General features: G+C 32.9%; 4 protein-coding genes across 5 annotated transcripts; 2 read left to right on the top strand and 2 right to left on the bottom strand.

Moving 5' to 3' along the window:
* The first annotated feature begins 50,747 nt into the window (after positions 1–50,747).
* Positions 50,748–62,420, top strand: LOC109790430 (uncharacterized). The gene is made up of 24 exons (XM_083075270.1): positions 50,748–51,028; positions 53,104–53,237; positions 53,509–53,593; positions 53,726–53,779; positions 53,969–54,060; positions 54,130–54,236; positions 54,835–54,904; positions 55,014–55,404; positions 55,823–56,146; positions 56,261–56,464; positions 56,965–57,060; positions 57,192–57,252; positions 57,359–57,486; positions 57,926–58,172; positions 58,310–58,485; positions 58,569–58,693; positions 59,198–59,321; positions 59,399–59,457; positions 59,639–59,735; positions 59,823–60,012; positions 60,282–60,383; positions 61,288–61,409; positions 61,908–61,967; positions 62,084–62,420. The coding sequence occupies exons 1-24, from the start codon at positions 50,987–50,989 to the stop codon at positions 62,186–62,188; spliced, it is 3,195 nt and encodes a 1,064-aa protein (XP_082931396.1). The 5' UTR covers positions 50,748–50,986; the 3' UTR covers positions 62,189–62,420.
* A 586-nt stretch (positions 62,421–63,006) lies between these two features.
* On the bottom strand, positions 63,007–64,528 carry LOC109790428 (HMG1/2-like protein). The gene is made up of 7 exons (XM_020349573.3): positions 64,344–64,528; positions 64,047–64,148; positions 63,903–63,960; positions 63,733–63,777; positions 63,539–63,619; positions 63,379–63,450; positions 63,007–63,289 (listed from the first exon to the last, which is right to left on the bottom strand). The coding sequence occupies exons 1-7, from the start codon at positions 64,382–64,384 to the stop codon at positions 63,266–63,268; spliced, it is 423 nt and encodes a 140-aa protein (XP_020205162.1). The 5' UTR covers positions 64,385–64,528; the 3' UTR covers positions 63,007–63,265.
* A 16,655-nt stretch (positions 64,529–81,183) lies between these two features.
* On the bottom strand, positions 81,184–83,180 carry LOC109814420 (uncharacterized). Its single transcript, XM_083074478.1, has 3 exons — positions 81,716–83,180; positions 81,268–81,549; positions 81,184–81,203 (listed from the first exon to the last, which is right to left on the bottom strand). The coding sequence occupies exons 1-3, from the start codon at positions 83,178–83,180 to the stop codon at positions 81,184–81,186; spliced, it is 1,767 nt and encodes a 588-aa protein (XP_082930604.1).
* A 7,269-nt stretch (positions 83,181–90,449) lies between these two features.
* LOC109791245 (RNA-binding (RRM/RBD/RNP motifs) family protein) lies at positions 90,450–92,854 on the top strand. 2 transcript variants are annotated; one of them, XM_020350513.3, is made up of 2 exons: positions 90,450–90,716; positions 91,900–92,854. In XM_020350513.3, exons 1-2 carry the CDS (start codon positions 90,700–90,702, stop codon positions 92,675–92,677), a joined length of 795 nt encoding a protein of 264 aa, XP_020206102.1. In that variant the 5' UTR covers positions 90,450–90,699; the 3' UTR covers positions 92,678–92,854. The 2 variants fall into 2 exon arrangements, with proteins under 2 accessions (XP_020206102.1, XP_020206103.1); XM_020350514.3 differs by having other exon boundaries at positions 90,451–90,716; positions 91,989–92,854.
* Positions 92,855–106,584: the final 13,730 nt, after the last annotated feature.

Consider the following 106,584-nt stretch of genomic DNA (forward strand, 5'->3'; position numbering starts at 1 on the left):
TTAAAGTTCAGATCCACTATAAATATATTTTTCAAATAATTTCATACCGAAATATATTTTATATTTACTAATATATAAACAAGATTGTGACTGAGACAAGTCAATAAGTAATGTATTTAAAATTGGATTGATCATTGAATTAGTTTTAATATTAGTTCAAGATTAACTATTCAACCGTGATTGAATCGTGATGAAACTAATATTAATAAAATACTAATAATTATTATTATTATATAACATTAGTATTAAATAAATATAATATTACAGTTTTATAATACAAAAAATTAAAATAAAATATTATTTATAAATTTTTAATATTTAATATATACGTGAAATTTTAAAGTATATATAATATAATATAATATTTAAGCTTAAGTTTTAATAAAATATAATGTTTATTAATAATAATAAATTACATCTAGAATAAAAAGTATCGAATTAATATAATATAAACCATAAAAAATAATGATATTAAAAATTATAAATTAACATAAATGATTAAATTATATTTATGAAATAAGTACTAAAATTAAGTTATTATAATTTATATTTTTCTTAAAAATATTTTAAATTAAATTTTGAAATTTAAAAAATAAATTTTTTAATTGATCAAGTTCAAACTAATTTGACCAATTTTTATTTATTGATTCTACTAGTTTTTCACTGGTTCAATACAGAGTGGTTCTCCAAACTTATCGAACTAATTTAAGATTGGTTCCCGATCAAATCAATTCGACAAGCCAATTCGATTCAATTTTCAAAACTGTTAATAAGACATTGTCTTAGCCCCACACCAAGTTCTTAATTTATACTCGTGTGTTAAAATAATTAATTTAACTTAAAAAAATTAAGTAATATATTTTATTATATGATTTATAATTAATTACTTAGTGTGTAAGATTATATAATTATTTAAAAAAATATATTATCTACATAGATTTTATTATAAGATAGTTAGTTTAAAAATTTTATTATAGTTTAAAAATATATATAATATTTGCTTTTGAATTTCAATAACAACTTCTTTTTAAATGAATACAAAGATTAAACTTCATAAAAATAGTAGATGTATATAAAAAAAATATTAACAAAAATGATATGATAATTAAGATCATAAGAATATCTGGTTAAAGATTAATTCTTTTAGTTCTTGAAAAAATATATTTTTCTAATTTTTATTTTGTATAAATATCAAATCAATTTATTAATTTATTCACAATATATATATATAAAATAAAATATGAAATTACTTTGAAAATTTTTATTTGAATTTCAATAAATAAAATTTTGAAAGAAATATTTTATTAATTTTATATTAATGATCGTAACTTTTTTTCTCTAACTTGAAATTACTAAAAAAAACATTAACAAAACAAATTAGTGTTCCATTAGAAATCTTAAACTATATTAAAAAAATAATTATTATACTCAATTAATATTTTTATTGTTTAAATATTAAAGAATAAAAAATTATTAATTATGTGATATCATTCTACCTCAAAATATTTTAATAAAGTATATATTAATAAAATAACACAGAATAAAAACTCTCATTCATTGGTAAAAGGATTCAAATCCCTTATTATAAAACTCAAATATTATTCCATAAACAAAATTAAGCTCTCAATAATAGATACAAATCATTTTTGCAAGTTCTCAAAACGAAATTTAATAAATAAAAAAAAGTAAATATAATAAAAAAAAAAGTTCTAAAGTACAAAACATTGTTCCCATAATCAAATGTGAACAATAGGAAAACATAAACTAGTCTTCGAGCCTGTCTCACACTAATCAATTTAGAACCGAAGCCTATTCTTCATCTCAATACGCTCAAATTCATCTACTTGGTTTGCACTTGAAAATGATATTCAACCTAACTAAGAAAAATAGCATAATAAAAAAATAGGGCGAATGCATCTCATGTATGTATAGGCATGTACATATAAGATATATAGGTAGTATCTAAACAACTCCACACTCATAGCATATTAACAAAAGTCAATCACACCTCAACCTCAAGTTCTCACACATTTCAAAAGAAACATGACTTGTGAGGTATTATGCTCTTAATTTTATGACTATGTGGTATCATTCTTAATTTGCACTAGGCACTCATGTATGAAGCAGCCTATGAGCACATGGACAAAAACAAAGGTCACCACACAATGAGTACCAAACATATGATTCACTCTAACTAGAACAAATTCATAATATGAGGTATCACAGTTGTGCATGGTCGCCTCCCATTTAACATTAGAGGTTTTCCACCATAATACATACAGGGTCAAGGTAGAAGACCATAGAGATTCTCTCACATATATTTGTAACCTGCCTCTAAACAAACTATGAATGAAAGCATGACTCTAAACACAACACATAACACACAAATGTACATTGCACCACCTCTTTGTCATGCAGCTAAATAAGCTAGACTTTCCCCCTACTAAACATCTATGTCTAAACTATCTCAAATAACGAAGCTCTTCTTAGATTTCTCGCTTCCAATTCACTTCTTGAACTTATTCATATTGTGTATCAACATTTCATATCATGTCACACATAATCATCTCATATTGCATCATGCATAATCATATTGCTTCACGCATAAACATCTCATATCACATACAGTTTTCATGTCATGCATAAACATCTCATATCGTGCACATCATGCAGAAGCATCTCATATCTCATAAAGGCACAAAGTCTCGAGCACAAGGTCTCACAAACATTTCACATATTCATTGTAACATATACATAAATTATTCCCAAATGTTCCCTGTCACACTTTCTCTTTCTTAACTACTATTATAAGTATCTCAAATCATTCACGAGATTAAGCACTTAAAGGATAAAATAACTTATCAATATAACTTAGAAATTGTCTCTTCTTATATTAAGCTTCTACAACCTTATATGGTATAAACACAATATCTATAATTATACTTATGTTATCAAGTTGCTCTCAATTTTATTGAAAAACTAAAACAATTATTTACAACTTCTATGTTGATCTTAAGGGTTGGTTTTACCATCTATTATACTTAAAAATTACAAAACTATAGCATTTTAGCTTAAATCTAATATATTGACCTTTACTCACTAATATAATCATATATTGAGTTCTAAACTTCTTTTTTGGGTGATTCCAACACCATTGGAAACATAACACCCTAGGCAATAATGAATAACACAAATCCTAATTAATGAAATCATGTCCAAGGTTCAAGTACAAAAAGAATCAAGAGGAGTTGGTTGGGTATAAAAGAGGAAGGTCCAAGCTTATGTTGAGCTTTGGGTTATTTAATAGTAGTCCATATCTTCTTTATTGTAAATATTTGTTTTATTTTGACTTTTATTATTGGTCAAATTGAATAAAAGTTTATTTATCTATATTTTTCTCTTAAAGATGTACCTAGTACTTTTAGAGGTGCAACTAATAATTGCAAAATGTATTAAGTCAGCATGTTTGGGCCAAGGGAAGGGGTTGCACCTACTCCACAGAGTAGGACATCCTGTGACACCCTTACTACTCCAACACATATACTGTAACTTTACAAATAAATGTTTAAATTTCGGTAAAAAGGGTTCACATGAGAAACTTCAAAAATCGTTCTTCAATAACCACAATATTAAAGATTTAGAAAATGAAACACAAAAATTTAAATTATTTTCAAAATGATATTTACAATTCCAAATCCATATAAAAATTTTGTCCTAAAAGTCCTTTGCTCCGATGTCACAATATCAGAGCATACCCTCAATTTAACTGTTGGCATTCTAGATACCACTCGCAGCCAGATCTTCCTCACCTAAAACATCCACAAAATTGTACGGTGAGAAAAGAAAACATCTATATGTAAAGTACATACAAACACACAACATATCATCTCATTATAACTCGATACTTAACAAAATATTCATAAACATTTCAATGTATCATAACTTTATCAATCGCGCATCATCATCACGTCACAATTCGCAATCACAACAATCATCACAAATCTTGCAATCAACCCTATACCAAGGTCACGCCTATAGCATCTCTTGCCCAAGGTCGTGCCACCCCCGACATAAGTATTAATTGTCTCACACATCCCACCCTATGCCAAGGGTACACTCGTTTCAGAAATATCACCTACCCAGGGTTCGTATCATCCCTAATCATCCAGGGGTACGCTCGTCCCTGAAGCATCACCTACCCAGGGTTCGTATCATCCCTAATCATCCAAGAGTACGCTCGTCCCTGAAGCATCACCTACCCAGGGTTCTTATCATCCCTGATCATCTAGGAGTACACGCTCGTCCCTGAAGCATCACCTACCCAGGGTTCGTATCATCCCTGATCATCCAGGAGTACGCTCATCCCTGAAGCATCACTTACCCAGGGTTCGTATCATCCCTGATCATTCGTGTGAGGGACCACAAACACATCGTAATCACATTCATACAACATCTCATCTCATATCACAATTACATATCACATATACAATTCCATATCACATACTCAACAGATAAGTCCAACAAAATAAGGGTTTACACACCCCTTAAGCAAATTCACATCTAGATCATCACTTCTTATCAAGTAATATAACATTCATAAATTAATGTAATAATTAATGGAATTACACATTTAACATAATCTTAACATAAATAGTAAAATCCCCAATTGTTCCAAAACCTAACTCACAGGCACTTTTCTACAATTTCGTTCTCTCTCCCAGATCATCATTCTTACCAATTAAATATATATTTCTAATCCTCAATACATACAGAATCTAATGGAATCATTAATTCCTCAAACAGAAATAATCCAATTTTTCCAAAACCTAACTTACATTTTTCTATAATTTCGTTCTCTCTTCCAGAGCATCATTTTTATAAATTAATCATATATTCGTGATCCTAAATATATATAGAATAACATAAGACCAATAATTCTCCAAATAGAAATAATTATAAAATTACTCATAATCCTACGAGCTTCCTCTTCTACCCAATTCCCTCATGTAACTTTGCATACAAATAATCCCCTTTTCCCCCGTACCTGGATAAACAACAGTTGAACTAAAACAGGAATCTCTTAGTCTCCTCCTCTAAATGCCCCTTGGTCTTCAGAGAGAAGAAGAGGAAAAGAAGAGAGAACAGAAGAGAATAAGAAGAGAGAATGAGAGATGTGTGAAAATGAGAGGTGAGGGGCGCTATTTATAGGATTTCAGGCTCACCTACCGGAATGGCCCGTTCCAAAAGTGGAACGGCCGTTCTAGACCCTTCGAAACTACGCAAAATTCTCAACTGGAACGGCCCGTTCCAAAACCAGAATGGCCCGTTCTCAATCCCAACAGAACGACCCGTTCTCCCACCAGAACGACCCGTTCTCCAAACCAGAACGGGTCGTTCTGCTTCTCCAATTTTGGGCATTTTTCTTATTCCGGAACGGCCCGTTTCACTTTTGAAATGGCCCGTTCCAGGCAACGAATTGGGCCTACGGCCCAGTGAAAATTGGGTTGTTACACATCCCTTTTGAGCTTCCCACACCTCCCTATTTTCTTCATACAACCCAACCTAGTCACATGTTCCATGCCTAATCACACTTTCTACTTGTTCGCTACCACACCCCATTTCTTATTTACACAACCCCTATCACCCACATCACACCTTCAATGCCATGCAAAATTTTTGTTTCTCGCTGGTTGGTGTAGATCTAATGATTAGGTTCATAATTGAATTTCAAATTCCAACCTTGTTAGTTAGCTTATCTTACAAGCCAACCAAACCATGGTCAACTTGACCATGGTTAAGCTACCTTGAACCATAAGTTAACCAACTTTATAAATAGGTATTTCACTTTGTATTTTCGTCACTTTTGGTGATTGAATAAGAAATTTAATTTTTCTTCTCTCAAAGGCCCTAGAAGTCTCTCTTAAGAGTGTGACTTCTTAAGCTCTTTTATCGAGGAACTTCTCCTTGTGGTAAAAGCATCTTTTCTTGGATTATCATGACATTTATGAGTGGCACCATGATAGTGCATAATTGATACATCTTTTAGTATGGTACATTGGACTTATTTGAAATTTGTAAGTGTCTTAAATTGATGAATTGGTTGAGATTTTATTTAGTGAATTATATTAATTTTACCTCCTAAATTATAGTTAATTTTCATAATTTTTATTCACTTTGGCATACTATCTTTATTAGGCCTTATCTTGAGCTCCCAAACTTGGAATCAGATGTTCTTGGTGTTCTTCGAAAGCTAGGACAAAACTCTACAACTTCTTCATTGGGAGTTTCAACTAGTTTAAATGTATTAAGGTCCACAAATATGCCACAAGTTTCTACCTCTACACTTTATATTGAGTTTTCTTTTAGAAATTATTTTAGAAGTAGCTTAGTCTTGTTATTATGTGATTAATGGGTTAGGCTTGTAATTATTTAGATTTGGCCCACTAATTTAGTGTATTAATAGGCGTTAAGAGACTTTCTTTGTACACCTTTGCTCATTTTCAGATTTAGAGTTTTTTCATTTGCAATTTTTTCTAAATTCTCGCTCCCCCTCTCTCTCACGGATTTCTCTCTCTCTACATTCACAAATTAACTACATCATCTTGATTGAGATGTGTGGCTAATCTACTCCATTAATTCAAGATTCCATAAAATTATAGTAAAATTTGAGTTCCAATTTAATTTTACCATATGAATGCTTCACCTTGTATTGTTTTCTTTTCTAGATATAATTTTTGTTTTTCATGATTATGAAGTATATTTTGATTAGATTCAGATCAAATTTGAAGTGCATTTTGGATCAAGATCTAGATCTAAAATTATTTAAATCAACCATTCTCGTTCTTGAATTTTACAAAAATCGTAAGATCGTGATTACGTCTTGTGTTTTTAAGAAATTTTATAGATCTAAATCTATATCTAAATTCTAATTACAATTTGTAGGTTTAAGGATGATTGAATTCAAATCACATTTTGAACTCTGAAATTTTCACCAGAAGGATTGAAATCTTTAATTGATGCATTTTATGATTGGAATTCATTTGATTTTCTGTTAATTTTGTTTGCATTTTTAATATTGCAATTACTTTGATTTTGTTCATAAATCCCTTGTCTAAAAAATTGTGTGATAAATTCATATCATATTTATTGGTGTCTTCAAGAAAAATGACTTAGGTTGTTCCCTATATTACAAATATATCTAATATTTTTTTTATAATGATTCAAAAACACTAAAAGTGTAATAACTCAATAGGCCTCTACACTTTACAGCTCAATAACTAAAGTAGCAGAAACATAACTCTAAATAAACTAGGATTACCATGCAAACATTTCCTAGATATACATGCAACAATATATATTTGTGTGTGTGTGTAGGCAACATTGATGGAGGACCATCCTTGAAGCCACATGTGGGGCCCATCACTAGGTCCATGGCTAGGCGAGTAAAAGAATAGGAGGGAGCTCACACACCTAGAGATATTGTTCTCATGGTCATAGAGTATTGATTGCTCTCCTAAGCCTCATTAGTATAGGATTTTATTTTATTCCTATTTTTCCCTTATCTTTTATTTCATAATTTTACCCTTGCATTTTAGGGTACCTTAGAACCTAGGATTTATTCTTGTATTTCTTTTTTTTTCCTTGTATTATGGGATGCTTAGTGTTTAGGTCGTGGGCTACTAAGAGGATTATAAGTGGTGTGGTGCATAGAAGGATCGTTTGGGCTAAGTGAAGCATTGGTCCAAGTAGGAGGGCACCTAGGTTGCATGTTTTTACCATGCACCTAGTTTTAGCTAAGCTTGACCCAAAAAGATGCTCCTTTTGGATGAACAATGTACGACACATGTGGTGCTCATTAGGTTTCATTTCCTTCACATTTTTGGATGGAAATGATTGCCCAATGATGACCTAGCCATCACCTCTTCCTAGGGATACATCATCCATCACTTATAAATACCCTAGGCCTTACTACTTGTAGACACTTTGGAATTTATGATATTGATGAAGTTAGATGAAAATACATAGAAGGGGGGTTAAATATTATGTAAGTTACTGTGAATGAAATATATCATAGAGTATTAATTCTCTCCTAAGCTTCATTAGTATAGGGTTTATTTTATTTGCCAATTTTACCCTTGTATTTTGGGGTGTTTAGGACTTAGAATCTATTTTCTTTTGTATTTCTCATTTTACCCTTGTATTATGGGATGCTTTAGATCATAGGGTTTAATTTTGGGCTAGGGTATTTTATTAGGAGAGCTAGACGTAATTTTGTGGCTATTGGACCTATTTTTGGTGTTAGAAAGGCTTAGGCCTGTAGACCCCTAAAATTGTCCGGGTCGGAAATAAAGCTTGAAGACTCTCGAAGACTGAAGGAAGATCAGCTAGAAGGACTCCTGGAAGGCCCTAGGAGGGTTCTCTGTAGGTCTAGAGGTCTTAGAATAGCTTAAAATAAGGAAGTGGAGGGAATGAAGCCCAATACGGCCGTACTGAACTTAATACGGCCGTATTGAAGCTTCAATACGGCCGCAATGAACTCAATACGGCCGTATTGAAGTTTCTGAAACTTCAATACAGCCGTACTGAAATCAATACGGCCGTATTGAAGCTTCAATACAGCCGCAGTGAACTCAATACGGCCGTATTGAAATTTCTGAATTTCAATACGGCCGTATTGAACTCAATACGGCCGTATTGAAGTTCAAAAATTTCAATACGGCCGTATTGATTCCATAGCCCGTATTGCGCCTGTTCCCTATAAATATGACGTCAATTGGACGTCATAGGGCACTTTTTCAGATAGTTTCAACCCTCTCCTTGAGTATTCTGGGGTTTTTGAGTAGTGTTCTGCCCTAGAAATCACTCGGAGAGTTGATCCGACAAAGTTCTTGAGCCCCGAGCCATTTTGCTTGAGGATCGAACCTAGTCGAAGGGAAATCCTCCGGATTTCCATAGTTAAAAGTTTTTAGGAAGGAGCGAGCGAGCTTGTAGAGCGAGGGAACGCCAAAAAGCTTCCCAGTTTTACTCAATATATAAAAGCACGCTTCAAGAGGTTTCTTCTTAAATCCTTCCTTTTACTGCTTTCTGTGTGCATATTTAAACTGTCATCATGTAGATAGTTAATTCATAATTGCTTAGAATAAATAGGGGTAATTTAGTAATTTTACGCTGTTATTTTAGAAAATAATCTGTCATAGGGAACCCGAAAGGGGCGCTGTGGGGTGCTAACACCTTCCCCACGCGTAACCGACTCCCTTACCCAACTCTGGTTGTAATGGCCAAAGTTGATTTATAAAATCAATTGCCTTATCCCTTTTTCCAATGTTTTGAGTAAAACATTGGTGGCAACTCCACGAACCCTCCTTTTGCGAAAACCACTAATCCATGGAGGGTCCCGCTTGGGATTAATATGGATTGGTGAGATATTTAATAAATAAATTGGATAAGATCGACAAGGTCTCAGTTTGAGAACAAGTCGTTCTAATAATCCAATACATTTTCAAAAACTAAAATAAAAGCGAGCTCGACCGTCTTCGCGACCGCCGAGGCCCGTTTGGGCCGGTGGCGACAGATGGCGACTCCACTGGGGAAGCTTCGAGAGTCAGTCCCATTGAGTGACAGATTATTTTTAACAAATAATAGTTAAAATTACTTTATTACCCTTTGCTTGTATGATAACATGCTTTATTTATTTGGCTTAAATAACTGTTGTTTGTTTAATTTTCCGCAATTGTTTGAAATAAAAACTGCACACAAACCTTTGCACACAACAGTTCCCTCTATACCCGGGGGCATGAGTGATTAACCATAGGGAGTGGATGTTAGTACGGCCGGTTGTCGAATGGGTCTATAGGTGCCCGTAGACCGTTGTCGGAAAACATCACTCAAGGTGATAACCATGAACTTGAGTCCGACGGTGCGTTGGAGCTTTCCATCGACCTACGATGAGAGGAATTGGGTCCCTATAATGGGGGCACCTTGGGGGCCTTGGACTGGTGAGAACAGTTAGAACCACCTTGAATATGCACCATTTCTGCAGGATACCCCTACCTCGTGATTCGCTCGTGACTGTTCGTGGATGAGTGAATTGTTTGTGTAAATGCTTATGTGCAATTGTTTGTGCATTAATAATAAACCTCGTGATAAGGTCTAAAGAATAATCCCCATGCATGAAAATACCATGACATGAGAGGAAAGACCATGTGTGGAAATATAATAAAAGTGAGGAGCATGTACATCATTACCAATAAGACATCATGCATCCTCATAGACCATGCATTTTAGGTTCACCAATACCTCTTGACATGAGTAAAAGAGACCCATAATTATCGAGATTCTCCGTTGAGGAGAGATCATAAGTCAAGGAGGGTGGTAACACTCTGTTTTAAAAAGGCAGCGCCTTAAAAATGGAGGGTTATCAAGCTCACATCAAGAGTGTATTCATATCATAAATAAGCTAATTAGAATAAACATTCATTTTAGAAAGTGGCTGGTCATCTCTCTGTCCTCACGCGCGCGCAGAAAATCAAGAAAATGGAAGCGCTGGGGGAGCAAAATAAGAAGCTCACAACCGAGCTCTCTCAGCTCAACAAGAAAATGGACGCGTTGGAGGAACGAAATAAGGAGCTTACAGCCGAGCTCTCACAGCTCAAAGAGCAAATGGCGCAAATGATGGAACTCATGCGTCACCACAACATACAAGGGGCTGAGCACAGTGACCATGAGTCCCATCATGTTGGAGGAAGAGTGGAACAAGAGCTGAAAAGCGGGAAGCTAGCTAAACCTTCCCAATCATTTAAAGCTAAGAAGACCTTTGGGAAGAAAAAGGAGAGAGAAGTCAGTGCCATAACCATCTCTTCGTCTTCTTCCACTTCGAAGTCAGGAAGATCGCAATTCAAACCTGTGAAGAAGTTTGATAAACTTCCGACCACATATAGCGACATCCTGCCGAAGCTAGTGGAAGCACGTCTTCTAGCTTACGTTCCACTAAAGAAGATTGATCCACCTCATCCCAGTTGGTACAAACCACAAGACAAATGTTTATACCATTCGGGGGCATCGGGGCATTCAACGGAGAACTGCAGAGCTCTCAAATATAAGGTCCAAGACCTTATTGATGCCGGGTGGATCACTTTTGATTCGATAGCGCCCGACGTGAGCAAGAATCCTCGGCCAAAGCAGGATTAGAGAGAATAACAAGCCATGATAGGGCCCCTCCACTTTTTTCTTTTAGGGACTCATGATCAGTACCCGAGATCATGAGGACCTTTCCATGTAAATAAGGGTTTTGTACAGTTTTACATACATATATCAATAAAGAGGCATTTTTCATACATTACTCTCTCTTTTGTTCTTTTCTCTCTTTCCTCATTAACATTAATAATTCTAAACCTAAACAGAACCAATAAAATAATTATGTCTGTAATTGTTCGCTCTGACCGGGATCCGAAGGTGAAAGGTTTGAGTTGGACAGTGATGAGGAAACCATTTCTCCGGATCTGCAAAGATTGCTAGATCAAGAAGCTCGTCAAGAGAAATTGGAGACTATAAATTTGGGGCATGGCCGAAAGATAAAAGAGGTCAACATTAGGACCCATACCAGTGATGAAATAAGGACACATGTTTCCGCTATGATTATAATAAAATCATTCTTCATTGCTTCTTTTCTTGCTTATAATAAAATTCTAAACCACATTATCTTTAACCCTGTTTGAATAAACATGAATGAGGTTAAAATCATCTTAATAATAATAAACCCACATCATTTTTATGTGGAGGTGTGTGTGACAACTTGGAGCACCTTCCATTGGCCTCGACAAGTGCCATCATGGGTAAAAAGAAATCTTTCAAAATAAAAGAAGCTCGGCAGGAAACCCAAAAAGGGGACTGCGCAAAAATAAGAGCAAAAGACCCGCTAGGAATCCCACGAAAGGGTGACCTAGGCAAAAGTTAGGGTTGCAAAAATGAACAAAAACAAAAGTCCGCTAAAACGCCACAAAAGGGTGTTTTAGGCAAAAATAAGGACAATAAAAAAAAAAAAAAAAAAAACAAAAGAAATCCATGATGGTACCACGAACCGAATTCAAAAAGAAAGGTTCAAGGGAAGCTATCCAAGTTGTCAAATCACAACGTCAATAAACAAAGATTTTCTTAACTTCATAAGTGTTTAATCAAACAAGCCTAAACACATAAGCCTACCTCGGCTAACCATTCTTACAAAAACCATTTTTGAAAAATAAATCCCCTCTAAAACACAAACTTTTGAAAAATATACCCTTTCCTTCTTTTCTCTCTTGTCCCAACGATTTTAGAATAATCTAGTGGAAGCATGGAGAAATAAATCATCACTGATAATGGATCTAATCTGAACAACAAAATGGTGGAAGAACTGTGCCAAGAATTCAAGATCCAACACCACAACTCTTCCCCATATCGGCCAAAGATGAATGGGGCAGTCGAGGCAACCAATAAGAACATCAAAAAATAGTGCAAAAGATGGTTGTCTCATTTAAAGACTGACACGAGATGTTACCCTTCGCTCCTCATGGCTATAGGACTTCAGTACGTCCATTTACAGGAGCTACTCCATTCTCACTCGTTTATGGGGTGGAGGCAGTTCTACCCATCGAAGTCGAGATACTCTATCTAAGGGTAATCATGGAAACAAAACTTTCCGAGGCAGAATGGGTTCAAAGCCAATATGACCAATTGAACCCTATCAAAAAGAAACGGCTGAACGCCATATGCCATGGTCAAGCCTATCAGAGGAAGATCAAAAAGGCTTTTGACAAGAAAGTCCACCCTCGAGTCTACCATGAGGGAGAGTTGGTAATGAAGAAATTACTACCAACTCAAAAAGGGCAAAATCGGAAAGTGTGCCCCAAATCACGGAGGACCATACGTGGTAAAACGAGCCTTCTCAGGAGAAGCATTGATTCTCACAAACATGGACGGAGAAGAACTTCGATACCCAGTCAACATTGACGTGGTAAAGAAGTACTATGCTTGAAGACGTTGCTTGCATAGGCCTGCTAGGATGAAAACCCAAAAAAGGCGTCCTAGGCAAAAGTTAGGGCAAAATAAAAAGCCCGCCAGTACAAGGGTACTAGGCAAAACAACGGCAAAATTATCCCCGCTAGGATACGTCCTAGGCAAAAGTTAGGGGCAAAAGAATAAGATGTAAAAGCAAAGCAAGCAACGATCGCTTGAATCGAAAACCGAAAGGCGGTTCAAGTGATTATCTTCTAGAAGCAAGCGTCTTGCAGCATCTACACTCCTGGCTCAGGCCGAAGCAATTAGGGGAACGTAAAGAGCAACAATTACAGATATAATTGTTAAGCCCAATGTATATAGCCTACCCTGGCCAGCCATTCTTCAGAAATTTCCTTCTGTATATCTTTCTGTAAAAAAAAAAAAAACACTTGTGAATATCAAATAAAATATCCATTTGTTTCTTTTCTCTCTTGACCATGTGATTATGCCTCTAAATTGATGTTTCAAAAATTGTACGAAACTCTTTTAATAATCGGTCAAATAAAGAAAATTGGAGGGGTTCCTATAAAATCCATAATCTCCTGCATAAAGGCTCACAAAAATACTCCCTCACGTCAATGACAGAAAGTCCTCCAAGAAGAAGAGGATAGGGAGAGCCACTCACTTTTCTAAATAAATGAACAAAAATAAAAAAATTGTATTGCATTTGTGCATCACACACACATTAGTTGCACATTCAAAGACCTTATCATGAGGCAACCGCATAAAATAGAAAAATAGAAAATTGCTTGTGTATGACAGCAGCAAGCAAAATACAAAGATTCAGAAAATCAACAGCATCATACAGAATAACTGAGCCTGGAGAGGCTTGCCGAAAGAATACTCTCAAAATAACTGAGCCTGGAGAGGCTCGCCGAAATAATACTCTCTCAGAATAATTGAGCCTGGAGAGGCTTGCCGAAATAATACTCGTACAGAATAATTGAGCCTGGAGAGGCTTGCCGAAACAATACTCCCACAGAATAATTGAGCCTGGAGAGGCTTGCCGAAACAATACTCCCACAGAATAATTGAGCCTGGAGAGGCTTGTCGAAATAATACTCCTTCAGAATAATTGAGCCTGGAGAGGCTTGCCGAAATAATACTCCTACAAAATAACTGAGCCTGGAGAGGCTTGCCGAAATAATACTCTCTCATAATAACTGAATTTAATTTCTTTAGCACTTTTAATTTCTGTACAGCAAAAGCCAAAAACATAAAAAAGGCAAAATACAGAAAAAGCCAAATCAGAAGAAAAGGAAAAATACAGAAAAAGCCGAAAATAAAAAAGGCAAGGATATAGAAAATCCAACAAACAATTTGTACCGAATAACTAAGCCTGGAGAGGCTTACCAAAATAATACTCCACATCCTCCACAGTATGCAGAATAACTGAGCCTGGAGAGGCTCGCAGAAATAATACTCCCAGAGAAACCTCAGCTCGCGCTCAGAACAAATCCCCAGCGAGAGCTATCAAAGCAAGATCGACAAAATTCCCAATGGAAGTACGATCTCCCAAGCAGAATATCCAAGTCAAAGGACTTAAACTTCCTCAGTGAAGATAGCTCTCCAACTCAAGTGTTGAGTGAGGCTAAGCCTGCAGAGGCTTCCTAAATAATACTCTGGGATACATAAGATCCCTCATTCCCCAATCGCCTACTCAGAGGCATCCCTGCAAAAGGAGAAAAATCAAAAAAAATATATCAATAAATATTCCCCAAGCGGAATGCGGCATCCAGCCAAGCACCAAACATCAAGGTTATTTGCCTAACAGAAGAGGCCAGTCAAGAAATGAATGACAAAATCCCCAGTGGATAACAGCCTACACAGAGGCAGCAAAAATCAGAAAACCCAAAAGAGATACCCGAATAAAGATAACCGGGATACTCCACCAACGTCAAAGGACGTCAGCCAAACATAAGGCATCGCTCAATTCAAAGAAGAGCATCTGTGTCTACACCCCAAGGAAACAGAAATTCCTCAATGGGTACCAACAATGCAACGCAAGTTGGGGCACAGGAACCTATGAATGACTGCACATCCCCTAGACGGATCCCTGCGTTATCCAGCCCTCAGCGGCACAAAATCAGAAAAACAAACCGTCGAAGCAGCATTGTGGACTGTGGAGACAAACTATACTCAACTGCCTCATGTTGAGAGGCAGGGCCTGGAGAGGCGATACTCAACTACCTCATGTTGAGAGGCAGGGCCTGGAGAGGCAATACTCAACTGCTGAATGTTAAGAGGCAGGGCCTGGAGAGGCGATACTCAACTACCTCATGTTGAGAGGCAGGGCCTGGAGAGGCGATACTCAAACTACCTCATGTTGAGAGGCAGGGCCTGGAGAGGCGATACTCAACTGCCGAATGTTAAGAGGCAGGAACTGCTGAATGTTAAGAGGCAAGGCCTGGAGAGGCAATACTCAACTGCTGAATGTTAAGAGGCAGGGCCTGGAGAGGCAATACTCAACTGCTGAATGTTAAGAGGCAGGGCCTGGAGAGGCAATACTCAACTGCTGAATGTTAAGAGGCAGGGCCTGGAGAGGCAATACTCAACTGCTGAATGTTAAGAGGCAGGGCCTGGAGAGGCAATACTCAACTGCTGAATGTTAAGAGGCAGGAGAGGCAATACTCAACTGCTGAATGTTAAGAGGCAGGGCCTGGAGAGGCAATACTCAACTGCCGAATGTTAAGAGGCAGGGCCTGGAGAGGCGGTACTCAACTACCAAGGTTGTCAGAAACGCCGAGGTATGCATCAACCTGGAGAGGCTACTCAACAATTTTCCACCAGAAGACATTACAAGTCAGAAGGTTGGCACATTACCCGGACAATTGGGTCAACTCCTTTACTTGTCAATCGGTACACCAAAAGGCCGTTTGACTAAGTAAAGGGGGGGCAGCTGTAGACCCCTAAAATTGTCCGGGTCGGAAATAAAGCTTGAAGACTCTCGAAGACTGAAGGAAGATCAGCCAGAAGGACTCCTGGAAGGCCCTAGGAGGGTTCTCTGTAGGTCTAGAGGTCTTAGAATAGCTTAAAATAAGGAAGTGGAGGGAATGAAGCCCAATACGGCCGTACTGAACTTAATACGGCCGTATTGAAGCTTCAATACGGTCGCAATGAACTCAATACGGCCGTATTGAAGTTTCTGAAACTTCAATACGGCCGTACTGAAATCAATACGGCCGTATTGAAGCTTCAATACAGCCGCAGTGAACTCAATACGGCCGTATTGAAATTTCTGAATTTCAATACGGCCGTATTGAACTCAATACGGCCGTATTGAAGTTCAAAAATTTCAATACGGCCGTATTGATTCCATAGCCCGTATTGCGCCTGTTCCCTATAAATATGACGTCAATTGGACGTCATAGGGCACTTTTTCAGATAGTTTCAACCCTCTCCTTGAGTATTCTGGGGTTTTTGAGCAGTGTTCTGCCCTAGAAATCACTCGGAGAGTTGATCCGACAAAGTTCTTGAGCCCCGAGCCATTTTGCTTGAGGATCGAACCTAGTCGAAGGGAAATCCTCCGGATTTCCATAGTTAAAAGTTTTTAGGAAGGAGCGAGCGAGCTTGTAGAGCGAGGGAACGCCAAAAAGCTTCCCAGTTTTACTCAATATATAAAAGCACGCTTCAAGAGGTTTCTTCTTAAATCCTTCCTTTTACTGCTTTCTGTGTGCATATTTAAACTGTCATCATGTAGATAGTTAATTTATAATTGCTTAGAATAAATAGGGGTAATTTAGTAATTTTACGCTGTTATTTTAGAAAATAATCTGTCATAGGGAACCCGAAAGGGGCGCTGTGGGGTGCTAACACCTTCCCCACGCGTAACCGACTCCCTTACCCAACTCTGGTTGTAATGGCCAAAGTTGATTTATAAAATCAATTGCCTTATCCCTTTTTCCAATGTTTTGAGTAAAACATTGGTGGCGACTCCACGAACCCTCCTTTTGCGAAAACCACTAATCCATGGAGGGTCCCGCTTGGGATTAATATGGATTGGTGAGATATTTAATAAATAAATTGGATAAGATCGACAAGGTCTCAGTTTGAGAACAAGTCGTTCTAATAATCCAATACATTTTCAAAAACTAAAATAAAAGCGAGCTCGACCGTCTTCGCGACCGCCGAGGCCCGTTTGGGCCGGTGGCGACAAGGCCCAAGTGGAGGGCAAAGGTTGCATGGTCTTATCATGCACCTAAATATAGCCTACCTAATCCCAAAGATTCCATCCTTGGCCACCAAGTTGCATCTAGGGTTAATTTGCATTTCATTTGGTGTGCATTTGGCTTGTGAATTTCAGCCATGCACTCTCCAAATGCAACCCTAGATGCCTCACACTCCTATAAATACCCAATGCACCACACCTTGTAAATACTTTGGATTATATGATATTGAGTGAGCATTTTATGCCTCAAAATCCCATCCTTAGTCACTAGGTTAATTCGGCTAGCCTACTTCATTCTCCACCCTTGGAGAGTGAAACCCTAGAGTGGCCTCCATCTTCATTTTGGAGTGAGCCAACCCACCTTGAGCAACCATACACTTTCCCTCACCTTCACCTGTTCACGCCTAAATTCCCCTTCACTCTAAACGTCTCATATCTCTTTTTCCCTTTGGTGATCCTAGATCATGGGCAAGATGACCCTCTTCAACACACCATTATCAACCATGGACGGGAGGTCTCCATCAAGTGGTATCTAGAGCCAAGGTTCATCAAGGGTAACATCTTGTCATTTTCTTTCCATTCGGTCATTGTCTTCTTTATTGTCTTTCTTTGTATGGCCGAATGCTTTGAGGTTCATATTTTGTTCCTTGTGAACCTTCCTCGAACATTTTAGGTTTCCATTGCTAGGTGATATCCATGATTTTCTATTTTTAGGTTGAGTCTCATATGAACATGAAGAACATGCTATGAACATGATTTTGATTTTTGAATCCACCTAAGTTATGTCAAATTTTGTGTTTCCTATAATTTGTCTACAAAAATTCCATGTATGTATGCCAAACACCTTGCATGAATACATGAACAAAAATACCATGATGCATCATTCTAAGTGGGCGTGACATATAGATACCATCTAGGAGTCATTCTTGCATGCTAATTAGTCCTTGCATGTTCTATGTGATTTTTGATATCCATGTGTAAAAATTTCCTTGCACATGCATGACCGCCCACTTTCCTTGCATTCTCACTTGATTTGGTCAACATTTGATGCTTAAGAAAACCCTAAAAGAATCTAAGAGGTGTGCTGAAAAATTGTGCAAAACAACTTGTACTAGATAGTACAAATCCATTTCCACTCAAAAGATACCCTAAATAACTCTAAGAAACCGCCACTTGTCCTCCTCTCCTTCTCCTAAATTTTGACCTAAATTTTCTCAACCCACAAGTGCAAAACCTAAGCAACAAAATGGGCTTAACCTTAAAAAAAATTAATTTGGACCCAAAAGGAAAAACAAAGTGACGTGAAAATAGAAACAAAAAAAAAGGATCAAAAAAATTTTGGACCAAAAAGGACTTGTTGCTAGACTTGTGGACTTGGACCATTACCTTTGCTTTTGGAGTTGGACTTGTGACACTTTGAACCTATTTTGAGACCTTAAAAGTGGCTGGACCAAATTCACAAAGGACTTAAATCAAGGGGCTAAAACACTAATCCATTCTAGTGTCATTCTAAGACTACTCTTTTGTGTGCTTCCTTTTTAATTGTCTTAATTTTAGTTTGTCTTTTCTTTGGCCTCTTTTTTTTTGTCTCAATCAATTCTCTCTGAGTTTAGCCTTTCCTAATTGTGCATTTTCAGTTTTTATTTTATTGGACTCTTGCTCTTGGGTTGGTTTCATTTTGAATGTAGGTGAAGAACCTATCTAGCCAACTAGCAAACCTTTGGTGGATTTGAGTGGAGGAGTGAACCGAATCCAAACCTAGTCTTTGGAGGGATTTCCACTACACAAAAGGAGTGTCTAAACACTTGGAGAGGACTACCAAAGTTTGCTCATTGTGAACGAACCCAATTGGAGGAGTTGAAGACCTAAATTTTTCTTTTCAATTTTTGCTTGATTTCTTTTGGGCCTCTTGTATTTGGGCCTTATTTCTTTATCTTGGTTTGTAATTGGCCATTTTTAAAACTCTTCATTTTGGTTTTAGTTCGTGTAGTTGAAGGTGATTTGAAAACCTTCACCTAGGACTTCGACTAGCATATGCTTTAAGTGCTTTCATTTTGCATGTTTTAAAGCTTTTGGTAGTATAATTGCTTAGGATTTTATATTTTGTCTCAAATTCCGTTTAGAAGGATTACTTTTGCCTACTAGGGGGAACGTTCACACACACACTTTATCCTTGTGCCAAATTGTTTTGTGAGAAAAGTTTGAAAGGCTTAGTGATTTTTACTTGATAAGGCTTGGTTATTAAGTGATTCCTAGTAGTCCACCTCCCTTTGATAGTTCACTTTGTACACTTAGGCCTTTTCATACCAATCTTGCACCTTGAAAACCCTTTTGTGAAAACCTTTTTATCACTCACTCTTTGTGAAAACCTTTTTCAAACCTTTTTGAAAACAACTTTGTGAAAACCTTTTTGATCAAAGATGAGTGATCATTCTAGTGTACGTGGTCATAACTCATGTAGTTCTAGGTATAGTGTTAGGGATGAACTTAGGCAATTAAAAGATTACCTAAGAAAAAAAAAAAAGAGGAAAATATAAAAAGAGAAGAAGAATTAAAACAAAGAGAAAAAGAATTTGAGAAAAATAATGAAGAAATAAAAAGGTTGCTTACTAGGCTAGTCTTGGGAGGAGAGGCTAGTGGTTCAAGACCAAGAGTCACTTCTCCTAAATCCTCAAAAGGAAAAGGGCATATGGTACCCTCAATTGTTCATGAGGAGGAAAGGCATCATACCCAACCTCCAAGTGATATCTTCTATAGTAGTCATCACAATGATTATTACTATCAAAGACCCCCAAGGCAACATAGACATAGGGAGTCTTCCAATAAGGAACCCAACATCACTCTTCCCCCATTCCATGGCAAAGACAATGTTGAAACTTATTTGGATTGGGAAATGAAAGTAGAACAATTATTTTCTTGCCATGGAGTGAGTGAAGAGAGAAAGGTTTCTTTGGCAACCCTTAGCTTCCAAGGGCATGCCATGTATTGGTGGACCTCCTTAGAAAAAGAAAGAAGAATAAACCATGAGCCTCCAATTCAATATTGGAATGAACTCCGTAGTGCCTTGAGAAGGAGGCATATTCCTCCATACTATGACCGTGAGATTATGGACAAGCTACAAAGATTGAAACAAGGGTCATCTAGTGTGGAAAAATATAGGCAATCTATGGAGTTACTCATGATGAGGGCCGGGATAAGGGAAGAAGAGAGGACCACCATCTCAAGATTCCAAAGTGGTCTTAACCTTGAAATAAGAGACAAAGTTGAACTCTTACTATATAGAGATTTGAATGAACTTGTTCAACTTTGTTCTAGAGTGGAGCACCAACTCAAAAGGAAAACTTTTAGAAAAGACTCCACTCCATTTTATTCTAAGAGTTTCAAGAAGGAGGGCCCCTCTTCCAAACCTTTTCCTAATGAAAAAGAAAAAGAAACCTCTCAAAGGACATCTTCCAAAGAAACTAAGACAAGTGACATCAAGTGCTTTAAGTATCTTGGTCGAGGGCACATTGCCTCTCAATGCCCAACAAAGAAAACCATGATTTTAAAGGGACAAGACCACTACAGTAGCCTTGATGAAGCTACTTCTTCTTCTTCAAGTGATGAAGAAGAAATATTAGAATCCGAGGAAGAAACCTACCCTTGTGAAGGAGACTTGTTAATGGTTAGAAGGCTTCTTGGAAACCAATCTAGTGATCTAGATCAATCCCAAAGAGAGAACTTGTTTCATACAAGGTTCAAGGTTTTAGAAAACACTTGTTCTCTCATTGTGGATAGTGGATCTAGTTACAATTGTTGTAGCACTAGATTAGTGGATAAGCTAGCCTTAACTACTATACCTCATCCAAAACCTTACAAATTACAATGGATCAATGAGGAGGGAGGTATTGTAGTTAATCAACAAGTAAATATACCTATCTCCATTGGCAAATACCAAGATGAAGTTTTATGTGATATAGTGCCATTGGATGCTAGTCATATTCTACTTGGAAGGCCTTGGCAATTTGACAAAAAAACTATTCATGATGGCCTAACCAACAAAATAAGTTTCCATCACTTAGGCAAGAAGATTGTGTTGTGTCCTCTATCACCTTCTCAAGTGTGTGAGGACCAACTCAAAATGAAAGTCAAAAGAGAGAGAGAAAAAAAAAAAAAACAAAGGAAAGAAAAAAAAGACCTTCCCTTAAAGAATAAAGAAGGGGAAGAGAAGGTGCCACGTTTAGAGGCAAGTGTCCCCTCTAAAGAAGTTGTTCACAAAAGTCATCTATCCCTTAAAAATGACATTAAACAAACACTTTTGATTGAACAACCTTTGTACCTTCTCTATTTCAAAGAGACACTTGCTGCCACTAGTCACGAGCTTGAATCTCTACCTCATGAGGTTCAAAAACTTTTAAGGGAGTTTGATGACCTATTTCCTCAAGAAGTCCCAAGTGGACTTCCACCCTTAAGAGGAATAGAACATCAAATAGACCTCATACCGGGTTCTAGTCTTCCTAATAGGCCCTCCTATAGGACTAACCCTCAAGAAACCAAAGAGATAGAAGCTCAAGTTGATGAGTTGTTGAAAAAGGGTTGGGTTCAAAAGAGCCTTAGCCCTTGTGTCGTCCCCGTTCTCTTGGTGCCTAAGAAAGATGGCAAATGGAGGATGTGCACTGATTGTAGAGCCATCAATAACATAACAATAAAATATAGCCACTCAATCCCTAGGTTAGATGATATGTTAGATAAATTGCATGGGGCCATCATATTTTCCAAGATTGACCTTAAAAGTGGTTATCACCAAATTCGAATCAAAGAGGGTGATGAGTGGAAAACCGCTTTTAAGACCAATTTTGGTTTGTATGAGTGGTTAGTGATGCCTTTTGGCCTCACTAATGCTCCTAGTACTTTCATGCGCCTAATGAATCATATTCTTAGGGATTGCATAGGAAAATTTGTGGTTGTTTACTTTGATGACATCCTTGTATATAGCAAGACCTTAGATGAACATCTTGGACATGTAAGGCAAGTCCTAATAATTCTTAGAGTCAACCATCTCTATGCCAACCTTGAAAAATGCACTTTTTGTCAAGAACAAGTAAATTTTTTGGACTTCATAGTTGGCAAAGAGGGAGTACAAGTTGACTCCGAGAAAATAAAGGCTATCCAAGAATGGCCCACCCCAAAGAGTGTTGGAGAAGTTAGAAGTTTTCATGGCTTAGCTAGCTTCTATAAAAGGTTTGTAAAAGACTTCTCCACACTTGCATCCCCTCTTAATGAGCTTGTTAAGAAGGATGTACCATTCCTTTGGGGTGAAGCCCAAGAAAAAGCTTTCAAAACCGTAAAAGAGAAACTCACCAATTCACCCATTCTAGCTCTACCAAATTTTGACCAATCCTTTGAGCTAGAATATGATGCATTCGGTCTAGGCATATGTGTTGTGTTACTTCAAGGAGGTCACCCCATTGCTTACTTTAGTGAAAAACTCCTTGAGGCCATCTTGAATTACCCCACCTATGACAAGGAAATCTATGCCCTCATAAGAGTTCTACAAGTTTGGGAGCACTACTTAGTGACTAAAGAATTTGTTATACACACCGACCATGAGTCACTCAAGTATCTTAGAAGGCAAGGGAAGTTAAATAAAAGGCATGCAAAGTGGGTGGAATATCTTGAACAATTTCCCTACATCATCAAATATAAGAAGGGAAAGAGCAATGTGGTAGTCGACGCTCTTTCAAGGTGGCATACCTTGCTCTCCACCTTAGGAACACAAATACTTGGCTTTGATGATGTAAAGGAATTGAATGAGCTTGATTTAGACTTCCAAGCCACTTATGCCAAATGTATCCAAAAGCCTTTTGATGGATTATATCTTCTTGAGGGGTATCTTTTTAGAATTGGCAAACTTTGCACACCCCAAGGATCCATTAGAAAGCTTTTGGTCAAGGAAATTCATGAAGGAAGTCTCATGGGCCATTTTGGGGTTGACAAAACCCTAAGTTTCTTAAAGACTAAATTTTATCGGCCACACATGAGAATAGATGTCCAAAGGCATTGCTCCAAGTGCATTACTTGTTTAAAAGCTAAATCAAGAGTAATGCCTCATGGACTCTATACCCCCCTTCCTATAGCTAGCTCCCCTTGGGTAGATATTAGTATGGACTTTGTGCTTGGACTTCCAAGGACTCAAAGGGGATTTGACTCCATCTTTGTGGTACTGGATCATTTTAGCAAAATGGATCATTTAATACCATGCCACAAAGTGGATGATGCTAGCTATATAGCTAAACTTTTCTTTAGGGAAGTGGTTCGCTTGCATGGTCTACCCAAAACAATTGTGTCCGATAGGGATGCTAAGTTCCTTAGTCACTTTTGGAAGGTACTATGGGAAAAACTAGGAACAAAGCTTCTCTATTCTACTACTTGTCATCCTCAAACCGATGGCCAAACCGAAGTAGTAAATAGATCCCTATCCACTTTGTTAAGGGTACTCCTCAAAGGGAATAAGAAAACTTGGGATGATTGTCTCCCCCACCTAGAATTTGCATACAATAGAGTAGTCCATAAGACTACTAATCTTTCACCCTTTGAAGTTGTCTATGGCTTTAACCCAATAACTCCTCTTGATCTATTACCCCTTCCTAATACCCCTTCCTTGTTTCACAAAGAAGGAGTATCTAGGGCAGATTTTATTAAGAAATATCATGAGAAGATCAAGAGCCAAATTGAAAAGCAAACACAAAAATATGCCAAATACAACAACAAAGGAAGAAAGAAAATCACTTTTGATGTTGGGGATTGGGTTTGGCTTCATTTGAGGAAGGATAGGTTTCCCACTCAAAGGATGTCAAAACTAAACCTTAGGGGAGATGGACCATTCTAAGTCCTTCATAAAATAAATGACAATGCATATAAATTAGACCTTCCTTCTGAGTATGGCATTAGCTTATCTTTTAATGTATGTGATCTCACACCATTTTTAGGAGATGAGGATATGGATGAAGATTCTAATCTGAGAAGAGATGCTTCTCAAGAAGGAGGGGATGATGGAGGACCATCCTTGAGGACACATGTGGGCCCCATCACTAGGTCCATGGTTAGGAGAGTTGAAGAGGAGGAGGGAGCTCACACACCAAGGGACACTCTCTGTAACATCCTAAATTTTGTAACTATTTATCTATAAGTTTCTGCAAATTATTATATATATTAAATATTATGTAAGTTATTGTGAATGAAATTTATGTAGCATTATTTAACCAGATTTTCTAAATTCAATAACATGTATTTTATTATCTAATTTGACTGTTTCTCGGACAACGTTGAGAGCACGCTGTAAAATATGAGATAATCAATTTAAGAAAATTTAAGTAATCTATAATTTAAATAATAATTTATTGAGTGTAGATTAAGAATAAACACAGTTAAGAGAGAAAATCTCTAAATTAAAATTTATAGAAATTCTCTAAGGATTTAACTAAAAAAAATTATTATGCTAAAACCTTAAGCTAGAAAATTATGGAAGAATGTTCAAAAGGATATAACAATTTTATCATTGATATAATATGCTTAGAATTATTAATAAAAATGTATAGTTAGGTAAAATTAAAATACAAGTCTCAACCAATTGAATTATGACACATAAGCAAATTCGAATTTATTTAATATTAATTAACATAATTAAGAGATGATCAAGAGACAAAAGTTTGTATTTTTTAATGGTCAAGATTCTAATGATGATATTAGTATCTCAAAATTATAATTAATTTGTAAGATATTTTAATAATTCTACAATGTTCTAGAAAGTTCTATAGAACTCTCCAAAGTAGATATCTAATTACCAAATGATTAAATGGGTTGGAAGCTTAACTAATAAGATATTCAAATAACTCAAGAAAGTTCTATAAAATTCTACATAATAGAAATCTAGAATGGATTAGATGCTTAACCATTAAGATATTTAAATAATTCTACCAAATTCTAGGATGTTCTATAAATTTTCTACAAAAAAAGAGGGACACATAATCACCATGTGATTAAAATGAGTTGAAAACTTAATCATCAAGATAACTAAATAACTCTACAAAATTCTAGAAAGTGAACATCTCATCACCAAATTATTAAATAAATTAGAAACTTAATCATTAAGATACTTAAATAGTTCAAGAAAATTCTAGAAAGTCCTATAAGTATCTACAAAATGGACACCTAATCACTGTTATTAAAATATCTTAGGAAATATCAAGAAATATCTACAAATCTAGAAGATTTGAGAATGGAGGTGGAGACTAGTATAAATAGGAGAAACCACACACCAAAAAGCTCACCAACAACCCTTAACAACTAGACATAAACTAATGCCAAAGAAACACCCAAAAATACTCTATCTTTTCCACAACCAAGGAGTAAAACATGGAGTAAACAACTAAAATTTCAAGAAAAGGGGAAGAAAGGAAGAAGATAAAAGGAAGAAAAAGAAGTAGGAGAAGAAGAAATCAAGGAAATTAGGAAAAAACTAGCAAGCTTGGAGAAATAGGTATGGGTTAGATGTTTAATTTTATTCATGTCCATATAGTTGTAGAATAAATATTGATCTTTACTTATAAGTTTTGATGCATGGAACCTTAGGTTAGTTGATACGGTTTTTGATTGTACTTTTTGACAAATTTGATATTTTAAAGTTGAATCTTGAAGTGGTTGATTGTTTATGATTAAATGTTTCTATTGATAGATTAATAGTGATGCATATTGCATATTGCATAATGTCATTTTTGAGTCAAAAGATTTTTGGGGGGAAAAGAAAATAATTTTAAAAAATAAATATTTGAGAAATGAATTTTGTACCAAGGATATTTGATAGAAAAAGAACAAGTTTTGTAATTTTGAAATGATACTTTTTACGTGAATTCTTTTCTTTATGTTTACTATCTGAGACATTGGTGGCAAGAGATTGATTGTGATAGTGGGTACTGTCAAGGACAGTTGGCAGTACGAGATGTATAATAAAGAAAAGGATAAAGTTAGAGAGAGCTTGATATAGTTGTGAAAGTCTGACTAAGGTATTTATTTTATGCTACCAATGTCAGAAGATAGTAAATGGGATTTGAGTAGAATGGGTAAGACGGGACCTCTATTCTAGGGGATAAACCTTTGGTCTAGGGAGTGTTTGGGCATGGGCAATCCCATAGATGGCCAGTCTTTATTGATTCTGTGTCGTGGTAGCCTGTCGGGTGCACTGACACTCTGACTACTGTCTACTTGTTCGCGTTTAGTGGGGCATTGCCGAATCACTAGACAGAGTGATGTTAAGCTCTAGCTTCACTAAACACTCAAAAGGGAAAATCTCCATGGAGTATTGAGTCAAACTGATTTTTAAAAGTATATTTTCAGTCAAAAACTGTATCTCATTCTCATAAGCATATTGCATTATTTGGGCTATTATTAATGAAAAATATTATCAAATTGTTGTGTGCGTTGATAATTGTATGAATTTATTATGCACTTGTTTGATTTGTTTGTGTGAGATATGAATGAAATCAAATGTCTAACCCTATAAATATATTTAAACCCAGATATTGGAGATCTCATAATGCAAAAAAATTGGATGTGCAGTTAGAAGGTCAGATGCAAAAAAAATCCAGAGCATAGGATTGGAGGTTTTATTTTACTAAGTTGTTATAAATTGGTTTTTAATATCTAGTGACTTTTATTGAATAAAACTTTAATTAGATAAATTTAATTCATTTGTTTAAGTATCTTTTCTACACATTATAATAATATAAATATTATTAAACATAAATAATTAGTTATAATTAGCATATGTAATCTGGAGAAGGGGTTACACTCTCCTCATGATCATAGAGTATTAATTCTCTCCTAAGCTTCATTAGTATAGGATTTATTTTATTTGCCAATTTTACCCTTGTATTTTGGGGTGTTTAGGACTTAGAATTTATTTTTTTTTTGTATTTCTCATTTTACCTTTGTATTATGGAGTGCTTTAGATCATAGGGTTTAATTTTGGGCTAGGGTATTTTATTAGGAGAGCTAGATGTATTTTTGTGGCTATTGGACCTATTTTTGGTGTTAGAAAGGCTTAGGCCCAAGTAGAGGGCAAAGGTTGCATGGTCTTATCATGCACCTAGATATAGCCTACCTAATCCTAAAGATTCCATCCTTGGCCACCAAGTTGCATCTAGGATTAATTTGCATTTCATTTGGTGTGCATTTGGCTTGTGAATTTCGGCCACGCACTCTCCAAATGCAACCCTAGATGCCTCCCACTCCTATAAATGCCCAATGCACCACACCTTGTAAATACTTTGGATTATATGATATTGAGTGAGCATTTTATGCCTCAAAATCCCATCCTTAGTCACTAGGTTTATTCAGCTAGCCTACTTCATTCTCTACCCTTGGAGAGTGAAATCCTAGAGTGGCCTCCATCTTCATTTTGGAGTGAGTCAACCCACCTTGAGCAACCATACACTTTCCCCCACCTTCACCTCTTCACGCCTAAATTCCCCTTCACTCTAAACGTCTCATATCTCTTTTTCCCTTTGGTGAGCCTAGATCATGGGCAAGGTGACCCTCTTCAACACACCATTATCAACCATGGAAGGGAGGTCTCCATCACTAACTTCACTCATTAGCTCTAGTATTCTTTGTTCAGCCTCTTCAGGCTCTTAGTGAGGATTATCGACCACTTTTAGCCCGCTAACTTCACTCATTAGTACTATTATTCTTTGTTCAGCCTCTTCAGGCTCGCAGTGAGTATTCTGTGACAAGCCTCTCCAAGCTTATATAAGTATTCTTTCCCTAGCCTCTTCAAGCTTTACAAATGATAGATAGTTTGGTTTGAGTGTGTGGTTTACTCTCACAGAAAGGATACAAAAGTTTGCTACACTCACTAAGGTGCATGTTCCTAAGTTACACTTAGAACTTCTTAGTCTACAGAGATAGATACTATGTTTACATTTGACTATATAAGCTTTGTCTCTGGTTCCATTACTTCATGGGCTTAATATCACTCTTTGCCAACCTTTCTAGGTTTGAAGTCATGACATATATATAGTCTTGTAAAATTTTCCCGTTGCATGTGTCCGTTGAAGCAGGATGTAGTCGTTCATAACTAGTTTGATCTTTCATTTAATGCACAAGATCTTGCATTAAAAGTTGCTTCTTATTTATAGACATTACGTGAAGTCTTCTTCATTTTGTTAGCAGCAGTGTCTAACTTTAGCTGAGACCTAGGAACTTTTTGTCATTTTCCGGTCGCGTAGTTGTAGAGGCATTGTCTTTATTTGAAAAAGCAATGTACTTTTTCTGACACATGCATGCTTTTACTTTTGGCTTGCTTTTCTTCTTCTTCTTCTCTTCCTTTAATCATGGGATCATGTTGAGAGCTTTTGTATGATCGTAGATGATGCCTGAGTTGTACCTTGAAACTTGATTATTCAAATACTTGTATGGAAGTCTTTGTCTGCGTTTGTTAGTCTATGTGCATATCAAGTCTTGATCTTCGTCTGAGCATTTGTCATTAATGCTTTGACTTTCTTTGGTCTGGTCAACATTATAGATGGACAGATTTTGTTTTCGTCTGGAATACTTGTCAGTTTGTGTTGTCCTTCGTCTGATATTTAGTTGACTTTCTTCTGATCTTTGACCAACCTTCGTCTGAGTTCTTGTGTTGCACTTCTAGGTTGTGCTTGGCACAGCTTCGTCTGATATTTGATTTATCATCATTTGAAATTCATGTCTTACTCTATCTATCATTTGACTTGCTTTGTCTGATCCTCGTGATATGCTTTGCTTTGACTAATCTTTGTCTTGTACTTGAAGAAGTTTCTTCTATGGTCTATATCGTCTAAAGCTTGATCATTTTCCTTCTTGTGCTAGGCTTGGCTTCATTTGACCTTTCCATCTAATGCTTGAAGCTTTGACCCTTTATCTTGGCTCTGGTGTAGGAAGTGGCACATGCTCTATTCTTCATTTTTCCTGTACTTATGTTTTTCTGAAACACTAACATACTTGTTAGAAATAACAACATGTATTATATTTGTCTCATTCAAAAACTTGTTGGGAATTGCTTCATCTGACTTAATAATTGAGAGAGCCTTTGAATCTTGATATCTTTTCCTTAGTCACCTTGGTCTATTCGGCGACCTTTCCTTCTCATCTTCACTGTGAGTGTTTCTCACCTTAGGAGTGGCTTTCATCCATCAATGAAGTGAGCCAAAACACTAGGGTACCTTCCCCTCATTTCATCAAACACCTTACCTCCATTTCCATAGTTCGGTCATCACCATCATCAAGGCTAGAAAGCTTGAAGTTCTATGATCCAAGGAGTCTGATTCTCTCCTTTGATATTCCTTCTCCCATCAATGCAAGGAGGAAACTCGTAAAACATAATCAACTAAAAATAAGAAATGGTCCTCAATGGAACTACAATGTGAGTCATATACATATATACATATATCTACAAACAAATTCAAACTGAAGACATAATTCTAGTTATCGGTCAAGCAACAATTAAAGAACAACTACACCAAGGTAGCCCTAAACAATCCTACCATCCTCCAACATGGCTCACAAAATGAACTTCTCCTCTGGCTTATTCCTCTCTTGCTCCCATAACAAGTATGATCATCGTAGTCCAACCACATGGAAACATGCAAGGGTAAGCTTACAAAAACAACCCTGTATTAAATTAACTATTCAATAATTTTGATAACTCAATATTCAACAACCATTAAGGTAACGACTCATCAACAATGATCAAGACATCAACATAACCTTGCACTTAACAATGTGACAATATTTTCCACTTACAACACAACTATGCAACTTATCAACCTCTTTATATAGCATATGAACAACACATTATATGCACAACACACCAACTATATGTATCATCACACATTCAACTAAGAGATATTTTATAACACAGGTGAGTAATCCAAGTAGCTTAACCCTATCTAACCAACTTAACAACATGATCTTTTTAGGCTTGCTAGATTAATAACAAATTTGGATAAAAATCCACAATACAACACGGTTTCTTAAATTTCACCACTTAAACTAGAAAAGTACAATATTCCTGTCAAGGTAGGACAACTTGGATATGAGTCTATCATGACTTTAGCATGTATAACTAACCATAATATAAGATTAGCTCACTAACTATCCTCCAAATATTGCACCATTTTTAGTACTTAGTTAAGGGTTTTGGCCCTCAACCATGTACCCTACTCATTTTGGTCACTTTGTACATGTATAACTCGACCTTGCCTCTATACGGATCTACATTGGTTGCTTTATAATTAGTATAATCTAACTTGACCACTATATTGCTTTATATTGGTCATTTTATACATGTATGCCTCGACCTAACCCCATATGACGTCAACTAAGATCTTAAAAGAGACTCAATATTTCATTTCAAGAGTCAACTTCTCAAGAAGGTTTTTTAATAACCAGGCGTGTAAAGCACCATAACACCATATCCTCAAAATAGGATATTCAACTTTTAAAACAACTCTCTCCTCTAGTCCTAAGTCAATCAACACAGCTCAACCCCACACATTTAGCTTTATCAACCTTCATTTAACTTATAACTTTAAACAACTTAAATATCCACATACATCATCCTATATCAATGTATAAGGAATTAAAGTCATACAATAACATAAAACATGTGAGCATTTTCGCATATATATACAATATTCAACACTTAGCCAAATAAACAACACATTTTTGTTTACCACTTCACACCTAGCCCCATTCTTCCTACGCCCAATATCATTAAGGAAAAAAGCCTATACCTCACCCATTCCTGATGTCGAACTATCTACACTCGATGTGAATGAGCTAGAGAGTCCATGTGTCAATTACGCCTAACATGGCTCAACCCACACCCATCATTATTTAGGCACAAAACTTTTGTCTTGATCACACCTAATGTCACTCAACTGAGGTCCACCATCACCAAGTCAAAGAGATCCAAGAGCTTATACATCTAGCATGATAGCAAATTTTTCACATGGCAGATTCACAAATATGGCTTCTTTCAATTGAAAACCAAAAACTTTCAACATGCAAAGCCAAATATCATAACCATACATCATAAGTAGTTCATTCCCGACCAAAATAACCACATGCAACCACAACTTGAATCTAAGATCATCATCTTGTATTCAACATTTTTAAGTTGTATGCAATTCAAAAATTCATCAAGAACCAAGTATAGCTTCCTCATAGCTTTGTTGAGACATTATCAAAAGTAATCTAGATTCCCCCTAAAAAATTGCAATATAAAGAACAACCTAGGTCATTCTTTACAAAGACACAAGCACATTTAATTCATATTTTATGACACAAAATTAGCAAGGGAATTTTTAATATCTCAAAACAATATTCAATCAACAAATCAAAGAATTAAGAATCAAAAATTCAATCGGAGAAGTATCGATTTAAGGTTTCAATCCGTACGGTAAAATTTTCGTATAGCCTTTCCAAAGACAATGGGTTGCAGTCTCTTGTCTCATCCCATTGCCAAGATCCTCTACTTCTCGCCTTCTTCAAGAGAGAAGAGAATGTGATAGACATTGTGATCCCAGAGAATTTTGTTGAGAAGCATGGTATGAACCACAAAGTCCTTGCAGTCTTTCAAGCACCCTCTCCAATGCTGATAAAGAATTTTTGGTAGGTTGAAGGCTGCTCCAATCATCATCTGAAACAAGCAAAATTTATGCATGTCTAAGATGCTATCCTTGGTGCCTACCTTATGAAGGATTGACTTGTTTAGAATCTGCTAAAAGATTTTGGCTTTGTCGTCGAGTTTCTTGTAGACGATGGGTCCCTCTTCTCCCTCCTTGTGAATGGTCTTGGTGATGTTAGTTAATCCACCAGCATTAGACATCCACTCCTTGTGATAGAGAAGACTTGTTCTTTCACACCAAATGGCTTGTGCGATAGAGGCAAGGTAAACTCTGGCCTTTAATCCGAGCATGGTTCCTTCAAAGAACCCTGGAGAGACCCTCATGGATTTGTAGAATATTGTTATTAGGCCAGGGTATAGGACTTCTTTGATGTTGAAGTAGCCGAGAATCCCACAATCAACAAGGTTTTCATAAATGAGTATTCCTCATTCATTCATCTATTGGATGTTGAAGTGGTGCTCCAGGTATATGATTAGTTTTTCTCCGTAAAAAAGGTATGGGTGCTAGTAGTGGCTTTGTACATTTCATCAGGAATGCTGGCAAGTGCAACTTCTTCAGCTTGTGCGGCCCTTGTAGTGAGTAAGAAGGATTTGTGAGAGGAGAGTTAGGGTTTGAGAAAGAGAGAGCTTGAGAGTTCAGGATTTCAAACTTTTGAGGCATGAATGATAAGTTAGTGAGCGCGAGAAATATGTAAAACTTTGATAATGTTTTACGTCTTAATTTTCTATCATTGTTTGTATGACATGGCACCCTTTTTGTCCTCCTTGTGCAGAGCGATGTGCAGTAGCATTAAATTTAGGGTAAAGGATATGTCCTTTCAATATAAAAACCCAAACGACGGTTTTGTCTTTTATTAATTTAAACTTTGAATGCAGAGAATGTTTGTCTCTAACTGCACTGCGTTTAATGATGAAGATCATTTAATACGAGTGTGCTAGACTAATTTTTCAGACATAGAATCGAGAAGTTTACACTTCTTCATTGGTTGAAGATTTTAGACACTGTAATTTCTTACAGCATTCTGAGAGATATTCAGACGCAATGGTTTACTGCATTTGCTTTCCTACTGTGGTTCTAATTCTACAGAGTGGTACATGTATGAGCATTCTGGTGCATCAGATGTGATCTACTTTTATATAGAACATGCTTTGTTTGAGTAGACAAGATGATACCTGTTTTACCTATGTCAGTCGTTCATCTTCCTTGCTTTTCAGCTTCCCTTTGTCCTTGTTCTTCCATGGATCGTTGTGTTCCCCTGCATGGTTAGATGCTCAACCCAAGGGGTCAAACTCTGATACCAACTGAAGTTAGATGATAAAGACTCCTGGTTGCCTGAGTATTCTTAACCACTCCTGGTTCGTCAACTTCACTTGTTGACGTTAGTATTCTTTGCTCAGCCACTTCTGGCTCTCAGTGAATATTGTCGACCACCTCCTGGCCCGTTGACTTCACTCATCAACGCTAGTATTCTTTACTCAGCCACTTCTGGCTCTTAGTGAGTATTGTCGACCAACTCCTAACCTGCCAGCTTCACTCACTAGCGCTAGTATTCTTTCATCAGTCACTTCTGGCTCGTAGTGAGTATTCTCGACCAACTCCTGGCCCGTTGACTTCACTCATTAACGCTAGTATTCTTTCCTTAGCCTCTTCAGGCTTTACAAGTATCAGCTAGTCAGATTTGGTTTGAGTGTGTGAGTTACTCTTATAGAGAGGATACATAGGTTTCTACACTCACTAAGGTATTCAACCTTAGTCTTTGCAACTACTGAGTGTTTGGTTTACTCTCATAGATAGGGTGTAGATGTTGGTACACTCACTAAGGTTCTGTTCCTAAGATACACGTGTTTGGAACTCCTTAGTTTATAGAGATGAATGCGTTATAATACATTTGACTCTACACGCTCTATCTCTGGTTTCGTTGCCTCATGGGCTGGATATCACTTTTCTTCTCACTTGAACCATTTCGAGCCAAATAGCCAGCCTTTTCAAGTTTGACATTGTGAATTATATACAGTCTTGTGAAATTTTCCCGTTGCAAGTGTCCGTTGAAGCGGATATAGTTGTTCATGACTAGTTTAATCTTTCATTTAATGCTTAGAATCGTGCATTAAATGTTGCTTCCTGTTCATAGACCTTGCGTGAATTCTTCTTGCCTTGTTAGCAGTTATGTCTGAATTTAGCAAAGACCTAGGAACCTTTTTGTCCTTTTCTGGTCACGTAGCTATGGAGTGTTGTCCTTATCTAAAAAAGTAATGTATTTTTTTTAACATATGCATGCTTTTACTTCTGCGCTTGATTTTCTCCTTTCTTCTTTTCTTCTCACAATTTCAATGACTTCTTGTGTTCTCCTGTGAGTGTGGATGATGTTCAAATTGTCCTTTGAAGCTTGATTCCTTAGGTGGTTGCATGACAACTTTCATCTGCGTCTGGTAGTCTATATTTAGCTCAAGACTTGACCTTTGTCTGAGCATTTTTCATTAATGCATTGACTTTTCCTTTCATCTGGTCAACTTGTATATGATTAGACTTTCAAATGATCTTTCACCAACCTTTGTCTAAGTCTTTATGTTTCGCTTTAGGTTGTGCTTGACACGTTGTTCTTGATTTGGCTTATTGGATGCTTGTGTTGGCCTTTCGTCTGTTGTCTTGTATCATTTGATGCATATGCTTTTTCTTCATTTTACCTGTACTTATGTTTGTCTGAAACACTAACACATTTATTAGAAATAACAACATGTATTATATTTGTCTCATTCAAAACCTTGTTGGGAGTGCTTCGTTCTTCGTTTGACTTAACAAGTGGCAGGGCTGATGTTGATCCAATTTGGCTGTCAATTCATAATTTGGATACTGATGTTCAAGATGGTGAGCAACATGAATATGTTGGTGAGCAATATCTGGAGATGAGGTAGATATTCCTATTGATGATATTCATCAAGAGGAACATGAGTTGTCATAGGATGAAAGTCATGGTGATTCACCTGAGCCACCACCAACCCAACATAGGAGGTCTACTAGGCAAAGACAACCATCTATGAGGTACTCTTTTGATGAGTAATTGATCTTAACAGATGGGGAGAACCTAAATGGTTTGGAGAGGCTATGGAGAATGAAGACAAGAAAAGTGGTTGGATATTATGAAGGATGAGATGAAATCCTTGTATGATAATCACACTTTTGATTTGGTGAAGTTACCTAAGGGTAAAGGGGCCTTGGATAACAGATGGATCTATAGAGTGAAACATGAAACTAACTCTATGTCTCTATGATATAAAGTCATATTAGTGGTGAAAGGCTTTATTCAAAGAAAAGGTGTTGATTTTAATGAGATTTTTCTCTCTTGTGGTGAAAATGGCATCAATTAGAACTATATTGAGTTTGGCTGCTACTCTTGATTTGGAGGTAGAGTAAATAGATGTGAAGACTGCTTTCCTTCATGGTGATTTGGAGGAAAATATCTACATGAAGCAATCCGATGATTTTCTTGTTAAATGCAAGGAAGACTATGTGTGTAGACTGAGAAAAAGCCTATATGATTTGAAGCAAGCTCTGAGGCAGTGGTATAAGAAGTTTGAGCCTATTATGTCTGAGAAAGGCTATAAGAAGACTACTTTTGACCATTGTATTTTTGTTAGAAAATTTTCTAATGATGACTTCATTGTCATGTTATTGTATGTTAATGACATGCTTATTATTGGTAAAGATGTTTCCAAAATTGATAGGTTAAAGAAGCAATTGGCGAGTCATTTTCCATGAAGGGCATGGAAGCTGCTAAACAGATTCTCGGTAAAAGAATCATGCGTAACAGAAAGGAGAAGAAGCTTTGGTTATCATAAGAACACTATATTAAAATAGTGTTACAGTGATTCTAGATGGAAAAGGCTAAGGTAGTGAGCACTTTTGTTGCTAGTCATTTTAAGTTGAGTTATAAATAGAATATATCAAATGAAGATGAGAAATTATATATGAAATGGATTCCTTATGCATCTATAGTGGGTAGTTTGATGAATGCAACACTGTGCACAAGACCAGATATAGTAGATGTTGTTGGTATAGTTACCAAATTTCTATCAAACCCAAGTAAAGAGCATTAGAATGTTTTGAAATGGATTTTGAGGTATCTTCATGGTACAACAAATATGAGGCTTTGTTTTGGTGGTGATAAGCCTACTTTGGTGAGGTACTCAAACTCTGATATCGCTAGAGACATTGATTCCAGAAAGTCCATTTCAAGCTATTTGATTAAATTTATAGAGGGAGCTATGACTTGGTAGTCGAGACTACAAAGATGTGTGTAGCTTTGTCTACTATAGAGGCATAATTCAATGTCATTATTGAAGCATGAAAGGAGTTTCTATGGGTGAAGAAATTCTTGTAGGAGCTTGGTTTTATTCAGGATAAATCTCTATTATTTATGGATAGTCATAAAGTTATTCATCTTGGTAAGAATCCAACTTTTCATTCAAGGTCTAAGCATATTGATGTGAGGTATCATTGGATACGTGATGCTTTGGAAGATAAGTTGTTGGAACTAGCCAAAACTCACTAATGATAATGGTGTAGATATGATGACTAAGGCATTACTAAGAGAGAAGTTTGAAGCTTGTTGTGAGATTGTTGGTTTGGCGACTATCTCCACATAATTGTGAGGGGGAGATTTGTCAAGTTTTGGGCTCCCTACCTATGTGGAGAATAGGCCCAAATTGTATAAGTTCATTATGTCTCACTTAACAAGGTGGAGAGGGGTTAGATTAGGTTAAAGTGAGAGTCACTCAATTTGAGAAAACAACAGGAAAATATATAAAGAAGAGAAGAGAGAAAGTTACAGGTCACATATCCACCGGGCAAAATTTGTTGAATTACAACTGGAGATTCGTTTATCGTTAGATCAAACTGAGTTTTGGACAATAGGTTTATAAGACACGGCATTTCATATTCAACGATTGGATCATCAAAAAGAAGTTTAGAGTGGGAGAAAAGCATCTTGTAGTAACAACTCTATTTTGGGGTTTTCTCATTTTCTTGTTTCTCAACTGTAAGCAATTGTGCTCGACTTTGTTTTGGCTGATTGTAAGCACTATTTGGTGTCTTATTTGGAGACTCTCTTGTACCCTTTGCTGATCATAGTAGAGTTTTTCTTTGGTCTGAACGACTGATGATTTTTACCCTTATATTGAGGGGTTTTCCACGTTAAAAATACCTATGAATTTTGTGTCTTTGGATTATCTTTTTTTTGCTCTATTTTGTTGGTGCTCCTCACAGATTCTTCCAAGTAGGGGGCTTTAATTTCCACTACATTATTACTCTTTCTCAGAGTTTTTTTTTATTGTATTGGGTTTTCCTCCTTCATCATTAGGAGTTATCTTAACTTAAAATGAATTTCAAACTAAGTATCATTGATTACATCATATTAGATATGTTTCCTCTTATAAGATTCATTTGTCACGCATCATCTTAAGCTGACATCTACATACATCATTTGTCATTTCATCAATATATCATGCACATTATATTATTATATTCACACTAACGTATCATCTTCCATCTAAACAGGTATCTCTTGCATTTAATGTTTTTTAATGATTACAAAAATGGGTTCTTGATAAAGTATGTGTGGAACAATGAGATAGTTAGAGACATTATCTAATTAGAATTTAATGACCTATCATTTCTTTCCTGACATCCTTTCACCTTACCAACCAAGTATACAAAACAATTTTCCATCCTTCATTCAAAACCCTCAACCATTTTCATATCACCTTTCTAAAACCTATTTTCTCAAAACCCTAACTCTTCCTCTTAGAAACCTCTATTTTACATTCTTTAAAATGACACCCAAACAAGCTCTCCAAAGAAGTAAGGTCCCAATGGAGGAGTTTCCAAAATCACATTTCTTCCTTGGAAAGTTCATCAACCTCAGCAACCTCTTTAATGATGGCTTTCTAGTTAAGAATTGCCTAAACAAGGTAGGATGGTCCAACTATGCTGAGATGAGGTGCAATTGGTTTCATGCACCATATGCCTATTTTTGGCAACTACAATGATGGATGGCAACACAATTGTAGGCACTATAGATGGCCAAAAGATCAAGATTACTCTAGCCCTAATAGGGACTCTCTTTAGTTATAAAGCACTACAAGAAAATTCGCTATTAAAGACGGCCAGAATCCGTGGGAAATGCCAAAAATCCGTGGGTAATAGTGCATTTCTGACGGATTACCGACGGACACTAATCCGTCGGTAAATTGCTCGTCTGAAATATTTACCGACGGATTTTTATCCGTGGGTAACTTTTCGATGGATTTTCCCATGGATTTATCCGTGGGTAATTACCCATGGATTTACCCACGGATATATCCGTGGGAAATTACCCTGAAGGAATTTTTCATGAAAATTAGAATTTTTTTTAATTTTAATAAATTTATTAATGTAACAACCCTCATATTTGGCCACTCAAGGATTTTATTTCACGATATTTTATTGTTTAGCGTGTTTTATCCTTATTTGTGTAATTTCTGGGAAACTTCCCAAAAGGTCACCCATCTCTGTACTACTTCAGGTCAAGCACGCTTAACTGTGAAGTTTTGATGAGTAGGCTACCGAAATGTATACGTATCTTGTCAGTATAACTTGTACAAATTAATTCATTTAAGTCATCCTCAAATATATAATCTCATATTTATACTGTAATAATAATATATAATAATTTTATATTACAAATAATAATAATTAATAATAATAATAATATATTTAATTATTATTTATTTATATATACTTACTTTTATAATTAACATCTACTTATTTTTATTTAAAATTATAATTTAAATTATTTAATTTTATAATTTATAATGATAATATAATTTATAAAATTATAAATATTTATTTATTACATAATTATAAATTAAATTTTAATATTTTAAATAAATTATTAATTAATTTAATATATTTATTTACCTTAAATCAAACATATAAAATTCAAAAAATGTATTTATCCTTGTTTATTTTTTCTAATTATCAACTATTAATAAAATACTAACTTAAAATTTTATCTAATTATATATAATATTCTCATATCAAATTTAAAACCAGATATTAGTTATACAAAAATATTAAGATCATATAGTAAATTGTCAATAAGATTTTAGTTAAATAATTTAAAATAATTAATGTTTCAATTATATTGTTAATTAGCAAATAGTTTATTCAAAAACTAATTAATTTTTTATATTAATTATTAGTAAAATTTAATAACTTTTAATTTAACAATTAATTGGACCGATAAAATTCAACACACGCCATGAGTTATTGAGCGGAATAACTTTACCAAGAGTTATTTTGTAAGTTATCTTTAATCAAACATATAAAATTCAAAAAATGTATTTATCCTTGTTTTATTTTTTAATTATCAACCATTAATAAAATACTAACTTAAAATCTTATCTAATAATATCATAATATTTTCATATCAAATTTAAAACTAGTTCTTACATTTTCGACAAATATAAATTTGTCTGAAATATTTCACCAATAATATAGTTTTTCCTATAAAAAAAAATTTCATTGAAAATATAAATTTTTCGACAGATTTAATTTTTTTTTTATAAGAAATCATCTTCGATTAATATAACATTTTGTATATATGATTTAAGAGTAAAAGATTTTTAATTTAACGGTTGAATTTACAAAATTCACATTTAATATAAAGTTATACGTAATCTTGTAATTGATTTTGTCTAAAAAGTAATAGATAATCATACTCTTAACTAATTTTTATTTTATATATTCTAATTTTATTTGTAATAATAATTTTTTAAAAATAACATATAGTACGATCAGTAGAATTAAAGATTGAGGGGTTTCAATACATTCTTAGAATGTAAACTCATAAAAAATTTTAAAAAATTAATTTAATTATAAAATGAATAATCCAAATTATATTTATAAAATAAAAAGTAAGATAAAATTATAGAGATTAAAATTATAAAATTTTAATAATGTTATAAAACATTAAAAAAGAAAAGAATTAATAAATAATAGAAATAAAAAATTATTAAAATTAAAATATAGAAATTCAAAAATTTAAGACAAAAAGACAAAAATATACTTAAAAAATAATTCAAATTCAAATATAGAAATTCAAATATTTTAAGTGAAAAGACAAAAATATACTTAAAAAATTACTAAAATTAAACTATTTAAATATATAATCATATTATTACAAATAAAATTAGAATATATAAAATAAAAATTAGTTAAGGGTATGATTATCTATTATTTTTTAGACAAAATCAGTTACAAAATGACGTATGTTTCCCTTTATCTATTACTATAGATAATCAAACAACTATATATTTAACTATTTTTCTTCCATTCATTTTCTCTGTCTTTATCTCTACTTTCTATATATAGATTCATTGAAGTTTTAAATACTCATATTTATACTCATTACTTTGTATTTTACTGATTTACTTAAATATAAAATTCAGAAATCAATAAAATGTAAATTTAAGAAATTACTACAACTTAAAGATATATTTTTAAATCAACCAGTTATTAGGAAAAAAATAATTATTTAGTGTAATTATTTTAACTTTAATGTTTTAAGTTTTAAATAAAGAAGATTTAATCTAGAAAAAATTTCATTAACCCCTACTTGAAGTTTTTCTCAATAACGTCATACGTATATCTTTTCTCAAATTTTTAAGTGAGTATTAATTTTCTTATTTATTTATTTAAATGGCACATAAAACTACTTATATAAGATAATACTATTTATATACTAATAAGAGAAAATAATTTATTAATAGAAATATCAATAATTAAATGAGATTTAATCTCTTATTTCATTATTTCAACTTTTTTGAAATTTATTTTAAATATCATGCACACTGTGATTTAAAAAATATATTAAATTTAAGTAATAATTTTAAAAATGAATTGAAAAAAATCTTATTTTCAAAATTGAAGATCAATGAAAGTTTTCATGAAAATAACATAGTATTGGATGTAATTTAGAAATAAATGATAGATACATATATATGATTTGCAGAACATAATTTAACTTTTTCCCCCCTTATTTAATTAATAACGTTATTTTCAAAGAGATGAATGATTTTTAAAATTAAAGAAAAGATATGTTATTCTTAAATTTGGACGTCATGCGTTGGTATTTTTCAAGATAAGTAAAAAAAACACATTTACGCTAATTAGTTTATAATTTATAATAACCTAATTAAACATATAATTATATATAGGTAAGTCATACGTCACTCACTCTGATTTATATTTATCTTATTCATTACAATATATTTATATTTTGAAAACATCCATATAATAATGAAAATATTATATAGTGCATTGTTGTGTGTAGCGATGGGATCAGGATTGCTTGCATTTGAAAAATAATTGGCTTATATTTTATTTAATAATTTCATACGGATTTAGATCTGTGGGAAATTCCGTCGAAAATTTCAGACGGATTTAAATCCGTCAAAAATTCCGTCAGAAATTCCATCAGTTAAAATTTCGTCGGAAATTCCGTCGAAAATTTCCGACGGATCTAAATCCGTGGGAAATTTCCGACGGATTTTTGTCCGTGGGAAATTATTCGTCGGAAATTTAACTTTTTCTTGTAGTGAAGGGGTCAATTTGACCTACTTAGAAAGGTGGGAGAAAGTGGTCTCTAACGAGAGCATGGCCGCCATGTTTTACTCATCTACCAAGCGTCTAGAGAAGACAAAGTAGAAGAAGTTCCTCCATGTTGCCAACATGAAGTCGTTGTGTAAATGATACACAACCTACTTTTCAACATGTTTATTCCTAGGTCTTGTTTTAAGGATAATGTCTCAAATGTTGATAGATTATGCAACTATCAAATTTTCTTGGGGGTTACATTCAACTTACCAAGTTTAGTGTTTAAACACTAGAAGTCATGTCTCAACTAGATAGAACATTATAGAAGCAAGGAAATACTCATTCCTTATGGGATGTTCTTCACTAAAGTCATCGAGGTCGCCAACATCAACAATACCAGCTACAAAAAGCGAAAAGGGGCAAATGAGATCAACCTCACCACTAGGGGTGGGTAGATAGCTTCAGGTCCGCAGACCGATCCGTAAGCTCGCAGACTTCGCGAATAATGGACCCATTTTTTTAAAGTCCGTATGATTATGTTTAATTTTGAGCCCGACTCGTAAAGTCCACGGACTTGGAAAATTTCATCCGCGAGCTCACGGGCTAGTCTAGTGACTTGACTAATAATATTTTTAAATATTAAGACTTTAATATTAAGTTGTATATTTAATCTTTTAAATTATTATGACATTAAAACTACGTTTAGTGTATATGTATTTGTCATTTAGATTATTTTTATGACATTTTGATACTTTTATTATTGAAAGTTTGATACTATTATATAAGTATTTGTAATTATTTTTATTTTAACATTTTAATATTTAATATTTTAAATCATTTTAATTGTTGATATACTTTAGTGTGATAAAATTTAGCTTATAAATAAAAAATATTTTTTCTTCTAATTTATGCATTTTTATTTTTTAAAAGTACATTTTTTTTAATCATTATTTAGACCCATAGACCGGTCCGTTTGTCCGCGAATTTTGGCAGGCCGGATACAAGCTTGAAAATAAGTCCATTTATTTTACGAGCTGGACTTATCCAGTTCGTATAAAACGTGGATTTTACTGGTCGGGCCTTAAACGAGCTGGACCAATCCGTATACCCACCCCTACTCACCACCCTACAACAAATGAGGATCATTCAACTTCTTCCTAGAATGAAGAGGAAGATTGATAAAGTGAAGCATTCAAAAGGTCTTGAGCCTTAGCATAAAAGACCCACTACAAGCCAACGTTTTTTCACGTGACATTTCTTTAACCCAAGATATCCAAACACCACTATTGTCAAGCCAAAAACCTACCTTTCCACCACCTCAGAAACCAAAAGCCTTTCTCTCTCAACAAACACCAATACTCTAATGATAAACCCATCTCCTTCCATCTCTCTCGCCCTCAATCTATTTCATCACAACCATCAAAAACCACAATAGAATCTCCCTAAACACCAAAGTCCAAAAGATGACATCTTATGCATGGGCTACGTGGGCCCAAGACAAAACTTCATGAGAAGCAAGGTCTGAAGCATGCCAAGTGTCTTTCTTTATAAGAAAAGAAGAAATAGAAGTAGAAAGAGGTCGAACTAGCCATTGAGGAAGAAAGAATATTGCAAGAAGCACTTCAAGAATCCTTTATTAAAGCTATAGAAAGTAACATGAGTTAAAGCCTAAGTTGAGGCTAAGAAACTTACCAGTAGAAGGATATAGATCTGCATCTATATCAAAGGCATTCCCTATGGTGATGTATGACATGCAACACCCTAGAACAGTGAGGGAAACTCAACATCTTCTCACCAAGAAGGCTTATACAACTATGTATACAAACCCTTTTTTTCCTACTCTATGATCAACAAGCATCTATTTTTGCAAAAGAAGTTATTAAAGAGCCTCCAGCACTCGTTTAAGTCCAAATTGTTCTACCAACACCCTCTACAGCATCTATTGAACCTATTTTTCTGTCTAAGGAACCATTTATTGCATGTGCAGGTACTAAAGAAGTCTCACCACCATTGGAAGAGACTATTAGCACATCTGCTAATATAGCTAATGACATTGCACAACCTTCTATTGACTCTAGTGCAATTGAGATTGAACTATTGAACGTGGCTACATCACTGGTGGAGCTAGACTTGAGACATCAAGATAACTATGCCTAGATCGACCAAAGCCATTAAAGCAACAAGTTTTGCTTTTAAGAATCTAGAGTAGTTGATAGAATAGCTCATAGATTGTGAGGATACCCCTAACTTTATCCTTGTAAGCGATACTCTAAGGAGATTATCTTACTTCGACATGGAGGAGTTCTTGCATTTCTGTCCGAAAAAAAGGTGTAAGATTAAATTTTTTCCTCTAACTAAAGAAGTGCTTGAGGTGAAGTCCCTTGATTTGTATGGTCAACATTGTCTGGATGATCAAACCATGGAGTTCATCAAGCAACTTAGGTTTGAGCAAGAAGATGGTTGTTGCACACAGGTTGCCATTGAGCTTAGCTGCGAAGGTACCTCACAAAACCTTCCTAATATGATTGGTGCACCCAGATGACCTTGTCAGATTCATCCCTATACTCAATTCTTTCAGGTTGAGTCAAGACTAAAGGTTATGCAACGATCCATCTTCAATGGGAAAGAATTTCCCGACAAATATGACAAGGACAAAAGGCATCTATATTACACCAAATCACATTAGTTTAAAGCCTCTAGAGTTAACAAAGATTATCTTATAATCACTATGGGTCATGGTGTTCTACAATCTCATATCCCTCCAAAGACCAAGCCCTTTGCTTGCAACACTCTCTACCAACCACGCTGCCATTATGTCTATCCATCCCCCTTTTGTTTTCATTTTATTGTTAAGTTACATATAAATGTTTGTTTTATGTACACATATAATTCCCTTACCCTTACTTTTGTTACCCCCCCCCCCCCATTTGATTGACTAGAAAGCACCCAATGTTGCCATCTTCATCTGAAGCAATCCCTAAGGTTTCAAAGAGAATCTTAAAGTTGAAGACTATGGTCAACACACTAGTCTTTACACTTCAATAATCAATTCGTTAGCAATGTCACTCTGACTACAAATACATGAAGTTGCTCAACAAACTTTGTGCGAAAGTTAGCTCTGATGATGAATATTCATTTGACTAGTGTTGTTCTACTTAGAGTTTTGCTTTGGTTCTAGCTTTTGCTAGTGCTAAAAGGGAGAGTAATATTTGCTTTAGTTTTTGAAAACTTCTTTTAGACTTTGAAACCTTTCTCACTTTATTTTATGGGGTTATAAAAATTCAAATTTCTACTATAAAAGTCTTAATATATGCTCTAATATTTATACTATGACTAATTTACTACGCATATTGTAACGACCCGCCGTGGTCTCTACACTTAGTGGAATCGCACTACAACTAGTTAACTAAGAGAATATTATACTGGATAACACATACATACAAGCATAGATATAAGGATCAAAATAACTAAGTTTCTGTATACAAAATAAAACATCATATATGTACAGTCATCCCAAAATATTCCCTAATGTCGGTCAAGCACAGACAAAACTGTTACCCAAAAATGGTAACTCTAACACGAGGCTCAAACTCCCCGTCTCGTAGCGATCACCTCTACTCCAAGTTATCCCTGACCTGCTCCCATACCAAGTATGATCATCGTAGTCCCACCACATGGAAACAGAAGGGTAAGCTAGAGTTCAAAAACAATCATACAAGTACAGAATAAAATCTATACTATACATGCATCCCAATTAAGTCCCAAAGGAACCTTCCATCTCAATCAATCATCCATTCATCAAACATGAATTCAAACACCATACACTTCATCATCATGAAAATCATGCAATACATGCAACTCATGACAGATATCAATGCATATCAATCATCTAATGCATCGTCACGCATACACCTAGGAGATCTCCCTAACAATAGAGTTGTATAAGTGACATCCCACCCCCTAAGGTCACTATCTTGGCCTTGGCAAGGAGCTCCTCTTCACCATTGACGTTTGTTCATCCCCTTGGTGGAAGGAGTCCATCTATGGATTCTCAACATTCATGCATCAATTGAGTTTTTAAACTCACATGCAACCTAAACAACAAATATTCTAGCTTCCCTCACCTGAAGATTGACTCAAAATAGCCAACAACTAAGAAGAAATAGAATTCCCTTCCAAAGCTCAACCCGAAACTTCAATCCTCCCAAAGCAAGCTTTCTAATATGAATTTCAAGAAAAGACAGAAGGCATTAGTGATCTAGAGGAGAAAAGGAATCATACAAAGAAATTTGGGAGAGAAAGGAGCTCACAGACCCAGAGTCCTTCTCTCTAAAACTTCTCTCTAAAAACTTCACTTTCTCCTCAACCACCAACCCCTATTTATAGAAGTTCCGGAGTGGCCAGAACGGCCTGTTCCAAATCCGGGCACCCTCTCATCACGTACAAAAATCACATGCAAAACGGTCCGTTCTGGGACTCATCCAAAACGACCCGTTCTCCATCCAGATCGGCCCGTACTCCCTCCGGAACGACCCGTTTTGGGGTTTGGAATGGCCCATTCTCCCTCTAGAATGGCCCGTTCTCAACTACGTTTTTCAGGTCAATTTAGTAGTTTGGAACGGCGCGTTCCAGTTTGGGAACGGCCCGTTCTGGGCTACTAAATCAGCCATATTGGGTTTTTGGGCTTTTTGAAAACTTACTACGTTACACATATGCTTTGATAGTCTTTCAATTCATTAAAGAAACATTCATGTTTTGATAGATACCTGCTCTGATATACATATATGTTATGATAAACTAATTTGCTCTAACATGTATTTTTTTTTTTTTTTTTGCTTTGGATAACTCTACTAAAATGATATATAGTTTGTCTAAATATGTCATAAATAATTGCTTTGAATGCTTATGAAGATAGAAATATCTTGAATGATTGATTATTCTTCTAGCAATTAAAATCAACTAGATTTGATACGCTTAAAAACTTTTTTCTTTTCAAAAACATGTTTGTCACCATCAAAAAGGGGGAGATTGTTATATCAAAAGAAAATATTGGAACTCTCAAGGTATTATTTTTAATGCTGAGAAAATTTATACATTTTCATTGGAGAAAATTTTTTTAAATCATACTATAATACGAATTAAAATAGACAATGGGTTATTATGTTATTATGACGCGTAGTTTTTCAAACAAACCACTTCGTCTGTGTAAAATGAATGTATTTAATATATATAATTTATGACTTCTGTTAAACTTATTTATTTATGATATTCTTTAACAAGTGAAAAAGAATACAAACTTCTTTGGTACTGACATTTTAGAAAGGAACGAAGATATTTTTTTGCTAGAAAAAGGACAAGCAAATTCCTTGAAGTATGCAAAGTCTAAAAAAAGTCATTTCTAATTGACACATGTGACAGTTCCGTCTGTTTAGTACCTTAAAGATGATAAGTAGCCTCTTTGATCAGATAGGAATCACAATTTGGTGAAACATATTTAATGTTCATATTTAATACACCAAAGAATACTTGTCTCTACGAGGAAGGAAGACGAAGATAGAAGAAGCAACCGTGTGAAAGATGCTCGAGGATTTGCAATGGTCATCTTCATGAAGCACCTATTTAAATAAGCTTGAAGAAATAGAAGGAAGAAGAAAAAGAATAAGAAGAAGAATTAAAAAAAAGGAGAAGAAGAATAAGAAAAAAATAAGAGAATAACTTGTAAAAACTTCATTCATTCTTTATGTAAAATCTCTTTACTTAATTTGTTTGTATCACATCTTAAAAGTAAGACAAAATAACAAGTGATTTTTCAGCTTTATAACTTTGTGATATTGCTTGAAACTTGAAGAGGATTTGTTTTAAAGAATACTTGGTTATTGAAGCCTAAAGAGGCTTCATTTTTCAAAGAATACTTGGGTAGTTGCTTGAAGACAAAAGTCAAAGAAATACTTAGGTTGTGCCAGAAGTGGCTTGTGAAATAATATTTGTATCTTTATAAAAGATAATAGAACTTGATCAAGTTGATCAAGAACTGTGTGGTAAAGAGAAACACTAGAAGAGTGGGTTGAATAGTATTAGTCAAAAATTCCTACTTTTTTGTAGAGCAATGAAGTTGAAACATAACAAATATAAGAGAGAAGACAAAGTAAAGAATGAACATAGAGATTTATACTAATTCATCTCAACTACCGAGACTACGTCCAATTCTTGATCCAACCAAATCAAGTTCCACTATCTTTTCAAAGATACAAGTATTCTTTACCAAGCCAATTTTGTCTCAAACCTAAGTATTTTTTTAATGGTCTCTTCAAGTAATCTACCTAAGTATTCTTTTTACACAAAATCTTTTCAGGCTTCAACACTGTGTATTCTTTTATAGACAAGTCTCTTTAGGCTCAAACAAAAAGTAACTTAAAGTTACAAAAGTTTACAAGGTTGCTTTGTCTTCTTGTCAAGACATGATACAATAAATTACATACAAAGACTTTTTACAAAAAGAAAGAATGTAGTTTTACAATGATCATCAACCTCTCTTCTTTCTAAACTTCAAACTTCTTTTTATATGGCTTCAGTGAAAATGATCGTTACAAATCCTTGAGTTTCTTTCTCATAGCTAACTTTGTTTGTCTTCACAATTTGTTTCTTGAGGAGAGAATTGTCCATTAGTGTAATAAATGCTTGCATTAAGTGTTTTCACCAAATTGTCACTTTTTATTTGATTAGAGAAGCTCCTTATTACCTTTTTGGCACCGAGTAGGTGGAATCATGCGTGTGTCAGGATGTTTCAATGATGAAATAGCTTTTGACTGTAGCTTTTCGTGTTTGCAAAGATTTGCTTGTCCTTTTCCAAATCAAAGCATGTCTTTCTTTCCTTTAAGTAGAACGTTGATACCAAGGAAGTATTTTTAAATTTGATCTGTTAAGAAAACATTCAGACACAATCAATTTCTTGTTTAAAGATCATAAATGATAAAGATTTAATGTATATCTCTTTTTATGACTAAAAGTTCATCTTATTAATAGTTAGGATCATCTTAATGAAACTATTGTCTTATATTAGGATTCATCTTACTAACAAATTGCTCCTTAAAGAAGATTTGTCTTAATTAACTTTTGAAAGCTTTATTCTATTGATCAAAAATCTCTATGTTTGTTAACAACAAACTTAAGACTAGAGGAATCTAAGATTATCTTTTTACTTAATAAATTGAATGTAGTCTCAGTAATTATGACAAACTAATATAAAATTATTTTGTATTCTTTGCTCTTAACTCTTCGTTTGTACTCTTAAGGTCTTGATACTACTTTACTCGTTGAGTTTTTGGTTAATAGGTTTAGAATTTTAGAGTTATGTAATTTTATATATAAAGTTATTTAAAAAATCTCACTAAATGGATATCCGTAAATATAATACTATCAAACCCGTCTCACTCTCTTAATAAATAGATTAAAAAAATATTTGTATTTTCTGTCCATAAATACCTATTTAGAATAACCATTTATTATTTACGATGAATTTCATCTAGTGTAATTTTCCAGTACAAATATTTGCAATTACGAATATTTTTGTCATAGTATTTAAGAACATTTAATGATTAGCATATTATATATAGCAAACCTGAGTACGTAAAAAGTGGAAAGGTATAATAAATCCATAATATTTATTTACTTTTTTGACTTTCTACCGTGTTAGAACAAAAGTAACAGAAAACATTACCTGCCTGTGAAGTGTGAACCCTTTTAATACTCAATGTTATGCAATCAAAATTTGATACGTTCAGTTAAGGGCCATTACCTTTTCTGATGAAAAACATAATCAAAATATTATCTTCGTAACTTTTTTTTTTTTACATTACCCACCTTTTATGGTAAAAAGAATTACGAATAAGTTCAATTTTTCATCATAAAAAAGAGTAAAAATAATATCAAAAATAAAGAGTGAAAACGTCATTACTCAAGACATGTGAAGTTGCATACTGAAAAGCATGCACTAATGTAGACAATTGGAATGCTTTTTGGGTCACGATATGTTTTCTTTTTTTTTTTTTGTTAATTGTTGCATGGAGTTTAATTTTCCTTAATTTTTTCTAATATTGATATCAATAAAGTGATTTTGTTTTCCTTTTTTTTTAGGCAAGATCAACGAAGTGATTGATATGTCATATAAAATGAAAAAGTAATTTAAAGAAAACAATTAAATAAAGTTCCTAAAAATTAAAGTGGGGAGGTGAGAAAATTCAAGCCCATGAAGCAAACTCTTTTTTGTGGTGCCACGTGTCCTTCAATAATACCCGGGCCCATGAGTCGGGCCCTACACTGCAATTCACTCTTGACACGTGTTACAAGGTAACGTCATAACGTTCAATAATATAATAATAATCTAATAACATAATGATTTTTGGTTATTAAGATAATTTATGTTGTCTGTCTTTTGTTGATCGCAAAAAGCAAGACAAATTGAGATTATGTGGTCAAACATTTGTCTTTTAGACAAATCTTATCGAGTATCAGCTACAATTTTTTTTAATGACTAGTTGAAATATGTAATAAATATTTTTCAAAAAAAAAATTATCTTCCAATATGTTTTAATCTTTTAAATTTGATTAAATTTATTTTTAGTCTCTTAAATTTAAAATTAATTTATTCAGTCTTTATAATAAAAAATAAAAATAAAAAATAAAAACTTATTCAATTTTCCTATTAAAATGTGATTAATAAATTTATAAAAAAAATATTCAATTATTATTTGGTCTAGCACACAAAACTGACAACTCTAATATCTTTAATTCTTTATTAGTAAAATCATTGTATAAATATAGTTAGCAAACAAATGACTTAATTTGTCTTTATTAATGATGTTTTTCCTGCAAATAATATCAATAGAGTAAAACAAGATTTGATCAAATTACATAAAATAAAATAAAAATCAATTTTGAATGATTAAAAATAAAGTTAAGTCAGTTTTCATAAATTAATAATATATTTAAGCTACATATTTATTATTTTCTATTATATTTATATCTGACAAGTACTTAAAAAAAATAAGATGCTTGAACAACTCATAGTTATTCCCATTTTTTAATAGAAAAATAAAAATTAAAAAAAAAACAGTTACAAAAGAAATATACGACTTATTTCATCAAAAAAAAAAATCCTTTTAAACAAGTGAACATAAATTAAAAAGATTGAGGCAAATCTATCCATCAAAACCCTTTGATATTTTTTTCCCCTTATAAAACTCACTAACTTCCTTGTCTCTTCTCAGTTCTCATCACTACCGAACCATCAGACACAGAAGAAAGTAAGAAACTGCAATCAACTGCTCCTTACTAAAGTAATTGACAACTCTCTCTCAGATATCACAAACAAAACCACATTCCCCACTTTTCTCTCACCAATTCACTTCTGATTCTCAGTCACACTCACAGTCACAGATCCTCCAAAACAAAAATGTTTGTCAAGAAACTAGTTGAGAAAGCTTCCATAAAGAAGGTAACCTTCTCTTTCTTTGCTTTCATATTCTTCTTTTCTGTTACACCATTGCATTTGCTACTATGCCATCATCATTCTTCAGTTATCATAGTTAATTGCTCAAACTGAAACACCCATCAGTTTTTTCTGCCAATTTAAACTATGTGTTCACTCAAACTAGCATTCATCATCGATTTTCTTTTGAATCTAGATTTCCTTTTCTTTCTTGTGATTCTGAATTTTTTTAAATAAAAAAAAAAAAAAAAAGACTTTGATCCTTGCAATACTGTTTAAAAATTAAAACACATGTTCATGTATGTCATAAGTAATATTTTATACAGCCTGGAAATGGCTGCTAAAATAATTTTTTTTATCCATAGTCTAATGTATATTTTACTTCTCATTAAAATTATATAGCAAGGATTAAGAATGATACAATGGATATGAGGAAATGAACATATCCTATACTAAAACTGGGTTTCTCACATATTCATATCATTTCTTCTTATTTCTTCTTTTTTATTATGTGTTCATTTCTCTTTTTTTTCTAATTAAACGATATTCATTTCTGGTTTGCAAAGAATCCGAATATACTTTGACATCACAGAATCTGAAGAAGAAGAAAAAACAACGCGTTCAAACGTTTTTTGGTCGTTTAGTGGTTTATTTCGAAACTTTTTCGTACTTATACATTGATTTAATATAAGAGTTTAATTTTTATACTTTGGTAGACTAAATTTACACCGTTAATAAAAATCATTAATTATAGTAAAAATTAACAAACATAATTTATGAAAGCTTGTGATTAAATGATATTATAAAGATTATTTACATGTGCGAACACTTGTACCATATTTAAATTTTGGCAACAGAGAACAGCGTTAATTAGCGTATAAATATTTTTTTGTGCAGCATTTTTAAGATAATTAGTTCATCTAAAATTCAATAATTTATTTTTAGGACCTACGTTTTAATTATTATATGATGATGACAATGAAATATGATAACTTAACTTCCAAATTAAGTTTCAATCGGGAAGTAACTATGATCCTCCAAAGTAATTTAGAGATACAGCAGCGCTTTTAGTATCTCATTTAACGATAATGAAGAGGGATGTGCCTGATTTAAGAAATAAGAATTAGAGCATTTTTAGTTGAGGCTATTTTTGAAAAATAGTTATTATTTAAAGGGAAAAAAAAACTCCTTCATATTATAAAAATATTTTAAAATAAAGTATTTAAACATTTATTTTACTTGCTAATTTCGCAAGAAGTGAAATGGGGACTGTAGCTACTTTATGAAATTCATTTTGATTTTGATTATAAAAAAAAAAAAAAAAAAAAAAAAAAAAGATACGTTATCTAATTTTAAAGTAATGGGTGTTTATGGTCGGTGGTACACCCATGTTTGAATGCCTTAATGTTGGTCAAAATCAGTTAACCCACTGCCACTAGAATCCAAGGTGTAGGGTACACGTGTCCCAATTTGGAAAATCACTCTAATGTGAATAGTCCTTTGAATTTTGGTAAGTTAACATTTACATACTTTTTAAATTAAATTAAGCTGTTCATTCTAAAGACATGATGCTGATTTTGGATGAACCATGTAAGTTGTATGGTTGTTATGTGAAAGTTTTGAGTTTAATTTAGCGATTGATTAGAGATTTACGTATTAATGAGATTTGTATTAAATGTAAGTATATATTATCGAAATAAATCTTTAACTTTAATAGAAAAATAATACTAATCACACTGTACTTTAAGTTTTGTCTTTTAATTTAATGAGTGTTTCATTAAATAAACGAGTGTTTTATGCAACCTACAGTAGCTAAATAGGATATCAGAGTTGAAACATTGAGAAGTATAACAAGTTTTGTAAGGTGTTATTGCTTACACGCGTCTAAATGAAGAAATGGGTGTTGTTTCTACTTAGTTTTGAGTCTGGATTTCAAAGATATAGAAAGTGAATAAATTTGCATGGTATTTTCACGAAGATGACACGAGCAAATGAGATACTTCAAGTTATTATCTGCTTTTATTATCATAATAAAATAATATGCAAAGAAAAACATTGAATTTTGTGAATTTCCCATGCAGACTGGTGGAAATTCATCAGAAGGGTTAAAAGCTAGTGATGTAGATCCGCGGTTGGTATTTCATCATGGGGTGCCATCTGGTGGTGCCAAGTTCGCCTATGACTCCATTCAGAGGATACTGGCTCTTTCTACAAAGTATGTTTCCCTTGCCATTTCTTGACTCTTTGATTAACTACACTCTGTCAAAATAATGTGTCATTATAGACTTATAGTACATATTATGAAGGAATATATGACTCAATAGTTCTTAGTTTCTAATCAATTTTGTATTCCACATCTAAGTGGCAGAGAAATGACTAAAAGTGTATAAATCATGGGAAGGGAACATATATGAACATTTTAAGGTTGTTGAATTGGATGAGTTTTCATATGCTTGAAACTGATTTTGTTGAGTTTTTTAAAAAAGGGATGGCCAGATTAAACTCTATGGGAAAGATAATGCTCAAGCCCTGCTTGAATCTAGTGAGGCCTTGCCTAGCAAGTTTCTGCAGGTTATGTGCCTTATCCATGCAAATGGGGCAATTTCCCTGTTTGCTGTTGAGAAAAATGTTCCTTTGTTTAGAAATATCAATGATGAGTGATGACTCTGCACTAACAATACTATTGGTATTGAATGAATGCAGTTCATCCAGAACCAAGGGGTCCTTATAAATGTCACATCCAATAACCATATTGAGGCAAGTATACTTATGGAGTTGTTCACATTTATTGTATTTTTTCGTGTTGCCTCTGAATTCAAGTTTGTTCCCTACTAAGATTCACCATGTTATTATGTTCTTTTTTTCAGTGTAATGTGTCTATGTTTTTATCATGTTTGAGATCAGTTTATTTGGTTATTGATTGTCCTAAAGAAGTTTCACATTTAGGTTTGGGACATAGACAAGAAACAGTTGTCTGATGTGTACATTGCTAAAGAAGAGATCACTAGCTTTGCGGTCATTCAACATAGCCACTATACGTAAGTGTAATTTGGAACAAGCTACGAAGTAAAGATCCTTAAGTTATGAGCATGTATCTGTGTTGGCAGGTACATTGGACATTACAATGGTAATATTTCAGTTTTGAAGCTTGATCAAGAACCATCATGGCATTTGGTTCAAATGAAATACACCATACCTCTCTCGGCTTCCTATGGTGAGATACATACTGTAGCCTTATTTCTTTTTCCCTCACATGTTACATGTAAATATTTAAACCCACATTAGGATTTGAAAAATAGAGTACACAATGGTGGTTATATTTTACGTTACTACTTAATATCGTCATTGATCAGTAGTACTTAGGTAGCAAAAGTAAAACATGTCGGCACTGTTTAGGATGAACAATGTCCTATTTTCATGTATTTGGTTCTTCTTTAAGGTAGATTTCATAGTTAAGGAATGCTTGTGACATTAATTCTTGGCATGATCTTTAGAGAATTTTAAACAGTTTCATAGAGTCAGTTCTGTTTGGTGTGTGAAGATTCAACAAGAGGAACAATTACATCACTCAAAATGCTAACATACAAATATATCTTTTTATACACATTTTTGTAACATGTGATGGATATTTTGAATATGTATCTCATTACTCAAAATAGAAACTGTCCAAAGTGCAAGTTATCATTTGTTTATCAATTGCATTATATGTAAGCAAGCTTAAAGTTGTGCTTGTCCTTAACATTACCCAGTCCGTAATTTCACTCTTGAAGTACCTGGTTGTCCTATTAAGTTCCTTAATTATCTATGTTTAGGAAACTCTGAAGTGTCTGATGACACTGTTGTGACGCATATACTGCCTCAACCAGCAGCTGAAAGCAAGAGGTGATCTTCATGAACACAACCATCCTTAGGATCTTTTTATGTAAATATTTTGGTTCCTGTTTTTACTTTGTCATTTATTTGTTAACTCAAAATATGTGTTCCATTGCAGGGTTCTCATAATCTTTCGAAATGGCCAAATGATATTATGGGATATTTGGGAAAGTAGATCTATTTTCAGAACTGGTGGAAATATGTTGCAGCCACTGCATAATGAAACAAAAAAAGTGACTTCTGCATGTTGGGTGTGTCCTGTTGGAAGTAAAGTGGTTGTAGGGTACAACAATGGAGAGCTCTTCATTTGGAGCATTCCTTCTCTAAATATGGGAAATGCTTCAGCATCTGAATCTAGTAATCAAAACACTCCTTCGCTCAAACTTAACTTGGGATACAAGTCAGAAAAAATTTCCATAGAATCAATAAAATGGGTTTATGCTGGAGGAAAGGCTAGTCGACTATATGTTATGGGAGCTTCTGATTATGCAAATTCAAACTTGTCACAGGTATTTGAATGCTTTGCTGAGTTTGCTCAAATCATTAAACGAAATATCTTGTTCTAGGACAAAATTATTTGAACATTTCTGTATCTATATCTTCCTTTATAATGAGATCTTGCTAAGTGATAGTCCTTTTCTATAAGAAAGAAAGCCAGAATTCAAGCTCACAATTACAGTATTACCATCTACATAAACTTGTGGTTTTCAGAAGTCATACTGTGTCCGTTGTTCAAAGATTTTGAGCTAGGTTCTAGGTATATAATGTGCTAGTTTTAACACGAACTATTTTCAATTTTCACTAGTTTTATCATTTAGCAAAATGAGATGTAAAAGCAAATTGCCTCATCCTTTCACTTCCTCTGGGTTATACTTTAGATCTTGAATGCAGTTAGATCATTCTAACTTATGTCATTATATGAGGCAGGTAGTTTTGCTGAATGAGCATGCTGAATCTCGAACAATTAAGCTTGGACTTCATTTATCTGAATGCTGCATTGACATGGAGATCATATCGAGTTCAACTGAGCAAAGCAAGCATAAACAAGATTCTTTCATTTTGCTTGGGAAATCAGGCCATCTATATCTGTATGACGATAGTTTGATTGAAAGGTATCTGCTAAAGTGCCAGTCTAAGTCCTCACCTTCACTACCAAAGGAAGTTATTGTAAAGATACCACTGGAAGGTTCAAGGATCACAACAGCAAAATTTATCTCCAACAATTCCAATGTGTTAACTTTTGAAGATGAGGTAATAGGGTCAGGAAACTATAATTTTACTTGCTCTATCATATTCATTCTGTTTGCAATCCGCCTCTTCTTTATTAGTGTATTAATTTGGCACTTGTAATTCTTTGTCACATAGTATTACAGACAGCTGGTCAAAAACTATCCACTTTTTGTTCCTGTTGAAACAAATCAAAAAGATGGGATTAGCCTGAGTTCTGCCAAATTTGCTGGATTTTCAAAAGTTCAAAATTTGTACATAACTGGACACAGCAATGGAGCCATAACCTTCTGGGATGCTTCATGCCCCATTTTCACTCCAATATTGCAATTGAAGCAACAGGTAATATTTTTATCACGCAGGTCTTGTGCTCTCAAGTTCTCTACATTGAGTGGAAAGGTTAAAGAAACAATTAGTTTGTACAACAAACTACTTCGAACTAAAATGTTAGCTTTACTAACCTCCAGTGTTTATACACAAATTGCCTGCATAATGCGCAAAGGGTTTTTTTTTATCTTCTTTAGGAATATATTTTACAATTTCCAAAAGGAAACTTATTTGTCTAGGTAATTAAAGTTCTTGATTGTATTGGCTACTCATGCCAATGTTTTGTGTTGAGTTCCACTCAAGGAAGTATTTTTCTAAATATATTTAGGAGTCCCTGTAACCAAATAGATGTAGATTATTCAGGTATGTTATACATCGAGACATTATTAACTTTAAGCTCAAGCAAGCTCTAGGTGAACTAAAGGCATTTTTTTTTCATGTATGTAAAAATTTTACTTAGAAATTATTTTCTCTTCGTGTATTTTTTATTATTTGTTTCCTCCATCTCAATGCAGAGTGAAAATGACTGTTCATTAAGTGGTATACCCTTGACAGCATTATACTTCGATAGCAACTCTCCACTTCTTATTTCAGGTGACCAGAGTGGAATGGTGAGGTTCCTCAATTTCAAAATGTTATTATTTCCTCTTCTCTCTCTCTCTCTCTCTCTCTCTCTCTCTCTCATGTCATTCTCACCCTCCTTTAATATTTATGGTATGTCTGACATAAACATGATTTACAGGTTTGCATCTTTAGATTCAAACCTGAACCATATGCCAATAACAGCTTCATGTCTCTTACTGGTATGTGGTATCACATAGCATATAACTGTTGCCTGGTTATCAAAAGGCAAGTATGATTCATATTTTAATCAACACTGATTTCCCTTTTCCCTTCCTTCTTATACAGGAGGTACAAAGAAAGGGACTGATCATGTAATCCAAAGTGTGAAACATGTAAAGAGTAATGGTGCCATTGTTGCAATAAACATAGATCCCATCTCATTGCATCTTGCAGTTGGTTCTGATCAAGGACATGTGAGATAATTTTCAAGCTTGTTTGAAAAGATTTGGAAATGTGCTTTTATATTGCTATTCAAGTATTCAAAGAAATGAATTAACCTACAAATTAAAAAAGCATAGTTTTAAAGAAAATGTCAGTTTTGAACTACAAAACTTCCATTAAACACATTTACAAATAACAACGGTCATTTCATTAAGAATATAATAAAAAAGAGCTTATTGTGTCTCTCTACTCTGAGCAACTTTCTTGTATATTTCTGTAAGCCTGAGATTTACATTCTATCCCTGATCATTTGGTGGTAATTTCAAAATGTGTTCTAACTTCAGCTTTTTGACAGATGATTATCAGATATTGCTAGCTATTTTATGTTCCATGTGCTTTGAGGTTGTAGTTGATTATTGTCTTTTCTAAATAACTTTATGCAGTAGCTTATATTAATCCAATTTGTTGCAGGTCTCGGTTTTTAACATAGATGGCCCAACTTTGTTATACCAGAAACATTTTGCAAATGAAATTTCTGCTGGTATCATCTCTCTGCGGTTCCTAACCTGCACTTTACATGGTTTTGAAAAAAACATTTTAGTGGTTGGAGCAAAAGATTCATCTGTTCTGGCACTGGATAAGGAAACTGGAAACACACTGGGCACGGGATCTATTCATCCTAAGAAGCCCTCTAAAGCTCTATTTATGCAGGTTTTGGGTAAGAGTTTGCATGATTAGTACTATAACAGTCAAAAACTCATTGATATAAGTAATCCAAATGCTCATTCTGTTAAGGATAAAAATTTTCATACTGTTGTTGATTGATGTGAAGGAAATGATTTAAAATGGTAACAGCAATTTTCATGTGGTACACAGATGGACAAGGTGAACCGATCACTGGATCTATTACAAAAGATGGATTAGACTTGAGCGGAAGGAATCATATTGAGGATGCAACAACAAAGCAACAGTACATTCTGCTTTGTTCTGAGAAAGCTTTATATGTCTATTCATTAGTGCATGCGACTCAGGTGATGTGTGATTTCCTTACAGCCATAATCAGGAATCATGAATAACAAAAACCTCAGCTGATGCTTGCAATGATTTATTACAGGGGGTTAAAAAGGTTCTTTTCAAGAAAAAGTTTCATTCCTCTTCGTGTTGCTGGGCATCCACATTTTATAGCCCTTCTGATATTGGCCTTATACTCATTTTCACCGGTGGAAAACTAGAATTAAGGTTGTGCTTTTATCTCGGTCTGCATTTTATATGAGAACATATTATGATTGGTATAGAATAAATGAAAAGACTTGTCAACATTTGGCAAAAAAAAAATATATATATCATTGTTTCTAATGTAATGTTAATCTCCGACCCCCACCATTTGCTGGCATAGTGCCAATGTGCTTTTCAAATCAAACAAGCAAAATGAATAAATTTTGTTGGAAGTTTTTTTATTACTTCCACTTGTCTTAGACAATAAGGAAAACAGAAATTGGTTGATTGGTTGTCCAACAAATAACTTGAGAGCCAGAGGTCAATTGTCTCAAGGGTTTTATATTGTATTAGCTGGTATTTATCATTTATCCAAAAAAAAAAAAAAGCAAGAAATGTGTTTTGCCGGGTGATCGATGTCAGAACTTTAATTATTTCTAGTTTATTAATTGCATTTCATGTACTCTTGTTTTTTTTTTCTCTTTTGCTATATCAATTTAAATACATAGGCATATATTTAAATGATAGGTCTTTGCCAAAGTTATCTCTGATTATGGAGAGTTCAATTAGAGGTTTCAGTTTTTCTCCTCCAACATCGAAGTCATTTTCTGACAACCAGATATGCTGTTCATCCAAAGGAGATCTTGTTTTGGTATAAGCATATTTTTTTACTTGTACAAATTTCTTTAGGTGTTTTTGATTTTGAACTAGCTCAACTTCCATTTTCAGGTGAATGGTGACCAAGAAATTTTTGCTGTCTCACTGTTGGCCCAAAGGAATATTTTTAGGTATATTAACTATATATAACATATGGCTAGAGATTGTCATTGTAAATCTTGTTATCTATCCTTTGCTTCTCTTCGGAGAACTACTTGTCTATTGGAAATAATATTCCTGACAGCAGAAATGAGAAGTGGTAGTAATATTCCAGATTAGTAGCCTCATTTTTACATTTTGCTTGGCTTATAGGCTTTTGGACTCTATCAGCTGCATCTACAGTAAAGAAATGATGCTGTCACAAGAAGAGCTTGTCCCTGGCCCAGTCATTCATAGGGAAAAGAAAAAGGTAAGTAGTAGTAGTTTTTAATAGCTTTAAGTAAATAGCCATGATCTTTGTAAAAAATGTGTTTGGTCTTGTTTTTTGGCTTCCCAGGGTATATTCAGCTCTGTTATTAAAGATTTTACTGGCAGTAAAGAAAAGCATGCTCCCATCATGGAAACAGAAGATTCTAAAGAAAGTATCCAGGAACTCTCAGCTATCTTTTCAAATGAAAATTTTCCATGTAATGCTGACAATAATGATAATCTGACTGTTGATGAAGATGGGCCTGAATTAAACATAGGTAAGAAAGTGACTTAGATATGTGCTACGGAGTATACATGGAGTTCAAGTAAGAAACTGAAAATTTGTGTATTTGTATTAATGAATATATGGTCTTTTTATTGGTGGCCTGATCCTGCTAGTCAGAAAACACAAATGCTATATAACATTGACTACTTACTTAAGGCAGTTCTGTTTTTGATATCTTATGTGAGCATATATTACATTTTCTATCATATGGATAATTAAGTTTGAGAATCAATTTGTGGTGTCTCCTCTCCTCCTGTACAGATGACATTGACCTAGACGATCATGATGAAAAACGCAAAGATCAAAGTATATTGGGGGCTCTTAATAAGAAGAAATTGACTGGAAAGTTTCAGGCTCTAAAGGGTTAGTTACTTTACTTCTGTAAGATAATATTTATTCATGGTCATGAGTTTAGTTAAAAGATATTAGATATGAACCCGAACTACAGGGATTGGGATGAAATAAGGGAATGATTGCTTTTATCACTCATTTTTATTATCGTTTGATTTATGACAAAATGAAAATATCATGCAAAAATAGTTTCTGTTCAGCATAAACAACAGAGATAATGCTTAATGTACTTGCCAGTAATGAGATTCTCTTACTTAAACTACTATATTCGTACGAAAAGTGAAAAATGCAATACCTCACGTGCTGTCACCCATTAAGAGACCAGTTAAAGCTTGGATCAGTTGGCCGTGTGCAGTTTTGCCAAAAGAAGAAAAACTAAACGGAAAACAAATACAAAACATCATTTCAAGGAAACACCAACCACCAATTAGTGTCCAAGACTTCTCAGAGTTAGACTTTTAGGCTACTTTCTTTTTCTGAATATGGACATTGCATTCTCCCTGCATAAAGGAATAATTTTTTTTATTTGGTACAAATTATCCAAACCCCTTACCCCTAGACCACAACTTTTATTGCCTTGTTTTTAACATAATGGTGGCTGGATTTCAAATGGAAGTATGAGGTGCCTAAAATCATGATGGGGAAAATATCATAAAAATTCTTCCATGTTGCTTTAGTTTTAGATTTCTCTTTTTCTAAACATTACCTTCCTATAAACAACCAAGCAACTCCGGCAAACAAAACTGCATTCGTAAGTGAACTACAGCTATGAGAAAATAGGAGCATGAAACTCTGTTTTTAAATTTCAACTTTCAATAACCTCTGATCTCCTACATGCCACCTGAATATGTTGAAAATGATCAAAGTTCTTACCCTAAATTCTGCTACCTAAATTAGTTGAGTATCCAATATGCAGGAAGATTAGAAGAGATGAAGGGCAATATCCACAAAACATCAAGTAAGGAAGAGCAACAAGATGAGCAAGCTGGTGCAGTCGATCAAATTAAGAAGAAATATGGGTTTTCTTCTTCTTCCAATGTAATTATATAACAAATTATTCATTCAGTATCATGCTTAACTTGCATTCCATTATATTAAATTTCACTAGTAGCATGGATTGATGATCCTTGTTGCTTTACAGGTGAAAAATGTTACATAGGACCAAATCTGGCTTCTCTTATCTGGATTATATGCCAAAATAATCAGTTTTAAGATTGATTATCTAGGATATGAAATCTAATACTCATTATCTTCTGATTTGAGTTTTCCAATTAGCATACTATCTACTTAATGTTAAGAATTTTCAGGGCAGTTGCAGCACCTTAATGATCTTAAAAAATAAAACGTAGATGATATTCTAAAACCCACTCATCCTTTATGGAGAACATTATTAGTACAAACATCAATTTAATTTACATAATAACAACGATACCACATGATTGTAGTAATGTAGACTAGATATATTTTTTGCAATAGTTTAAAATTTCAAACATATAATTTGTTCTTCAATGTGATGCAACCATGCTTGTACCGCAGGAAACAAGTGTAGCTAAATTGGCAGTAAGCAAGCTGCAGGAGAACGTAAAAAAATTGCAGGTATATTCTATATTGAACAAATAGTAGATTCTGTGATGCTACATTTTCATCCTTAACAACTATTCATATAATATACATGCCAAATTTATGTCACATACAATTCCTCGTACTGACAGGGTATCAACACTCGAGCCACGGAAATGCAAGATAAAGCAAAGTCATTTTCATCATTGGCAAACCAAGTGCTCCGAACTGCTGAACAAGATAGGCGGAACTCATAAGCACTTCCTGATCAGACCCTAAGTTATAAAAAGTCTTTTACCCGTTTGTTTGTGTTATGAATTTTTTTAGAGTGTACTTTAAGCTTGTTCTTTATTTGTAATTATAGTTTGTTTTACACAGGAATTCTAAATTTTTTCAATTATGGGCTGATATTTCGAGATTGTAAATCAAGACCAAATTATTCCATGTTTTGCCACTTCAAACATGAATCAAATTGTCACAATTCTGCCACGAATGAATTGAAAAACAAATCAGCAAGGGACAGGCGAAAGGAAGAACATCACTCAACAACTTTCCAGCCATTGTCACTCAAATTTAACGTGTTGAGCCATAAAATACATGTTCAAAATGCTTGACTAAAATACAAGAACCGACTACAAGTTCATTTGGAGTTCAAATCCCTAGACTCCATTAATTGAATTATTCGTATAATCAACTCGTTACCGTAGCTTTCACTGCATCAAGCTCTTTAATTCAAGCATCAAGCTCTTAAATACAAACCAAAGAAGAATGACGATGTAAAAATTAACCAAAAATTACTCGTTATAAAATTTGTTGTTTGAAGTTAAAAATCAATAAAAGTTTCTCATAGGCAAAATACTAAACTAAAAAATGCAACTGTGTACATTTTGTTCGGTACCTACGCCAATCCCACTAGTGGGGACAGTGGTTGTTATCTTCTGATGAACACATGCGTGTGAGAGTACACAAAAGTTACAACTAAAGTCAACTAAAGTTTGGAGTCTTTCTATGTTACTGAACCATGAAACCATGCAATCATCACATAACACATTGTAATAACGACAACAGACAAAAATAGGAAATTGAAGAGACTGACATTTCTTTGATAATAGAATTAAAATGTATCATAGCATTGACTTTAAGTACATGATCATGATACTGAACCCTAATTACGACTGTGAACTAATCTAAACCTAGTGAGGGCAAAATAAGAATTCAGAAACTAATTATCAGAAAGGGATGTGGTTTGGGAAACATCCTATCCAATACTAAAGCCCAACTATGCAAAACATTCATTCCCACATCCACCTACTCTTCATCTTGTATCAAGAACTTCACTCGTCATCTTCATCGTCCTCCTACAAAACACAAATAAACACGACATCAATTAAACAATTAACCAATCAAAGTCACAAATCAAATCAATTGATTAATCAAATCAACCTACCTCATCCTCCTCATCATCATTGACTTCAGACTTTGACTTGTCAGACTCATCTTCCTCAGAATTCTTTCCCTCCTATCACATCCAAAAATCAAATTCAATCAATTATCCAGAACATAAGAAAAAGGTAAAGCAAAAGGTACACAGAGTCAAGAGTAGTTACCAATTTCTTGTTGTAGGACAAAATACTTTTGTCATACTCTTCTTTCTTCTTCTCTGCCCTAGCAACAAAGGGAGCCTTCTCCTAAAACATCAAATTTACACAAAATTGATTAAAAAATAATCACCATTAAATTTGCATACAACCATCAACAAATAAATAATCATTAAATTAACTTTGAACAACACAATACTCACAGCATCAGACATAGATTTCCACTTTTCACCACCAGCTTTACCAACCTAAAATATTGTTTACAGTGAAACCCTATTAATAAAATTCCAAAAAATATAAAGATAAAAATAAAACAGCGACGAAATTTTCAAAGACGAAATTTTCAAAGAACAAACGAAGCAAAATAACTCACAACAGCGACAGATTTGTTGTTAGGGTGTTCCTTCTTGAACTGCTCCCTGAACTCAGACCTGCAGCAAAAACAATAACAAAAAATTAACAAACATAAACAAAGGAAATAACAAAAAAAAAAAAACAATAGGTCAAAAATTCATACATGAAAACAAAGAAAGCACTTGGAGGTCTCTTCGGCTTGTTAGGATCCTTAGCAGCTTTCTTCGATTGCTTCCTTCCGGCACCAGCGCCCTTGCGCTTCAACCTAAACGACACATCACAACAAAACACAAAAAAAAAACACTAAACGACAACAAACAGACAAAACGCAGAACGCAAATCGGAGAAGAACAACGCCAGATCGGACAAACCAGATCTGAAAAATATAATAATAACAACAACAATAAAATAAAGGAATAATCGATTCCAAGGCGAAATCAATCACATAAAAAGACGTTACCGGTTATCCGTGGCTTTGGCATCGGCTTTGGCCTTCGGCATGGCGAGAATCAGAGAGAACGAGTGACGAAGATGCGAAGAACGCGAGGGTTTTACACAGAGAGAAGAGAGTGCGTTTGCGTTGTGTTGTGAGGTTTGGGCGCGGGAGTGAGGGAATAAGAAGGGGTTGTGGGAGGGGCAGTGTAGAGAAAACAATAAAATTGGAATAGCCCAAAATATTGAAGATTTGGGTTTACGCGGGATTTCGACGATATATTGTCCACGTCAGCGATCCGTGTGACACGGTTTTATTGGCTCTCTCGTGCGCTTTGGAAACCCCTGTGTTTCCTTTGTGTGTGTGTTTGGGAGATGAGGCTAGTTCCTTTGCAGAATGAAGATTGTGCGGTGTGCTTTGGGAATTTTGTGCCACGTGTCAGTGGATAACTGGGATGACATTCTTAACCTTGAAGGTGTTTGGGATTTTACCAAGATACCACGGAATTAAGAGTAACGCGCCACACGAAGTTGGTGAGAAGATATTTTGGACTTCTGAAGGGTACGTTTGTAAATTTTCATTTCCTTTTTTTTTTCTATAATTTAATGATGATTTGATAATTTTATGATTCTTACTTGTTTTTGGATACGACTTGGTCCCAAATTTAAAATCAAAAATAAAATTTATTAATTAATTATCTTTATCTTTTTTATTATTGTCTTGCATGAACATTTTACATCAATTGAATATTAAATATTGAATATAATTAATATTTTATATATACATATAAATTTTATTTATTATAAATAATTAATATATAATTTTATTATATTTAAAAATTATTTTAAAATTAAAATAATAAATTTGTTTTTCATACTTTTTATTTAGAATTAGTTTAATAACTAGTGTCCTATAGGAGTAAGTCTATAATTTAATATTTTTTATATGTTATAATTTTTAATATGCACATAAAAGTATGAGTATTTGCATGTTTGTGTGAAAATATTAAATTTTAAGTTTTTTTATATAATTAAGAGGTAGAATTCCTTCAGATCAAGTTGATTCATATTTGAATTTATATTTTTTTACATTTAAATATTTATAAAATAGTTAAGAATATTCATATACTTTCAAATTTGTATAGATACAAATATATAAATAATTTATATTATTTTAATTTATTTAAATATATATATATATACATATATATAAATATTTTATAAATACATTTATATATAAAAATAATGAGACATTGACTCATAATAACTCATGTTTATTCTGAGTTTCCATTTGGCGCAGCAGAAGAGCACAGAAGTTAGAGAGATTATACTGTACAAGGTTATTTGAAGAAACTGAAGTGCGCGGAAACAAAGAAAATTGCAGGTAAGTTATAAACATTTTTTTTCTTCAGATAGATTAAGAAAGTTTTTAAACTCACATATACATACTTACCTCTCCCATTTCACACTTTACAAACACATAATCAATTTTAGCATTTATATTAATGAATTATCACTCTCTTCTTGTCCAAAAATAAAAATAATATTATTATTATTGTTAAAATAATAATTATTATAATATAAAAATTATTATTATAGCAATATATATAATTTTATTTATTTTAAATATAAAAAATAATAATAAATGTAATTATTATTATAATTATAAATAAACATAATAATAACAAAAAAGTTAAAATTTTTAATTTAATATAAATTAATTAAAAAAAATATCTTGTCTTCAACTTTCCTTCTTTTCACTTTATTTTTTCCTCTTTACTAAACATAGCATAAATGAGTGAGTAGATATGTATAATATTTATAATTTATTTTTATTATTATTTTTTACAAAATATACATAGATAGAAATGAATACATATATTAAAAATAATATATACAAATAATTATAAATTTTATATTTAATATATATTATGAAAATGTTTGAGTCATGATTTTTTTATTGTAATTAAATATATAATAATTGAATAAATAACTTTATTTATTATATTGATAGCTTGATAATTAAATAGCATAATTATACAAAAATATATATATATATATATATATTATATAAAATTATTATTTATATAAGATTACCAACAAGTTATTGTACTAGACTAAATTCAAATATAATATAGTTATAAATAAAAAATAATGAGTTCAAATTTTATGTGTAAGAAAAATATAATTGAGAGGGAAGAGCCTACTAAAGGTGGTCAATTGAATTCTTCAACAAAAAATAGTCACTAACAAAATTAGTGAATAGTAAAAATATAAAATTTAATGATTTAGTTGACAAATTTTATTGAAATAAACTTGTTATAAATATCTTAATATTATAATTATGTATTTTATGAATTATAAATAATTTAATTTAATTTAATATTAATTTATTTATATCAATGAGTTAATTTAAATTTGATTAAAATTAATAAACATCTATAAATGGTATTGTGAACAATTATTTGTTATTTTTGACACCATTGAATTTTAATTTTTGTCTTTTAATTATAATAATTATTTATTATACATACTTAAAAAAATTAAACTTAATGAAACTTTTAATTATATTATTGTAAAATTTTGACATAGATATAATATTTTGTGAAATATAAATTATTAAAGTAATTTTATTAATTACAAAAAATAATAAAATAAAAATGAATAATATATTAAAAAGGTAAAAATGATCTTTATAAAAATATTAAGTATTTTATGTCTAAGACAGGTATTGCATTTTTTGTATATTCTTGATATTGGTATAAAATATTTATCGTTGAAAGTATAAATGTTAATAGGTCAAGTCTTAAATAGGAACCTATTATCTGACTTATTCAAAGTCTAGTTTGGCATAAACTATTTAATTAAAATGTCTAGTTTAGACTTTTAAAAAATCAATTATTTAAAAGGTTAAATTTAGACTTATAAAAAAGTATGTTAAACTTTAGATCAACTTATTTATATATATAATATAATAAAAATAATATACATATTACATTATTAACAATAAAATTAAATAAATAATTTTTTAATATAAAAATTAAATTATTAATATTTTTGACATTTTTACTAACTTAATTAACTTTTTTTTTGTTCATGTGAAATAAAAAAATAAAAAATCTAGTTGTCACATTTTGGTCTTCTCTTTTCCTTCATTTTCATGGTTGTTTATTTAAAATATTTCAAATAGAATAAAGGAAATATTTAGATATTTTTTATAAGAATATGTTTTTATTACACCTATTCATGAGTGTGTGTCAATGTACATGCGTGTGCATGACTTGTTTCTCTTACAATAACTTTTTTATTTTAAATTCTAAATTTTAATAATAATAATAATAGAGTAAATTATTTTTTATCACAAAAATTAGGAAAAATGACTCACACATATTTAAAAATAGATTTATTAATTTATTTATTATTAAATTTATTGGTTTAATTAACACTGTTAATGTAAAATATACTTTTAAACAAACTAATAAGTTAAACCAAACTTTTAAAAATATTAGGTATCGAACAAGCTAGTGCACTTAGAATAGTACAGTTATTATGTAGTGAAAAATATAAAGTATTCAACTATTATAAAGTTCTCATGTAATAATCTTGAACATTCATGCAACAAATATATATATATATATATATATATAAGATATAAAAGAACATAAAACAGTCTCTTGTGGGGTTACATGTAAACCTTTTACATGTATACAATATACATCAAAGGTACTAAATACTAATAACATAAAATTCTATCGCCAATCAAGCAAATCTATACAAGATATTACATCATAACAGTACAATAAAACATGTTCATCTGCATGACCAATCTCCCAGCAAACCTGTCACCTAATCTCGATCTGCACTTATATCAAAGTATGATCATTACAATCCAACTATGTGAAAAATAGGGTTAGGTTGTAAAAGAAAATAACATTATAACAAATTAGATAAATAAAAACTTCAACAAGTATAACCAACTTAACTCTCAACAATCTCTTTGTAACGACCCGCCATAGTCCCTACCCTTAGAGGAATCGCACTACTACTAGTGAACTAAGAGAATATAAAAACTGAATGACTCATACATACAGGTGTATAAATATAAATATAATAATAACTACGTTTCTATGTACAAAATATAGCATCATATATGTACAGTCATCCCAAAATCATAACCTCCTAGTTCCGGTCAAGCACACACAATAGTTACCCAAGAAGGTAACTCTGACATTAGGACAAACTCCTCATCAACGTAGCGGTCACCTCAACTCCAAGCTAGCCCTGACCTGTTCTCATACTAAGTATGATTATCGCAGTCCATCAACATAGAAACAGAAGGGTAAGCTAGAGTTCAAAAAGCAATCATACAAGTATAGAATAAAATCTATACTACACGTGCATCCAAATCAAGTCCCAAAGGAACTTCCATCTCAATCAATCATCCATTCATCAAACATGAAGTCAAACACCATACACTTCATCATCATAATAATCATGCAATACATGCAACTCATCACAGATATTAATGCATATCAATCATCTAATGCGTCGTCACGCATACACCTAGGAGATCTCTCTAATAGCAGAGCAGTGTAAGTGACATCCCAATCCTACCGAAACCACCCCAACTGTTTTCACGCTAAATGCGCCTGCTCGGTCACAATTAAATAGGATATAAATCCTCCCTCGAGTTTACTCGGATGATATCACTTACACAATTGGAAGTTCGGTTTCACCGTCAGGTATAGCACAACTAGGTACAGGCTTACCACGACCTTGGCATGCATTACCAAGTCACTTGTGGAGTTCGCCCACCGACTATCCGCATGGAACCACACACCTTCCCCAATACTTGGTTAAGAGAATAACCTTCGACCTCATACTCTACTCCAACACTAGCTAAGGACTTAGAGGAGACTCACCCAAACCAGTGGCCTACCCGAGCACCACTCTCACCCAAAACCAGTGGTCTACTTGAGCACCACTCTCATATATCAGTGGCCTATCCAAGCACCACTCTCAAGAGACTCTATGTGAGCTCTTCCAGTTCGAAAACATTTTCCCTTTCCTCAAGCCCTAGGCTAGACTCATGCCATAAGGCATCACATGCAATTATGCATCAACACATCATACATGGTTTACCCACCATCATGATCAATAATCATACTCATGCCATAAGGCATCACATGCAATAATGCATCATACATCATACATGTGATGGGGTTATTTTATGGTATTTGTCTGAGAGGATATTTTATGAAATATTTTTATAAGGTTATTACACAAACATACTCCACAATGATGAGATATTGTCCGCTTTGGGCCTTAGCCCTCACGGTTTTGCTTTTGGTCATCACCCAAAAGGCCTCTCAATCATTGAAGTATGTTTGTATTATATAAGTTGTTATTATTTGTCATATTTGACTTGTTTGTATCCCAACAACATGGTCTACCCACCATCATGATCAATAATCATACTCATATGAACATATACTCATGCTATATCATATTTAAACATTCATATATATCATTACCAAGCATAGATATGAATCACACCTCACCATACATCATATATCATACATACATGATCCAAAACTTCAACTTAACATGCATTAGCATCATTTCATTCACAAACATGTTCACGCTCGGCGCAGCCTGATCGCGCCCAGCCTAATCCCAACCCGAGAGTCCTAAAACTCATTCACGGTCGGCGCGTTCAACTCGCGCTCGACGTCCTTGAGACAGAGACTCCTAAGAGTCTCCACGCCCGACGCACCCACTCTGCACTCGGCGTGCTCCAAACAGAGACCATCAAGAGTCTCTCCATGCCCGACGAGCTTACCCATGCCCGGCATCATCCACACAGAGACCTTCAAAGGTCTTCGTGCCCCGCGCCACACTAGAAAAGTCACAAACAAGTTCACTATCTGATATCACGCCCGACGTGGTTCTTCCCTCGCCCGGCATGACCCATCCAGAGACCCCCCATTTTCAATCACGCCTGGTGCGACTAACCTCGTGCCCTGCATGATCAAAAATGGGTGCCTCTGATGAATGCACGCCCAACGCCAAGAACTGCGCTCGACATAAATTCAAACAACAACCTCCAAAAATTCAAAAATCTCCTCCAACACCTGAAAATCAGCAAATCCAGCCACATGCAAACACAAAAACACAATGCATAGGCTCCATACAACACAAAAACAAACTCAAAATCAACATGCACCTATCCGATGCATCAAAATCACCAAAAATTCCATTTTTCCCAAAACCCCAAAAAATGAGTGAATTCTCCGATCTAGCCATGGATCCTCGACTTTCATGCATCAATTGAGTCACTAAACTCACATGCAACTAAACGAAAAACATTATAGCTTCCCTCACCTGAAAATTGGCTCATAATAGCCAAGAACGGAGAAGAAGTAGAATTTCCTTCCAAAGCTCAACCCGAAACTTCAATCCTCCAAAAGCAAGCTTCCTAGCCTGAATTCCAAGAGAAGACAGAAGAGATTAGCGATCTAGAGGAGAAGAGGAATCATACAGCGAAATTCAGGAGAGAAAGGAGCTCACAGACCTAGAGTTCTTCTCTCTAAAACTTCTCTCTAAAACTTCTCTCTAAAACCTCTCTCTAAAACCTCTATCCAAGTTACCTTTTTTCTTTTCTCCTCAACTACATGCACGTGGCCTATTTATAGAAGTCTGGAGTGGCCAAAATGGCCCATTTCGGATCTTAAACGGCCCGTTTTGCACTCATTCGTCATGTGTAAAATTCACATCCAAAATGGTCCTTTCTCAAACCAAAACGGCTTGTTCTAGAGTTGCATTTTAACTTATAATGACCATGTTTGGAACGGCCCATTCTCAACTAGGATTTATAGGCCTATTTGGTAGTTTGGAACGGTCCGTTCCAGTTTGGAAACGACCCATTCTGGGCTACTAAATCACCCTTATTTTAGTAGTTTGGAACTGTCTATTCCAATTTGGGAACGTCCCGTTCCAGTCTACTAACTACGTTACACTTTTAATCCTTAGAGCTCTAAAACAACTATAATCAAAATAAATCAACATTTAAATATCACATATCATACATTTAATTATTAAAGCATATAAAGAATATAGTACTACAATTCTCTCCAACAACAAAATGTTTTTATCCTTGAAAATTGGCTTACTTGAGAAGAAAAATAAATATTGATCTCTGATCTTATCTTTTAAATCCCATGTAATCTTACCAATGACAACATCCGAAATAACTTTGACAAGAATAATAGACTTGTCCCCAATTTCTTCACCTTATGATCCAAAATTGCAATCGGTCATTTCTCATACGTGAGTTTCTTCTTAACTATAAAAATTACATTGAGTAATTATGCATTTCTATAAATTAAAAAATGATAAAAATTTATTCTATGTGGTATTAAATTTATAATTTACAATATATACTAATGTACGAGTAAGATACACAACTAAAAATCATATTCATAAAATGTGAGAACTTATACAAATGAAAAAGTTAATTTCTAATATTATGACTAGTAAATAAATATTAGTTCAAAATTTAAAATAATAAGTTAAAAAAATAAGAAATTCTTTGTTATAATAATCTCTTGTTATAATTGCTTCACAATTTTCATACTACTTTCATTTATATATATATATATATATATATATATATATATATATATATATATATATATATTTATATAATCACTTTCTTATTATATTTGTGATTATTTTATAATAGATTTAAACTAATTAAGTATTGTAAAAAATAATAGTATAATGTAATGATGGAACCAAGTAGGTGAGATGGAGTGTTATATCTTCCTTGCTTGAGTCCGCACACAATCTTGTCCTTAAGACCTCAATTCCGGAGAAAGTAAGCGAAGAAGACTAGATTTGATGATTCAAATCTAAGATGGAAGTACTCAAGCTAGGAGAGCAAGAGGATTGCCCACAGATGGCTTTAGAAGGAGTAGAATCCCTAAAGCTAAGCTAAGTACTTCGGTGACTCTTGGAGAGAAAATGGCTGAATGAGTTTTTTTAGATTTCTCTTTGATCAAAAGTGATTACAAATGTGAAGGAAGAGACTTAAATAGGTCCGGACGCAAGGTTCCTTGGCACCAAGTCTCTAAGCATGCAATTGGCGCCCAAATTTTAATTCAAATTTCCAGCCCCATGTGCACTTCCGTGAGATATGGATCCAAGGTGCCTCTAAGTTGCATTTATCAAGCATTTGAGTTTGATTTAGATGTGCACATGTTCAGCCACCCATGGCTTAAAACATGTGACCTAAATTCAACTCAAATGGCTCCTAAATGAAACTTAAATTTGGCATTACTTACCTATTTAAAGTTTCTTCCAATTTCCTACTCTAAAGGCCTAAATACATTGGCCAACCAAATACAATCTATAGGAAGTAATAAAAGGAACAAAATGAGCCTAATATTGGGTACCAAAAACCCAAAGGCCCATAAAACCCAAAACTAGGCCTGTGAAGCCTATGGCCTAAAATCCTATTCTAAAGTGGTTCAAAATACAAGACTAAAATATATGAAACCTATACTAATATAATATATACAATTAAAGGAAAATGGAGATCTCAAGATGTGGCCCATGTGGGAAGCAACTTGGGCCCACCAAACCCATCGGACTTAGCCCAAATCTTCATGTCTAACACATTCCTCTTAGATCCTTCACAGTGTCACCTCTTGACCTCCTTGACATGATTCTATCAAGTAACCAAAACTAATAAAGTATGATTTTTTTTTTAGAATAATATTCATTTTACTATTAAGGTGAATATTTAGGATTTGATTCTTGTGAGGAGGTGAATATTTAATATTCGACTCCTAAAGTGAGGAGAGATTTCATTTTAGAGAATAAATAATAATAATAATAATAATAATAATAATGGATTAAAAAATATATAGTAAATATTTTAATTAATTTTATATTTTATTATATATGTATTTAATATTATAAAAATTTCAATCATTAATTTTTTAATCAATAATTATAAGTATATATTTTATCTTCTAAAATACATCTTTTACTTTAGAAGAGTCGAATTCAAATATTTAGCATGTATATTATTTATACTAGTGGGGTTGAGGCACTTCGTGCCTCTATTAAAAATAAAAAATAAATAATAAAAGTATATTGATCAAATTATTGGTGTTATGATTAATCTATTAGTATAGATAAAAGTAAATTTGATAAAGAAATATTTTTTCTAATTTTTTTTAAATAGAAGGGTAGAATGGTCAAAAAAATGTGAAAACTAGGGTAGTTACTAAAAAAGGTATCCCCATCATATATTAGTATAGATTTGAAAGATGATTGAATATAAATTATTCAATGTAAATCAAGAATTAAAAATGTAAAATTTGATATAAATTATTATATTATGACAATATTTATTAATTATTAATCAATTAAGATATGTAATAGTTTTTTAAACAAATTTATATATGAAATATGTGTATGTAATAATAATATAAAAGGAAAGAAAGAATCTTTGACGAAATAAAAGCTGAAAGAATCTTCTTATTGATATATATATATATAGGGAGCATATCAAGTGAGAGAGAATTTATTATGAGAGATGAGAGGGTTAAAATATAATCCTTAGATTAGTTTTCTCTCACTTGATTAAACCTAAATTTTCTCTCACTTGATTAATCTAAGGGTTATATTTTAACCCTCTCATCTCTCATAATAAATTTCCTCTCACTTGATATGCTCCCTATATATATATATATATATATAAATTTTAATTATGTTTTTATATTTTTGTAAAATGAGCAGGATTTGTAAGATTTTTTATTAATCATTACTAAATATTTTTAATTCCTGTAAAATGAATAAATTTTAGTTTTGATTATCTGAAAAAAAAATATTTTTCTTTGATTATTATCTCTCTAAAATTTAAAATCATTAATTTTTTTTTTTCGTGCTTGGAGTATCCACTGCCGATAGCAGTGACTAATCTCCTCGTTACGTTGGAGGCTCTTTAAAGGGTGAGATAGCTGACCCCAAGATTTAACGCGGCTGCATGCATTTATTTTAAAAATTTATAATTTTTTTTAGAAATGTTATACACTAAATAGTATTATTAATGGTTATAGATAGCATTTAATATGATCATTTAACCTTTTAATAAACAAATAAGTAGTTAACAAAAAAATTTAGAAGACAAGAATAAAAGAATTCTTTCACAAAGATCAAAGTCAAAACTTTTTCATTTTGTTGGGACTAAAATCATATTTAATAATTAATTTAATTACTATAATTAAATATAATAATATGATTTTATGAATTAAAAAATAAGACAATAATCAATAAGAAAAAATAGGCGAGAAAAGTATATTTTACGGAATCAAAATATGATTTAGATAATTGAATTATCAATTTTGAAAATACGAAAGTGTAATAAATTAATTATATTATGATATACGAATTTTATACATAATCAGTTTATGATTTAGATAGTACAAAGTTTTTAATTATATTATTATACCAAAGTATGATTTAGATAATATAATATAACTGGTGAGGAGATATTTTGGGCTTTTTAGGGGTAAGACTGTGAATATGTGTTTCATATTTAAAAAAAATGATTTAATAATTTTATAACTCCTGCTCCTTTCTGGATCTAACGCAGTACGCCTAGATTTAAAATGAAAAATATTAAAAAAATTAATTATAATTAATTACCTCTTCATTTTTTATTATTTATTACTGTCTTACATGAGCTTTTTATTAATTAAATATTGATTATAACTATTATTTAAACATATACAATCAACATGATCATTTTATATTTTAAATAATTAAATTTATACTAAATAAATAAATAGTTTTAATGTATAATTATATTATAATTAAAATTGCAATAAAGAATTATTTTTTACTATACAGATTATATTATAGATTTATGATAAATAATTTATATTATAATATAAAATTATATTTAATTATTAATTAATTAATTTTAAAAAATATATCAAAAATTAATTTAAAAATAAAAAATACTAAAATAAGAGAATAAAAAATCTTTAAATGTTCTCATTAAATAACAATTCATAAATACAAATATTTTTTTCTCTATTTTTTTTTCCATATAATAAATTTTTAATTTTATATTATTTTTTTTATAATATGTTATTAGCATGATTATTTCTCTCTAATAGTCACTATTGACATTACAACATGCAAAATATTTTAGTAAGAAATATTGGATAAAGTTATATTTTTATTTGATATTTCAAGTTTGTAATCGGTCATTTATATTATGCATTTATTTTATATATTAATGTATTATACTACGTCAAAAACATCAATAAATGACGCTTATTTTAATGATAGACAGTGTTTAAAAAGCGCTCTCTATTTGATCGATGTCTATTAATAGATAGCTTTTCTAAAAAAGCGTTATCTATGTATATGAAAATAGAAAGCACTTCCTTTTAAGTGCGCTAACTATGTATATGCAAATAGAAAACACTTCCTTTTAAGTGTGCTATATATGGCTAAGTACCTACATGCTGCTTTTAAAAAGAAGTGCTCTCTATCTTTGAATGTATAGACAACACTTTATGTTAAAGCGTTGTCTTTGGTTTATCTTATAGAAAGTGCCTGTAGCAAAAGCGTTTTCTATATTCTAGCCAATAGAAAGTGCTTCCTTATATAAATGCTATCTATATGTTTAATTTTTTTTAATAATTTTTTTACATCATTGACACTTGTTGATTTTGCTATGCATGCAAAAATAAATCCCAAGACATAGAACTATAACAATCAATCAACAATGTAGCCAAATTTGATTCAAAAATATAATGTATAATGTATACATTAAAATTAAAAGATTAGTTTATATAAACCTAACATGTATTACATTTAGTTTGTTGCAATAATAGTTACATATATCTAAACACAATCAATGCTTGTCCATTACCATGCAACTCCTAGTCTTAGACTCAAATAAAAAAAAAGGAAATGTATATAGACCTAACATATTACATTTAGTTATTTGACATTAAGTCGACAGTAACATATAATCAATGCTTGTCCAATATCATGTAGTTCTCGCTCTTAGAATATTCCACAGTCCATTGGTTCTACAAAGAAAAGAAAAATTATAAGTCACCAACTAGATACAATATAAAAGAAAATGTATAAAGATTAAAAAAAATAGCATAAAAGAAAAGTGGCATGGCCTAAAAATGCTATAGCAGAACATACTAACCTACAAGCATTTTTTAATGACATATAAACACCAATCTTCTCTAACTTCTGTGATTTGATAATTAGAATATCGTTGCACGTTGCATCTAGGGAAGTACTGAAAAATAAAATAAAATAAAATAAACCAACTGAGATTGTACATAAAAGGAATTATAAGGAACCAATATATTTTATACATCTTTTGGAATTGTCCCCCCTTCACAATAGGTGATAATTTTCTTCATATGCCGATAAATGTAATATCCACAATCGTTGCCATTTGATTGCTTCAGACACTATAACCAAAAGGCAAAAATATCAATATAATTAAAATTATCACCATTGATTGATTTTCAAATAGCAATTATAATTTACCTTAATTGTTATCCAATTGATGTTACTTGACTTAGACTTTGAAACCATAGCTCCTCTTTGAACTCGGTAGGCTTGTATAACCCTAGTTAATAAAGATAATATATATATATATATATATATATATATATACATATAAGTAAAAAACATAGTACAACAAAACACACAAAATGTCAACCATGTGTATATTCTTACATGTCAAACAAATTCTTCAAATCTTGCCACATACTTATGTCATTCTCCAATGGATCAAGATAATGAATTATCTCCATTTTAAGATTGATTCCAAGCAACACCCAATGTTGGCTAAAAAAAATAAAGAGAATCAACAAATCTAATTTTTTTATCTTTCAAAATAATCTATTACTAATAAAGTTCAGAATAAATAAAGTCTTACCCTGTATTGATTGGTGCAAGAACAAACTTATCAAGCACCCAATTATCAACAAAAATACTAACTATTTTTTGCATTCGTTCTTTCACAGGTAATTCATGTGTTGTTATCTGAGGGGATAAGAAGAAGAACACCATATGATTTGGCTTAACAATTGTGTGATACAGGTACCTTATGAAAGAAAAACAATATAATAATGAATTAGTAATATCATAAATGAGCTAATTAAAGTTTAAAAGTTAATGATGCAAAGTTTTATGACGTACCCAATATATATAGAAATTGCAGCAGCACCTAGCCATCCATGATCAATAACTTCTCCAATAACTTCTCCATTTACTATTTCTTTATGTTCATCAAGTCCAAATATGCCTTTCTCCATTTCTATAGGGGGAGTGACTCTGTCGACTTCAATTTCAAGTGTAAAGAGAGGTAGTTTCACCATTCAGGAAGATTGCAATGAATTATAGTGCGAGGGGTATGTTGAATAACCATCTTCCCTCGATTTTTTGGTTTTGGTGCAATAGAGTCATTCATATTATTAACCCCTTTCTTTTTAGATATAGTGGAATCCTATAAAGTTACAAATTAAACAAGTTAGCTAATAGGTAAATTATTTCATAAACAATTATGAATTAATATAATTGTGTAAACATATCTCATCAGCAACCTGTAAGAGGTTGATTGGCCATGCCACAAATGTACCTATTGCTTGCCTTATTGTCATTATGTCATCATCCATATTAGGTATTGGCAAGGAGACATCTGGCTCTACAACAACATCTATACTAACTTTTACATGTCCATTAGGTAGGGATCTCCCATGCAATGTATCACTCTGAATATTATGCAACTTTCCATGGGCAACCAAGCAAAGTAACGGTGATGATACAAATAATTTACAACATGAAACCCCCTACATTATAAAAACATAATTAAATTATAGAATATTTAAAGTAAGTAAATTTAGAGACCTATTACGAATTTAAAGTAAGTAAATTACACTAAAATATTGAAGCTAATTAATATGGAGAAATTAATTACCTCAGGAAAGTTATTAGATGGGATTGTGCAACTCCCTTTGCCATTACTGTTACAAGCATCAAGTTGTTCTGTACTATCCGATGAGTCCTTTTGTCTAAGTGACAACATCTCTTTTTCCATTCGTGCCATTCTTGCACTCATGTCTCTCATTTGAGCAATCAATAAATCATGTTCCTGTTGTGTGTGTCGCTTTTTTGGTAGAAAATAGTCTTTGTGAGTGACTCCAAATCCCACACCCCTAACACGACCAGGATACTCTGGAACACATAAAGCTTGAGAAAGAATGTCTGAATGAGCATCAGTTATGTCCTCTGGATGTATAGTTTGTGATAACAATTCCTAAAATATATAAATAAAAAAAAATCAAGCATATAACCTCGCTATAAGACATACCATAACTATTTGTAAGTCATATTTTATTATGAAAATATTTTACTTACACATTTATCCCATACTTGTTGAACATTTTCATTTTCAATTTCTCCAGCTTTGTTCACACGAGCATGCTTCCACAATTCTTGACGGGGAACACTTGTAACATTTGATCCTGATTTCTTTATCTAATTTTTGTGAAAATGATCATACAAGTTAGAATTCATATTGGAAACTTGTATATTATATATTTGTGTATGTAGTGATTTACCATTTCTTGCTCGAGGCGTGCATACCCCTTACGTGAGGCCCTATAAGGGTACTTATTAGAGTGTGATGCCCTCTCCTTATTTTTTTTTTTGCTTATTTCCTGTATAAAAAGGTAGTAAATGAGTTATATGTACATATTGTGAATCAAAAGATAACGATACTATATTTGGATATTATACCTAAAAAGATTCATCCATACATTTTGCAACAAATTTTCTCCAAACATCCTCAATGATCATGGATGCATACTGCTCAGGAGGTTGAATAGATGGACTATCTAAATAATTTCCATTCTCATCCTTTAGATAACAATTAGCCAAGTAAGTTCTAAAATTCCTAAGCAATTTACTTGTCACCTTTAGTACATGTTTCTTGTGTGATACATCAACATTAAAAGTTAACTGTCAAAAAAGTAATAATCGAAATAAGTTGGTTAACCATAGAAACTAATTTAAAATAAGTAGATATAATTAGTATATTTTACTTGTATATCCTTCCAAACCATGTTCTTATTGGCACTTAGAGTCGAAACTTTCCAATTATCACATGTTATAGGAATGTTAGATCGGACAATGGACCCGAGATAACTAATGAATATTGTTCCACCAGGTTCAATTGGTTGACCCTTTGCATTCCATGAAACCTAATAAAAAAAATAAGCACATATTAATTTTTAAACAAGAAACATAACTAAGATTCCAAAGCAAAAAATAAATACATTACATCTATTTTTTTTCCTTCACTTCTAGCTCGAATGATTTTCTTCATAATAACTACACCTTTCTTCCATTTAGGTTCATTAGAATCAAAGCTATCATCTTGACTAGGAGATGCCATTTACCTACAAGAAAAAAGAGTGATAAAAAATGTTACCATCGATATAAAGGAAAGATATAAAAATAAAAATAAATTAACAATATAATGTAAATATTACGTGTAAACCAACCTTTTCCTCTTCCTAGTCAAATTAAATTTTTTTTTTGTTTCTTATGGACACAAAATGATGGATTGATCCAAATCCCCTCATCATGGTCATCTGTCCTATATAGGATATCATCTACCGTTGGATCATCGTCAAGTATATGTGATATCTCATACAATGGGTCATCCTCAACATTTGTATCTTCATCCTCTATATCTTCATTTTGGTGATCATTTATTTTATTGGTTAACAACACAATTGACCAATTGGCATCAATAGGATCAGTGACATAAAAAACTTGTTGAGCTTGTGATGCTAAGATAAATGGCTCATCTTTGTACCCCACCTTATTAAAGTTCACTTGCATAAACTCTGTCTCATCTTGTCGAACTCCACTATTATTATCAACCCACTTGGAACCAAATATGGGAACCTGAAATGTCTTGTAATCCAACTCCTATATATGTTCAATCACCCCAAAATATGACATATTCGCATAGATAGGGGTTCTATCTTTAGCACTTGAGATATGCATAGATTCAACAACCAAAGTGACACCACTATTTTGCATGGTACTCTTATCATCTCGTGCTTTTGTATAAAATGTATACCCATTAATCATATATGCAGTGTACAAGAAGACTTGAAAAGTTGGACCATTTGCTAACCATCTCAATCTATTAGAAATTGAAGAGGAATTTGCATTATACTCTGCAAAAATGTGATTTTTTAGCCACTGTATAAAATTCCCATTGTGTTCTCTTATTATCCAATTGTCATTCCTAGTTGGGTTTAACCTCTTAAGCATGTCTTTATGCCTCTCAACATATGGTTGGACTTCATCATCATTGTGTAGAACATACAATTGTGCTTGCTCCCAATTTTTCCTCGATATGGTCAATATTGTATTTCCAATAATACCTTCTCCTTCAATTCTCCCATTGTGTCGAGACTTTGGAAGCCCTATTGATTCAGCATTAGAGAGGTAATCAGTACAAAATTTAACCGCTTCTTCAAGTATGTATCGTTCCACAATACAACCCTCTGGTCGACTTCGATTTTTCACATACCCCTTTAATATCTTCATATAACGCTCCATTGGATACATCCATCTCATATAAGCTGGCCCACAATATTGTGTCTCTTTAACTAGGTGAATGGTAAGATGGACCATTATGTCAAAGAAAGAAGGTGCAAAATACATCTCAAGCTCACACAAAGTTAAAATAATTTCTCTTTCTAATGCTTGCAATTTTCCAGGGTCAATCACTTTGCTACAAATGACTCTAAAAAAGTAACACAATTTAGTTATGGTCCATTGCACTTTTTTAGGCAAAATGGAGCGTATACCTATTGGTACTAAATGCTCCATGAGAACATGACAATCATGAGACTTTAACCCTTTTAGCTTTAAATCCTTCATAGATACTAGGTTCCTAATGTTTGAAGAATACCCCTCTGGAACTTTAACTCCTTCTAGAAACTTACAAAATATAATTTTCTCCTTTCTAGATAGAGTATAAGCTGCTGGAGGTAGATATTGGCGTTTACCTTTCTTTATTGGTCCTAATTCTATTCTAATTCCCATATTGAGTAAGTCTAACCTGGAATTGATGCCATCCTTAGACTTTCCTGGCACATTCAGTAGTGTACCAATCACACTATCACAAACATTTTTTTCAATATGCATCACATCAAGGAAATGTCTTACATATAAGGACTTCCAATATGGAAAATAAAAAAAAAATTGACCTTTTCTTCCATCTACTAGTTACTAGATTTGCCGCAAAAGGTTTACCAAATTTATTGGTTATATCCTTAACCTTTTCAAAAACCCTATCACCATACAATAATTCAGGGGCTCTACCTTCTTCTAATCTCCCATTAAACGCTTTTCTCCACCCTTGATAACGATGTTTTGAATGTAAAAATCTACGATGGCCAAGAAATACATTTTTCTTACCATGCTCTAGCCACATCCAATTTGTATTACTCTCACATATAGGGCATGCACACTTTCCTTTGATACTATATCCTGATAAATTACCGTATGCTGGAAAATCATTAATAGTTCCAAACAACATTGCCCTTAGTTTAAAATTTTCTTCCTTATACCCATCGTACACCTCTACACCTTCATTCCACATATACTTTAAGTCTTCGATCAAAGGAGCCAAGTATATATCTATGTCGTTCCCTGGTTGTTTAGGTCCAGAAATTAACATAGACAACATCATGAACTTCCTTTTCATGCATAACCACGGGGGTAGGTTATATATAATCATAACAACAGGCCATGTGCTATGGGAATTACTTTGTATACCATGCGAATTTATTCCGTCAGTAGACAATGCAAGGCGTAGGTTTCTTGGTTCTTCCCCAAAATTAGGGTAATCATGGTCAAATTTTGCCCATTGAGGAGAATCTGCAGGATGTCGAAGTTTTCCATCACATATTCTTTCCTCTACATGCCATCTTAAGTTCTTTGCATCTTCTACACTACGATACATGCGCCTGAATCTTGGTATTATAGGAAAGTACCATACCACTTTGGCTGCCACTTTGTTTTTCTTATAACGCAAGACATTACATTTAGGACATTTATCTAGCGATGCGTATTCATTTCGAAAAAGAATGCAATCATTAGGACAAGCATGTATCTTCTCATAGCTCATGCCAATGGAGCTTAACATTTTTTTAGCCTCGTACATCCGATTAGGAAGTACATTATCTTTTGGCAACATATCTTTTAAAAGAGTGAGTAATTTTGTGAAACTCTTATCAGACCATCCATTTCCTGCTTTTAATTTGAGTAGCTTTAACATTGCTGACAATCTTGTGAACTTAGTACAACCATCATATAATGGTGTATTTGCATCACTTGCCAATCTGTCAAACATCTCAGGACAATCACGAAGATCCTCTTCAACAACATTTACAATCTCTTCAACTTGGTCAAACTCATATGTTGTGTCAGGCTCGCTTGGTGCATAATTAACACTATCTTGTAAATCATGGTCAACATCCATGTTTCTAGTTTCACCATGTTTTGTCCAACATGAATAACTTTTATCAATTCCATTACATACTAAATGTTCTTCCAACACATCCGCATTAACTACCTTTGAATGACAGCACTTCAAGCAAGGGCAAATAATTCTACTAGGATCTTTTGCATGCTCAACTGCAAATCTACGAAACTCTTTCACCCCATCTTCATATTCTTTTGACAATCGACTAGCAGACATCCATTTTCGATCCATTTTTTATTGATCTATCGTATTAGTCATTGATAATATTTACATCAATGTTAAATCTAATGACATAAATGCATGGTTTTAAAAAAATTATTGTTTATCTATACTTTTCAAACATCAAATAATAAAATAAAAAAGAAAATTCTTTAAAGACTTATCTTAATATTTTAAATCTGTAAAGGAAAAACTTTCAACAATTACAATAAGGCCTTCAATCTTTTCAATAGTAGTTGCAAGTTCAACAATATCAACCTGCCATAAGATAAAATTAAAGTAAAAATTTTAATATAATTTTTTGACAATTAAAGTGATTATAATCAACTAGTATTTTAATCTATATAATGATAGACTGAATATATATATATATATATTAAAATAAGTTATATAATAAAAAAAAGTTATTTTAACTTAGGTATCCGTTGATTTTGTTATGTGACTGGATTTAATGGACCATTTAGCTAACATGAATTATTATTACTTCATTTCCCACCATGTTAATAAGGTAAATATGAAAAATAGTTCCTACCATGTTTCAACATTGTTAAATTGAAAAAAAAATAAAATAAAAATTAATATTACTAACACCCAATTTTGAAAACTTCCATTATTAATTAGTTTGTCCTTTGGAAAGTCAACTTATTTTTAAAAAGTGACTTGTTTAAGAGAAAAATAAATTAATTTTTAATTAAAAAGTAATAATAATAATAAATATTAAAAAAAGTGTCTTAGCCAAAATCGCAAACCAGTTAAAGTCAATAATTTTGGAAAGAAAATTTAGACATATATAATAATTAATATATTATCATCACTACTAATAATATTGTTCTTGAATCAAAATTAGTTATCATATTTCATTTTGTTAAATTGCTGTTGGCTTTTTAAGGTAACCATACATTTTATCTTGGTAACAAAAATTTATACACCAATAATTAGGAAAACAGTGCCACCGATATTTATGATGTGCTATATATTATATTCATAAAATATGAACCTTGAGTTAAAATAACCTTTTTTATTTATTTATATTAAAGTAGAAATTAAAGTGGTTATTTACTACATTTTTTTTACGTTTTTTATTTTCATTATAGGTTGCACATAAAAATAACTTTAGATAAAGTTAAACATGCATGAAACCTTGTATTCATATTCTTGCATACACTTACACGTGGTATAAGATAACTATGGATGGTGCATATTCTATAAACACGTGGTATTGGAATTATGTTCTCAGGAACACGTGTATATCATTAAGTAAGCTTGGATTTGCTTACTCATGTCCTTAGGAACACGTGTATATCAAAAAGGAAGTAGAGTAGTCAACAACGCATGCTACTATTCGAAAAATTATGGGTATCCTTTTGCATATGCTTTATTACATGTTTTGGGTGGATTTTAGGTAAAAATGTGCCTACCTACTAAATGAGTATTTAATGCAGGTGATCCTAGCTCAGGAACTAATTAAGATCATTGAGATGATTAAGTCAAAGTCTATATTTTATGATGCACTCAAAGGAAGGAGCCTACCTCTGTTATAGGCCAATGCAGAGTTACCCACAACAAATGCAGGACAATTGGCTGTTAGATTGGATCATAAAGATACAGGAGTTACAGACTGTGTGTCTGATTATAATGAAGCTAAAGTTGAATTTCCTGAGTCTTCCAAGATGCTTTCCGCCTCTGAAGAATTTCAAATGCCAAAACAAGATATCCCTCCTGAAGCCATCAATGTATCTCTGCAACCTGGTTCAGCAAATTCTATTGATGATGGTTCTAGTTCAAAAAAATGGAGAAAGAACAAGAAGAAGGCTAATAAAAAGGCACGACTGGAATCTCTATAAGTTTCCATAATATCTCATATCTATTATTTTGTGTGGTGTTTCTTTTTTGCTTCCTTTGCTATTTTTTTCTTCATTCTCCCCCGACCCTCCCTAGCATTTTGTCTACATGTTTCCCTTGTTTGTCCATGTTTTTTGAAGTTTGCATTGTCCAGATGGATGTTAATGCTATGCCTTAGTAAATTACCAGTAAGGTGAACTTGCAATGAATAGTAAATAAAAAGTGAGTAAATATTAGTTTAATAATTTGATGGCATAGTAAGTCATGTTTGTATTATGTAGTGGGGGACTATGTACAATACATGTTTTAGTGGCTTTATAATTGGATGTGACTTAAGCTAGGTAGATATGTACACATGCTTGCGTGGGAGGCAAAGTTATTTAAATCTTGTTTTGGGTGGATGTGTGGCTTGTGATTAATTGAATGTTGTTTTGGAAATTTGCAGGTTATCAGTTACTGCAGTTTCCATGAACCAAGTCCCTCCTTGTTCGGTGGCACAGTAAGAAGTTTGTGTTTTAATTATTTAGTGAGGGACAATATGTAGAATACATGTTTTAGTGGCTTTATAATGGGATGCGATTCATGTTAGATAGATATGTACATATATTTGATAATATAGGAAGCAAAACTTCTTTTTTTTTGTTTTTTTTTGTGCATTTGTGTCTTGTGATTAATTGAATGTTTTGTTGTAAAATATGCAGATTACCAATCACTACAACCCTATGAACCAAGCCCCTTCTTATTCGGTGGCACAAGGGTAAGTATAAAAGGTTACAGAAAGAATGCAATAGTGGTAAGTATAAAAGGTTACAAAACCAGAAAGTCAAATGCAATCAAGCAGAGATAATCTTGTCTAATTATTAAAATTTGAAAACAACACCATCATACATCATTCACAACAAAGAAGGTAATCGCATATACAAGAAGAAACAAACGTAACTTCAATGAATCTTGCAAAAAGCCTAGTCAACAATGTATCTTGCAAAAAAAAAGCCCTAGATTTCTCCATGGAAGACATTAATATCTTGAAATTTGTCATAGATTAACGTCTTCATCACGTAATTTGTCACGGTGCATTGCATTCATCTATTGATCAAAGAAAATTGATTAAAGAAAAAGTACAGAAATCAAAGAAACGAAATTTAATATTTGTTTCAAACTTGAATCAAAGTTAAGCATTAATTGAAAAAAAAATATTCGATAAAGAAAAAAAAAAGAAAAAAAAAAGAAACACCTAATGATAAAAACCTGGAATATGAGTCAATAATGTGAATGTTGAGCGTAACTTGAGATACACTTTAAGAACAACAATGATTACGGGAGTGATAAAGATGATTACGGGAGTGATAAAGATGATTACGGCATGAAGGTCGAGAGGGACAGTGAATATGAAAAGAACCGAGAGGGACAGTGAATATGAAAAGAACCGAGAGGGACAGTGAATAGGAAAAGAACCGAGAGGCTAGAGACAGTGAATAAAAATCTGAACAGTGAATAACAATGTGAACATGAGGGACTAATAGAAAGCGTGAATAAAAATCTGAACAGTGAATAACAATGTGAACGTGAGGGACCAATAGAAAGCGTTTTTTTTAATAAGTGCTTTGTTTTTATTTATTTTACAAAACTGATTTTTCAATGAGCGCCATAATAACTTTTTTTAAAAATAATTAATTTATAAAATTTTATAAATGAAGCTTCTATTCACACGTGCTATCTATTTATTTTCTTTATAAGGCACTTTTTTAGAAAAGCGCTATAACATATTTTTTCTAAATAAAATAACACAAAGAAAACATTTTTTTTATTAAGCTCTCTCTATATAAAATCTTATAAATAACGCTTCTATTCAAATGCGCTATCTATTTTTTTTTTTAGAAAGCACTTTTTTAAAAAAGCGCTATAATATAATTTTTCATAAATAAAATAATACAAAGATAGCACTTTTTTTAATAAGCGCTCTCTATATAAATCCTTATTATGACGCTTATTTAATTAAGCGCTCTTTTAATGTTTTATGTTTTAAAACACTACACTTATTAATTAAGCGCTATCTATTGCCACTTTTGGTGTAGTGTTATATATATATATATATATATATATATATATATATATATATATATATATATATATATATATATATATATATATATATATAAAGATGTTACCAAAAAAGGAGATTCTGAGATTATTTTTTCTCACCAAAAGTGAAGAATAGTGCGAAAGTGTACACTTAATATAATATAGTTATTAAGTAAAAAAAATATAAAGAATTATACACTAAGATTCTCATGCAATAATAACTATGAAGTCAGTAGAAAAACACATAGAAGGGGGGGTTGAATATGTGTATGTGTAAACAAAGGAATTTTAAAAACTTTTTCGCAAGAGACTCCTTCTTCATCCAGTAAACATGTTATTTTGAATGCTTAGTAGTACCTGCGCAGGATTGGTTCAACAAGAGATTTTTGCGTCTGAAAGTTTATCGTCTGTACAGGGAAAATGATTCTTAAGCGAAAACCGTTCTTTAAGATAGTAAATTAAACAAGTGTGATTTTTGTCTGAAGATGGTTGTAATGGATGATAAGCATTGGACGAAGTTTTCAGTATATTAAATCAACTAAATAAAAGTGCGTCTGAAACATTGGAAAATAGTGTAAGTATTTTTATACTGGTTCACTCAAACTGAGCTACGTCCAGTCTCTTTCAAATGAAGGGTTCCACTAGATCTTCAATGAAGTACAAATATTATTTGTTCAGCCTCTTCAGGCTCGTAGTGAGTATTATAGACCACCCAGGTCACGACCACTCCTGGTCGGCCAACTTCATTCATTGGCTCTAGTATTCACTCCTTTCTTGCTCTGACCTTCACATATTTGCCTTTTCTAAGCAAGGTGTATATTTGTGACACCTTCTATCTTGAATTCATTTAATTATATAAAACTGTCGTCAAAGTTAATTTATTTTCCAAAACTTATGCAAAGTGAATAATTAAATATAAATAATTTTGCAAGTAAAGAACACCATATCTCAATGATCAAGATGGTAAAACTTCAATAATTTTTTTTGTTAGCACTCCAAAATCCATTTAACAAATAATTCAAAATTAAAACAAGACTAGTGTTTAAGAACATGTTTAAAACTAAACCAAGACATACAATCCAACCCAAAAAACTATTAAGTGAAGCCTACTCCACTCATCCAACATTGTCATTTATGTCCAACTAGACCTCTTGTACAAGTGGTGTTCATCCTAACAAAGAAACAAACACTACAAAAAAATTATCGTATAGTGACATATACCCTATAGTGACACATATACTTGTCACTAAAAGTTACTTTTACCTACACTATAGATACAATATATATTTGTATATTATTAAAAAGTGTAGGTATAGACTATAGTGACACACAAATCTCATTCAAAATCAACAGTAAAATCATGTGTAACTATATGTTAAATAGATTTATACCTACATATATTGTATCTATAGTGACACTTTTTGTATGTCACTATAAGTAAGGTTTGTTGAAGTGAAACAAAATGACAAGAGTAATTACATCTCACCTTATGCTCAAAGTGTAACATGAAAAATAGAATGAACACAGAAAACTAATAATTTCATCACAAGATCATCTTCATATGTCTTCACTTGTGGGTGTTTAGGTTGGGGTAAGATCTTACCCTTATGCCTAACTGATTAATCTTTGTGTGGGTTAGTCCTTCCTGTAAATATGTAACAATACATCGTGTAGAGTACCTTAATACAAATTCATGAGTAAGACCTCCTAAAAAAGGAGTCCGACAACTATGACTACAAAATTGTTACTCTAGGCTTAGTATCAAGCGCAAAAATTGGTCTATGGTGGATCAACATCCATTATTGTCTTTGCCTTCAATTCCTGTTTGTGCTTTTGTTGCTCTTTCTTTACAAATTGAAGCATTGGGTGGTCCTTGCTAGGAGTGGGTATACAGATTGTCAAGCCCATTTAAGGCCCGGTTAGTAAAACTCGCGTTTTATACGGATCGGATAAGTCCGGTTTGTAAAATAAATGGACTTTTTTTTAAGCTCATATCCGGCCTGCCAAAATTCGCGGATAACGGACCGGTCCGCGGATCTAAATAATGGTTCAAAAAATAAATTTTTAAAAAATAAAAAAACATAAAATTAGAAGAAAAAAATAATTTTTTTATTTATAAGCTAAATTTCATCACACTTAAATTTATCAACAGTTAAAATGGATTAAAATATTAAATATTAAAATAAAAATAATTATAAATACTTATATAATAGTACCAAACTTTCAATAATAGAAACATCGTCATAAAAATGATTCAAATAACAAATACATACAAACTAAACATAGTTTTAATGTCATAATAGTTTAAAAGATTAAATACACAACTTAATATTAAAGTCTTAATATATAAAAATATTAAATAGTGAAGTCCGCAGACTAGCCCGCGAGCCCGTTGATTAAATCCGTCAAGTTCGTGGACTTCATGGACCAGGCTCAAAAATCAAATATAATAATACGGATTTGAAAAAAATGGACCCGTTATTTGCGAAATCCGCGGGCTTACAGACCGGTCCGCGAACCCGGATCCATATACCCACCCCTAGTCCTTGCATAGATCTAGATGTACATGCTACATTAGAGTATCTAAAAAAAAGTTTACCAAAGAACTCATGAGCCATCTATGACCTACCTAATAGCATACAAGTTTGCGTATTGTATTTACACTACTAGTAAAGAGGATTGAAAGTTCAATAATAATTAATAAAGCTTTAATAAAAATAATAAGTTTTAAAATATAAAAATAATTCTTTGATATATAATGAAAACATTTTTTGTTGTTGCATTTATTATTACAAAGAAAATGAAACAATAAGAACAAAGTCCACCTACAATGAAGCTAAAAAAAACAAATATAATATGTGAGCAAAAGAAGTTGAGAAGTGCAAAAAAGTAAGAGGTATGATGAAAAATCAGTACAAGGGAGAAAAAGAGAGGAATTTTAAAAAGTATGAGCAACAATTGAAGATGTAATATAATTTTTTGAAAAAAATAAAAAAAATAAAAATAAAAATGTGTACTAAATAGGTTTAACTCAATTAATTAAGTAGTGTATGTAAGTTGTTATAACATTGACCTCAATTCTTTAAGAAAAATAGAGAGAGATAAATGTGTAAATAGCATATACTTATCCTTATTGCATTGCATATCAGTCCTCATTTATGTTTAGTTGGGCCTTTTCTTTAGCCCAGGCCCAAAAATATAAAAGGCCAATTTGATTTTCTTTAAAAAAAAGAATATCCGTAATAGACATTTCCCATAACACCCTTCCATCGAACGATCATAGTTCATGCAGACCCCAAAGCCGAAGGGTAAATTGGTCATCACATAAAATTCAGCAATATATCCTCTGGTAGCGCAGGACGTGGTGAAAACGTGAGAAAATAAGCCAAAAATTGAAAAGAAAAATAAAAAAAGACACTCGAGGAGAGAAACCTGAAAAGGGGGTGCGCAGTGTTCCGCGAAGAAGTAGAACTAGAAGCGCGTGGTAACCCTAGCTAGGGTTTGCGTTTTGGGATTCCCCTTTCGTGTGGTCGCAGCGCTGGATCCGTATCGTCTTCCTCCGTCTACGGAAGCGCCGTTGTCTCGATCCTTCGCCGATCTCGGAAACATGTACGGTCCCCGAGGGTATGTCATCGTAGCTTCGTCTTTTCCCCTTTCTCTTTCCCTCTAATGCACGCTTTTCTCTCCAATTCGCTTTTTTTTTTTTTTTTTTTTGTTGGGGTTTCACTCCTGTGCGGTGATGCGTATCATTAGAAATTGTGTGTCCGTCTTGATTGGTTTGAGTTTAGCATTTGTCTTTAGCGTGTGTTTTAATTATGTGGTGATTGGGGTTGTTTATTGTATGAATTTATATTTATTTGCCTTTTTTTTTCATGTGGATTGGGGAAACGAAATATTCACGGGGTCCCAGGCTGGGAAAATGTTTTCTGATTGTTTTGTTTCTTAATTTTGTGGGATTTTGAATGTTTATTATATCTTATGTGAGGTTATGGGGTTCTTACATATCCAATGAATATGACTGAGAAAATACGGAGTGTCTGTGAGAATGTTTAATTTTCTTTGAACCTCGTGACTATGGTTAGTAATGTTTTGTTACGCAACTTTTTGCTTGTATTGCATTTATGTGGTTCTTTAATTAATTAATGGTTAAACTATTCACTTGGTCTCTATAGTTGTCAAGTTTTGGTCTCTACATGAGAGAATTGTAAGTTTTGGTTCATTTACATGCATTATAGTTAAGTTTTAGTACCTAGTGCTAATAAAAGAGAATGACTTCTAGAAAACTGCTACAAAAACTTTCTGGCGATGATAAGCTGCTACAAAAAATTGTGTAGGGACTAAAACTTTTTTTTTTTTTTTTTTTTTTTTTTTTTTTTTTTCTGTATAAGGACTAAAACTTAAAAGGGGACATTTATAGTGATCAAGTGAATAGTTTAACCTTAAAACAATCAACCTTTTGAATTGTGTAGTGTAGATTAGGGAAATTGCTCCACAAACTTGGGTTGCTTCGTTTGTAATTTGTATGAAATTTCTCTCTTTGATGTTTGTAATATATGTTTGGCTTAATGGATTGTGTCTTGGATAAAACTATATGCTTGTGGTCCATGTGTGGTACTCTCTGTTGTTATAGGTGGTCTGGTTTATATCTTGTTATTTTCTTTCTATATTGTTTGGTTGTGGGAGTTGTGTGAATATCATAAATTTATGAGAATAGGAATTAAAATTGAGTGTCAGGGAGAAGAGGGTTGGGTTTGGCTTTATTAACATGTTGAGTGGGGGATTTTTTTTTGGGTATGGAAAATTGAAGGGCAATGTTGGGAAGCGGGGGGGTTTCGGACGGGTACGAGGTTGGCTCAAAGAGACAAAGAATGATGGAATCCAATCCATACTTCGCAGTGAGCAGCGGGACAGGCAGCTTACCTTATGGATATGCCGGTGGCTTCCAGCCCCCTCCCTTTCCTGTGGTTCGTCTCAGGGGGCTTCCATTCAACTGCACTGACATTGACATCTTGAAGTTCTTTGCTGGATTGACCATTGTGGATGTGTTGCTGGTCAACAAGAGTGGCCGGTTCTCAGGCGAGGCCTTTGTAGTCTTTGCAGGAGCAATGCAGGTTGAGTTTGCGCTGCAGAGAGATCGCCAGAACATGGGCCGCAGATATGTGGAAGTGTTCAGGTGTAAGAAGCAGGATTATTATAATGCTGTTGCTTCTGAAATTAATTATGAAGGAATATATGATACCGATTACCATGGTAGTAGCCCTCCACCGTCCCGGTCAAAGAGGTTCAATGATAAAGACCAAATGGAGTACACTGAGATATTGAAGATGCGTGGACTTCCATTCCAAGTGACAAAATCTCAAATTGTTGAGTTCTTTAAAGATTTCAAGCTGATAGAAGATAGGGTACACATTGCGTGTCGCCCTGATGGGAAAGCTACTGGAGAGGCATATGTGGAGTTTGTTTCTACTGAGGAGGCTAAGAGGGCAATGTCCAAGGATAAAATGACCATAGGATCAAGGTATGTGGAGCTCTTTCCTTCTACACCAGATGAAGCTAGACGGGCCGAATCAAGATCAAGGCAGTAATAGTGATATTTTGCCTGTGATTTGGTATCTTATTTAGGCCTTTAACCTTGTTCCTTCTGGTGCTATTACAATGTTTTTAATTTTAGATGATGTACTTTATTTCTAGTTCGACTTGCTGTTATATTTGCATGTCTGAAACGGATACATTAATTGATTAATAGAAAAGGCCTTCGAATATATGCCTCGGTGCCGTGGGAGGTGAAAATGTGTAATATTTCAAACTTCCATGAGTGAGGTTAGGTTTTCCAGATTTCAATGTTAGTCTATGCCGTGTCGGTCATTAATACCGGGCTTTAATGACTAGGGCGCTATTTCCAAAAATGTGATATATTAGTTGGTTAACTGGATCTGATTTGGGTTATGTTGGACCAAGTAGTTTTTATTTGTTGAAAGAGTTTTTAAGGAATTTATTTTTTATTTTTTTATCAAATTTATTTTTTATTTTCCACAATTATTAATTAATTAAATTTTAATATTTTTAAAATAAATGATCAAAATTAAAAATAATATTATGTTGTAATATAAATTAATTATAAATTTACAATATAATTTATACGCTTAAAGATATTTATTTTTAAAAATTTTAAGTGATTTATATATTTAAATATAATATTTATTTATATAATTTATTATGAATTTTAGTTGTATGCAAAAAAATATTTTGATTATGTATTAAGCATGTTAAAAATATTAGCAATATATAAACATCGATTCATATGAGGATATGCGAAAAGAAAAATAAAAATGATTTACAACTTGCTGTACAAGTTTATTTCTCTTCTGAACTTTAATTATTTATTTATTTTTATCGAGATCTGCAGAACAGAATTTTCATTTAGGTATTAAGTTTTGTCTTCTAATATAATTTGAGCTTCTATTGCTAATTTTATCGGGATAAAATTCTAAAAAGCTCTAAGGAAATTATATTGAAGGTCTGTACTGTACATGATTAGAGTATGACTGCAGATGAACTTCTCCGCAGGTAAATTAAAGTAGAGGAATGCTAGCAAGTAGGGGTTACATTCTAATATACTGCCCGACATTTGAGCTGAAAAATTTATTGAAACCGGAAAAGTTGATGATTATTTTTTTATCTGACTAGATCAGATTTTGGATTTTATGCTGAAAATTAATTTAAATTAAACCGAATTTTGTTATGTATTTAGAATTATTTAATAATTAGTTATATTTTATTTATTCAAGAATTTTAATGAGTTAGTAATTTGTTGTTTGGTTGTCATTGTGAGTTGAGACAAATAGTCTAGAATGCAGTTCAAGCATATGTTTTTTATGATAAGAATATTCCTTAACTATGTCATTAACTCTATTTGGTACTCTTGAAAGTATCATGTCCTATCTACTATTTTATTATTAAGAAAAAAGAATTTGTTGTTTGGGATTTGTTTAGACAATTTCTTTATGCACTTAAATGTGATGTGATGTGATGTTTGATGTTATATCAATTTGTTTATTTTATTACATTTTTAATAATTTAAGACTTTCAAAATAAAAAATTCAAATTAGATTGGCTTGAATGAGATTAAATTTAATTATAAAATCAAACCAATTGGAATCAAATAATAAAATTAAAGTGATTGAATTATAAATTTTTCTCTTTAAAATTAATCAATTTCAATTTGTAAGAATGCTTCTAACGTGAAGTAGGTGAAAATGTGGTACATCTTTGAGGCACTAAATAAGAGGTTTTTAACTGAAAAAATATAAAAAAAATCATAAAAATATTTGAGAGTCACGGTGGTGCCATAGGTGCGGTGCAGCGACGGTGACGTCACGGGTGCGGTGTGGCAATGGTGACGTTATGGGTGCGGCCATGCGATCATGGTGACACTATGAGTGTGACGATGGTGATACTACGGGTGCGGTGCGGCAACAGAGACGTTATGGGTGCGGCCGTGCGACCATGGTGATGCTACTACGTGTGTGGCCACGGTGACTCTGCTGTACGTGCTGTCACGGTGACGCCGCTATGCATGCGGCCATAGTGACACCGCTGTGTGTTCGACGGAAATGAGTTTACTGGTTATGTAGGTTGCCTACCTTCAATTTTCTTCGATCTCGTGCGTTAATTCTTTTATTAATATATCAAACGACTAAAATTAATGATGCATTCATAAGACATATTTTTTACTACTTTATGTTAGAATTTTCCAATTTGTAAATACCCCTTTATAATATATTTTCTAACATATTTCTTACAAGAGGAAGGTTAAGATGGATCATCTTTATAGGTAGCTATCATGCACCACTAATTTTTATTAATGAGACATGTTAAGGTGCATCCTCCACACTTTATCTTAACATTTCATCTCCCAGCCAGCAACTACCATGTCAGAAACTGTTGTCTATCGTGTGCCACTGTGAGAGAAAAATTTATAATTCACATAATGAAGGTGCACAACCCAAATCTGTTGCACCGCTTTGGTTTCCTTCTTTTCCACTTCTTCCTAAGAGATGCCTGAGTTTATATCTGGTTTGATGAATGAAGGGACATCGCATGTAGTTACTACGTGTGAGCACGAATCTACCCTGATCGAGCATGGTGACTTTGTTTGATTGGGGGAGAGAAGAATGGAAGTGAAACAATTGGGATGTTATCGCTGCTATCATTAGCGATGGTGAGGGTCTTAATCGAAAAGGAGACCATCGATTGGTTGAGGGGGTGGTAGTGCCTGGTAGTTTATGGTGAGATTGTTGGGAATGAGAAAAGGAATGATAAAGTATGGGAGTGTATATCATAATTATTGAATTCTAGATTAATATAAATTTCACTATCTCTATTCTTTTATATAAGATTTAATTTCTTAATTTATCAAAATTAAAAAAATAGTTAATTTTGTTAATAATAATAAAATTGTCTTACATAATATATATATTATATATATATATAAATTATTTTTTATATTACTTTTTTTAATTAATATTCATATATCTTCTACATCGAACTTTTGAAAATAAATGACAAATGGTTAGTGGAGAAAACCATGACTATTGCTACGATCCTAACAAAAAATACTACTACTCCATAGTCATATACATTGCTTTTTCTCTCTCAACTTATTGGGTTTTGAGCTCTTTTCTTATATAGAGGTTTAAAATATGTGAGTTCATTATGTCTCATTTGTAGAAAGGGATAGGGCAGGTGAGTGAGAGTGACTTATTTTGAGAGAAAACAACAACAAAATATAGAGAAAGATAAGAGAGAAAGTTTCATTGTTTAGGTTGCATATCCACTAGACAAGTTTGTTGAATTATAATATGATATTCGTTCATCGTTGGATCAAACTGATTTTTGGATAGCAAGTTTGTATGACGTGACATTTCATATTCAACAGTTGGATCATTAAAAAAGAAATGGAGTAGGAGAAAAATGTCTCGTAGTATTAGATCTGTTTTGGAGCTTTTTATCTTCTTATTTCTCATTGATGAGTTTTTCATGTTAAAAATCTTTATGTCTCTTATGCATTTTGTAACGTAGTAAGTATTTTAGAAGGCCATGGGTGATTTAGTAGCCCGGTACGGGCCGTTCCCAAACTAGAACGGGTCGTTCCAAACTACTAAATAGGCCTATGAATCTTGGACTGGAACGGGCCGTTCTAAAATAGTCATTGTGAGTTAAATTCAACTCCAGAACGGATCATTCTAGTTTTAGAATGGGCCGTTCTAGACATGCTAGAACGGGTCATTCTAGTTTCAGAACGGGCCGTTCTGCATATGAATTTTACACATGATGAAGGAGCCCATAATGGGTCGTTCCAGATTTGAAACGGGCCGTTCTGGCCACTTCAGACTTCTACAAATAGAGGTTGTGCAGTTGAGGAGAAGGAGAGGTTTTTAGAGAGAAGGACTCTGGACTAGGAAGATTGCTTTGGGTGGATTGAAGTTCCAGGTTGAGCTTCGGAAAAAAAATTCTACTTTTTCTCAAGTTCTTGGCTATTCTGAGCTAATCTTCAGGTAAAGGAAGCTAGATTGTATGTTTTTTGGTTGTATGTGAGTTTAGGAACTCATATGGAGTTGTATAATTACATTGAGATGTATGATGAGTAGAAAGTGAAATGAAGAGATGCATGTTGAGTATAGTGAAGTTGTTTACAAGTTGTGTGTTGATCTATGATATTTTTGAAGTATGTTGAAATTAAGTTGATAAAGTTGCTATATGTTATGTGTGGACATGTTTATGTTGTGAAATATGATGAGATGATATAGTTGAAAGTTGTGAAGTGCATGATGATAATATTGTGAGTTGTGAGAAGCATGATGTGAAGTGCGTAGATGTGTGTGATTTATATAGATGTTATTAGTAGACTATGTTGTTAACTTGTTAGAGAAGAGTTGTATGTTGCTATAAAGTTGTATGTTGTGCCATGTGTTGAAAAGATATTATTTTATGATGATTGAATTGTAAACTATGAGTTTAGCTAATAAGCTATTGAGTTGATTGTGCTGTTTAAAGTTGAAATGAGATGTTGTGTTCTTAAAATGTGTTGTTAAACAACGTTGATGAGTTTTTGTGCTAATATACCATGTTGTTTAAGTTGAAAGTTGATTGAGATGATGAGTTTAAAAGTTGTACGTTGTTTAAGTTGTTGAGTTGAGCTGTGCTGTTAAGTTGTAAGATGATTAAGTTGTGATGATGAGTTGTTGATTACTAGGACTAGGGGAGATGTTTTTGAAGTTGCTCATCCCATTGTGTGGATTGAGATAGTTGTGGTGCTTTGAGAGCCCATTTTGTTGAAAAACCCTCATTGGGAAGTTGTCCCTTGGAGTGGACGTTGTGTTGTTCTCCTTTAGGACTTAGTTGACCCCGTGTGTGGGCAAGGTCGAGGCACACATGTACAAAGCGACCACGGTATAGGGGCAAGGTCGAGCTATACCGATTACAAAGCGACCACGGTATAGGGGCCAGACTGAACTATACCGATTACAAGCGGCCAGATGTTTAATGTTGTAAAGTTGTTATGGTGCCTATTGTTGTAAAGTTGAACAGTTGGGGACATATGGTAAAGATATATGTCCTATGTTGAGATACATAGTACTAAGGTGAAAGTTGAATGTTGTTTTAAAGTTGGATCCCTTAGTACTGTGTGGGTGGCATGGAAGTAGTCGATCCATGTCATGGTTGAATGACCAATTTGAGTAAAGTATCTAGTTAGAGATGTAGTCTTTGACTAGGTACTGGAGAGTGCGTGGTACTTGGAGGACAGTAGGTGGGATAACTCCATATGTGGATTGGTGATGCTAACCAAGGCCGTGGTAGGCTCATACCCAAACCTTTTGTCCTGACAGTAGTACTAGACCTCCGAGTCTAAGTGGTACACCTGAGCAATCACCTATTGTTGTCTATACCTGGTTCTCTTCGGAGTTCCTAACAATGTCCTATACCTGACCTGGTTGAGATAGGTCAAACGCTGGATTCGGTAGGGTTTTTGCCACCTAGACTGCTCAACCTCAGGTGTTGGAGATCTCTGAGTTGAAATGCGTCATGATGCATAAGTTGTTGATGAGTTGATTTGTTGTTGATATGGGTTGTACATATGTTGTTGTGTTGTTAAGTTGTGATTGTGTTGTATGTTGATCCTGTTGAGGATGATGATAGTGTTGTTATGTTGTAAGTTGCTTTTAAACATGTGTTGTTGAGAGATGTGTAATACATGTGTTGGTTATTGTTATGATGAATATGATAACTATTCCAATGGTTTGTACACTAGTTGTGTTTAAGTGTTGATACAGCTTTGATATGTGGAATCAAGTTGAAATGATGTTAAGATGTATAATATATATGTTGTTTGTCTCATGTGTCGGATGCGAAGATGATTATATAGTTGTTGTATTGCATATTAAATTATTATGAGTTGTTTATTGTCTCTAGCTTACCCTTGCATGTTTCCATGTGGTTTGGACTGCGATAATCATACGTTGTATGGGAGCAGGGCATGGATAGGCTGGGAGATAGCTGCTAGAGGTCACAGGTGGTGCCTGAAAATGGATATTTTTTTGTAGACTACCTTATAGTAGCATATTTTGGTTATATATAACTAGTTGTTGTTGGTTGCTTGATTAGCAACTTATCTTGTAAATGTTTTATTATACTATTTTAGTATATATATTCCAGTAGTGTGTAGTATTGTTTCATAGTGTGATGGCCACGGCGGGTCGTTATACATTTGGTATCTATTTTTGGTCTATTTTATTAGTGCTCTTCGCTAATTCTTGCAAGTAGGGGGATTTATTTTCTACTACATTATTACTCTTTGTATTGACTTGTTATTGTGATGAGTTTTCCCCATCACGATTCTCATCACCACAAATAGATCTTAAGACTTGTCCATGTGTGAAAACTAGGGGAATACATGCATTTCTAATGCATATAGTAGGATAGATATATTCTCCATTGAACCACATATGTTATTGATTTTTTGTAAACATTTGAGCGAATGTTTTATGGCTAAGCAATTTTAGGCAGAGAAAGATGTTGCTCCTAATGTAATTTTCTCATAAGAAAATTTTAATTTGCTCAGCAAAATTTTGCACTTAAGTGAATTTTTGATGGTGAGTTGGTGACTCCTTTTTTCAAGAGTTTCCCTCAACCTTTTTTTTTCACTTAAATGAATTAAAGTTTGCTTAATAAAATTTACCAATGATTTTGCTATGATTTCAAATCTCTATTTTTGATTTTGCATTTTTTGGGTCATTTAATCTTCATTTGGATCTCATGAAGTCTCTAAACAATGTTTTACACATAAAGGTGTAAATAAGTGTTAGATCAAAGGACGACCTTAAATTCTTTAAGAATATGTTAATATATGTTTTAATGATAATAAATTTGAATATTTTTTTATAAAGAAATATTTTCAAGATCATAGAAATAAGACGATATCATAAGACGTTTCTATATGATGATATAATTTTGCATAAGTCTCTCAGACAGAAAACTTCGTTTGCTAAAGACAAATATATTTAATATAACATTCATTATGTTTGATGACTATATCATCTCTTTCAATACAAGAAAAATCAGCATTATCTATAGAAAAAACCTGTAGATAAGCATGAAAATCCGTAGGTAACTGTTAATTATCTACGAAAAAAAAATCGTAGGTAATAAGGTCATAAATAACGCTACCTACTAAAAATTTTCCGTAGGTAACGTCACCTACTGTTACCTACGGAAAATTTATTCCTTATCAGATCAAATGAATAAAAACTTCTTTGGTACTTGAAATTTATAAAGAAACAAATATTTTCATTTTGTCATAGAAAGGAAAAACATATATTTCGAAGTGTGTAAAGTTATCAATTTTTTTTTTCTAACTAACAAATACAACAATTCATCCTATTTTGTACAAAAAAAGGCAATAAGTAATTTTCTTGATTAGATAAGAAGTGGTAATTTGATGAAATATATTTAATGCATCAACAAATATCTTATGATACAAGGAAGAAAAACGAAACAAGCCACCAAGTGAAGCTTAAAGATTTGCAATGGACAACAGTCATCTTCATCATGCACCTATATAAAGAAGTTTGAAAAACTCAGAAAGAGATAAAACAACTTCAACTATTTTATTTATTCATTCTTTCTATATAAATCTTTGTACTTAAAAGTTGTATCACGTCTTATGAGAAAAATGAAAATAATTGTTATCCTTACCTAGCTTTAACTGTGTATTTTAGCTTGAAACTTGAAGAAATTTTGTTGTTTTAAAAGAATACTTGGTGATTGATGTTTGGAAAGACTTTGTTGTTTAAAGAATACTTGCTAATTGAAGTCTAGAAAAATTTTGTTGTTTAAATAATACTTGGGTAGTTTACTTGAAGAGTCAAGTCAAAGAATACTTAAGTTGAATAAGAAGAGACTTGTGAAAGAATACTTGTATCTTTGTAAAAGATAGTGAAACTTTATCAAGTTGATCAAGAACTAGACATAGTCTTAGTGGTTGAGATGAACCAGTATAAGAACACCTTGTGTTCTTTGTTTTTACTTCGTTTACATTCCTTAAGGCTTATGCTATTGATGGGAGAAAACCTAATCCAATAATAAAAACTCCAACAAAGAGTAATAATGCAGCGAAAATTAAATCCCCCTACTTGCAAGAATTTGCGAGGAGTACTAACAAAATAGATAATCCAAATGTACAAGGCACACATATTTTTAATGTTGAAAACCCTTCAATGTAAAGGTAAAAACCACGAGTCATTTAGACTAAAGAAAAAACTCCACTATGATAAACAAAAGGTACAAGAGAGTCTTCAAAGTAGGGATGGCAAAACGGGCCAGTCCGGCCTGTTTTGGCCCGGCCTGCCATTGGCCCGCCAAAAACGGGGCGGGCCGGCCCGGCCCGCCAATGTAAAACGGGCTGGAGATGCTGGCCCGCCCCGCCTAAGGGCGGGCTGGCAGGCCAGCCCGCTTACAAAAATAAAAAATAGAAAAAAATGAAAAAAAAATTTTTTATGGTCAAATAAATTTTTTTTTTTGCTACAAATAAATAAATATAATCATATGAAATTAAAAATGCATACATATTGTACTTAATATATGTTCAACAAAAACAAATTACAAACTTAAAACAAAATCAAATAGAAATTAATCCATTTATACCAAAATCAAAACCAAATTATAAACTTACAAATTATTTATAAACTAAATTTTTTGATAGTCCACAAAACAAGTTTAAATACAATAAATTTTTATTTTAAGAATATTAGAAGCTCTCTTGAAAGAAGTTATCTCTACTTTTTTTCTTAATCATCTTCATCCTCATCTTCTACATCAAAATAAAATAAACATAAAAATAATTAAATTAAAAAAAATATATGCGGGCCGACGGGTTGTGGCGGGCCGGCCCACTATTTGGCTCGGCGGGTTGGTGGACTTGGCGGGTTGGCGGGTTGAAATGATTGACCCATTGGCGGGCCAACGGGCCGGCTCGCGGGCCATGGCCCACTTTACCATCCCTACTTCAAAGAATGCACTAAACAATGCTTACAATTGGCCAAAGCAAAATCGAGCACAATTGCTTACAATTGGGAAACAAGAAGATGAAAAAAAACCTAAACCATAGCTGTTACTGTGAGATACGTTTCTCCCATTTTAGAATTCTTTTCGACGATCCAACTGTTGAATATGAAATGCTGCATCTTATGAATCTGCTGTCCAAAAATCAGCCTGATCCAATGGTAAACGAATCTTCAAATGTAATTCAACAATTGTTGTCTGGTGGATATGTGATTTATAACTTTTTCTCTTCTCTTCTCTCTGTATTTTGCTGTAATTATTTTTTTTCTCTTTCAAATTGAGTCACTCTTTCTATCCTAATTCGACCTTTCTCTACTTGATTAAGTGAGACATAATAGACTTATACAATTTGAATCTATCTTCATGTAAGAAGGTAGCCTAAAATCCAACAACTATTTCCTCACTATTTTTGAAAAAATATTAATTTTTTATTAATACTATTCAACTCTATTTTAATGTCTTTTTTCTCCGTAATAAGATATAAGGTATGGTAAAGACTTTGTAATGAACTTATAATGAAATTTGAGATTGCTTTTGACGTTTGTGAAAGAAGTTTTAGAATTTAACTATTTTGATTAATTAAAATTTATTCGAGATGAATAATATTTGTGATTTCTTTGAAATTGGAAACCGCCAGCTTTAATTAATGCTTATTTTTAAGTTGGAAGGTGTATTCTTAAATTAAATATTTCAGTGATTGTGTTGTCTATTTTTCTTCGCTCTTTGTTTTTCTTTCCCTCGATACTTGACTGATGTTGAGGGGCTCTCACATGAGAACAATTTGTGGAGCATTGAATTATAGGGTTGACACCTCAATACAAATATGCAAATATGCATTAATTATTCTCTATAAAATTTTATAATTTAAAAAATATTAAATAATTTTCTTATTTTCAATACTTTTAAAATTATTTTTTATTATATAAATAACTAAACAATCATTTAACCATTCATTTTTTACATTAAAAATTTATCTTTTTAAAAAAAAGTATAGTATAGACTTAGGTAAGTCACAACCTCTTGGCTGAGTTTACTTAACTATAATTAACATGATATTCACACATAAACATTAAGGGTGTGCATTGTTTGATTTTTTTTTAAAAAACTACATCGAATCCCATTGCACCATTTTATTAAATTGAATTGATTTATGAACCATTTAAATTACATTAATAAATCGATTCAAAACCAAAATATTTTTATAAATAAGTTCAAAATAGGTTTAGAATTGATTTTAAAAACTGAACCAATTTTAAATCGATTTTATTAAGAAAAGTTAAATTTTTTCCTTCCAAAATTGTGGTCAAAGTCATAATACACTTTTTAGAGATAATAAAAAATTGTTTACTAGTTAGATATTCAACTCAAAGACTAATTAAGTAGATAAACATAACATACAAAGTAGAGAATTATTTATTTTATTAAAAAGTATTTTTTAAGAAAAAAGTTTACACAAATGAACTCATAGAAGTCAACTTAAAAGTATTGAAGAATTATAATTGTCATTGAAAAATTAATTATGAAACATGATCTGATAACTAACATTTATTTTAATAGTTTAAAAATAATCAAAAAAATTAAAAAATAAAGATAAAAAACAATGACCATAAACAATATCTAAATATTTTATGTAATATTGTAAATTATTAAATTGTGAGACATGAGAGCACAAATAAATATTTTGATTTAATTTAGTTCTATTATTTAAAAATGATGCATTGAACCTAATTACCAATACGGTTTGATTTTTAAACTCTACTTTATATAAACAATGCAATTTTATTTTTCTCAAATTGGTCATGATATTTTTTAAATGATGCAGTTTGGTTTCAAATTCAAATCGGTTCATTTGATTTTTTTGCACACTCCTATATGTATATATATGAGTTTGCTAATTTACACCCACTTTTTTTTTTTTTTTTTTTTTTTTTTTATAGATAGAATAAGTTAACAAGTCACATTTAAGTGTATTTTATTCTTCTAAAAAGAAAGTGAATTGTGTATATGCCAACTTTTTTTAATATATCATTTTTTTATATTTTATTTTCCTAAATAACCTCGCTCCCATTTTATTTATCAAATTAACCCACTTACTACTTAAGGTGAGAAATCGGTTTCCCCCCAACCGATTTCTCACCCTCTCTTATTTTATATATACAACCTGTATGAGAAATTGGTTGTTAAGAAACCGATTTCTCAACAGGCTTTTTTATTTTTTATTTTTTGTTTTACAATTTTTGTTAAATTTTTTAATTTTAAAAATTATTTTAATAAATTTATAATTAAAATTTAATAAAATAATTAATTTTTTTTGGTTATATATATATATATATAGATTAATAAACTAATTGATTTAAAATTGAAAAATTAAATATTAATGTTTTTATTAATTTAAGTATTTAAATTATATTTAATCAACATAAAATTTTTAATATTTTTATATATATTAGTAATTAATTTAGTTAAAAGTAAAAAATTAAACTTTATAGATTAATAAACTAATTTATTTAAAATTGAAAATTAAATTTTATACATTAATATAATAAAATTGAAAATTTAAATTTTATACATTAATATTTAAATAAAATAATTTTTAAAGAATAAAATTTAATAAAATTAATGTCAAATAAAATTATAAATAAATGACAATATTATTATAAATCACAACTTTAAATAAAAATAACTTTAATTGAAATGAACAACTTTAAATAAAAACAAAACAACAACAACAAAATAGGAGATCGAATAAAAAAGAACAACAACATAGTTACAATCCACGAAATTACAATCCAACTTTAATGATGTCTATGCCCACCAGTTCCACACCTCGGAGGTTGTCGGTTTCTTGTTGGGTTTCAACATCTAATGCTTAGTTGTTGTGGTTCAACTTGCTCCTCATCATGTTCTATATTAACAGTATCAGTGGCTAGATTTGACGAACCACTTCCACCGACCTCAGAGTGATAAGAAGAAAATGAAGGAAAATTCATGCTTTGCATGTAATTATATGCACTTTGTGGCGTGTTTACGTCGACACCGAAAAGATTGCTCATGAAGTCCCCTGTTGGAGTTGTTGTTGATGGTGGGGTGTACATGAATTGTTCATGGTGCGTATGAAATGGTGGATTCATGTTAAGAGACAGGGGATGCTGTTCCACACTATAAGGTGGGTGGTTATCTCCAGCCACTGGGGTTGTTGTTCCTATAGTTGTTGGGAGTTGTGTACTAGAAGTGGATGCATGAGATGAAGAATATTGGCTACAAAGAAATAATTTAGAATTAGCACGAAACCATTGAAAATACTCAGGAGTGTGTTGGAGAGGCCCCTGAAGTGGTTCCCTAAAAATAACATGTTTGTATTTGTCTTTCCAAATGGAAATCTAGTCTGCATGTTGTTCAGCCCAATTGGTGTCGCTATGTCCTCTCATGTCTATTTTGTGCATTTTATCAAGATTATGGGCATCATTGGGGATTGGCTGCCATAAGCCAAATTGCAATTGGACTCTATCAATTTGATGCCAGACTACAAATGCAAATGAAGTTAAAGCAATACAAGAAATTCATATTCTAGAATACTTATAAGCACGTGTTGGAAGTGAGGACTGAAATTCCCTATATGGCATCCATAGAAACTGAAAAAGAAAAAGGTTTAGGGTATGAATTTATTGAGTAAAAGAGAGTCTGTGTGAGAGAATTTGACATTGTATTACCTCGTTATGATTCATGTTGTCATATCTTAATCTGTAGCCAAGTAAGTCTCCATGGGGCGTGCCTGTAAATCTTAGCCCTCTTCCTGACCACCTAAAACATTTGTACATTGATAAAATTTTAGGTTAAAAATTTTAGTTGTTCGATGTATTAAAGTGGTATAAAAATTAATCCATACCTCGATGCTAGCGGAAATGTAATATCCCGTTGGACTCTTGGTTGGATGAAAGGCATGCGATACCAAGCCCAAGACTGTAGAAGCAAAGAACATCCACCCATTTTCTTTGACGATGGATAGATTGCCCTACACATTTTTCTGTACAAATGTGCCAAACAAGCAGAACCCTAACTATATCGTCCTACACGTTCCAAGTCAGCCAACAGTGGTAAATACATTAAGTGAAGTCTGTTACCTGACTTGTCTGGCATAATGACACCACCGATCAACCCTAAGATATATGCCCTACAATGTTGGTTTAATTGTTGTTCAGTGGGTTCATCTGGTAGTGCAATTGTATGGTCTCTTAACCATTTTAGTTTTATGGTTGAGCCAACTATAGCTTCCCCTTTCGGAGGTAAGAAGCCTAACAACTCATAACACAATTCATACCAATCAAAGAAAGTTGGTCTTGTGATTGGTTTGCCATCGATCCTTAAACCCAATTGTAGTGCCACATCTTCCAAAGTGACCGTGCACTCACCAACTAGGAGGTGAAAAGTATGTGTCTCGGGTCTCCACCTCTCCACCAAAGATGTTATCAAACAATCATCGATTTTAAAATGTCTAATTTTTGCAACCTCGCCAAAGCCAGCAACCTGCAAAAAATGCTCAATTCTTGGGTCAGGTGTAGGCATGGAATGATAGTAAGATTGAATCACTTGATCACTTGTTGTCTGCGAATATGGTAGAATTGAAATATTAGTAATGAATAATATTAGTTGTAAACATTATGCAATATATATTAACTTACCATAAGATGAGTTTCATTTGACCTATGAAGGTGTTGTTTCCACAACATAGTTGAAGATGAAGAAGACATTCTTGAAAAATAATAGCAATGAAATTGATAGCTGAAGAGAATTGATCTTTTGTTGTGTGTTTAGGGTTGGAACGTATGTAGTGTATATATAGTGCAAAAAATTTGAATTAGTTTGTCTCATTGCA

Source organism: Cajanus cajan, chromosome 5 (assembly GCF_000230855.2).
Source record: "Cajanus cajan strain Asha chromosome 5, NIPB_CcT2T_4, whole genome shotgun sequence".
NCBI classification, from domain to species: domain Eukaryota; kingdom Viridiplantae; phylum Streptophyta; class Magnoliopsida; order Fabales; family Fabaceae; genus Cajanus; species Cajanus cajan.

Excerpts from the sequence above, each read along its gene's own strand:
- LOC109790430 (XM_083075270.1), top strand. The coding sequence starts at position 50,987 with ATGTTTGTCAAGAAACTAGTTGAGAAAGCTTCCATAAAGAAG. Across the intron at positions 59,322-59,398 it reads CCAAAGGAGATCTTGTTTTG|GTGAATGGTGACCAAGAAAT; the intron begins GTATAAGCATAT and ends TTCCATTTTCAG. Across the intron at positions 59,458-59,638 it reads GCCCAAAGGAATATTTTTAG|GCTTTTGGACTCTATCAGCT; the intron begins GTATATTAACTA and ends CTTGGCTTATAG.
- LOC109814420 (XM_083074478.1), bottom strand. The coding sequence starts at position 83,180 with ATGGATCGAAAATGGATGTCTGCTAGTCGATTGTCAAAAGAATATGAA. Across the intron at positions 81,550-81,715 it reads GGATATAACCAATAAATTTG|GAAAGTCTAAGGATGGCATC; the intron begins GTAAACCTTTTG and ends TGAATGTGCCAG. Across the intron at positions 81,204-81,267 it reads GGAGCATTTAGTACCAATAG|AGTCATTTGTAGCAAAGTGA; the intron begins GTATACGCTCCA and ends TTACTTTTTTAG.
- LOC109790428 (XM_020349573.3), bottom strand. The coding sequence starts at position 64,384 with ATGCCGAAGGCCAAAGCCGATGCCAAAGCCACGGATAACCG. Across the intron at positions 63,778-63,902 it reads ACAACAAATCTGTCGCTGTT|GTTGGTAAAGCTGGTGGTGA; the intron begins GTGAGTTATTTT and ends ACAATATTTTAG. Across the intron at positions 63,451-63,538 it reads TGTCCTACAACAAGAAATTG|GAGGGAAAGAATTCTGAGGA; the intron begins GTAACTACTCTT and ends TGGATGTGATAG.